Source organism: Tamandua tetradactyla, chromosome 26 (assembly GCF_023851605.1).
Source record: "Tamandua tetradactyla isolate mTamTet1 chromosome 26, mTamTet1.pri, whole genome shotgun sequence".
NCBI lineage: Eukaryota > Metazoa > Chordata > Mammalia > Pilosa > Myrmecophagidae > Tamandua > Tamandua tetradactyla.
In genome coordinates, this window is record NC_135352.1 from 8,540,781 (window position 1) to 8,684,959 (window position 144,179).

The following is a 144,179-nucleotide window of genomic DNA, read 5'->3' on the forward strand; positions in this document are numbered from 1 at the left end:
TTATTATTTTATAGTGTTTAATAAAATATGGGGATGGTAGAGGTTCTAGTTTGAAAGAAAATAAGGTATGGGAAAAATAAAAGGTAATAGACATAGAGATTATTTAGGTGTTTAGGTAGGATGGACTTTCTCATTCAACAGCTCTGGTTTACTGCAACTATGTCTCATCCTACTACACTCTTGAGCCATTGTAACCTGATTACCATAAAGTGGGGTACAGTTGTCAGCTGAATTAGACATTTGTTAATGTCTGATTTTTGCAGTTTGCCATTTCTCCTTGGAACGTGTGTTCATGTTCTTTCTCTCACCGCTCCTACATAATTCCTTTTGCTAGATCAACCTCCTAGGAGATATAGGATATATTGATCATTCTAAATATACCTTTGTGCTGGTTTGAAAGGAAGTATGCCCCCTAGAAAATCCATGTTTTAATCAAAATCCCATTTCATAAAGGTAGAATAATCCTTATTCAATACTGTATGTTTGAAACTGTAATCAGATCATCTCCCTGGATGATGTGATTTAGTCAAGAGTGGTTGTTAAACTGGATTAGGTGATGACATGTTTCCACCCATTTGGGTGGGTCTTGACTGGTTTACTGGAGTCCTATAAAAGAGGAAACATTTTGGAGAATAGGAGATTCAGAGAGAGCAGCACCATGAAGCAGAGAGTCCACGAGCCAGCGACCTTTGGAGATGAAGAAGGAAAACGCCTCCAGGGGAGCTTCATGAAACCAGAAGCCAGGAGAGAAAGCTAGCAGATGACACTGTATTCGCCATGTGCCCTTCCAGATGGCAGAGAAACTCTGACTCTGTTTGCCATGTGCCCTTCCACTTGAGAAAGAAACCGTGAACTTCATTGGCCTTCTTGAATCAACGTGCCTTTCCCTGGATGCCTTTGATTGGACATTTCTATAGACTTGTTTTAATTGGGACATTTTCTCGGCCTTAGAACTATAAACTAGTAACCTACTAAATTCCTCTTTTCAAAGCCATGCCATTTCTGGTATATTGCATTCCAGCAGCTAGCAACTGCTGCTGCTGGAACTAGCTTCAAGCACAACCTCTCTTAAACTCCCTACTCAAAATTAATATGCATCGAGGACATCACCATCTGGGTGTCCTATAGACAGATTAAATTAATATATCAAGCATGCAACCTTGTACTCTCTTGCACCCATCATGCACTAGTCTTTTCTGGAGCAGTCTTGGTCCCTTCAATCCAATTATTTTTGACAGAAATCTAGTGGTCAACCTTGTTTTATTTTTAACTCTCACATACCACACAAATCCATCAGCAATTCCTTTTGGCTCTGACTTCAAAAATATATACTGGATGTGATCCTTATCCCCACCTCCACCTCCTCCTCTCTAATTTAATCCACTCTCTTCTCACAAGATGTTTATCCCCTCGGAAGTTATTCTCATTACAGCAAAGACAGCTTTTAAAAAATAGACCATTTACTCTAATGCAGCTCCCTTGTACATAACACATTGCTTTTCCCTTGAAGCTTTCAGAATTCTCTCTTTGTTTACTGAATTTGATGCTTTGATCAGTATATGAGAGGACTTTTTTTCTTCAATGCAATTTTAATGAGATATATTCATATACCATACAATCTATCCAAAGTATGCAATCAATGGCTAATAGTATCGTCACATAGTTGTATATTTATTAGCACAATCAATTTTAGAACATTTTCATTACTCTGGGAAGCAAAAAAAAAGAAAATAAAATAGAAAACCTAAAATATTCTGTGCCCTTTTACCACCTCCGCACAACATTGATCCCCAGCATTGGTCCAGTACACCTGCTGCTGTTGATGAAAGAATATGAACATATTCCTGCTAGCTAGAGTCCATAGTTGGGCAGTGAGTATGCTTTTGTTCTTTTGTTGTTGCTTTTTGCATGGGCAGGCACTGGGAATTGAACCTGGGTCTCTGGTATGGCAAGTGAGAATTCTGCCACTGAGCCACCCTCACACCTCCCAAGTGTGTGTGTTTTTTGACGGCATTTTCTTTGTTTGTTTTTTGCATAGGCAGACTCTGGGAATTGAAGACAGGGCATTTTTAAATCCAAGTTTATCCTATTTGGTGTTTTCTGAGCTTCTTAGAAGGGCATGTTCATGTCTCTTGCTAAGTTTGGAAACTTTCCTTCTACCGCTTTCTCTATTCTCCTTCCAGGATTCCCATCAAGTTTATGTTGGTACACTTGATGGTGTTCCAGAGATCTCTTAGGCTATTTTCACTTTCTTTTATAATTCTTTTTAAAAATCTTTTCTGCTACTTAGCAAGACTCCTTTCATTATCTCCCTGGCTTACTCCACTCCAGCTTTACTGGATGCTTCATACTTCTTCCTGCTGTGGTTCAATCCCACCCACCGCATTCTCCCCTCAGGGCTTTCGTTTTTGCTGTTGCAGCATCCCGGAATGCTGTTTGCCAGGTAGTTGCATGGGTCATTTAATTTCCTTACTTAGGTCTTTGCTCAATTGCACGTACCTTTAAGGAGGCCTTCCTTAGTCGCACTATTAAAGGTGACCCAAATGACTCCACACAAAAACATTTCTGCTCTCCTCATCACTTCATTATTTATTTATTTAATATTTTTATTTACTTTTTAAACATAAGAACATACAAACATAAACATTCTTGCCATATGATCATTCCATTCTAGATATATAATCAATAACTCACAATATCATCACATAGCTGTATATTCATCATGATGATCATTTCTTAGAACATTTGCATCAATTCAGAAAAAGAAATAAAAACAAACAAGAAAAAAATCCATACATACCATACCCCTTACTCCTCCCTTTCATTGATCATTAGCATTTCAATCTACTAAATTAATTATAACATTTGTTCCCCCTATTATTTATTTATTTTTAATCCATATTTTTTACTTACCTGTCGATAAGGTAGATAAAAGGAGCATCAGACACAAGGTTTTCACAATTACACAGTCACACTGTGAAAACCATATCATTACACAATCATCTTCAAGAAACATAGCTACTGGAACACAGCTCTACATTTTCAGGCACTTCCCTCCAACCTCCCCATTATACCTTACCTAAAAAGGTGATATCTATATAATGCATAAGAATAACCTCCAGGATGATCTCTCAACTCTGTTTGAAATGTCTGAGCCATTGACACTTTATTTTGTCTCATTTCTCTCTTTCTCCTTTTGGTCAAGAAGGTTTTCTCAATCCCTTGGTTCTGGGTCCCAGCTCATTCTAGGATTTCTTTTCCTTGTTGCCAGGAAGGTTTACACCCTTGTGAGTCATGTCCCATGTAGAGAGGGGGAGGGCAGTGAGTTTGCTTGTTGTGTTGGCTGAGAGAGAGGCCACATCTGAGTAACAAAAGAGGTTCTCTGGGGTGGACTCTTAGGCCTAATTTTAAGTAGGTTTAGCCTATCCTTTCCGGAGATAAATTTCATATAAACAAACCACAAGATTGAGGGCTCAGCTTATTTCATTTCTTTATTTTTTATAGCCTTGACCACCATTTTAATATATATGCTTATCTCTCTTCTTGACTAAGCCACAAACTCTACATGGAAAGCAATTTTGTTGATCTATTTCACTGCCAATCCCCAGCATCTAGAACTGTACCTGGTACTGGAATATACAACAAGTATTTCTGAATAATTAGGGACTGGAGCACTGTATTGATTCATTGGAATTAGAAAGATGATGGCCAGAGGGAAGAAATATCTGATAGAACAGAATGGAAACTCAAAAAATATTTTTTCTCCTGCTGTATTTTTAATCCATGCTTGCTTTGCTTTGCTTTCCATATACAAGAAATAGACTTACTCTCTTCCCCATTTACCTGCCAATTTTCTTTTATTCAGCAAAGATTTTTTGTAGCCTAGACATTTTAGTAGGGATGGTTATACAAGACAAAAATAACCAATTACAGGGCAGAGCTTTTCAAAAGAAGTGACTTATTAGCTGAGATGTGATGAAGTTAACTGAACAAAGAGTAGGAAACAAAATTGATCCATAGGTGGCAGGCTACAGTGGCCCAGCAGGCAGAGTTCTCACCTGCCATGCCTGAGACCCAGGTTTGATTTCTGGGGCCTGCCCATGCAAAAAAAAATTGAGTCAGAGAAAGAAGAGAACATTCACAGAAGCCTGGAAATAAGAAAAGGCATGCTGTTTGGAGCAGTAAAGCATCATATTGATTAAAGTATAGATTTTGAAATAATATATGTGTGGGAATTAAGGCAGGGGGAGGAATCTTGAGGGATGAATATCACATCATGAAGAACTTTAAGCTTAGTTATGAGTTTTTAATTTTGCCTGTGAAATTTGAAAAAAAAAACAGTGCAAGTCTTAAGTAAGAAATTGGCATGGTCATATTTGTAATCCAGAGAGACACTTTTAGGAGAAGAATAGAAATATTAATGTGATATAAGGGTTTTTTTGTTTTTTTGTTTTTTTTTCTTACTTACAGCTGTCCTCATTACATCTTTGACCCTCTGTGGTGCCATTGAACAATTTGCCTCCTGCGTTTAATTTTAGATCATACTGAAAGCAATACCATATCCACGAACAAACAGCAGAAGGAAAGATGGCAGACTGAGGTCAATCAGCTGGATTTTACACCTGTGAACATTTATTGTGACTGGAGATAACATAGTGTATAAAACCTGAATAAGGTTTGGAATTAGAAGACTTGGATTTGAATCCCAGCTCTGTTGGTATTGGGAGAATCATTTAACATTTTGAAGTCTCCTAGTCTTTATCCATAAAATGAAGCCAATAATAACACCTAACTCTCAAGATTATTGTGTGAATTTTTTCCCTCGATATTATCATGGCATAATGTGGGATTATTCATTCTTTAAAATTTTTTTCACTTCATGAAATCACATGGTGAAGAATCCTTAGAGAATGGGGAGCTAAGGAACATTAACTGTAATGGAAATGTCCTATATTTTAATGGGGGTGGTGGTTGGCTATACGTGCATATATGTGTAAAATTAATCAAACTGTATATTTAAAATTTGTGTGATGACTATAATTTGAAGGCAGTTTTTTTAAAAGATAACTTCCTTTAGATATTAAATGTATAGGTTGTTAGACTGATGAGAGCATACCTACCAATTGAGTCAAAATTCTAGTGCTCAAAGAAGCCAAATCAAGTGAGACAGCTTTTCTTTTTCAACCCCCACTTCAGCAGTGCTGGGCTTTTGCTATAAAAGCCTATTTCTGTCTCTGTGTGTACATATTACTCCATAAACCTGAGAAAAAGCCCTGATAGAGGCATGAAAGTCATTCCTTTTCCATCTGCCTTCGGTCGTCGGCTTTTAGCACTTATTCAAAGCCAGAAACAGTCTTTCTGAGCATGTCATAAAGCCTCTTCCTTTTCCCACTAGCCTTATTTCTACTTCTCTGTTGATCTTGGCCCTTAGGTGAGTACGGATACTTGTACTCATTGTTAAGTTGCTACTGCATACACCAAGAAGAGGTAGAAAGCCAAGGAAGCCTGTAGGGCCCTTGAATCTTAGTGAAAAGTCCTTCAGACTCACTGATAAGCTTTGCTCTTTCCTGGAAATTCTTTTTCTTTCTCTTCAGCTCCTTTGAGGCTAGCTCAAGGCCAGGACATTGTGTGTGTTAAGGACAGATTGGATGAAGAGAGAAGCTGAGAAGGAAGAATGACGGAGAAGATGAACTAAGTTCCCAAACAGTGACCAATAATTTCTCTTGCCTGTCAAAATAGAGTCGTGTAAAAAGACAGATAAAGATTAACAGAGCACTCTGCATTACTGAGAGTAGCCCAGCAGCCACTAAGAACTGAATCTTTCATGATTTGAATTATTTCAGATTCTTTCACGAACGTCCCAAATTATGACTTCACATTTCTTAAATGTTTATTGAGGTTTTATCATGATAGCGATTAACATTTATATTGTAGCTATAACAACAATGGGTCTCTAGGCAATTCCAGAATCACACAAAAACTCTAATATATACACTAATTAGAACAAGGATACCCCAACCAATTCTAGAGAAAGAATAAAAATGTACAGTAAATGCATCAAATTTAATATAGTTGGAAAAATGCAGAAGTATGAAATAATACCAATGTTCATAAGTAGAGGGCTTGAGAAAACGTAGTACCCTTTTCTGTGAATGCTAATGGAGTCCTTAGGATTTATCTTGAGGCAGATGTACAAATCAGTGCAGAGGAAACACACAAATAGAAGAGTGGGCTGTCAGAATTCTAGCCCTCTTTGCAAAGCACTTCATGGCCTTGGAGCAGTGGGCAGAGGATGGGCTTTAGAAATAGACCACTTTTCTCAGCTCTGTCCCTGACTACCACTGAATTCAGAAATCTTACCAAGTGCTTTCACTCTTAGTTCTCTCAATTCTGAAATGGATTAAATATCAGTGTCATTAAGGGGTGTGCTGAAATTATATAAACGGTCAATGATTAGTACCTTTATTCTTACCCTAACCCCTAATGTTCACCCCAACTTTCATATACCCTGAATGTATTTCGATCATATTCACCACATAGCCTTCTAATTGATTGTATGACTGTCTTCTACCTTCTATTTTGAGCTCCTTGAGGATGAAGACTTGGTCTTACCCATCTTTTTTATCTGCTATGGCTAGTGCATGCTTGTCACATGATCAATAACCTGAAAATGTTAATGTTATGAAGAAAATAATTTAATACCTAAATTGTTTTAAATAAATTACTCATGCCATTAATTAGCCATGTTTTGAGTGACAAAGGGATTGAGAAAACAGAAAATATCTAAGTTATTGGAACTTATTAAAAGAACCCTTGGGAATATCGGATTGATTAGAAAGCTGTTCCCATCGATGCAGAGCTAGCTGGAACTGATGGAGAAGTGCTCAGATAACCAGTTGTTATCATTCTCTTAAGAAGTTCTGGACCTCCTGACTTGACACATAGCAGGGACATGGAGAAGAGTCCTGTACAGAAAGGTAGATTACCTCATGTTAGGACTGATTTTCAGTGTCTACTTTTTCCTAAACTGAGCTTATCCCCATCAGTCCTATAATTTTGGAAAGTTGAATATATAAACTGTCAGGTATAAGGCTAGAGACTTCCATTTGTCTCAACTCATGATATTCCCCAACAAATTCTATGTGATACATATTATTTCCCTCATTTTCTAAATAGAAAATAGATGAAGAAAGATTTGGTAAATTTCCTAAGTTCCCATATGCAGTAAATTAGAGATCTGATAGATTCCAAAGTCTCTGCATGCTCTTCCTTTCCTTTATAACATTTTTTGCTACCTTAGAGTAAACACTGAAGGATCCAATTCATTTCTCTCTCAAATAAAACACCTCTGCAATGGCTATAAAATCTCAGTCACCAAATGAAGGAATGGAATTTTATTTTTATAAAATAATTTACATTAAGTGAGCTCCTGTGCTGCCAAAAGGTAGACGCTAAATCTCAACTAATCCACAGCCACTGCTTTAAGCACTCTTCTCTTCTCAAAGACTTTTCATCCAAGTTTGGGAGAGTGGTGTGGGGTGGTGCGAAGGAGCTGACAGAAAATTTGGGGGTACAGGGTACAGCATCTGATTTTGGGTAATCAGCTCTCCGTGGTGGCTACCACTGAGATATCATTCTTCACATTTGCTTTCTAAGCATCTATCCCCAGAAAATTAGTCCTGGAGACTTCTTCATGCCCAACACAAGACTTCCCAAGTCTACATTTCTCTGTGTCTCACTTAGTTTGAGGAACTTTGGGAACTCTCAGATCTTTGGTTTAAACACCAACTTCCACATCTTTACCTTACTGATCCTGCACAACTGTGGGCTTAAGGCACTTTACTGAGCTTGCCACAACTCAAGGGCCTATCTGGAGACAAAGGCATGAGTCATTTCCCCGATTAGATCCCTGCAATTTGTCTAATATTGTGGTCACTTCACCTTCATCATGGGACATGACCCAAAATGTGAAAGGCAAAGAAATAGTAGGCATTAGAGTTTGAATTCTGAAGTCACACTTTTTTTCCCTCTAAGGTCTGAAGTCCGGAACTTAAGTAATATCATAACTTGTTTGGATAATATTCTCTAGCTTTTCACCTCCAAATTAAGAATTATTAATGTAAATCACTTCCACCCAAATGCTGCCTTTTTTCAGCAATCACTATTTATACTCATGAATTTGCAATGATGATATATTCACTTTCCAGAGGCCCTATGGAAATTTTATGGAAATATCAATAGCTTCTCCCTCTCTGTGGACTCATTTACTCTGTTTATAAACACTATCAAATGTTGGTAACTTATCTATGATTCATTTTCTGACATTTAATTATTGTTCACTAAATCATTTACCTGAATAAAGGGAAATAGTGTAAAGGGATTTTTAGAAGTGTTTTCTGATAATGTAATTATTTCACTGGTAGAAGCACAAAGTCCCTTAGTAAATAAAAGAAAATGAAAAACACAAAAAGAGAATAATGAAACTGATAAAAACAAAAATAATTGCAGCCACAATTTAATGAATATCTATTAAAGTCAAGCTCTATTCGGGGTTGATATATACTTGGTCATCCAGGAAAGTCTTGAGTAGAAGTATTATTACGGATAATTCATAGATGAGGAAATCGAGGTTCAGAATAGTTTTGTAGTTTGTTCAAGTCCTTTCAGTAGTCCCTGGAAGTAGGAATCAAAGCCAATCTTTCTTATACCATAGTATTTCTCCTTAGCAGATGCATTTTGGATGGCTGAAGAGAACATTTTTCAAACGCAAATATCGTGCTCTGCCTCCTTAAACTAGTAAAAACAGATTTTTCAAGCTACTTGGAAGAAACTAGTTAATCACCCAAACCAAGGTCCACATAAGTAGCAAATCACACCAAAACATAGTGGTGTAAAACCACGGTTACTATCTCATAGTTCCTGTGGGTGAGGAATACAGCCTGGCTTAGTTGCATTGAAGACCCTTAGTTGCTTCAGGGTCTCTCAAAGTTGAAATCATATTATCATCTGCTGCTGCAGTCATCTCAAGAATCGATCTGCTTCCAAGCTCACTCGAGTGGTTATGGCAGAGCTCAGGTTTTTGTGCATTGTTGGACTGAAGCCTCAGTTCTCACTGGCTGTTGACTAGAGGCAGCCCTCAAGTTCTTGCCATGTGGACCTCTCCATAGGGCCATTCTCAACATGGCAGCTGACTTCGTTGGAGCAGACAAGGAAACAAGAAGAGCCAGAGAGAGAGTTTTTCAGCAAAAGAAATTCACAGTTTTTACAACCTAATCTTCCAAGTAACATCTCATCGCTTTTGCCATAGTGTATTTTTTAAAATCAAGTCATTAGATCTGGCCTACACTTAGTACTGTGAGGCAGAATTCATGGGGGTCATTTTAGACCTCTGTCTGTCACATCCTCTAACTTATTTCTAGTAATTCCGTAGCACTTGATGTGCCACTCTCACTTTCCAGATGGAAAGACAAAGGGGCCGTGAGAGAGGGTGGTGGGGAAGGGAAGGGCAAGCAGTTAAGCTAGACTTCAGGATTCAGTATGCTTTTTCTGCTTTCACACCTGCTTAAATAGGTATTGCTACTTAAACCTAATAATAAGACAAAAAATGCCTAGAATGTCAACCTGACCACATTTGACGTATTCTTTTCCTCTTCAGCTGAATTCAAGTAAGCAAAAACCTCCACTAAGCCCTCAAGTACCTTCCAGATTGCTTGAATTTCCCTCGAAAATCAGTTTCTACCATCATTCTTTAAGATTGCATGCTTTTTATTGTACCTGGTGTGCACTCACATTGTCCTCAAGTTTGAGGTTTTAATAAGAAATTCATTTCAAACCTTTGTCATTTCAGTACTCTTTTCAAGGAGCCAACTGCATTCTTTCTGCTAAAAGAACAGTAACATTTCCCAATATTTGATGGATATCCTCCCACTCTCCAAAGTTAGAAAAGAAAACTGTCAAGAGTTTTCCATTCCATTCAATTAACTAAATGTCTTCTGCCTGACATTGACCCTTCGCCTCTCTGTCATCCCCAACTTTGTACCTTGAAAGTAGTTTTTAAACATCTGACATAGATACAACGTTACTATGCTTGAAAACAATTTCTACACAATAATAAGACTATTACATTTCTTCTTTAGAGATGTAGCATATTAAGTACATCTAGAAACCTACTGAGAGAAGAAGAAAGTGATGGAATGATAAAATCCCGGAAAGATTATAAATTAATTGTCATAATTTTCTCAAGAGTCCCTAAATTCTTCCAAAATCTGCTGTCTCTAACCAAATTCACAAGACACTATAATGTGAAAAAAAATTCCTAAATGTCTATTTATTGATTCATTCATCAAATTGATTAAGCCTGTACTTGGACTGGCCTTGTCCAGGGCATCAGGGATAAAATGCTGAACAAAACAATTTCCTAATGTTTGGAACTTACATTCCAGTGGGATTGGTTTGTGGAATCATGACAACAACAACAAAAAGAGGGATGCCTTGTCTCAGGTATTCATCATATGGACAAATTATTTACTATATATATATACAAAAATGCAGATCTCTGCACGGTAGCACATTCCATTCTCATTTTATCTTCAGTGAAACCCGGTTAATCAGTGCTCAGTACTCTAATCATCCACAATTTGAAGATAAGGAAAGTAAGAAGGAGTTAAGCCAAATGATTTGTCCTAATCACTCAATAAATTTAAAAAATATACTTCAGATAGTTTGACACTATTTTTTTTTCTGGTTCACAATCCTTTTCTTTTATGTTATGATAAAAATCATGAGGTCAAGAGAAGGCAACAAAAATTGAAATTGTTAATAAAAAGAAAAGAAGGAAGAAAGACAAAATTGACAATGATGACCAAAACCAAGAGCAATTTCATTTTTGTGGTTTCTTTTCCACAAAAGAACTATGTTATCTTACCACCCATTACCTATTTTCCTAGCCACAAAGGTACTCATAGTGTTCACCTCTAGCATTTCACTGAAAAGAAAAGAATATGTATAGAAAAGTGTTGGAATACATGCAGGATACATCTGTAGAGTGGAAGAAAGGGGAAGCACATATGTGAACATCTTGCTTCATTAGTATATGCAGCCAGGTGCTTGTCTTTGCTGAGACTTCTTAGAGATTTTTCCAAGATATGGATTTAATAATAAGAGGTGGTGAAGCAGAAATATCCTTTGCAAATGAGCAGAAACCATATTTTTTCTTGAAGAAAATCTCTGGACCAGCCCAGTCAGAGAGGATTTCAACTTCCAAGTTTCCTTATAGGCTATTTGGCTTTAAACTTATTAGAATTTGTTCAAGCATCAGCTGCTTTCATTTCCAAAGGACCCATGCTGGAGATGATCTGCTAGATAAAGGATTTTTTCTGCTAAAGCAATTCTCTTCTTTGGCCACTGGCTGGCTGGCAGATCTGAATATGGCAATAGAATAAAATTCTAGGTAGTATTTCTCAGTGTCTGGGCCTTACAGTAGCAATATACAACACCAAAGAGAGAAAAGGGCAGACAGAGAGGTATGCAAGTTGGTTTGAGTGATGTGTGATGTTACACAAGCAAAACATGAAAGATCTTGCTTTGCCATTGATGATTCAAGCAGCACCAAGTCCTCACAGCTGGGCAGTAAGACCATGAGTCTGCCAAATCAATTTTATGAGTTAATTCATAGATTAGAATTATGCTAGACGTAGAATAGATCTTGGCAATTAAATAGTCTACTGGTCTTCATTTTGTTGCCGTTGTAAAATTGTTTCTTGACTTTTTCAACACTCAACAAATATTAAGTGAGCACCTACTTTTTGGAGGCAATATTTTAGATATTAAGATGTATTAGCGGGAAAAATGTTGGCAGAAGTCTTTCTATTGGGAGCCTTCTGTTCTAGCAGTGGTATTTGGCAATAAGTAGGAGATGACAAGTAAAATAAAAATTGATGGAAGAAAAAGAAAAAGAAAAAGAAGCCATATCAGATGAGAAGGATAGGACCTGCAGGTGGTGGGTCGAATTTTAAGTGGTCAATGTAGGCCTCACTGAAAAAAAATATATGAAATTTTGCAAAGACTAAAAAAGTGAGGGGGGGCGGGCCGCGGTGGCTCAGCGGGCAAGAGTGCTTGCCTGCCATGCCGGAGGACCTCGGTTCGATTCCCGGCCCCAGCCCATGTAAAAAACAAACAAACAAACAAAATATAATAAAACAAGAAAATGTTTAAAGATGTTTCCCTTTCTTCCTTCCTTCCTTCCTTCCATCCTTCCTTCCTTCTCTCTGTCTTTAAAAAAAAAAAAAAAAAAAAGTGAGGGGGTTAGTCGTTTGATACATGGAAGGACATTCCAGGCAGGAAAGACTCTCAGGTAGGAGCCGATTCAGTTATTGAAAAAAATGGCAAGAAGGGAAGTATGGAAAGAGCTGAAAGGTAGTAAGAAAAGTGGGAGAAGGAGCCAAAGTGATGAGGACCCCTATTCTACCTGCAGCAGAGATGAGATCATTAGGGTCTTTTCTTTCACGGTTACTGATTTTATCAATGATTTTGAGTAAGATGAGGAACCCTTGCATAGTTCTAGCATTAGAGAGAAATAATGTAGTCTATGTTCCACAAGGATTCAACTGACTGCCACGTGGAGAATAGACTGAGAGGAGAAAACAAGGCTCTTTCTTGCCATATGGAGAATAGACTGAAAGAGAAAGAAGGCCATTTCTGTGATCCAGGCAAAAGACCATGGTGGAAAGCTCCAAGGCCATGTTGAGAAATTGTATGATTCTGTATGGATTTTAAAGGCATACCCAACAAAATATCCTGAAAAATCAGATGGGGTTGGGAAGGATGTGAGAAAAAGAAAAGAATCAAGGATGGCTTCTCAGGGTTTTGCCAAAAAAGTTAGATATATGGGTTTGCTCTCAGCCAAGATGCAGAAGGCTCTGAATGGAATGGATTTGAGGTGAAGAGTAGCAGTTATATTTTTTACTTGACTATCTATTAGACAGCTAGGTAGAAGTAGGTAGTTGCTTCTAAAGAACTCTTATGGAAGCTCAATAATTAAAAGACATGAAAAGAGAATCTGGTGAAATTGAAGTGAGAAGGGTTAGTGGAGAACAGCTCTGACTACACATGCTCCTGTTCCCCTTCTATGGCTTTGGAGGTCTCTGTGGGCCATACCAGAAGGTCTCAGAACAAACCTTAGAAACAAATGATCTCTACAGGTGTTGTTAGGATAAAAAAAAGAAACACATGATCTCCTTCAGCTGACTGGTTCATAAATGTAAAACCATGGGCCCTCAATAGCTACAGGAAGCAATGCTCTGACAATCAGATGGTCCATTAGTAAAAGAATCAGGACTTAAACTCTGGCCTTTTGCCTTCCAGTTCATTGTTCTTTGGCCTTTATGGACCAGTTAAATTTCAAAAATACCTTTAAATTCCATGAGAGTGATGCTAAATTTTAATTAACCCAGGCAAGCACTTTAAAGAAAGAGATCAAAACTGACAATGAAAAACAAAGAACAAAAAATAAATGAATAAAAACAAAATAACAAAAAATAAAGACCAAAAACAAGCAAACAAGCACTACAGTCATCGACATTTCTTGTGATACAGGAAATATTGACTGGTAGAAATTAAAAATAATTTAATCTCAGAATGAAAGGTAGGTATTCCTTCTTTTTTTTTTCACATGGGCAGGCACCGGGAATCAAACCCAGGTCCTCTGGCATGGCAGGCAAGCATCCTTGCCTGCTGAGCCACTGTGGCCTGCCTGGTATTCCTTCTTAAGAATGACAGTTGGCAATCTGATACTGGATTTTCATGCATACATATCTATTCTCGTGCGTTTTTATGCCCCTTATTTTTCTTAATTTTCTTTATTTCTGCAAGGGCATGAAAATTTCAACGTAGAAAATTGTTACCTGCAGGGGTTTCTAAGCCATGATATCTTCTGTGGGCAGGTGAGAAAAATAAGATTGCCTGAAAATAGATTTTGCTCCTCTCATGAATATCTCCTGTCATCTTATCTTCTGGTAGATCCAAACCATTTTCATTTTGAAAACGGAGCAGGTGTGCCTTTCTTGGCATCTAAGTTATCATCAGAGGGAGGAACGTTTACACTAGGAGAAAGATGGAGTGATGCTCCATACTCCTGGGAACTCAAAGGAGCACATTATCATCATCCTCTAGGCTTTGAGAGATCTTCAGCTCTTTTACATTATATGGTAATGACCATTTTTTATTATTTGGTTCAGTTTAGTTTTTTTTTTGGGGGGGGGGGGTCCAGCAGAATTCAACCAGTGCTTTTTGCAAGGCAACTATGTGCTAGGGACTATGCAAGAGCAAGGGTTTAAACATAATAGTCATTCTAGAGTTATACCTTTTATTATAGTAAATCACAAAATATGCTGGGCGGTCAGAGAACTGTAAATGAATTGTGTCAAGAGCAGAAAGATAACAATTAACGTTGGTGGGAATGAAGGTATATATGATATCAGGGATGGTTAAGGAGAGGAAGGTATGGTTGTATTGAAGTTTGAAATATAGTTTGGAGTTTACTTGTCAGAAACGCCTGTCAGGATAAAAAAGAAAGCAGGAGCAGCAGTAAAGAGATATGAAATGGTATGGGTGGGTGAAAATCATATTGTGGTTGGTCAGAAAATGACTGAAATGAAGACTGACTCCTGAATGTGAAGGGATTCTATGTCTGCCAAAGAATGTGAGCCTCATTCTGGAAGATTTTTATGCAGGGGAGTGATCCAACCAGATTACTTTAGAAAATTAACTGTGGTGGCAAAGGGCAGGTTGGATTCCTGGGGAGACAGTCTGAAGGCAGAAAGAAAAGCTAGAATGCTGTTAAGAGATGTTAGGGTCCTGAGTTAAGGCAGTGTGGATGGAGAAAAGGTAAAGCTTCCAGAAGTTGGAAGAAATGGTATTTTCTAGCACACACAAAGCAGCTGTAAAGGTCCAGTAATCCTCTCCCTCTGGCATAACCTCCATTCATTTGAAAATGGCAGTATTAATTTTGGTAAAGTAAAGCATCCTAGTAAAATGTAGAATATGGGTAGCCACCTCAGGCTGCCTGCTACAATGACTGTGATGGGTCGTAAAAGCCATCCTCAGCCAGCCGCTAAGTCAGACTATAGAAATTCTTAACGGCAATCATAAAAATAATATAGCCCTCTAGAAAGTCAGAAATGCATTTGAATGCACAGATTTTTAGTAGCTCTACACACTTTTCATCAGGCATCCCACACCTGATTTGTCAGAGCAGTAAAGCGATATGTCAATAAGCAGAGAGAGTGTCATACCTACATGAGGATGTAGGTATGGGGCTTTGTGTCTCAACAAAAGATTTATTGGCTGAGATCTTCATATTTATCCAAAGCACATGGGCTTTTGTCTGGAAATCTGATTTGACCTGCTTGATTTTCTCTAGAATATTAGAGCTGGAAATGCCACAAATGCAATTTAAAACTTAATATTTATTTCCATACCCTCATTTTTTCTATGCGAATGAGATATAATGATCTGTCCAAAGTTACCTGCCTGGTCAGGGGCTGATCTAGTAACAGTGTTAGCTGTCCTAACTCCAAACCTAGTGTTTTCTTTGCTCAACCCTGCTCCCTTTTCAAGCAATTCCTCCTCAGATTGGCCTTCCTTTGAAGACTCTAATGCATTTGTACCATTCAATGATTTAGTTCCTGTTGTGTTAATTTCATTTTCTGTTTCCTCATTCTTTACCTAGTGCTGCCTCCTGAAAATTCTTGCTCTAACTTAGTTAAGTTCCCTTGGGGTTAGCAATGTTTCTTGGTCTTTTCCTCCCTTGTCGTTAGGTGTTTTGTTTTAGTTTTAAATTTTATTTGGTGTTTAAGGGGATCTGGTTTCTTCTCTGGCCCAAGAGCACATCATCTCTAAAGTATTTACTTCTTCATAAGCACATGATCAGAGAAAAACCTTCTGTATTCTGCAAATCTAGCATGACAACCCCTTATGGTGCAATACTTCTCCAGTCCTGTTGTTATCCAATGGTTTTATTTCATACCAGCCATTGCTTTTTGTCTTCTTCTTCAGGCTTTTTGTAATCAGATTTCCAATCTCAGTAAAAAGAGCAGAGCAGTTCAACATTTCACTTCCTGTGTGACTTGAGAATAGGTTCCAGTCATTCATTCAGCAGATAACTTTGAGTGTCGACTTAATGGTAACTATAGTAAGTTAAGGGGATACATATTTGGCCAAAAGAGATATGATGTTCATTTGCTATTGGGGAAGATAAGAATTAAACAAGCAATCACAAACAAATATAATTATAAATTGATAAAGGTTATGAAATAAAGTAAACCTGTATACTAAGATGATTTAGTTTACCAAATAGGTTGCAGGACTGAGAGGGGATGTCAAAAGAAGGGTTCAAAAGAAAGTCATGTGCAACAAAAGACCAAAGGAGAGAAATATGGGGAGGTGAGCAGGGGCACTGCATGCAAAAGGAACATTGTATGGAGGCTCTGCAGCATAGAACATAATCTGACTGGCTTTGAAGTACTTTATAGCTAGCAAAGCAAGAACTTGATAAGCAAGGAAAAATAGGACAAAATGAGACTGAAGAAATAGGCACAAGTGGAATCATGCAGGGCATTGAACAACATAGTGGGGCCTTTGTAACCCATTTTAAGTGCAATGTAAAGTCTGATAAGGGATTTCAGTAGGAAAATAACTAGATCAGTTTTTCATTTTAGGAAAATTACTGCAACATCTATGTGAAGAGCATCAACGATGGAGTGAGAGAGTCAAGTGGGACAATGGAGAGACCAGTCAGGAAACTGTTCTTTGAGTTCAATAAAGAGATAAAGGTGGCTCTGCCAGGCATGAGCACAGTCCTTGTCTCTTCATCTCTAGAATGATCTAGAGACACCCTTTGTGTTTTTGGCTATGCAAATGTTGCCCACTGGAGTTTTGCAATTACATGGACCACTCCATTCTTCTTCCTTCACTTTTTTCTCTTTTTTTCTTTTTTCTTCTTCTTTCTTTCAATCCAGTAAACTGATTCCTTTTAAATACTGAGTCTACTCCAATTACTCCAATTTATAACATAAAACAGCATAGATGATATTTAACGAATGCTCAGAATAAATTTCAACAATTATTTGATAATTGTGTCATCCTTTGCATGTGTTTGTCAGTGCCTGTGTTACTTGAATGCTCTTTGTTCTATCCACAGTTTGAATTTTCTTGGCTAATTGTTTTTATATGCTGTTAGGAATGCATGCCTCTCTTCCCAAAAACATGACAATAAACAAAAAACTAACATAAAGCAAAGCCAACACACAAACGGATAAATCTGCAAATTATGGTGGAGTGTTTTCAAAAGAACTCAAGATGTCGCTACTAAAGTAAAAGCTATTGTTTTAAAACTATTTAGAAAGCTGAAGTGTTTTAGAGATGGAAAAGAATTTAGAGAGCACATAGTGCAAAATCCCATTTTAAAGATGAGGCAACTGATGTTCAGAGAAGGGAAGTGTTAAAGCCCAAATCACAAAACCAAAAATAATAAAATCTGCATTATATATAGGTGTTTTGATCCTGGGTCTGTATTTATGTAATTACATTTCACTGACTTTTTTTTCCCTTTGTTTATTTATTTTAAAAGTCTCTATCTTCCATAAAAACTGTCAGTTTTTCAACCATTATAACTTCCACTGTAAAAATCTAATAAGATAAGCAATTCAATTTCTAACTAGTTGGCTAATGTTCCAGGCTAATACCTTTCCCCATTATCAATTGAGTTGGAACAATCATTTCCCCACTCCAAGCCCAGCATTCTATTTATACAGATATATTTGGACCATAAAGCTGATTAAGATCCATTTATAAATATTCCTGTCATTAATATTATTTCCACCAAAAGAAAGCCATCTCTAGTTTCTTGTTCAATCCTCTTTCATGATCAGATAGAAATATTATTCTTATAGTCAATGAGAATTCAATTACACCAATTTAAAGACCTGCATTAAGAACTTAATGGACTGTTTTCTTTCTCTTATTCTGGAAACTCAGCTCATTTCCCACAGAATAATTTAACATGCTTTACTGACATGACAAGTTGCCTTTGTCCTAACCTTTACCCTTTACCCTCTAAACAACCATACCAATCTACATTTTTCTGGTTAATCATAGAAATGCTTCAAGGCAAATATTTTCTTTATTTTATAACCATATTGCAAGCTTTCATTTTTATTAGTAGTATGCCAAAAATACAAAGTAAAATGGTTCATATACTGTTGATCTGTGTCCTCGTTGCTTAGAAACAGGGGACCTCTATTGCGAACATAACAATTAGTTCTGTGCTTGCATTGCCCTAGTACTTGTCAAGCAACAGCTACAGGTAGAGGTTACAATGCTCACAAAATTTCCCCTGAACATAAACTGGAAAGGGGAAGGTAAAACCTTCCAACTCCTTAGTCTTAGCAGGATCATGAGCCCACTGCCACAGTCACAGTGTGGAAAGCTTTCATACAGCATTTCTTTGTTTAATATTCTAAGCAGCTTAAAATGCAGTTGGGTAACTGGGCTCCAAATCTCCTGTAAACCAACCCTAACTGTATACCCATACAAATGGACCAGGTTTAATTCAAAAGCTTTGTATTCATACCAAGAATTAAGAGTTCTTTCCTTGAGAAAGTACAATTTCCAGGCTGTCAAAAAAACAGTAAAAAATTGGAGAAGGCTTTAATTGGAACTTAGGTCTATAGGGTCTTATGTGAAAATAATGAATTTGATCGCAAATATTCCTACACCTCTCACTTTGCCTAGTTTCTCACTCAGTGTCTGCTGCTATTAGAGAGGGATTCCAAACAAAAGTCATATTGATTAGCAACCATGGAGACTCAAAGGCTCCAGTTCTCATCGTATTGTACTTGATCACCACTGCCAGGCCTCTGCAGTTAAAAGTGGAAGAGGGAAAGCAGGTTTTCTAAGCAAAAAAATGTATCTGTGTTTATTTGTATGTATATGGGAATATATCAAGGTGCAGGATAATAATTGCTTTCTTATATTTGTAGACACACTTATTGAATATGGTTATTATTTAAAATTATAATTAAGAGAACTGATTTCCTCATTGCTTATTCTCCAAGCACTTTTAAACTTACAAAATGTTTACTCCTCCAGAATTATTGCGTCTCTGACAATTATCCTTGAGATAGCGACATTATCGGTGTGAACTCTACACATACCTCCTCTGCTAGTTCTTTTTTCTTGGCTTTAGCATCTTTTTAGATTCAGAGCCTGCATATATGATCTTCTGTCCATTTGCATGTTTAAAGAAACAGAGTGTCCAAATGCAGAAGTTTATATGACGATTCATGTTCCTACCTTCTCTTTTTAAAATATGAAGTACTTGAATTTGGAAAATGAAATGCTTTAAATTAAAAAAAAAAAAGTGGAACACAAACTTAAAGTTAAAATTACCAACTTTATTCTTTCCAAGGGTTTTTAAAAGGTCATTGATGATGGAATCAAAATCCTAACCATGAGTGTTATTCCTTGCAATTAAACACACAATCATATTTTTTCTATGAATTAATATAGATGATAACAATTGTTTCAATGTCTTAAAAGGTTCCTAACATCTTCTAAAACCTGGGATTACTTTCTTTAAGAAACAAATCTTTACTTAACATGATCTTGACCCCCAGTGCAATTGTTTTCTCTATTGCTGAGATTGGTATCAAGCATCTGAAAGTAGAAAGGCGGAATATTATTTCCATTTATTTCCATCTATGCCTTATCTTAAAATGCCACCCACTGAGTAGATAAATGAATAAACCAGATCCAAAAATCACAAGTTTACTTAAACACCAGGGTTTTAGGAGCTGCTTATCTCTTGTCCTTTTCCTTTCCTTTGAGAAATATATTCACTGTTAGCACTTCCTCAGGTACACTGCATGGGGGCCTAAGGAATTGGGAAAAAAAAAATGTGTACCTTCAAAAGTGCCTTAACTTCCCTGCTTATAAATGTTGTTGACTTTCTATGAGTAATGTGGCCCTGAGGTAATGTCTATACAGCAAATCAATATAACTTTGAAAGTTCCAAAAATAAAATAATGGGATTCATCACAAAGACGCCAACACCTCTTACATTCAGTTTTAAGGTTTTTCGTACAAAGCCAGAAGATTTTCAAGCCAGCAGCCATTTGGTTCGACTGCTCTGTAGCATTTCTTATTTCTGAAGCTGTAAAATGTGTGTAAGTTTGCACATTTTACAACATGCAAAAAAAGTCAACTGAGTCATGATCATGGGGTTGGAGCAACTCATCTAGAGAATGCAGCCTTGGCCGCCAACTCCTTTACCTATAAAATAGCGTTTAATTAGCTACTACTATGTGCCCGCATCTGCTCGCATTTAATCGTCACAGCATTTTAAGGTGTAAGTGTATTATTTGCACTGTAAGTATGGGAAAACTGACTTAGGAAAATGTGCAGTCTGCCTAAAGTTGCCCAATAACTAAGTGGAGGATAGAGGATTTAAAATTAGGGTATCTGGAGTAGAATTACAGGGGTTTTGTTATCATTGCTTGTTTTCTTCTGTTTTACATGTTTCAAAATTTTCTAAAATATATGCTAATTAAAAACTAAAATATACATGCAGTATTTTTTTAAAAGTAGTGCCTGTTTTACTCATTTGTCTCAGAGATGACAATATAAGGAAGTTATCTTTAAATATTCAGTGACGACGCAAGGGGTTTCCAGTCTGTATCAATGGGAGCACCTATTAAAGTGAGTCGTTTCTTTTTTTCTTTTTTTCGTTCTTCTTTTTCCTCCCTCCCTCCCTCTCTTCTATCCTTCCTTCCTTCATTCCTTCTTTCTTGATTTCCGTGGTGGATCAAAACTCAAACCATTGCCTGAATCTAACTCTGATTTGGTTTGGATGACTTTAATTTGAGAATAACAGATGGTAGTGTCTGGCCTATTCAACTGAGAATTTCTATGAAGCTCTCAACTCTGAATATTACCATAATAAAGTATGTAAATATGAAGGCAAATCATATTAATGGGCCTATGTCTGCACACAAGTCTGCAATTGTAAGGGCAATAGCATTTGCTGTGCAAGAGAACTGAAATGGAATGCTTAATTACTCATAGGTCAGGATTAGAAAGAATATTATTGAAATAAACAACAATTTGATATCATTGTTTAAATATTTTATTAACTATTTAATAGAGTTTGGGGAGTAAGGATAGAAGTTTTTGGTGGATAATTACCAAGTAATGCTGGAGATTAAATGAGAGGAAAAGCTTACAACTCTCAGTGGGGTTCACATTTGCATGGGGAAATAACTTTATTGTTTAGACTATGATTGCTTTCTTTTTAAAACATGGAGTAATTTCCTTTAATTTTTCAGTGGATGATATTACATAAAAGGATTAAGAAAAATAATTTGGAGGCATAAACCTTTCAGTTGAGGTTGTTATCATAGCTTTAGTGACAGATAATATAAATGATCCTAAATATCTTAACTGCTCTGAGTTTATCCCCTTTGTACACTTTAAATGATACTTAAAGCATTCAATCAATTAAATATCTGGTTATCTCTGATTGATGCAGTAGTAGGAATCACCTATTAAATTTATTTTGTTTATTTATTTTAAGCTGAGTATTCCATCTATTGGTAGACTTCCCCAGACTCACTGAGAAACCTTCACTCAAATTCATGATTTATTATGACATACCACCTACAAATATATTTTTTCTTTCATTCTTCCTTTCCCTTTTCCCTTTCTCCCTCCCTTCCTTTCCCTTATTATTTTTTTCATGATAAAACTTTTGATTATTGCAAATGATGCAAATATATTTGTATGATTTCCAAATGTATTTTGGAAAATGAGGATTTCAAAGTCAATCTGTGTGTTTCTTCCGTTAAGAGAATCATGTCAAAAGATAAAATTGAAGAATTTATGTTAATCTACACACTTCATTTTTCCAAAGAAACAAGCTTTCTTTTCACCAGCACTTTCTAACACTAATCACATACGTGTATCAGAAAGTGATGGACTCTTAGGTCTAGAATAGAATTTTCTAGGGACTATAAAATAAAATTAAATCAATTCTGGTCCTATATTTTTATTCTACAGCTATTGATGTGTCAGGTTCTTAATTAGAAGGAGAGGTGAATGTAGAACACCTCTTCTCTTAAGCTCTCTGCATCTTTCTTCTTTCCTCTTTAGTCTCCATTTCCAGTCCATTCTTCATTAGCAATCCCATCTTCCTTTTATGATAAAAGAGTTTCCATTTTCTCCCATCTCTATCCAAGTTCAGCTACTAAATATTTAAAAGGGTCTCAGCCTTTGGAGAGAGACATGCTTGCCTACGGCCATTAATGTTTGTGATCTTGTTTTACCTCTAAAACTGAAGTTAGTTAAAATCCTGCCCTAGTCTTCAATGGATCCCATGAAGGTTTATAATATGCTGAAGTAAAATAGGTACTACAATTAACGCATGTGTCACATAGAATAAAGTGTCAGTTGAGGGTAAGATACCTGTGTGCTATCTTTAACATGTGGTATCTCAATATTCCACCAATATCACATTTTCCCCACAGCCGATATGCAGAATCTGTGGTGATGGAGTGGAAAATCTCATAATCATACCAACATTACCAAACATTGCTTCCAAGGTCAGCGATTTGGGATAATAATTAGAAATTTTTGGAACTAATGGATTGATGCTTTTCATCAAGGACCTCATCAATGACTCCAGTGAAAAGTTACAACCTAACTATCGAAAATGGAATAATGATGTTGCTGTCCAATGAGGGCAGGGGAGAACATGACTAGAACCCAGGGGATCACTAGCAATATTTCTTCTTATTATTACATTCAGGGTAACCATGTAAAATAGCCCCAAACAGTCCAAAAAACCAGGGTCTATTCCATCAGAAACAAAGGTTGGGTCTCCTCCAGTGAGTAAAGAGTCCAAATCAGCTGAGGCACCAACCAAAGATGAACAGAAAATGTGTAATAAAGAAGGGGTACCACAGATGTCATCAATAGTCTTAGGCCCAGACGCAAATTGCAGATTGTTGCCAAATTCTGTGGACAGCATCAATGTGGCAAGCTCATCTGGATTCTTGGAGGCACTCCTAATGTTGAAATAATGTGGAAACAAGCATAAACTTAAATGCTTAATAAATGTTAGTTGTTATTATTATTGTGATTGTGATTTTCCTCTTTTTTTTTGAATAGCATATATTTATATAGTTTAAGAAAGATCTCTTTCTTTTCTTCTCCTTTTCCCTACTATTGAAAAGAAAATTAGCTGGTGATTATGCTGGCTGGATAGAATTATGCGCCCTAGAAAAGCCATGTTTTTATTCTGATCCAATCTGCTGGAAGCGATGTTTCTTTTGAACTCTATTCAGCACAATAGATTGAAAGCTTGATTAGATTATCTCCATGGAGTTGTGACTCCACCCATTCCATGTGGGTATTGATTGTTTTGCTTGAATCCTTTAAAAGTGGAAACATTTTGGAGAAGTTCCCTTTTTCTCAGAACCACAAGAGAATGAGAATCATGAGAATCTATGCAGCCATAGATGAAGAAGGAACACACCTCAGAGGGAGCTTCATGAAACTAGAAACCCGGAGAAAAAGCTAGCAAATGTTGCCATGTTTGCCATGTGTCTTTCCAGCTGAGAGAGAAACCCTGAAGTTCATTGGCCTTTCCTGAGTGAAAGTAAGCTCTTGTTGGTGTCTTAATTTGGACATTTTTATAGACTTGCTTTAATTAGGACATTTTCAAGGCCCTAGAAGTGTAAACTTGCAACTTAATAAATTCCCCCCTTTTAAAGCCACTCCATTTCTGGTATATTCCATTCTGGCAGCTAGTAAACTAGAGCAACGATGTTTAACTTTACTGTGTAGCCAAGATTATTGAATATTGGTCAGATTACAGCAAAACTTGGGGTGGAATGGACATCCAGAAATTTTCATTGTCTTCTTAGGTAGGGGGTGTTATCAATAATAGGAGAGCAGCTGTATTCTGTTATTGAGAATTGCTTACTTTTTTATACTTAAACATTTTCAAAGTACAGTTGTAGAAAAAGGATATATATGGTTGTTTTAGCAGCCAAAGTGTTGGGTTTTAGTGAATGCTTGTCTTTTAATTTTTTACCCAATATTCAATTCTAATTTCTTTTGGTGGGGGCTGTATTTTCATTGAGTTGAGTTTGGGTGGAAAGCATGGAAATCTAAATGGTCTGAGTCCCTCTCATTGTTTTCAGGAGGCAGGCACTTGTGACCTAACCTTGAAAAAATTGATTTCTCCAGCTCAGAACTTTGACTCCTTGGAAATGATAAAAACATGCCATTTAAAATTCACGCACAGAAGCAACTCCAGTGAACACAACATGAGCAGCAGAAGTAGTGAGTTCCAGTGATGTTTATAACACCAAAAGCAAGACACATTTGCACCAGTCTGTGCATAGCTCTGATAAATACCTGTTTTTTGATTCTGATGTTCCAGGCTTCCCACTGATATTGAAATTTACAAAATGTTGTATAATATATTGCCTTTTGCTTAAGTTTCTGTACGATGATCAGGTTTAAGACATCTTGGTAGGGAAAATGTAGAATGGTTGCATATCTCCCACAATACCCCATAAAACTCTCTTATCTACTTACACTCCTGCTAGCAACTTCGTTCGCACCCTGTGACTTGTATTCTAACCATAGTTTCCCAATAAGCATGGAAGACTGAAATCAACGGAAGTCATCAGCTTCCAGTCACTAAAATGTCAGAGTATGCTCAGAGACTTGTATGCTGATGGGTGGATTATTTTAATACCAGGAAGAATAAGTGATGATGTGTGGGAAAGAAGGTGAGATGAGGTGCAGAGAGAAAGCAACATTTTTCCCTCATGAAATACCTGTCAACCTTTCACAATAATTTCACAAAATGACTAAGATGCAAGGCAACAACAAAATGAAAAGATACGATTTTTTGAGAGAAATATTTAAAGGCCATTTGGGGAAGATGAAGACAACTTCAAGAAAACTGCCAAGGAGAAGAGAGATTAAAGCATGGTGCATGAAAAAGCACTTCACCTCTCGCTGTAGTGACTTCAGAAAATACGTACATTGGTCAGACAGTTAAGTGGTGAAAAACATTCAAATCTCTTGGAAAAGACTGAGCAGCTGCCCCTAGAGCAGATACTTATAAAAGTAGAAAAGAACAGAGGGAAATATGAGCAAAAGAAGAAATGTCCAAGTGTGTTTTGTGGACATTCATCCAACAGCTTAACACTTGTGTATTTAAAGTATAGCTTAACTTCTAACAAAGCAGTGGATATAATAAACAATAAATATAATACTGGCTTGGGTATTGGAAGACATGGTTGATTGGAGTCTGTCTCTGCCACTGTGTTAGTTTCCCAATTTCTCTAATGCTCAATCCCCATCTGTAAAACGGGTGGAAAAATCTGTGTCCTTCTACCTTGCAGTAAATGAGAGAATATAAGAGAAAGAAATGCATTATTTTAAAGCTGTATGAAACAAAATGACAATTTTATTTGTAAAGACTAAGTATGGAATTTCCCAAGCCTGACCTAAGCAGAAGAATATCATTTAGTTCTGTAACGATCAATGCACAGTCTGTGGGATACTTGTAACCCATGTAGCTTTGCTAGAGCGATCACAACCTAATTTCAGGAACAAGGGACTAATCCCATTAAAGATGATGAAAACTGGCCTCTTTCTTTCACATTCTCACTCACCTGCGCTTTAAGGAAACCTTTCTAAACTGAGATATTCTAGCCATGCCTCCCACTTGCAAAATTAGGCACAGGCTGTTCTTTAGTTTGGAAATGGTGAATAAAGAAGGTCAGGCATTGACATGGCTTTACCTCATTATCACTTGTTCTGCCTTATACCAAACTGGATGCAGAATTCAGCACTTCACTATTATGGCACAGCACACTCCACAAAGCATTGTTAAACATGTGCAGTTTAACTAACAGCCTCATTGGGAGAATGAGGAAAACCTACAACCTACCATACAGCAAACAAATTGAATTCCTTTTAAATGGTTTCTAATAGTTTCCAAAGTCCCCCTTCAGTGGCCAATCCTTAGATATGTCTTTCCCATTGTAGCATCTAACTCCTCAACTCCCATCCTGCAAAGCTATTTAGACCTCCTCTCTGTCTATGCCTCTCTCTCCTCTTTCTCTCTCTCTCACTTAATCTCAAGAACCAGTATTCCTAGACGTCTGGAGTCCTTGTTCCAGAAGTCTTATCCGAGTATCCATCTCATGCAATCAGGTGTCATCCTAAGAGGAATTCTGTTAAGAAAAACAAACTCATTTCCAAACAGTAGCTTCAGTGGTTTCATATTCACACAAATTGTCTACCCCAGCCCTTGAACAATGCACTCCCAAATTCTCTTTGATTTACTTTGAACCTTTGTGGGGATCAGACATATGCCAGGTTTAAATTTCTGGCTCCTTTGTGGTTGGATAAAGCCATAAATTTAGTTCTGTTGAACGATATTTTTCTGTTGTACTTGCCAATGTGGCTATTTCCTAAAGTTTTATTTTTAACTCTGCCACAGTGATAATTCAGGTGTAGATTGAGATTCAAATGTGGTGATGGGGTTTGTTATCAGTCTGAGTCCCAGGGTGAGGAGATGTGGGACACAACTCCTGGCTGATCATTAATATATAGCATGAAAGATAAAGGAAATAAAACCTTTAAAACTTTGATATTAAGAGCCACTAGTAACCTGAGATTGTTAGTTATAAAACATAGCTTCTTCTCTTCTGCTTGATGCAATATTTATATCACAGAAAGGTTAACCCCTCTAATGACAGCCTTTCTGTAGTTGTCCCTAATCTACATCGGACACGAGTGGCAATTTCCCTCCTAGACCCTCCATTCCTTCTTCAAATACAATGGTATTCACAATTGGCTTTTATGCCACAAAAATGTGTGGCTGTGATGGCTTGAAACTGTTCTTTAGATGTTCCATTCTTGTGAGTATAAATCCATTGTAAGAGGACCTTTTGATGAGGTTATTTTTGTGAAGGTGGGTCCTACTTCAGTCAAGATGGGCCCTTATGTAATTACTGGAGTCCTTTAAAAGAGAATGAAATTCAGACAGAGAGACAGAAAGCCACAGGATGAAACTGGATGTCAACAGAATCTGTAAGAGGAGGGAGAGACCAAAAGAGAATGCCATGTCCTTTGCCACACAACAGAGGAGTCAAGGATTGCTGGCAACCAGTGCCAGAATGCCAATCTTTCTTATGGAAAAAAAGCATCGCCTTGATGACATATTAATGTGGACATTTTTCCCAGCCACAAACCATGAGCAAAAATCCAGTTGTTTAACCGGATCCATTCTTGGTGTTTGTTTGAGGAGCCCAGGAAACTAAAACTCTGATGTGTTTACTTTGGACTTCTCACCTTCAAAACTGTGAGATAATACCTTCTTGTTGCTTAAGCCAACTAATTGTGTGGTACTTTCATAGTAGCCCTGGAAAACTAAGAAAATATTCAACAAATATTATTTACTGTTATCATTTGATAGTTCAGTAGATGGCCTGAAATAGTAATACAGTTATTTAGTTATGGGCAATGAATCATTTGAGCAAGAAAGCAACATTATATTTACCTGGGAAAAAAGTCCGTGCATGTTGTGTGTATACATACATACATACATACATATGTATTTGCATACATTATACATAGGTGCAAATATATAGGAATATTTATATATGTGTATAGATATAGATTCAGATATAGATATTACACAGAGAAGTAACAGTATTCCTATCACAATAATCTGAATGAATGGTATCTGTATGGATTTGTGCATTTCATATTCAGTGTCTATGCAAATATAGTAGTCACATTCAAAGAGTCACTATAGATAGAAACAAAACAAAACATGCCATGGAAAGCTGTGAAATAAACCTTGCTCTATGCTTGCTATATACAAAGGAAAGAGAAAAATAATGTACATGGATTCTTAGACAGTATATCTTGTATTGCTTAAAGGAAGCTTCCATAGGGATTGAAATGATCCCTTTACATGTTTGAGGGGACACATGCTTCATGTTCTGGGAAAGCAGTCAAATGTTCTTTCTGGTCAACTATTTTTTCTCCATATAGCTCTAACTACAACTTTCAAAATATTTCCCCTTCTTCCCTTTCCCTTTTCCTCCAAAACTGCCAAACCACAAAATGACACTATTGGAGAAAGGTAAGTAAAGACAGAGAGAGTGAAAAACACTATTAATAATATTAATTATACTGTGAAACAACAAAATAGCAATGATGGTACGAGGAACTTCCCATTTGTTAATTTAGTTCACATTTATAGCAATCTGATGGAAAATGCATATTCTCCCTTTTGTATAGATGAGGAAGCTGAAATCCAGAAGGAGGGATGGAAAGTTCTTGGGATCATATGTATATTGAGAGCTGGTGTTTGGATTGAAACCCAGGTTGGTCCGACTCTGAAGCCCACACCCATTTCACACTGCTCAGTACCATCCACCAGGGAAGAAAGGGTGTTGGCTATCTAAGAAAACAGATGAAGAATTTAGGGTCATCCTAAAATTATGCCTGCCATCTTTGCCTGAGGCAAAATAGTAGGGGTTTTTTGCCAAGACAAAATAGTAGGTCGGGTCAATTTTTATGTTGTTATGATATGGAATCCAGATTTCACAGTCAAATGTGGTCTCCCTTGACTTCAACACACAAAGGTCAATTCTTATGCTCCACATTTAAAAGAAAACTCACCCAAAATTGGTACACCTTGACACTTAACTGTGCCATTGTTTATTATACCTCTAATATGCAACCCTTAACAACTAACTCTTCTATACATCCCTAAAACATTTTCATCAAAATATATACAAATATACTTTCAAAGGTCTAGTCTCTCTTTATCACCAAAGCTAAATGATTTCATTTTTTTCTTTCATCCAGCACCAAATTAATTATAAAAGTTGTCTATTAAATTAATACTGTTTCACTGAAGATAAATACCTTTTATTGCCTTTAAAGCAAACATTTCTGTTTGATGACAGATCTTCACAGCACAATTCAGAAAATTTAAGTGAATGTGCTTTATCTTTTACTCATTCATCCAAGCTTCAGTTTAGTAGCATAATCTGCTTAAACTACATGTGTCCTCACATCTGCAGGAATAAAATAAAATCAAGGTTTATGGCATTTTTCTATCATTTTCACTAGTTTTCCTTGATGGACTACTGGGATGCACGTGGTTGGAGGGAATTACTGCTTGCCAGCCATTCAGCCAGGTCTAAAACTTTTCAGTCCACCCCCAATACTGTCCCCTTTCTTTATGGTTGCATGACAGCAAACGCAAGAGTTTTCCTTGAATCCATCATATTGCACTCCCAACAGTGGAAGAAAAAGAAAAAAAAGTACAGTATTCCATTGTATGCTCTGACATACAGCTTTACCCAGTTTCAAGAGGAGTGCATTTTAATTTAATACTCCAAGGTGGGTTTACCTGTAAATTTCTTAGCTCAAGGAGCATCGCCTATGATAAGGCTGCTGCCTTTTATGGAACCAAAGCCTCCAAACAGTAGGATGGGCTCAGTTCCAGGATTTCTAAGTCTTGTCCTTACGGAATGAAACTTCAAAAAATGAGAGCAGCAAGAGAGGTAAGAATGTGGTAAAGAATGGAACCACTTTGCTCTCTGTCTGCTGCCTCTCATTGATCTTTAAAGCAGGTCCTCATTGAAAAACTCTAAGGCTGTCAACAGCTCCAGCTGTAAAGCAAGTTACCCAAGAGTTAACTTTTGAAGTTCAGTTAGGCAAAGCTTCAATATACGCAAAGCTTATAGACATAGCTTAGGACTTATACTGGGTGTAAAACTATGACCTACTCCAGGCCTGAGTCAATATCCAGCAGGAAAGGAGGGTTTGTAGGTCGTGAATTATTATTCTCTCTCTCTCTTTTTTTTTTCGGCATGGACAAGCTCCGGGAATTGAACCTGGGTCTCCGACATGGCAGGCAAGAATTCTGCTACTAAGCCACCGTTGCACTGCCCCATAAATTATTATTCTGACACTACTCTTTTGCTTTTTTTGTTTGTTTCTATCACTTTTATTTTTTGTTGTTGTTCTGCTTTTTTTCTCTGTGTTGATTTCTTTTAACTGTTTGTCTTTTACCCAGTTAAGGTGCCCTTATATTTTCATTTGCTCCGACCTTTTTAGCCACCGCTTGAGAGTCTTACTAAAAAATTCATTTCCATTATAATGCTGCTGATACGTTTTTGTTTATTTGATAGTGGCAAAGAGAGCATGGTGGTACAAAGACTGTTTGTGTCATTACAGATCACATAAGCAGAAATTTTTTAAAAAAGGGAAACAAATTTGAGAACCATTACTCTTAGTATTTGACAGCCATCTCTTTACAGTTGTTTCTAAAATCTTAAGGCTATGAAAATTGTGTAAATTAATGACAGTGCTTATGTAGTGAATCTGTCACTTAAACCAACAACAAAAAATACGGATGTGTTGATGGCAGAGCATATAATTAATGCATTGGTTGCCACAGGAAGCCTGACCCTTGATTGTGTCTCTTTAGGAAGAATGCAGCCAGATTTCACATGAAACAGTACTTTGCACATGTTTTCTTACCAACATTGGCTCCCCTTCCATGAAACTGTTATCTGTGAGCTATTCTGTGGAAAAAAAAAATTGCTCTGGTGCAGAGTCATTCTGTTATTCTGAGGACAGAATGCCAGATAGGAAGTATATTCTTAATATGCCAGACTGTATATCCAACTGCCATTTATAAAACCATATTGTTAGTTTAAGTGACAGATTTGCCATTAACTAGTTTGGGGAAGACAATTCATCTTTCTGAGCCTTAGTACTTACATCCACGAAAGGCAGTGATCAAACTAAGTCATGGTTTTAAGTTCCTTCCAGCTGTAACATTCTGATTTTAACAGCAAATTTATGTATCCTTCAAAACAGTATAACTTCATTACTCTCTTAAAGTAATAGGTAACATAGACATTGACTCATCAAACCCTTTTTAAAAGCATTTTTACTATTCATTAACATTATTGTTCGTGATGGTTCTAACTCGGTGTGCTGGTTTGAAAGGAAGTATGCCCCCTAAGAAAAGCCATGTTTTAATATAAATCCCATTTCTTAAAGGTAGAATAATCCCTATTCAATACTGTATATTTGAAACTGTAATGAGATCATCTCCCTGGTTGATGTGATTTAGTTAAGAATAGTTGTTAAACTGGATTAGGGGATGACATGTCTCCACCCATTTGAGTAGGTCTTGATTAGTTTCTGAAGTCCTATAAAAGAGGAAACATTTTGGAGAATGAGAGATTCAGAGAGATTCAGAGAGAGCAACACTACAAAGCAGAGAGTCCACCAGCCAACGTCCTTTGGAGACGAAGAAGGAAGACACCTCCCGGGGAGCTTCATGAAATAGGAAGCCAGGAGAGAAAGCTAGCAGATGACGCCGTGTTCGCCATGTGCCCTTCCAGCCGAGGGAGAATCCCTGATTGTGTTCGCCATGTGCCTTCTCACTTGAGAGAGAAACCCTGAACTTCATTGGTCTTCTTGAACCAGGGTATCTTTCCCTAGATGCCTTTGATTGGACATTTCTTTAGACTTGTTTTAATTAGGACATTTTCTCAGCCTTAGAACTATAAACTGGCAACTCATTGAATTCCCCCTTTTAAAAGCCGTTCCGTTGCTGGTATATTGCATTCCAGCAGCTAGCAAACTAAAACACTTGGTTACTTTCCATCTTAGCTTGATCCATGTTCCTTGACTGGAGTTATCAAAGGAAGAAAGAAAATGAGAATTTCTGGGTGCTTACCCTGATCTTCACTCTGGCAAGATAAATGTGCACAAATCTCACCATAACTCATGATAAAAGCACTATTAAATTGAATATAACCATGAATAACCAAGAAACAAAGATCAGCTAACCCATTCAAAGTTACTAGGTAACTGAGTCATGGAGCCAAGATTTGAAACAAGATTGCCTGATCCCAAAATTCAGGCTCCAGTACCCTTGCTGCTGGATCATTAGATGGCTCTAGAGATGCCCGTGGGATTCCACTGGGCTTGGATGGACTCTGTGCACAGGTTGAGGGTCTGCACTACATGTCGTCATGGACAAAAAATAAAGAACTATGCCCTAAGTAAGATGTACTCTTATCCTTTTGCATGTTGGAGAGGAGAATTGCAGAAAAGAGAGCAGAAACATTTCACACCCAGTGACGATTAAGTTCATGTGTCCACTTGGCCAGGTTGTTTGTCCCAGTTGTTTGGTCCCAGTTGTTTGGTCAAGCAAGCACTGCCCTGACTGTGATTGTGAGAATATTCAATAAATTGATTTGCATCTGTGATCAGTTGATTAAATCCATGGATGATTGCATCTACAATCAACAAAGGAGATGGCCCTCAGAAATATGGGAAATCTAATCCAATTGGTTGGAGGTCTTAACAGCCTGAACTAAATATTTCAGAAAGAAGAAGAAGGAGAAGAAGAGGAAAAAGAAAGAAGAAGGAGGAGAAGAAGGAGAATTTCTGCCTCACCTATAGTCAGGAGGCTGCCCCTGGACTTTCCAGACGTGAGAATCATCTTTATCAGAATTTCAAGCTTGTGGTCTGCCCTACAGAATTCAGACTTTCCAACCCACACATTCGTATGAGCCAAATCTCATGATATATCCTGTCAGTTCTGTTTCTTTGGAGAACCCTAATACATTCCTTTTTTACTCCAAGCTGAAACAGTCACTCCCACTCTCATTTTATTGGTCAGAGTAAATCACAGTCCAGTCCAGAGTCACCTGCACCTAGATGCAAAATTTACCTGTTGGGATGCCATGGCATAGAAAGTGGAAAAAGAAAGTTACTGAGGACAAAGATACTGGGGAAAGTAACGTATCTATTTTGTGAAAATAATAACTTATTGATGGAGATCTGGAACTTCTTTTAATAGACACCATGAAAAGTGGGAAGAATGAACAGATTTATTTCCATTTTGTGAAACTCAAACTGGAAACAAGACTCTTTAGCTACTGAACAGTTCTTCCTATCCCATGACTGTAACATGGGCATTGTAATTTAAGAAAGGAAATATTAAATACATATTAATATTATTCCTGGTAAATATCCATATTTCCAATTAAATGTACTCATTTATCGAATGGGTTGCCATTATTTTAAAGGTAAATACATTATTTCAAAGATCACTTATTGTATTCTGTATTATATAGTCCACCTTTAGAAAAGGCAAAAGACCCAGAAACTAATCTGTTCTCTTTTGAAACCAAGCATTTTCTAATTGGCTGAAAATGTCCTTATCTGGTGATTATATGCTACCGGTGTTAGAGGAGGTCAAGTTCTAATTGCTCATAACTCTCACCATGAGAAAAATTTTGTTTCTAAAATGAGAGATTCTACATTCAAACAAACCATACTTTTTTGTCTCCTAAACTTCAAAGTATTCCTGTGTGTGCCTGTGTGTATGTGTGCATGTGTTTAAAAGTAGTATGGTGGAATCCTGACTATTGATTTCTGGCAAGAACAAACCCCTAACGAGCTAACTTTGCATGGTAAGGTGACAACAAAGTCAAACTCTGTAGTTCCCCACTCTTGTGTTCACAACGGGATCCGTTCCCTTTCATCTAACTGCAAAGACAGCAAAGAAACTCCTGGCTTCCATGGAGACAGCTCACGTTAAGGATCTGCAGAGCTGAGCCTGTTTATCTTCCTCACAAAGATGTTTGTCTTGCAGCAACAAAGGAAAACCACCATATTGAGGTCTCTCTAATTACTCATCTATGTGTAAGAAATAGTTTTCCAAATGAGCCCTCTCCACTCCTCTTTTAATTATGATTTGTTCTCTAACTCATAAGACATTAAATTGCATGTGCCAAATCAAGGAAAAGAACTGACAGCTTAAAAGTGCCTTGGGCCAGATTGTAAGCAAAATATGATGATTTTAATATTTCACCATGACTTAGTAGGAGCTAAGTATTTCCTTTTGGTTTAGGTTAAAATCATAGCTTAATTTCATTCCCCTAAATTTACCAAAGGTGATTTAAAAGCTTTGTTTTATGAATTATAACAGCCAATGTAAACTGCAGAGGTAGTGCACTAAGTTTGGAGTGCAATAGTGAAGTTTAGGGAGAACGGTGTTCAACAAAACTAGCCATCATTGTGAAGTACTAATGATTATTATCAATAGTCAGAAGCACTTCATACATATAAAATTTTATGGTTATAAATCCTGTTCAATTGCATCATCTCATTTTATTTTATTTTTTTTTTGCAATTCTGAAAGTCAGTTATACCTATAATTTCTAACCTGTTGTTTTTATTCCAAGTAAAAAATTAGCAGCATTTTCACATACTAGTTAATAGTTCTAAGGACTTATATCTGCATGATTTTGTAACATTCTCACATATGAATAAGTCAAATTTGTGATGATATGGAACCTGTATAAAATTTGTTTTCTTTTAAATGGGTACGTAAGCAAAACTGCCAGGAATGATAAAACCACCTGTTCCAGTTTGCAAGCTGCTGGAATGTGATATACCAGAAACAGAGCAACTTTTAAAAAGGGGAATTTATTAAGTTGCTAGTTTATAGTTCTAAGGCCCTGAATTTCTAAATTAAAGCAAGACTGTAAAAATGTCCAATTTAAGGCATCCAGGAAAACATACCTTAGTTCAAAGAAGCCAAAGACTTTCAGGGTTTCTCTCAGCTGGAAAGGCACATAACCAGATCTGCTAGCTTTCTCTTCAACAGCTTCCCTGGGGCTTTGTCCATTCTGTTGGCTGTGTCACTTCTGTTGGCTCTGGTCGTTCTGTGTTTCCAAAATGGTTCCCTCTTAAAAGGCTCCAATAAGCAACCCCACCTTGAATATATCTCCATGGAAACCATCTAATAGAAAGTTACCATCACAATTAGGTGGGTCACATCTCCATAGGAATAATCAAAAATCTCCTACCTAGCAAAATTGAATGAGGATTAAAGAACTTGCATTTTCTGATGTACACAACAGATTCAGACCAGGACATCAAACAATGCAGTTTTTCAAATGTTCTAAAATATTTGAATACGGCAATTGATTATACCAAAGTTAATGCACCAAATAAAAATAATTCTAATAAACTGATTGAACTGCTTCCCTTTGAGATTTCCACTAAGAATTAATCTGCACAGGAATTGATCTAATTTTTGGAAATTCTAGGAATTCTATTATGTATATGTATATTTTTTCATGGGCAGGCACTGGGAATTGAACCCAGGTCTCTGGCATGGCAGGTAAGAACTCTGCCTGCTGAGCCACTGTGCCCCTCTATTCATATTTAAAATCCATTTTCTATTGTATTTATTATAGATAGCTTTGTATATATCATTAGGTCAAAGAAGTTTCTCCTTGTGTATCAACAGTCCATAGCAAAATAAAAATTGTGCAAACCATTTCTGAATTTACTATTCTCTGTATAAGACTATATTAACTATACCAGCCAATTTGTCTTTTTGTTTGATTGACCGGGTAATATTCAAAATTTAATGCGACCTTATAATAAGCAAATAAACAAAAAACCAGAACTCTGCTTTATTCACAATCTTTTCTCTTTTAACTGAAAATACTAATTTTGAAATAATTGCATATTCACATGCAATTGTAAGAAATAACAGAGAAAGATCCATTCTACCATGGTTTCCCCAGTGGTAACATCTTGCAAAACTATATTACAATATCAAAACCCAGAATGTTAGAATTATAGTCAAAAGAAAACAGTTTCATCACCACAAGGATACCTCATGTTTCCCTCTTATAACCATACTCACTTCCTTCCTTATTCACTCAGTCTTTAACCCCTAGCAACCACTAATCCATTCTCCATTTGTACAAATTCCCCATTCAAATATTTAAATTGTAGCATATAGTATGCAGCCATTTGTGATTGGCTTTATTTCATTCAGCATAATTCCCTGGAGATTCATTCAGGTTGCTGTGTGTATAAATTGCTTGTTCCCTTTTATTACTGAGTAGTGTTACACGGTATGGATATTTTACAGCTAGTTTAACTATTCAACCATTGAAGGATTATCTGGGTTGACACTAGTTTTAGGCTATGATGAATACATTTTCTGCAAACATTTGTGTACAGGGTTTTCAATGAACATAAACTTTCATTTGTCTGGGGCAATGCCCAGGAGTACAGTTTTGGCTGATATGGTAGTGGCATATTTAGTGAATTGAGAAACTGCCAAACTGCTTTACAGAGGGTTATACCGTTTTACATTCCCACCAACAAGATATGAGGGATTCAATTTCTCCAAATCCTCATCAGCATTTGGTGTTGTCACTATCAGTTTATTTTAGCCATTCTGATAGTTTTGTAGTGATAGTTTATTGTGGTTTTAATTTTCATTTGCCTAGTAGCTAATAATACTGAACATCATTTTACATGATTACTTGTGTCAGACTGACAGCACCCAGCTTGCTGGGCCAGACAATTAATAGAGAGCCCCTATTTCTGCCTATCACCAGCTTCAAGAGAAGGGTCTCACTGCATGTTGGATAGCAAGTAACATGACAATCCCTGATACTAGAAACAGCAGTCTTAAGTGTCAGACCTCAATCCATGATTTGCTGGTATTGGGGTTGCCAGCAAAAGCACAATTAATGCAAGCACTGATGGAAAGATGTTTACTTACACTGAGAACAAACAGAGCAAGCCAAGCCCAGCAACACTAGTGGGCGTCGGTCCCATCTGGGCAACTGCGTGGCTGACTTGGAGAGGTGTTTTGCATGCAACTTGTGTCATAACAGAAGGCACTCCCTCTCCACATGGAACAGATATACTGAGGATGAGCCAGATGTCATAAAATGTGGCCACTTTAGCCAGATTTTTTTCTTACTCTTTAGCTTGTTTTTTTTACATTCTTAATAGGGAATTTCAAAGAACTAATATTATTCAGTTTGCTCAGGTTCAAATTCTCTCTCTTTTTTTCCTTGTATGGATTATGTTTTTGGTGTCAAGTCAAAAATAGTCTTCACTTAGTTCTAGATGCTGAAGATTTCTCTTGATTTTTTCCCTAAAAGTCTTGTTGTTTTACATTTTACAATTAAACCCAGGAATCATTTTGAGTTAATTTTTTGTATAAGGTGTGAGACATGGGACAACGTTCATTTCCATTTCTTTATTTATGAACATTCAATTGTTCCAGCACCATTGTTTGAAAAGACTTTGCTCCATTGACTTCCTTTCAGACATTTGCCAAAATTTAATTGGGAATGTTTTTATGGACCTATGGCTGAGCTCTCTGTTCTGTTCCACTGATCTATACATCCATCTATCCATCAATTCCATACACTCTTGGCTATGATGGCTATATAATAAGTCTAAAACTTGGGTAGTCTGATCTTCCCCATATAATCTTATATTTCAACATCGTTTTAGCTATTTTAGTTTCTTTGCTTTTTCATGTAAATTTTAGAATAATTTTGTCTATAACTAAAAAAAAAATCTTCTTGGAGTTTTAGTAGAAAATCCATTAAACTGCATATCAAATTTTTATAGTGTAGTGTTGGAAATTTTTCTTGTAGAGATTGACAGCATATATTTTGATCATGGTCTCTAATCCACTCTGCCATCGCTGCCTTTTAATGGACATATTTAAACCACTTATATTTAATATAATTATAGATATGACAAAGCATAAATGTATTTTAATTTTTTACTTTATTTGCTCTGTTTCATATTACTCTGTTTTCTTAATGTACTTTCCTGTAGATTATTTGGTCATTTTCTCACATTCTCTTTTATGTGTCTTTAGTGCTTTTATGCATATCGTTTTTTTGCATCTGCAGGCACCAGGTATTGAACCTGGATCCCTGGCATGGCAGGCAAGAACTCTGCCACTGAGCCACCATTGCCTGCCCGCCTATATCTTTTTTAGTAGGTGCTCTCTATATTGAGATAAATATATATTTGACCATAAAATTCCTTTAATCTACTGGTATAATAATTTTGCCAGTTCAACTGAAGTATAGAAACTTTACCTTCTCTTACATCTCTTTATTCTCCCCAAATTATATTCTTTTAATATTCCTTCTACATGCATTTAGAAAAGTATTAATCTTTTATTAACTCTCAAACAGAATTTAGAGAATTCAAGATGAGAAAATGTATTGTATTTACTCACAATTTTTGCTCATCATGTTCTTTCTTCCTTTCTGATGTTCCAAAGTTTTTTCTCTTATAATTTATTTTGTTTAGATAATATAATTTATCCTTTTCCTTTCTTTCCAGGACTTCAATGGCAGGAATGTTAGACCTTTTGTTATGGACTCACAGTTCCTTGAGACAGTAATCTGATTTTTTTCACTCTATTTCTCTCTTTTGTTCAGATTATGGAATTTCCCTTGTTCTGTCTTCCAGTTCACTGACTGTTTCCTCTAAGTGCCATCATTCCGCTATTTTAGCCACCCATCTGCTGAGCTGTTTTGGATATTGCATTTTTCAGTTCCAAAATATTTCTTCAGTTCTTTATATCTTCTAAATATTTCTGGCAGCTTTCTTTCATTGTTATTATTGCTGTTTTTATTTGTTTTAAGCACGTTTATAATTGCTCATTGAAGCATTTTCATTATGGCTGTTTTAAAGTTTTTGTCAGATAACTGTAATATCTTTCTCTTCTCAATGTTGGCATCTATTGATTGTACTTTGTCAACCATTTTGATATTTTTCTTGTTCTAGGTGTGACAAGTGAATTCAGTTGAAAACAACTTTTTATTACATTATGAAAGTTTTGTTCTTATTTAAATTGTCTGTTTCAACTTGACATTCCCAATAACAATACATCAGGTGGGGGCATCACCTCATTATCAGGTAAAGGTAGAAATCCTGGTTCACAACTTGGCCATTACTGATGACAGGTTTTGATGAGCCTCCTTGTTGCTACCAGAATTAGTGGGAATTCTGGTTCCCCAAGTGATCTCCCTTGACACCACATTTGGAGTAACTTTGTTATTTCTGGGTTATAGTAAATATCCCGACTCTCTACTTTATCTCCTCTGCTGTCACTGCAGATGGGTAGAAGAAGGGTATTTTCTTACTCCTGAGTGGGGATGGAAATCCTGTATCTCCATCTGGTCTTCACTGACACCACTGAGTGGATTGAGAGGTAATTTGTTATAGCTAGAAGGGATGAAAATACTAGCACTCTACCTGAGCTTCTCTGACACCACCCCTAGCTCTCCACTCAAGCCTTTACTCATGTAGTGGAGGTGGAACCACTGTTTTTTTTTTTTTTTTTTTTCGGTTTTGTTTGATTGGAATATGTTGGCTTTTGCCTAAAACTTTCTATTTTGTTATCCCTGGTCCTGTGACTAAAGAAGTCATGCTTTTGTTGGGGCTTTTATCTGCATATTCATTGGCATTTCCATATCACTGGATTCTTCACCTTCAGGTCTGGAATATATCAGTCAAGAAAATAAAGCTCAAAGAATATATCACCTGGTCATTTCTTGGGCCCTGAAATCCCTTGTTGGTCTGCCGTCTTCTTACCATCTTACAAAGTCTAATGCTTGTTTTATATATAATGTCCAGGAATTTCAGTTGTATTTAACAGAATGAATAGGGAAAAGCCTACTCTATATTTTTGAAAGCAGAAATCCTGCCCATGATATGTATATAGATTGAGTATTTCAACTCTATGCAAACACTTTTTCCTATTTCATTTCGTTCATTTGTAGTGAAGTTTTTCCGTGAACTATCTAATAGTGATTGGCAATCACTTTTACATGTTTTCATTATTTTGCATCTATATTAAAATAATAATTGTATGCTTCATTGTTACAAAGTCTTCAAGTAGGAATACAATGCATAAACATCATTATTTATCTATCTAGCTAATCTTGTGTGGTGTGAAATGGTTTTAATATTAGATTTTCCTGCTCTGCTTTTGCAAATCCAGCTCTGCAATGAATAAAGGCTATTATCATTTATATTAATAAATGACATAATTAAACATAAGCTGTGGGAGCTAAAATGAAGCACTACTTGAGGTATACACATAATTTGACCAGATATTAGGTGTTTTACTATGTTCAAAAACATTATAGTAAATTAATTCACCAATGTGTTCCCTCTACATATTGAAAAATATGTATGTGTTTATAGCACTAAACTAAATGGTACTTTCTGAGCCTCTCTGACTTTACATATAGGTGCATTCCTGAAGAGTTAGAATTATTGACTCACAAACTATCAGAGATAGAAAAACATTTACAGATTCATCTCTCAAATTATGATTTCTCACCTCCATAGGTGTAGTATGCCTGGGTTATGTGGAATCACAGCACTGACAGAGCCAAACTTCATGTATAATGAATTGTGTTAGAAAATATAGAGGATGCTATTTTGAATTTTTTTGTTCTTAAAAACGCATACTTACATATATGAGCAAAATCAGGAGATACTGTTTTCTATTTTAACTTGTCTTTTAGTATTAAAAGTATTTAACTTGCCTTTTAGTATGTTGTTCTTCACAAGAAAGGCTCAAGGAGTTGAACTATCGCATGAAACTTGAACTCTTGAGATAGAAAGTTATTTTTATATTTTTATGCTGTATAACATAACCTAGCATTGCTATACTTCAGACTATTGAAAGCAACTCAGTATCAATACTGAAGTGAGAATCAATTATATTAATGTTATTTAAAATATTTATCTATGCATTCATTCACGACCTTATGGTATGATTAAAAAAGAAATAATGTGTATACTTATGAACTATTTATTTACTTGAACTGTCTTAAAATATTTCTCTCAAATTCTTATATCATATATAAGCAAATGTTTTATTTGCTCAATTATTCATTCAAAAACACTGAGCTTTCTCCTTTATCAGTAAAAGCGCAAGGCAATGGGAATAGAGAAGTATTTGAGACATACATAATGTTGCCTTTATGAAATTTACAAAGAGGAGACCAAAAAAAGTAAAGAAATAAATAAAATGAGATTTTAGTTAGAAGACTTTATAGTGAAATATTGACTTCATAAAATAAAAAAGTATTAAAAAATTGTAAGTTATTGTCAGTGAAGTGTTTGTGTGTACATAAATGTGGTTTGAGTGTTATTCTTCATTTATGTTTTTCAAATGTGTCAATTTTAAACTATATTTTCCACATGAAACATATTTTTGATTAGAAATATAAAACATGAAATAAAATAATTTAAATGAAAAAAAGGATAATGAAAAAAATTTAGAGCATTATGGTTGTAAGTAGTAGGGTAGAAGAGGTTTTTCCCTAAGAATCTAGGCAATAGATCTTCCAGTGAAAAACATGCTGTGACTCCACCCACAGTTATTGGCAAAGAATTGCAGATAATCTAATAATTGCAGGTTGTACTTAAGAACATACATGAGAAACATTTTTGCGTTAAGATGAAAATCAACCTACGTCTCTTTTGTGAATAAAACCACGACACTTGCAGAGACATTTAAAATACAAAATAAAAATGATGGAGAGAAATTACCAGCTTTTGCAAGCAAAGGGGCTTGTCTATCTCCAGTACAATGAAAAGAAAATCAAATAAGTAAATGAAAAAAATTTGGATTTCCTTCAGAATCGTTCAGACTGGCCAAAGGAGGTGATGCTTAGGTCTTTGGAGAAAATTTGGTTATGCCTTTCACAGTAGATGCCCAAATCTATTTTGCGATTGAGAGAGAAAGCTGAAGAATGAAAGTGAAAGAGAGTGAGTACCAAGGACCCCACCCCTAAAAGACAACCAGGATTATTTAGGCTGTTGCTGAAAACGTCATCATCAGATTCTGCTAGTCTTTGTTCACTCTACTTCTAAATATGGTGTAATATTTTTATGACGATCTGCTAATTGCAAAATATTTTATATTAAACTCACCAAAAAAATAAAATTTTGATAGGAATAGTGAAGAAAACTGTGCAGAAGTAAAGTCAAGTCTATAGTAGATAAATATGCAGGTGTGGTAAATTTCCATCAAGGCCATGGCAAATCCTGAAGTTGCAGATAACAACTGAATTCATCAAGATTACCTTTCCTCAGAGAATTTCCTCCTGATGTTTTAGAAATTCTCAATATGGCAGTCAGAATGTTAAATTTCTTAATGTGACCCATTTGTCAGATATTCCTATAATCTATCTAGAAATGTTACTATGCTATCTTTTTTTCAGTTTCTCATCTCTTACTCCAGTTGCATTCTCCATCTTTTTTTTTTCCTTGCTTTGAGCCTAGGGAGGTGAAACCTGCCTCTCCCAAGCTACCTCATCAACTAATTTCTGATCGAGATTAGCCGTATGGAAGGCACTAGATGGCAATCAGGTGTGATTCCTTCCCAGCTCCTTCCCTACTTTGGAAACTAATTCTGGCCTGGGTGGCAATCCTTCACATCTAAAGCTCTGCCGGGGAGTTTCCCCACGAAAGCGTCAGCTCATATTGGGCTTCAGTGACAATGTTTCCTCCAACTGTTCCTATAGTCCTAGAATTGGTATGGGCTTCCTGCTATTTTTAGTCTCTGGGTGCATCAACATTCCTTCATTTTTCCCCATAAATATCCCATTCATATAAATTCTTCATTTTAACTCTACAAGTTAAATTATGTTTCCTAACTGATTCCTGACACATATTTAATGACCTCAATTATATATGGAGAAAATTGTTCACAGAAGAAAACTTACAGCCTGCTCAACAAGCAGGATAAACTGATCAAAGAATCAATGACCATGCAATAATATTCATTTATTGAATGTTTGTTATGTACTAGAGACCACTCTAAGCAATTCACATGAATAAAATCCTAGATCTGCCAAACCATAGATGGTGAGATTGTTAAAATTCTCATTTTACAAACAAGGAAACTGAAACACGAAGAGTTGATACACAAACAGAATAGCTTGACAAGAGTGGTAAAGTTAGTGAGGGAGGAAGGATGCAAATCTAAGCAGTCTAGAATCAGGCTCTTAACCATTATGTTATATTGTCTCCATACATTAGATGAACCCTTAGAAAGAAGATTCAGTAATCGAAATTCCTATCAAGAAGACTGAATATTTTGCCCCTTTTGCCCTGTGCTTGGGTACACTAAATGCATTCTTCCTCAGTAATTACTCAGACATGGAGATAAAACTAACATTTAACGCCATACATGCCCTGTAAGTCAGTTCTATAAGAATACTCAACTCATTTATTATTTTTGCTCTTATGATTCCTTCTGGCTTCATTATATTTGAACTTTTTGTTGAAAGTGTTCCCTTTCTTCTTTGAATGGCTTTTGTTGTCAAACCACTAAAGCATAGGCATATTTCTGGGATCTCTCTATATATTTGGTCTGTTTGTGAATCTTTATGCCAGTACCGCATCATCCTGATTATTTGCGGTTTAAATAGACCAGTAAACCTTGGTAAGTCCTCAGATACTGTTCTTTTCTCACAATGATCTGTGTATAATAAATTCTTTGCTTTTCCTATAAATTTCAAATTAGTCTGTCAATTTAAAAAATCCCTGCTGTGACTTTGCACATCTATAAATCATTCAGGAAAAAGTTCATATCTTAAAATAATTGTCTTCCAACCAAAAGCATGGAATGTCTCTCCATTGTCCAGGTTTTCTTTATTATGTTTTAGCAATGTTTTCTAGTTTTCAATATAGAGAACTTTCTGGCTTTTCCTAAATTTATCCTAAGCATTTTATGTTTTCTATGATATTTGAGATGGAACTTCTTTTTCTATATACCATTTTACAATTATTTGTGGATAGCATGCAGAAATTTAATTGATTTTCATACTGATCTTGCATTCTGCAACCCAGCTAGTTTTAGTTGTAATTCTACATATTCCTCAGGATTTTCTCTGTAAATATCTTCCTTACTGCTATTTACAGATTTTATTTCTTTTATTTACCTTATTGCAATGACAGGAACCATAAGTGCCACTTTGGATAAAAGTACTGAGAGTGGGCCCACTTGACATTTTTTCAAATTTAGTTAGAAATCATTCAATATTTCACTACTAAATAAACTGTTACCTCCAGGTTTATGATAGGTATTTTCTATCAGATTGAAGATATTCACTCTGTTTCCAGGTTGCTGAAAAGTTTTATAAGGAATGAATGTTGAACTTTGCCTTTTTTTTTTCACATGAGCAGGCACTGGGAATTGAACCTGGGTCTCTGACATGGCAGGTGAGAACTCTGCCTGCTGAGTCACTGTGGCCCACCCCCAATTTTTTAATACATTGAGATGAGTGTGTCATTTCTTCCCTTTATATATGCTACTGTATAATATGCTCAGTTATATTGATTGACTTTTGAATGTTTCAAGAGATTTGCATTTCTATAGTAAATCCCATTTGGTCACGCTTCTAGTTTGCTAACTGTCAGACTGCAATATACCAGAAATGCAAAGGCTTTTAAAAAGAAGAATTTATTAAGTTGCAAGTTTACAGTTCTAAGGCCATGGGAATGTCCAAAGTAAAGCAAGTCTATAAAGACACCAATAAGAGGTTACCTTCGCTCTAGAAAGGCCAACGAAGTTCAGGCATCCTCTCTCAACTGGAAAGGCACTTGGTGAACATGGAGACATCTATGAGCTTCCTCTCCAGGCTTCTTGTTTCATGAACTCCCCCAGTGGCATTTTCCTTCTTTGTCTCCAAAGGTCTCTGGCTGCATGTGCTCTCTTGTCATTCTAAAAAAGGACTCTCTCCAAATGTTTCCTCTTTTAAAGGATTCCACTAAACTATTCAAGACCTACACGGAATGGGTAGAGTCACATCTCCCTCTATTCAAAGGTTGATACCCACAATTGGGCAAGCCACATCCCTGTGGAGATAATCTAATCAGGTTTCCAGCATATGGTGCTAAATAGCATTTAAAAGAAACAGTTGCTCCCACAAGACTGAATCAGGATTAAAGCATGCCTTTTCTGGAATACATAAATCCATTCAAACCAGCACATTCCACCTTCTGGACCCTAAAAATGACATGTTTTTCCCATATATAAAATTCATTCATTCCACCAGAATATCAGAAATCCTTAAACCATTTCAATAACAATAGAAATGCAGTACAAAGTTAAAACCAGCATAAAGTCTCACAAAGTCAGTTATAGTCATGATCTGTCCTAAAGCATAACTATCCTCTGGCTCTGGACCCGTAAAACTCATAATAAATTATGTGGTGCCAACATACAAAGGAGGAATATTCATAGAATACATATACCCACTCCCATAGGAAAGAATACAGGGTTCACAGGACCCAAGCAGTCTTGAAAACCTGCAGGACAAATTCCATTAGATTTCAAAGTCTTTGAGTCATTTATCTTCAGGGCAGTCATACCCTTTCCAAGGGCCTACACAGCAGTCTGCATCTCTCTGAATGCAACTTTGGGGAATGTTGGGGAGACCACCATTTTCTTGGCTCCACTCTCTCCAAGAATCAGGGTTGCACCCAGACACTCTGCCATCTCTGGGGCACACACTCAATTCCTCCATGTGGTGGCAGCAAGGCTCTCCCAAATCCCCAAGGAATGTGCTGCACCCTCTCCAAGGCCTGAGGCTGCAAAGCTCTTCTATTGCAATAGGTGGAAGGCCCTTCCTCTGCCTTTGTAGCAAAGTCATCCTTTCCATTTGCTTGGGTTGGTCCACTCTCCTACCCTAAGGTTTCTTGACTTTAGATTTTTGCTTCTGTAGTTCTGTGTCTGAAGTATTTTTCCTCCAATGGGTCCCTTTTGTGTCCCTCTCAGTCCAGACTGGCAGTGGTTCTGTTTATTCAGATCCTACAACACTCTTTTTGACTTTCTGTGTAGTAAGCTCAGATTGTGCCCATCAGACAGCAGGAGATTCCACAAATCCTTCCTGGATAACTCCATCTACAATCTTGGCTTTCTCTGAAATGGTTGACTGGTTCCACATTTGGTCAGATCCTCATGTGGGACATTATTCTCTGGGGTCTTCCTTCCTGGAAGCCCAGAATTTTTCAAAGTATCAATTTCTGGTTTCTTTGTATCCAAAAGTTCAGTTCTCAACTTCTCTCTTTCCTGTCACATTTCACTATAAACTGCAAGGAGAAACCAGGATATTTAATTTGGAAATCTCTTCTGCTAAATATCCAAGTTCATGGCTTTTAAAATCTGCTTCTAGCCAAAGCCACTAGTCAAGTTTGCTAGATTAGCTGCCATTTTAAAACACAATCACCTTTCTTCCAGTTACAACAACACATGCTTCATTTATGTTTAAGGCCTTATTAGAAGTATCTTTGGAGTCCACATTTCCACCAACAGTCTATTCAAGGCATTTTAGGCCTTCTCTTTCAAACTTCTCACAACTCTTCCAGAATCTTCCCCTTATCCATTTAAAAAAGCCATTCCAGCATGTTGGGCATTTGCAAACTGCAGTAGCACCCCACTCCTGGTGCTAAAATCTGTTCTAGTTTGCTATCGCTGCTGGACTACAACATACCAGAAACAGAATGGCTTTTTTTTTAGGTGCATGGTCCAGAAATCAAACCTGTGTCTCCTGCATGAGAGATGAGCATACTACTACTGAACCCCCATGGGAAGGTTTTTAAAAAGGGGAATTTATAAAGTTGCAGGTTTACAGTTCTAAGGCCATGAGAATGTTCAAATTAAAGCAAGTCTATAAAAATGTCCAAATTAAGGCACCAACAAGAGGTTACCTTCACTCAATAAAGGCCAATGAAATTCCAGAATTCTCTCTCAACTGAAAAGGCATGTGGTGAACATGATGACATCTATGAGCTTCCTCACCAGGCTTCTTGTTTCATGAATTCCCCCTGGTGGCATTTTCCTTCTTTATCTCCAAAGGTGTCTGACTGTGTGGACTCTCTTGTCATTCTAAAAAAGAATTCTCTCCAAATGTTTCTTCCTTTAAAGGATTCCAGTAAACTAATCAAGACCTACACGAATGGGTGGAGTCACATCTTCCTCTATTCAAAGGTTGATATCCACGACTGGGCAAGCCACATCTCTGTGGAGATAATCTAATCAAGTTTCCAGCATACAGTGCTGCATAGGGTTTAAAAGAAACATTTACTCCCACAAGATTGGATTCAAACCAACATAGTCATATAAACTATTTCATTTATTGCTGGATTCAATTTTGTAATACTTTGTTAGAAATTTTTGCATCATGTTCTAATGTCTTTGTCAGATTTGGCATCAGGGTTGAGTTGCCTTCATGATGTAACTTGGTAATTGCTCTTCTCCTTTTTATTTTTTGAAAGAAATTGTGTAAGAGTGGTGTTATTTCTTCCACAAATGCTTGGAAATCTATTTGGTCTTTGATTTTTCTTCAGTAGTAGGTTTGTGATACCAATTTATATTTCTTAGTATATGCAGAACTATTTAGATTGACTATTTTGTCCTTTGTGTATTTTAGTAAGTTATACTTCTTGAGGAATGAGTTTAGTTCATCTAGATTGTTGAATTTGGTGGTATAAATCTGTTCACAGTATTCTCTTATCCTTTTGTTTTATGTTAGATGGCTCATGGTAAGCTTTTTTTTCACTTCTGGGAATAATAATTTGCAGTATCTTTTTCTTCCCTGAATAACTTATATAAGGATTACTCAAATTTTTTGATATTCAATTAAAGAAAACAAATTTTGGTTTCGTTCATTTTCTCTAATGTTTCCAGTTTTCTATGTCAATGATTTCTCTTCTTATATTAATTCATCTCATCTCTCCTTAACCCTCCCCTCTCCTCCACTCCCCTCCCTCCCCTCCCCTCCCTTCCTTCCCTCTTCTCTCCTTCCCTTTCTCTTTCTTTCTCTCTTTTTTGCCTCTATGTGTTCCTAGGTGAATTTATTTGTTCTTATGTTCTACTGCCTTAAGGTAAAACACCAACATTGTAGGTTTGTCATTATTTTTATTTACTATTTAAGCATTTAAATCTATATACTTCCATTTTCTTTAAGATTATTGGAATACATTTGTAAGAATTGCACTTTGAAATTGTATTGCCTTTAAAAAATAACATATTGCATCCTACTTATAATAGTTGTTCTAGAAATTACAAGACTCATCTTTAATATTTCCTACTTGACTTAGAGTTACTAAAATATGACTCTTTTCTTTATGCACTTTGAAGATATTACCTGCTGTTTTCCAGACATCATTATTTCAGATTAAAGGTCAGAAATTATTTTAATTGCTTTTCCTATGAGATGTTATTTATTCACTGGTTCATTTCAAGACTTTTTTTTCTTTATCTTTATTTTTGGTTTTCACCAGTTTGGTTATGATTACTTTTATTTATTTTCTATTTTTAAAGATTATTCGGTCAGTATGAATCTTATTTCCTATCACATTGACAATATAGTTTTCTTATGGCATCTTTTGTGACTACTTTCGGATTGTCATTTCTTTGAGAGTAATCATTAAAACTTTTAAGGTGGAACTTCAGGGAAGATGGCTGACTAGGCTAGCTCAAAATTAGCCCCGCTCCATGGAAAAGTTAGAGAAGGGACAGGAGGGTCACTGAAGTGGCAATTCAGGAGTGCCTCTAACCTGGGAGAGCCTTCTGCACCACATGTGGCAGCCCTGGTTGCAGAGGCCAAGGAACTGAGAGGCAGAAAGATGGAGCCTGGTGCAGAGGCACTAAGCCCATGGGAGTGCATGGACGGTGATGTGGGACTAGGAAGTGAGCCAGGTTGCATTCTGTGGGCATGTTACCCTCACCAGTGCAGCCCCATGACCAGCAACTCACTCCACATCCCACGCACCTGAACCCTGTCACCCACTCCCGTTCCCCATGCTCTGGGTGCCCCCACCCCACCAGCCCCCAGTGCACGTATCTGCCCCACACTCTCGCGCCAAGTACAGCCCAACTCACCTCTCCTGCACCACTCCTGACCATTACCTCTCCCTCCCAGTTCCCTGCAGGACGTTACCAGCCTCCATACACAGGTTATCCCTGCCCCTCTACCTATAGTGTCTGTGTTGGTTTGAAATGATGTATGTACCATAGAAAAGCTTTTAATTAGGATTAAGAGGCAACTGTTTCTTCTATTCAGTACTGTATGTTTGAAACTGTAATGATGTCATCTCTCTGGAGATGTGATTTAATCAAGAGTAGTTGTTAAGCTGGATTAGGTGGACATGTGCCTCCACCCATTTAGGTGGGTTTTGATTAGTTTACTGGAATCCTATAAAAGAGAATGACAGGAGAGAAAGCCAAGAGATTCAGAGAGAGCAGAACGACATAACCATGAGAAGCAGAGTCCACCAGCCAGTGACCTTTGAAGATGAAGTAGGAAAACACCTCTTGGGGAGCTTCATGAAACAGGAAGCCAGGAGAGGAAACTAGCAGATGACATCATGTTTGCCATGTACCCTTCCAGATGAGAGAGGAATACTGACTGTGTTCATCATGTGGCCTTCCAGATGAGAGAGAAACTCTTGACTGTGTTCACCATGTGCTCTTCCACTTGAGAGAGAGAAACCCTGAACTTCATCAGTCTTCTTGAACAAAGGTATCTTTCTCTGGATGGCTTAGATTGGACATTTCTGTAGACTTGCTTTAATTGGAACATTTTCTTGACCTTAGAACTACAAACGAGCAACTTATTAAATTCCCCTCTTCAAAACCCATTGGGTTTCTGGTATATTGCATTCTGGCAGTTAGCAAACTGGAACAGTGCTGCTCAACCTCACCACTACCCCCCCACCCCCACGACCTCAGTGCATCCCTTTACAGCACTCCCAGGCCCATGCATACATATGAGCCACCATTCATGTCATTCAGCTCTGGGAACCACACTTTACAGTAATGCTAGAACTGCACATGCTCACAGCCCTCAGCCTCACTTTCCAACTCTGAGGAAGTGCTGACCTACACAGCCAGGTCACATCTGTCCCCAACCCATGAAACTGTAATGCTGACCTGATGTCACAACTCTGTGCATGCTCACAAAGGGCCTCATGCCTTACACCAGCACACACCAGTGTTATACCTCCCTCCCCCCCAGACTGGTGCTACCACAAAGCTACATTCTCACTGGCCACTATGTGCTCACATTCACAAGCATCAGCGTAACATCCCCACCTGTGTCCATACCTGTATGAAACAAATCGCCATACTGAATACTCCACCATGTGCCCTGCTCCCTGCTGTACAACCATCCCACAAACCCAAGGCCTTAGACCACGGAAAGAAATCAATTTCCAAAGTAAATCAATCAAGATATTTATATGCGATGAAGACAGCAGAAGGTCACTAAGTATATCACAATGCAAACAGATAAAACACTGCCTAATGACCAAATTAAAACACCAGAGAAGACACAGATGTTGTAACAAATAGTCAAAGACGTTCACACAACTCTACTTAAAAAAATAAGCGGGATACCAAATGATATGAAGGAAATCAAGAAGACAGTAGAAGAGCACAAAGAGGAATTTGAAAGAATAAATATAAAAACAGAGGTTGAAGGCTCTGTTGACTAAATAAAAAACATACTAGAGGCACACAACACCAGATTTGAAGAGAAAAAAGAAAGAATAAATGACATAGAGGACAGGATAATTGACTTTGAAGACACAAAACAGCAAATGGCAAAAATGATGGGAAAAAATTGAATGGGAACTCAGGGAAATTATAGCAAAACAAAGTGCACAAACATAAGAATCACCGATATCCTAGAAAGAGAAGAAAGGAGTAAAGGGCTAGGAAGTGTAGTAGAGGATATAATGGGGGAAACTTCCCAACCCTCATAAAGGACATAAATATACAAGTCAAAGAAACCCAAAGAACTCCAAACAGAATAAATTCAGATAGACCTTCCCCAAGGCACACACTAATCAGTCCGTCAAGTGTTGAAGAGAAGCAGAAAACCCTGAAAGTGGCAATAGAAAGGCAATCTACTACTGTGCTGGTTTGAAAGCATGTATGAGCCATAGAAAAGCCATGTTTTAATCCTAACCCCATCTTGTAAAGGCAGCCATTTCTTCTAATCCTTATTCTGTACTGTATGTTTGAATCTGAAAATAGATCATTGCCTGGGGATGGGACTCAATCAAGAGTAGTTGTTAAGCTGGGTTAGGTGGAGATGTGACTCCACTAATTTGGGTGGGTCTTGATTAGTTTACTGAAATCCTATAAAAGAGGAAACATCTTGGAGAAAGAGATTCAGAAAGATAAGAGAATGCTGCACATCACAAAGCAGACAGTCCATCAGCCAATGCTTGGAAAATGAAAAAGGAAAATGCCTCCCGGGGAGCTTCATGAAACTGGAAACCAGGAGAGAAAGCTAGCAGATGGTGCCATGTTCGCCATGTGCCCTTCCAGCTGAGAGAGAAACCCTGACTGTGTTCACTATGTGCCTTCTCACTTGAGAGAGAAATCCTGAACTTCATCGGCCTACTTGAACCAAGGTATCTTTCCCTGGATGCCTTAGCTTGGACATTTCTATAGACTTGCTTTAATTGGGATATTTTCTTGGCCTTAGAACTGCAAACCAGCAACTTATTAAATTCCCCTTTTTAAAAGCCATTCCATTTCTGGTATGTTGCATTCTGGCAGCTAGCAAACTTACAATTACATACAAGTAAAATCAAATAAGACCAAGTTCAGGCAACTCAATTGGCACCTTAGAGGCAAGAAGGCAGTGGTATGATATATTCAAGATTCTGAAAGAGAAAGACTTCCAGCCAGGAATTCTGAATGCAGCCAAATTGTCCTTCAAAATTGAGGGAGAGATTAAAGCTTTCACAGACAAAGAAGTCCTGAAAGAATTTGTCAACAAGAGACCAGCCCTACAAGAAATACTAAAAAGCATTCTGCTAGCTGAAAAAAAAAGAGACAGGAGAGGGAGGTCTGGAGGAGGGGATAGAATTGAAGAGTACCACTAAGGGTAATTTAAGTAATACAAAGAGAAAGAGGGAAAAGAATATATAGATCTGACAAATAAAAGAGGAAAGATAAGATGGTGGAATCAAGAAACACCTTTTCAGTAATAACTTTGAATGTTAATGGACTAAACTTACCAATTAAAAGATACAGATTGGCAGAATGAATTGAGAAACATATTTTGGCTATATGCTGCTTACAAGAGACTCTTCTTAGACACAAGGACACAAATAGATTGAAAGGGAAAGAATGGAAGAAGATTTACCATGCAAGTTGTAACCAAAAGAAAGCAGGAGTAGCTATAGTAATATCGGACAAAATAGACTTTAAATGTAAAGACATCATAAGAGACAAAGAACAATACTATATACTAATTAAAGTGTCAATTCACCAAGAAGATATAACAATCATATATGTTTATGCTGCCAATCAAGGAGTTCCAATGTATATGAGACGGACATTGGCAAAACTGAAGGGAGTGATAGATGTTTCAACAATAATAGTAGGAAACTTCAATACACCACTCTCCTCTAAAGATAGAACAACCAGACAGAAGATCAACAAGGAAATAGAGAAGTTAAATAATTTGATAAATGAATTAGGCCTAACAGACATATATAGGTCATTGTACCCCAAAGCACAAGACTATACATTCTTCTCTAATGCTCATGAAACATTCTCTAGGATAGATCATATGCTGGGGCACAAAATAAGTCTTAATAAATTTTAAAATATTGAAATTATTCAAAGCACCTTCATTGATCACAATGGGATGAAGTTGGATCTCAATAACCACCAAAGAACAAGAACATATACAAATGTACGGAGATTAAATAACACACTCTTAAACAACCAGTGGGTCAAAGAAGAAATTGCTAGAGAAATCAGTAGCTATCTGGAGATGAATTAAAATGAGAATACAACTTACAAGAACTTATAGGATGCAGCAAAGGCTGTGCTGAGAGGGAAATTTATTGTTTTAAATGCCTATAATAAAAAAGAAGACAGAGCAAAAATCGAGGACTTAACAGCAAACCTGGAGGAACTTGAGAAAGTACAGCAAATTCGCTCCAAAGCAAATAGGAGAAGAGACACAACAAATATTAAAGCAGAGATAATGAATGGGAGAACAAAAGAACAATAGAAAGAAGCAATAAAACCAAGAGTTGACTCTTTGAGAAAATCAATAAAATTTATGGGGCCCTAGTAAGACTACAAAGAAAAAAATGAGAGAAGATCCAAATAAATAAAATCAGAAGTGAAAAGGGGTGTGTTATTACAGACCCTGAAGAAATAAAAAATAAGAGGATACTATATGAACAACTATACGCAAACAGATTAGACAGCTTAGATGAAATGGATAAATTCCTAGAGACTCAGAAACAAGCTACACTGACTCTGGAAGAAACAGAGGATCTCAACAAACCAATCACAAGTAAAGAGATTCAATCAGTCATCAAAAATCTTCCTGTAAAGAAAAGCTCAAGGCAGATGACTTCACAGGAGAATTTTATCAGACATCTCAGAGAGAAGTAACACCAATCCTGCTCAAACTTTTCCAAAAATTGAAGAAATAGGAAATCTACCTAACTCATTTTATGAAGCTAACATCATTTTAATACCAAAACTGGGTAAGATACTATAAGAAAAGAAAACTACAGGCAATCTCCCTAATGAACATAGATGCAAAAATTCTCAATAAAATATTAGAAAATCGAATCCAACAGCATATTAAAAGAATCATACACGATGACCAAGTGAGGTTTATACCAGGAATTCAAGGATGGTCCAGCACAAGAAGATCAATTAATATAATACAGCACATTAATAAATCAAAAGGGAAAAATCACACAATCATCTCGGCTGATGCTGAAAAAAGCATTCAACAAAATTCAGCATCCTTTTCTGATAAAACACTCCTAATGATAGGAATCAAAGGTAACTACTTCAATATTATAAAGGGAATATATGAAAAACTGATAACCAGCATTGTACTCAAGGAAGAGAGACTGAAAGCCTTCCCCCTATGATCAGGTATAAGACAAAGATGCCCACTGTCACCACTATTATTGAACACTGTGCTAGAAGTTCTAGCTAGAGCAATTAGGCAGGACAAAGAAATAAAAGGCATCCAAATTGGAAAGGAAGAGGTAAAACCCTCATTATTTGCAGATGATATGACATTATACTTGGAAGATTCTGAAAAATCTGCAGCAAAATTACTTGAGCTAATAAAAAGACTCAGCAATGTGGTAGAATATAAAATTAAGGTGCAAAAATCAGCAGCAATTCGGTATACAAGCAATGAGCTAGCTGAGAAGTCAATTAAGGAAAAAATTCCATTCAAAATAGCAACTAAAAGAATCAGATATTTAGGAATGAACTTAACCAGGGATGTAAAGGACTAGGGATGTAAAAGACTTGTACACAGAAAACTACATAATATTGCTAAACGAAATCAAAGGAGAGCTAAATAGGTGGAAAGACATGACTGCTCATGGGTAGGAAAGCTAAATATAGTTAAGATGTCAATTCTCCCAAAATTGATCTACAGATTCAACACAGTACCAATCAAGATTCCAACAATCTATTTTGAAGCTTTGGAATAGCTAACTACCAAATTCACCTGGAAGGGAAAGAGATACTGAATAGCTAAAAGCATCCTAAAAGAGAAGAATGAAATGGGAGATTAATATTCCCTGACTTTAAAACCTATTATAAAGCCAAAGTGGTCAAAACAGTATGGTACTGGCACAAAGACAGAAACATTGACCAGTGGAATCGAATCGAGAGTGTAGAAATAGATCATCAAAACTATGGTCACCTGATTTTTGACAAGGCCCCCAAATGCTCTGAACTGGGACAAAATAGTCTTTTCAATAATTGGGCATAGAAGAACTGGATATCAATAGCCAAGAGAATGAAAGAGGACCCCTATATTATAATCTACACAAAAATAACTCAAAGTGGATCAAACTCCTAAACATAAGAACTGGGACCATAAAGCTTCTAGAAGAAAATGTAGGGAAACATCCTTAAGACCTAGTAATAGGAGGCAGCATCCTAATATTTACACTCAAAGCACAAGCAACAAATGATATAATAGGTAAATTGAAACTTCTCAAAATCAAATACTTCTGCACCTCAAAAGACTGTCAAAAAGGTGAAGAAGCAGCCAGCTCAATGGAGAAAATATTTGGAAATCACATATCAGACAAAGGTTTGATTTTCTGTATATACAAAGAAATCATGCAACTCAACAATAAAAAAACAAACAATCTGATTACAAAATGGACTAAAGATGTGAATAGGCTGAGGCCAGAACCGTGGGAACTATGAACACAGCAGGAGACAATGTTGCTGTCCTGAGCATTTCTGGCTGAGTGAGCTTGATAGGTTATGTTTGTAGAATTTGAGTACCTGGTTACTAGGGTTTCAAGTTCTGTTGGGCTCAATTTCCAAGGAAGTGAAGTCATTACCTTCAGGAAACAGTTTTCAATAGCAACACCCACTTAATCCTGTATCAAATAGTGAAACGAACTAGAGGACAAATTTTCCAAAGCTAGTTCAGAGTGAGAAGAGTTATTTTGGATTTAATAACCCCAAAGATACAAAGAAATGACCAGGGTCCAAAAGAAAGTGGAATAAAAAATAACAGAAGAGGAAAAGCTGTTTGGTGTTTGCATCCATGCTGCATGCGAGCTGTGTTTGCAGGGAGAAGGGGATGCATCAGGACTCCATCTGAGATCTCACTTCCAGGACAGAGTCCTGTGCTGATGCAACAGAAGCCCCAGGGTCCTAATGCTTGTTTCCAGGGTGACCAAGTCACTGACATGCTTAGAAGAGAGTCTTCGAAGCAGACCACAGTCATACTTTTCACTCATATGGAGCCCTAGATGAGACACTGAAGAACCTGGCACTGACAGAATCAATCAGACACTTACAGCATGAGGCTGCCCTGGGTAAAACTGGGAGAGTCTATAAGTGCAGTCAAGTAAGAGAAGAAATTCTTTTCTCACCTGGCCAAGAGATAAGGAAGCAGAATCAGAAAGTTTAAAAAACTGGGTGGGCCATGGTGGCTCAGCAGACAGTGTTCTCACTTGCCATGCCAGAAACCTAGGTTCAATTCCTGATGCCTGCCATGCCATAAAGAAAAAAAAGAATTCTTCTCAGAAGAGGAAATACAAACAGCCAAAAGGCACATGAAGAGATGCCCAACGTCCCTGGCCATTAGAGAAATGCAGATCAAAACCACAATGAGATATCATCTCACACCCACCAGAATGGCCATTATCAACAAAACAGAAAATGACAAGTGCTGGAGAGGATGTGGAGAAAGAGGCACACTTATCCACTGTTGGTGGGAATGTCACATGGTGCAACTGCTATGGAAGGCAGTTTGGCAGTTCCTCAAAAAGCTGAAAATAGAATTGCCATATGACCCAACAATACCACTGCTAAGTATCTACTCAGAGGACATAAGGGCAAAGACACAGACGGACATTTGCACACCAGTGTTTATAGCAGCATTATTTACAATTGCAAAGAGATGGAAACAGCCAAAATGTCCATCAACAGACGAGTGGCTAAACAAACTGTGGCATATACATACGATGGAATATTATGCAGCTTTAAGACAGAATAAACTTATGAAGTATGTAACAACATGGATGGACCTTGAGAACATTATGCTGAGTGAGTCTAGCCAAAAACTAAAGGACAAATACTGTGTGGTCTCACTGATATGAACTGACATTAGTGAATAAACTTGGAATATCTCGTTGGTAACAGAGACCATCAGGAGATAGAAATAGGGTAAGATATTGGATAATTGGAGCTGAAGGGATACAGACTGTGCAACAGGACTGGATACAAAAATTCAGAAATGGACAGCACAATACTACCTAACTGTAATACAATTACGTTAAAACACTGAATGAAGCTGCATGTGAGAATGATAGAGGGAGGAGGGATGGGGACATAAATGAAATCAGAAAGAAAGATAGATGTTAAAGATTGAGATGGTATAATCTAAGAATGCCTGGAGTGCATAATAATAGTGAAATGTACAATGTACAAATTTTAAAAACGTTTTTGCATGAGGAAGAACAAAAGAATATTATTATTGCAGGGTGCTGAAAATAGATGGTAATTAATATTTTAAAATATCACCTTATGTGTGAGACTCAAGCAAAAAATATTTATTTGGTACAAAATTTGTATTTTGACTAGTGCATTTCCTAATATAACTTATGTAGATAATTTGATTGAATGCCATAAGTACTTGGAAACTCAGGTAGGACATGAGATTTTGTTGGTTTGTCCAGAGTGATGCCCCAATGAATCCCAGAGTGATTCGATCAGTGAGTGGAAAAGTATTTGCAAAGCCCCCTTCGGGGCATGGTGAGAACGGGGAGAAATTCAACTTCCCCAAGTTGAATTCTTGATATTCTCACAAGCAGTGTGGACAACCAAAGCTATAGGCTGAGCCCCAGGTCTTGGGGCTTGTTCATATGAAACTTAACCCCACAAAGAATAGGTCAAGTCTATTTAAAATTTAGGCCTAACAGTCACCCCCAAGACAACCTCTTTTGTTGCTCAGATGTGGCCTCTCTCTCCAACCAACACAATGAGCAGTCTCACCACCCTACCCCTCTCTACGTGGGGCATGACTCCCAGGGGTGTGGACCTTTCATGGCAAAGTGGGACAGAGATCTTGGAATGAGCTGAGACTCGGCATCAAGGGATTGAGAAAACCTTCTCTACCAAAAGGGGGAAGAGTGAAATGAGACAAAGTGTCAATGGCTGAGAGATTCCAAACAGAGTCTAAAGGTTATCCTGGAGGTTATTCTTATGCCTTAAGTAGATATCACCTTGTTATTCAAGATGTAATGGAGAGGCTGGAGGGAACTGCCTGAAAATGTAGAGCTGTGTTCCAGTAGCCATGTTTCTTGAGGATGATTGAATAATGATACAGATGTCACAATGTGATTGTGTGATTGTGAAAACCTTGTGTCTGATGCTCCTTTTATCTACCTTGTCAACAAAGGAGTAGAACATATGGAATAAAAATAAATAATAGGGGGAACAAATGCTAAAATAAATTTAGTTTGAAATGCTAGTGATCAATGAAAGCGAGGGGTAAGGGGTATGGTAGGTATAATCTTTGTTTTTTCCTGTGTTCATTTTATTTCTTTTTCTATTGTCTTTTTATTTCTTTCTCTGAATTAATGCAAATGTTCTAAGAAATGATGAATATGCAACTAAGTGATGATATTGTGAATTACTGATTATGTATGTTCATGTTTTATTTGGTTTCTTAATTTTTTAGTTAATAAATGAATTTTAAAAAGAGGGAGGGTAAGGGGCATGGCATGTATGAGTTTTTTCTTTATTTCTTTTGCTGGAGTGATGCAAATGTTCAGAAAATCATCATGGTGATGAATTCACAACTATGTGATGACATTGTGATCCACTGATTGCAACCATGGTCGATAATGTATGTGAAAAATGTTTGTATCTTTGCTTGTTGTCTACAACAAAAGTATTTTTAAAAATTAAAAAAAAGATATGAATAGGCATTTGTCTGAAGAGCAAATACAGATGGCTCAAAAGCACATGAAGAGATGTTCATTTTCACTGGCCATAAAGGAAATGCAGATCAAGAGTGCAATGAGATACCACCTCACTTCTATAAGAGCAGGAAACTATAAATGTTGGAGAGGATGTGGGGAAACTGAGACAGTTAAGTACTGCTGGTGGAAATGTATAATAGTGCAACCATTATGGAAGACTCTTTGGCAGTTTCTTAGGAAACTAAATATCATGTTGACCTATGTCCCAGCAATAGTACTACTTGGTATATACCCAGAAGAGTTGAAAGCAATGACACAGACATTTGCACACGGATGTTCATAGCAGCATCATTCACAATTGCCAAAAGATGGAAACAAACAAATGCACATCAACAGACAAGTGGATCAAAAAATGTGGTACATACATACGAAGGAATATTATGCAGCAGTAAAACAAAATGACATCCTGAAGCACATGACAAGATGGATGAGCCTTCAGGACCATAATGCTGAGCAAAATTAGCCAGATACAAAAAGACAGATAGTGAATGAATCCACTATTCTAACCAGTGTAACGGTACAATCAAAGGCTTATAATACAGAATATAAGGGGCTTAGAGATAAATAGAATCTAGAGATGGGTGAACCATTAGGTAATGAGGTTGAACTCCAATGTAACGAAATAGATAGGAGTGAAGGTGATTCTTTAGTGAGTCTACAAGTAACATTACCATATTGAAGAAGACCAAGATTGAAAGGGGTTGTCTACGTGTCCCACTGACTCACACTAGAAATATGAATGAGTTCTCATAAGAATCTAAGAAATGATTCTTGTATAAAGGGTGTTTAAGTCCAGGGTACAGGGGGAGATCTGCTATTGCATGCTATGAGCTATTTTGAAAAGGAAACCATCAGTACCACCACAGCAACAGCAGAGGTAAATAATGGGGTGAGGAACAAGAGTTAAGAGGAAGTTTAGATTTCCTATTTGGTGAGGGTGCGTTTATTGGTTTTCTGACTTTTGGGAACAATGACATTATCTAAAATTGAGAGTGTTGATGGACTGTGAATTTTGGACCTTCTACGTGATCCCCAGTGAATGCATGTGGCTGAAGGATGCACTGGCAGAGAAGTAGATTGGCAAATGATGGTGTATACTTATGAATGAAGGCTGTGCTGCTACAAAAAGGAACAATGTCATGAGGCATATGAATGAACATGTAGGACATTTGGTGAGACAAAATAAGCCAGGAACAAAAAAAATAACAATGGCAGGGTCACCTTTAGAAAATGCTTATAAGAAAACAGGGGCCTAGATTGTAAGTTTTTATAGCAGACACATTAAGTCCAGAATTTTGATTATTATTTATGGATTATGAGAGGCTGTTTCAAATATATAACCTGATATTTAGAGATACACACAAAGCCAAACAGTTTGGGGTTTAAGTAGTTCAGAAAATAGTCATAAGGAAAACAGTGTCTGTTTTAGAACCACACATACTCTTTGAGACCAATGTAAAAGGTTTATTTGGTCTGTAACTGAAATTTTCTGTAGTGCATAACTAATCCGACCTATCTGTATAGCTCAATTGGACAACTGAAACACAGGAAGCACAGAAAAAGAAAGAGGTCCTTTAATCCTGTATAGATTACTGTAATTCCTGGAAATATCCTAGAATATATTAAGCACATAATCAAAAAGTAATGGCAAAGTCCCTGAGGGAGGGGAGAAAGCCTATGGAACTATTAAACCTTACCATCAGGGAATCCCCTGATAGTGTGTCAAATCTTACAGGCACCCAAATCAATAGGCCAAACCCTCGATCATGAGGCTTACTCTTGTGAAGCTTACGTAGGTAGCAGAGAAGCTTAGATTACTTATAGGCATGCCTAAGAGTTACTTCTGGGCGACCTCTGTTGTTGCTCAGATGTGACCTCAGTCTCTTTAAGTCCAACTCTGCAAGTGAAATCATTGCCCTCCCCCTTATTTGGGACATGACATCAAGGGGTGAAAGTCTCCCTGGTGATGTGGGAGAGGATTCCCGGGATGAATCCATATCTAGCACCATGGTATCAATAATTACATCCTGACCAAAGGGGAAAAAGAAGTGTAATTAATAAAGTATTAGTGGCAGAGAGAGCTCAAATAGAGTTGAGAGGCTACTCTGGAGGTTGCTCTTGCACAAGCTTCAGGTAGACCTTGCTACCTGTCATAACCTGTCAACCCCCAACCAGGACCATTCCAGCCCTTATATACTACCTAGGGCAATATATAAGATTCCACAAGGGTTCCAGGCACTACAGTAACTTGCCAGAAACCTACAACCTCCAGATGGGTCCCTGGTCCAGATAAGTACTGAAACCTAGCCCGGCTTCTCCAGTACATTACATAGTTCCATCTCCCTACCCCATATTTGTCACAGACCCTTCCAATAGCAAAAATTTAGAATTGCCATAGCCCAAACAACTTCAAAAAGAGGTATAAGATAAAAGTGCTAGTGGAATTATATACAGAAGATAGAACCTAACAAATGAATATGAATGCTGAATCATTAAATTGAATCACTTTTAGTCTCCAGTATTTTAGAGCAGCTAGAAGTAAAAACCTAAAATTATGAAATTATAACCCATGTTAGCGTCTGAAATATGTTCTACAACTAATTGTGGTGCTGTGCTTTGAAATTTATAGCTTTTTGTATATATGTTATTGTTCACAAAACAAGAAGGAAAAAAAGTCGATTCTGATGATAAAAAAGTATTTAAGACCTCTAGCCTCCTATATTCTGGAGCAGCTAGAAGGAAAAATATGTGAGGATTGTATGGTAGTCTGTGACAAACTCTGGGATCTATCCTATAACCACGTTTTGAAGCGCGCTTTGAAAATTATTGCTTTTTTATTACTTTGCTTGGAATATATGTTATACTATACAATAAAAAGTTAAAAAAAGTTTTAAGTGATACTTCAGATTTCTCTTTTGTCCCTAATGTAGGCATTGTCATTCTGATATGTGTCGTTGTGGATTAAAACACTTCTGTTGATATTTTCAATTGGGTTCCTTATGCATATCTTAAATTTAGAAACATTTTTACATATATTCTTTGTTCACTTTGCATCTGTCACATTCTCTCTAAGCTCTCTTTCTTGAACCCCAATGTTGGCTTCTTTTATCTTTCATAGGTCTTCAATTTACTGTTATTTTTATAATAATTATGTTATCAATGTTTACTCCAATCTTGATAATTAACTCAGTTCTATCTTTAATTTCATTAATTCTTTCTGGTTATGTATAATGTAACTATATTATCTGAGTGTTTTTCTCCTAATTATTATTATGAATAATTGCAAACTATACAAACTTTTGCCAAATTCTCCAATAATATCTAGTTTGAATAAAGTGCACACATTAGGACATTACTTTTTAAACTATCTTTGCTGAAGAACCTGTTTTCTCTCCCAGTGTGTAATGCAATGAACTTTTATTTTTCTAAAATATAGTAGAAATGAGTTACCAGAAAAATGAAATAAAAACAAAATAAAATATAAATTCCATTTTTAAAGTATATTCAACAAATATCTGTTTTGTTAAATTGTTCTGAGCATCTGCTTTTGTTTTCCTATTGTTGATTTTTAGCTTTATTGCAATATTTTTAAAACCTTTTTATTGTGTGGCATAACATATATACACAGCAAAGAAATAAAAAAGCAATAGTTTTCAAAGCACTCTTCAAAAAGTGGTTACAGGATAGATCCCAGAATTTGTCATGAGCTACCATGTTCTAAGCATTTTTAAATGTTTGTTTTCAAAGTCTGTACATATTGCATCATGGACCGGTGAGCAGTCTGTGGATTTATACCACTTTGCAACTGCAATTTGAGTGATGCTATCCAATTATATTCCAAAAGAAGTACTAACAAATACAGTATTCTTTAAATTCCTGAACATTTAAAACAATGTTTTTATAAACCTGTTACTATTCAGGTCCCCTGAATATAAAATATTTAGCTCATATCTTTTTTTTAACTTGAATTTCTTAAAACTGTTGCTCCACTATTATTTTCAAGGCAAGTGACTTAGTCATTTTGCCTCAGGCTCTAGAGTGTTTATACATTGAGGTCTTATTTTATTTCTAAAGCATTTTCTTGATTTGTAGATTTAAACAATAATTCAATTTCATTGTTTTTTCTTCCTCAGTTTCTATAATTATATATCTGTTGGATCTTCTTTATTTTCCTTCTACATCTGTCACTTTATTTTTGATGCTTTTTACTTATTTATTTTATGCTTGTTTTATTCTATTGGTTGTTTTTATTTATTTTCTCAATCTTCCTTATATATTTTCAGACAAATACATTTTCACTTGTGAACTTTGTGTTATAGGCTTCATATTTTCTAATATTTTGCACTATACTTCAATCTCTTTTCTGGAATTCAACTCATGCATCATGCCTTCCTGGTGTTTGTTCATTTATGTTCTGAATTTTAAAGTTATTGATTCAAGATTTTATTTGTAAATCTTTACATGTAAATCATTAATAAAATCTTTATATTATTTACATGTAAATCATTAATATTAACTCATGTGGGATGGTCTGTTTTGTGATTATTTTGTTGAGGAAGAGTGCTATTAGCTGAAATTTTTTGTTTGTTTTTTTTTCACTGTTTCCGTCTTATACTGAATTTAGTTAGATCTCACCTGTCATTCTCTGTTTATTTGGAAATAGCTTATATTTTCCTGTACTAGCAACAATAGGCATTTTTGCCTAGACAGGAATTACAATTTTAGATGTCTCACTGAAGTTTCTGCTTTGAAGGGTGTCTTATTCCATTGGTACAGAGAAGTATAATTTCTTAAATGATGGGGCCAGTTTGTGGGCTAAGTGTTTGGTGTGGCTTGCAAATTTATGATATTATTGTTTTCAGAAGGACACAAGTGTCTTCCACTTGTGTTTTTTTTCCCCCTTTTACAACTATGCTTCTAAGAAATCCCCTCTTTTAAGTCAACTTCCTCATTCCAGAAATGGTGATTTACCCAGATTGAAACCTCAAGATTCATGTACTTCCAAGTACCTTTTTGTTATTCTCTAGTATCCACTGTTTTGGTCTGTCTTGATGATTGTTCTCAGTATTTCCAAAATAGGATGGTACTGTTTTTCTGAGTGTGATTTTACATGTGTTCTGACAATACTAAGTCTCTATACCATTCTCTTCTTTTTCATAGTCTATATATGGTAATCCACTCCATCAAGGTTTCAAGAGTATCTCTAATAGTTTCAGATGGTATTTCCCAACTGTTTGTTTGCTAAAGCTGCCAGAATACAATATACCAGAAATGGATAGGCTTTTTAAAGGGGATTTATTAAATTACAAGTTTACAGTTCTAAGGTTGTGAAAACATCCAAATTAAGGCACTCAATAAGAGGATACTTTCTCAGAAGAAAGAATCTGGCATCCAGGACACTTACCTGGAAAGGAATGTGTCTGGCATCTCAGGTCCTTGCTCTTGATTTGTTGCTTTCAGCTTCATATTCCAGTGGCTTTCTCTCTAAACATCTGTGTGTCCTCAATTAGCTTCTTCATGGCAAAGTCTGAATTTCATCTCAGCCCTTTTAAGAACTTCAGTAAATAATTAAGAGCCACCTTGAATGGGCAAGATTGTATCTCCATGATTCCACCCATAATGAAAGAAACAACCCATCCAAACAATAGGTCTGCCCCTATGCCCCTATAAGATTGGATTAGGATTAAAAGGACATGGCTTTTCTGGGATACCCAACAGTTTCAAACCAGCCTAGCAACTAACATGTCAATTGCAGTTTAAGGAATTTGCTGTCTTCTCATTATGCTATACATGTTAACTATTGTAGTTATATTTGCTCACCTTTTTGACATGTGATTTTTGATGATGCGTGGAGAGAGTCAGATTTGTATACCTGCCATCATCCAACAGCAATCACCCATGGCACTTTTTCACCCCCTAAGCTATTTTCTCTAATTAAGCATGTTTTACTAAGGCTCTCCAAAACAGAAGAGTGATTGTATCAAGTTGTAAGTAGAAATATTAGAAAGTCCATATTATTCTCTTTCTTAATCTAAAAATGTAAAAAATATTAAGCCCTAATTAATAAAACAACTCAGTACACATTCACAATACAAAAATAAATATTTTATTCATATACCTACATTATAAAACTTAGAGACAATTGCATAAGTGTATCGTAAAGAGCTCTATTGAGAATTTCCTTTCACTATGAACGAGAACTGTTTTTAAATCAGCTTTTTTGTACATTAGCCTTTTGCACGCATTTTGTTGTTTTGATATTGAGGGCCATTTGTATGCTACTTCAGTAGAGTTGAGGCTGACTGGATAAATGTTTTAAAATTAACAACACAATCATGTAAACAATGACTGACATGCTAGCTCAATCATAGAAGTCAAACAAGCAAACAAAAAAAGCAGGAGACTATACATAGAGTGTATTAACATTCTCTTTTTGTTAAAGAATCTTTGCTAATTGAGATTCTGAAATTCTTTCTTAGGCATGAAATCACTACAATATATTTGTTAATTCTGACTAGATTGAACGTTGATATAGACTTTCACACTTGACAATGTAACACAACAGCTTCAGCACAATTATACGGGAAGTGATGTCACTTTAATTGGCATTCTATTCCTTTTTATTTTTTTTTTCTTGTATGCTGTACTGTAGGGTCACATTTCATTATTTTTCCTTGTGAATACCCCATTATTACAGCATCATTTGTTGAATTGTGTGTTTGTTTTTGTTTGTTCCTTTGTTTGTTTGTTTTGGAAGTGCATGGGCCGGGAATCAAACCTGGGTCTCTTGCATGGCAGGCAAAAATTCTACCACTGAACTACTCTTGCACCCCCTCCAGCCCTCTTTTTTTTTGAACCCTTTTTGATTGCCTTATTTATAAAACAAACAAACAAACAAAAAAAAAAAAACAGTGTACTAAAAATTAATGCATTTAACACTTGGTGTAGTTATAGGCCACAGATTCTTATCAGTTAGCATAATTTGTTATGCTAAGAAGATAAAGGAGGAAGAAACCTAGTAAGGGTAGGAAAAGAATGAATTATTTAAAAATTGTCTTGTGGAAAGAATGTTCAATGATAATAGCTATATTACTCCAAATCCTTCAAACTATTAATTTTCCTTTGTGTTGCTTTTTGCCATGTATCAATGCCTTAAAACTGGCAGCTAACCCTGGCCATCTCGGTTAGCTATTAACAGTAATACACTGCAACAGAAAGGGAGTCGAAGGACAGTACTGTGATGGCAAATGCATCCTATGCCACTGTCCACTCCCAATAGGTGATATTCTCTGATGATCAAAACCCTCACTCACATTGGATCTTCACATTCCTTCTCACCATAATAATCTCAGGAGACAAATTCTACTGAATTCAATGGTTGGCATACATATTTTCCCTTCCCTAAAACAAAACAAAACAAAAAATATTAAGGCTTAGTAGAAAATTGTGATATTATAAACAATGATCAGTTTTGACCTAGAGCTCTGGCAAAACTGCCGCTAAAACTTCAGAGATAGACTCAGAAAGATCACAGCAGAATCTTGGTAAAAATCAGCACCAACCATGATAAAATCTCAACAGCATCTAGGACTGAGTATGATGTGAGCATAGAGCTAGGATCTGAGATATCATAACAGATAGTTCCTGTTTTTATATTTCGACAGGAACCACCAACATAGGAAATTTTAAAGAGCCCAGAACTTTAGAGGCTTTTCAGACTCTCCGTATCAGCTGCATCATTCTCAAATACCTAAGGTCATGGAGATTTTCTGGGGGATGCAGCAACTTTACATATTGCTTGAATTCACTTCCATGACCTTTGTATGACAAAATAAAGAGTGGCATTCAGGAGATACGACAGAGAAGACACTTTATTGAGTAATTATTGTTATGTGGCTTCTTGGATTATACTCTGAGCCAGTTTGAACAAAACATGATACAATTCTTAGCCTGTGCATGACTGCAGCCCCAAAGTCATGATCACATTTTATAGTCATATAAAAGTATATTTGATAGTAGAGAGGTGCTCTTTCATTACCGCTATTTTTAATGAAACTAGTCATTTTCCACCTGGCTGGTTTCATAAGTGATACCTCTCGCTAGACAAATTCTGACTGTGACCAGCAATCAGAAGCCCAGAAGATCTATAATTTCAAATAACCTGTTTCCACCCTCCCACCTCTACCCCAACTGACATCCCCTTCTCATCTCATTCTTTCTCTTGGGTACATATCTATTCCTTGGACTCCACCCACTCACCAAATTCGATAAACATAGGAAAAAGAGCAAAATAAAATTTTAATTTAGCCATTAAGTAGTGTCTTCACATCAACATTGGCAGAGTATAAAAGAGAAATATTCCCATTAGATTTTAAATTAATTTAAACAATATCCTAATTTATGTCAAGGTGATCAGTTACATGTGTTTGGAAAAGGTGGAAGATCTTTTCTATAAGCTGTGGTGATTGGAGGCAAAATTTATGTCTTACTTGGGATTTCTGTCATGAATCCGTATATTTGAAAATGTTTTCATTAAAAACATTCCTTGTAGGAATGGGTGGATGAGTTCTGCTACTTGTGCTGATTTTCTTCAGTTGCAGTCAACACAGTCTTTTCACTTATTCAATAGCAAGTCTAAAACTGTTGGCATTTTTCACTTTCTAATTAATTCAACACTGTTTTTCTTTTTAAATAAAAGTGCTCCTCTCAAATCACTGCCTTTCAAATAGTTGATAAAATTCCCGTGTGTAAGCAAAATTTAAATAGTAAGGCAATAGACTGAAGGGTGTTAAAAGTGTTTAGTCTCAAAATGCCAAATGCCATGAAATCAAAATGAGATTCTCAGAAATTAGGTTCAATGTAGTCAAGGTAGTTTATATCCTACACAAGTTTATATCCTATGCAATACATCTCATGACATGAAATTCATATTTACAAAATCATGTTAAGCTGGTGATTGGTGAGTAATTGACAATTTTTTTGAAAAAAATAGTTTGAAAATGTTGGCTTCTAATTACTTAAATTCCATTGCATTTTAAATCTTGTTCCATCAATTCTCATGAGTTCTACTAAGAATGACACAATGGGAAGAAATGAAATATCATTGTGCTAACAACCAGGAAATTTGGTTCTAGTTTTGACATGTCAGCAACAGTCTATTAGACAATCACTCGAGAAGTCTGAATCTCAGATTTCTCATCTGTATAACATGAAAATTGGATCTGATGTCTATAAAGTCACTGAAGGTTTTGATTCATTAGCTTCAGGGGCAGGAGTAGGAATGTATACTTATCAATGTTTCCCTGAGATGAATGGGAAGCACAGCCAATTTCGAAACCACTGATGTAAAATTCTTTGCATCAAGACTCAAGCTTTTGGGTACGTAGATGTTCAGCAAACATTTGGCAAACTTTATTAGCCAGGTTAGGATAAAAGCTCTAACAAACAACGTAAAACTCTCAAAAGTCTCAATATATTAAAAGCATATTGTTTGCTCACATAATATCCCTTACACAGATGGGATTGGGAGATAAGATGTTTATAAAGTTATTCAGGGTTCCCAACCCTTTCAGACCATGATACCACCATCCTCAACACATTGCTTTCCTGGTCACAAAGCAAAGGGACAGAACAAGAAAGATTACTTATGGGAGTTTTTATGTTATTTAGTTGGCCAAGTCTGGAAGTAGAGACATTTTATCTACTAGCAAACTATTATATTGGTCATCTGCAGTCTTGTGAACCAACTTAGAAATAAGGAGGCTGGGGAAAGTAGTTTTTCTGTGTAGCCAGGAAGAAAATGAAATAATTTGGTGAATATATTGCATTTTGCCTTCCATAAAGAGAAACAAATAAACATATCTCACCTTTCATTTACCCATATTCCTAATAAACCAAATAAGGACATTCTAGTAGCATTTTTAAAGTTATATGAAAAATGTCCTCAGATGTCCTCATATTCAGCCAACTCATTTGCCATGGGTCTTGTTAGAAATTCCTCCTGGGAAATAGAGTTGATGATGGCTATTAAACTTGATGTGCCTTTAGAACTGATTTCCTACCTGTTTTTAGTAAAATAATGGCCTTCCAAAGATGACAACATCCTAATATGCATAAGCTGTGAATTTGTTACTTTACATGCCAAAAGGGAATTACATTTACAGATGGGATTAAGGTGGCAAATTGGTTACCCTTAAAATAAGGCAAGCATCCTGGATGATCTGGATGGACCCAAGCAAACACATGGATTATTAGATATGGAAGAGGAAGGCAGAAAAATCAGTGCTAAAGATATAGCAATGCACTAAGAGGCAAGAGAGATTTAAAGAGAGTAGTAACTTGACATGCCACTGTGGCTTTGAAGATGGAGAAAAGGAGCTGCAAGCCAAGGCATATCATATAATGACAATTGGAGAAAAAATAAACTACTATAGCAGAGAACCACCCCATACAAAAAGAAGAAATAAAAAAAGAATTAAAAAGCTAAAAACAATGGTTAAATAATCAGGGTTCCAGAGTCTTTGCATTGGCAATTCATTGGAATTTTATCTCTTTTGACAGGTCAAAGCTTGGGTACATAACTCAAGCACATGCCATGTGCTGATTTGAAACTGTTACATACCCCAGAAAAGCCGTGTTCTTTGAATTCAATCTTGTGGGGCAGGCCTACTATTTGGTGAGGCCTTTTGATTATGGTGTTTCCTTGGCGATGTGACCCCCACCCATTCAAGGTTGGTCTTCATCATCCACAGGAGTTCTTTAGGAGTGCTCACAGAAGGAAAGAGCTCAGAAAGAAAACAACCCATGAGAAGTCAGAAGGATCCACAGGAGCTGAGAGAACCATTTTGAAACCAACTTAGGAGAGAATGGCCAGCAGACATCACCATGTGCCTTCCCATGTGACAGAAGAATCCCGGACACCATTGGCCTTTCTTCAGAGGAGGTATCCTCTTGGTGATGCCTTAGTTTGGACATTTTTATGGACTTAGACCTGTAAATTTGTAACCTATTAAATCTACTTTGTAAAAGCCATTCCATTTCTGGTATATTGAATTCTGACAGTTTTATCAAACTGAAACATACAAAGGGAAAGGAGAATGGTTGGGGTTTAGTACATACACATCGTTATAAAATTCTGGAAATGGCACCCAATACTTCCTCTTACTTTCCAAGGGTAATGACTTAACACATGGCCAAAACCTGATGCATGGAATCTTGGAATGGAGTCTCTAATTGAACAGCTATGTGTCAGCTACACCTTCATTAAAATATAAGAATTTGGGCACACAAATAGGGTCCACTATTCAAATAGCAAAACACATTTCAAGTAGTCCAAATGTCTATATCTATATCTATATGTGTACATATATATAACCTATGAATGAGAAAAAAAGTTATGCTGCAAAAACACAATGAAATGTATTGCTAAATAGATGCACATATTTTTTTAGATGGCAAGTATTTATTATTTTTCTTAATTAGAGGAGTTTTTGGTCTACATAAAAATTATGCAGAAAGTACAGCATTCTCATATAAACCCCCTCACTCAAATAGGTTTCTCTATTATCAATATTTTGTATTAGTGTGGTAAATGTGTTACAATTTATGAAACAGTATTATTATAATTATACTATTAATTGTAGCCCACATTCAATATTGTGCTGGAAGCTCTAACCACAGCAATTAGGAAAGGAAGAGAAATAAAATGCATCTGAATTGGAAAGGTTGAAGTAAAATTTTCACTGTTTGCAGATGACATGATCCTTTATATACAGAAAATGCCCCCCCAAAACAACGTCAAAGCTACTCAAGGTTATAAATGAGTTCAGCAAGGTGGCAGGATGTGAGGTCAATATGCAGAAATAGGTAGTGTTTCTATACACTAGTAATGAGCACTCTGAGGAGAAAATCAAGAAAAAAATCCATTTATGATAGCAAATAAGCGAGTCAAATATTCAGGAATAAATTCAATCAAGGATGTAAAAGACTTGTACATGGAGAACTACAAAACTTTGTTAAAAGAAATCAAAGAAGAATTAAATAAATGAAAGGATCTTTCACATTCATGGATTGGAAGACTAAATATCTCTAAAATGTCAATTCTTCCCAGATTGATTTACAGATTCAGTACAATATGAATAAAATTCCAATTCCTTACTTCACAGAAATGGAAAAACCAATGATCAGATTTATTGGAAGGAGAAAGGGCCTTGACTAGCCAAAGTAATCTTGAAAATATGAAGTTGGCAACCTCACAATTCCTGACCTTGAAGCTATTTACAAATTCAGTTTCTCCTCTGAAGTTTTAATTTGTTCCCTTGACTAAGCCAAATCTTCCTGTTTCTTGGTTTGACTTGTAATTTTTTGCTGATTTCTAGGCATCTGCTTATCTTGTTAGCTCTGAACGTTAGTTTCCTCCTCTTTTATGGGGTTTTATTGTTGATTGGCTTTGTGTTAACGGTCTTCTTTGATGCTTGATCCAACTTATTCTAGATTTTAGAGTTCCCTGTGTTTAACCGATCAGTTTTTCTCAATTCTAATTCATCTTCTTCTTGCTCTGGATATGTAATACAATTTTAAAAGTGCATTTTTTGTGTAATTGTTTCTCCTCCAAGAGGAAACTTCCTTTCCTTTGCTCCTTCTCTGGAAATCTTTATTTCTTCTGTGGTTTCTTTTGTGAAGACTTTTCTCCCCAGATCCTATGATTTGCTTAAATTCTCTTCCTCACTCAGTGACCCATGTTCCTAGCTATTTACAGTTCTGGGATCCTGTCTTACAGCAGTTCGGTCCCTACCCTCCTTTTTTCCCTTTTTTCTGAGGCTTTTCTGCCTCTGGTTTCTTCCCTGATAGGTGGTCTCACCCCAGGGAACCAGATGACATTAATCTAGAAGGTGAGTCACTCCAGAAAAGTCCATTCTGCCTTTAGGTTGTCCAGTCAATAGAAACCGGACTGAGTGAATGCAAAACTTTCCGTCTGCAGTTTTGCTGCAGTTTCCTCTCTCACACATGTGCTCTTTCTCTCTCTCTTTATTTTTTAACTTCTTGGGGTCCTTTTATATGCAGCGTTCCTCAGCAGCTTGCATTCCTCCCTGTGTCTCTGTGGACTTAGGTCCCTGTGTGTCCATATGCTATGCTTGGTGTACTATCACTGCTGTCCCAGATGGGAGATGGGGGGAATCTGGGCTGTTGCTGCTGAGCATCTCACTGAGGTGCACAGATGAAGTGGACCAGCAGGTCCAGAACCTTATATGTTCCTTTTTCTTTGATTCAGCATTTTTTGAGTCCTTTACAAGACTCTGCCATCCTCCAAAGCTTTAAGGAAGTGGGATTTGTTCTTTTATTATCTGGGGTTACTTTTTCAGGGGATATCTTAAGTTGTTGTGTTGATGAGGTCACTACTTAAATTTTATTTATTTTTTTATTTATTTATTTATTTATTTTTCAACATTAAGTTTTATTAATTTTTTTCCATTTATCTGTTTCCCTTTTATTGTTTTTGGTTGGCCCTAACATGAGAACACTGAAAAGGCTGTTTTAAAAATCAACCAAATATAATTATTATTTTAAAATAAAGATGTCTGTATATGGTATGTTTAATTAGGAAAACAGAAATCACGTGAGGAGTTTCAGACTGGGCAAGATTTAATACAACTGATTTGGTACTGACATAACTATTTAAAAGTCTTTTTCTTTTTTTTTTCTTTGCCCCACTACCTTTCTAGTTGACTACTGTTTCACACACAGTCAGGAAGTTACAAGATCCTCACAAAACCCTAGGTGCTGCAGAAAACTGCCTCTAGAAGCAAAGCAGGTGTTTTTCAGGGAAATTTGCAAAGACCACTGGAAAATCGCTTATCTGTGAAGCAGCAGAGGAAAAACAATATGACTTCCACTTTTCTTTCTTCTTTCAAACTTCATATGTTTCCTGGAAATAAAATGCCCACTCTACACCCTCTGCCATTCAGGGTAAAACCTGGGGGAGAGTGAATCTTCTGAGTAGTCAACAGGTAGTATGTCACATTCCATTTACATCATTTTATGAGCTTTTAAACTTATTATTAGCTCCTATGTGATTTATGCATCTATGATTAAATTTACATTCTTCAGAAATTTTGCTGTTTTTCATTATATAATTTCCTCTTTATCTTGTTTAGAGCATTTTTAACCAGATATTTAACCTTGTCTTATTTTAAGGTTGCCTTCCCTGTTTATCCCTACTTTCCTTTCTTCCTTCCACCTTCCCTCCCTTCTTTCCTTTCTTCAGTTTCTCCTTACTTCCTTCTTCATGTTTTTCAATTGCCTGGCATAACTTTGGTCAGCCACCTTTTAAAACTTTTACTTTTGAAATAACTTTAGAATTACAAAAGTGTTGCATACATAATATAGAGAGACCACATATACCCTTCTCCTACAATCTATAATGTTAATGTCTTACATAACCATGGAATGTTTATCAAAATGAATAAATTAAAATTGACAAACTATCATTAACTAAACTAGAGTCTTTATTTAAATATCACTACATTTTCAACATATATTATTTTCCTATTCCAGGACACAATTCCATTTACCACATTGCATTATGCTTCCATATATCCATTGTCACCTCTATTTTTAGTTTCTTGGTGTGTCCAAGTCTTATATGACCTTGAGGTTTTTATGGAGTTCTGGAAGCAATTTTTTTAGAAATTTTGCGTAATTTGGGTTTATGTTTCCCATGTTTATACTGGGCTTATGGATTTTTGGAAAAATACCACAGAGAGGAAGTGCCATTCTTGTAATGTCATATCAAGAGTTTCATGATATCACCAGTATTATCACGAGTAGTGTAAACTTAATCACTTGATTAAGATGCTTTCTGCCTGGCTTCTAAACTGTAAAGTTATTATTTCTTCCTTTAGGTACTCAATGGCACTAAGCCCAATTCATAATCAAGGGGAAGGAAATTAAGCACCACCCCCTCAGGAGAGAAGAGTATCAAAGAATTTGTAGATGTATGATAAAACCATCACAATAATTAATTAATATTCGAGGGAAGATACAGCTAGTATTGGCAAATGTTCTCTCTCTCCTTAAAGTATAGCCCAGTAATTTTAGCACTGTTCATGAATCTTGCTTGGAACAACTATTCTTGTGTTTTGTGTTTTTGCTTTTCTCTTTCCCTCAATGCATCTATATTTATTGTTTGGCAATATTCTTTAAGGAACATATGTCCCTTATCCTCTATTTATTTATTTATTTGTAAAGTTGTTCTTTTGTAATCAGCATGTGTTCATGGGACTTTATTTTGTTCTCTGGGCTTTAATATAACAACAGCTTTATTTATTTATTTTTGTTGTTATTCAAATCCTTTTAACTTTGGACATTGATAGATTAGTTCCTTTTAACATGACCCTCATCATTTTGTTTCACTTGCTTGCTTTCTGGATCTACATGATACTATCAAGTTTATCATGTGTTTTCCTTATCCCAAACCTATATTAATGAATTTTCCAAAAAGCTCTTGTTCATTCTATAGCAAAATACTATTTAGATACCATTATCTTGGTACTGGGTGTGCTTATGGTTACTGAGGTGTCACAAATTCTAGGACAACTCAGTAGACAGGGCAAGAAAATATGCATATGTATTCTAACCCATGCATACACAAATATCCTTATGTGTCATGTCTAAATAAACATGAACTTATACTTATTTTTCCTATTTTAATCCAATGCCACAGGATTCTTCTAGTTTTTTCCTCACTCACAAAGTGGTCTCCTATTATATAATTTATTTACTTGTTTCTTCAACTTTAATATTCATATAAAAACATTTCAAAATTGCTGATCAGTATTCCTGTGAAAACAAACTTACCTGATGGGATGCAGTACTTGTGCAGTTATTTCTGCCTTCAGCCTAACAGTACACAGACAGATTCATCCCCTTTTACTTTGGACTTTGCATTATTAATTAGCTTATTTTAATTTAAAATAGTATATAGCTTGTTTTTGTTTCTTTTTTTTACTTTTAAAACTAAATGTAATAGGGCAGTGCAATGGTGGCTCAGTGACAGAATTCTTGCCTGCCATGCGGGAGACCTGGGTTTGATTCCTGGTGCCCGCCCATGCAAAAAACAAAACCAAACCAAACAATAGACTTTGTCTACTAATAGGGATATATGTCCAGTCACCAGCCAAAATTACCAATATTTCCTAATAAAACATAAATCATGATAATTTATTCATTAATATATTTTTAATGAAATTTAATGAAAAAATTAATTCAAGAGAAAACATTAAACAGCAACAATCAAATAAGAGAGTGATAGAGCTTAGAGAACTATCAAAAATAAAAAAACAAGATCAAGTGTTAGATACTTAATTTGTATGCTATTATTAAGGAATAGATTATTTCAATGGAATTTAAAATTTTCCAGACCACAGAAAAATTGTGAAAGTTACAGTTATGTTATTAACTCAGCATGAATTTAATAACAATCTCAGATGAGATAGTCAGAAACAAAATTATAAGCAAACAAACCAATAAACTAACTTCATTAATGAATGCATACATATTCATATATATATGTATGTGTGTGTATAAACGTGTGTATGAACACATATGTCACATATTAAAAATAGTAAACAATAAAGAAATGACATGGTCAGGGGTCATTTCAATAAGGAGAAGATTTATTAATATGTAAAACGCTTACAAACATAATTTATACATCAATGAATTTACCAATAAAACATATCAGGTCAATAGCTGCTGGAATATCATTGACAACATCGATTAGCCATTCATAATGGTAAACTTAACTAAAATGTAGACAAATGAAAACACTTACAATAACAAAGAATACTTACTAAAAACATAAGGCAAATTCTGTTTAAATGTTGGAACATTAAATGCATTAAAAGAAAAATTAGCCACTTGTGAGCGACATATTCTATCAGTAATTTTCTTCAACCATGTCTCTGAACTTCCAGACTCTAAAACCATTCTAAAGATATATTGTCCAACAGCCATGTATAAAAATTTAAATATTACATTAATTAAAATTAAATAATAAAAACTCATTTTCTCCATCGCACTAGACACCTTTCAAATGCAAATTTTAAACATGTTCATCGCTGCAGAAAGTTTTATTAGACAATTAATATTGTTCTAGAAGATGCAATTATAGGAAATGTAATTCAGCAAGAAAGTGAAATACTCTATAATCATTGGATAAAAACAAAATTATATCTTTTTGCTAGTCATATAGCTATATCTAAAAATGATTAAAGATTGTGCTATTATTTTATGTTTATGCTATTAAGACAATTTGGTTTTATAGCAAGACATAGCAGACAAAAGAAAACATCAATGTTTTTATTATAATAGTAATAAACATGTATAAATACAAAAATATTCTTCCTTTAAAAATAACATCAAAAATATAAAACATTAAGGACAAACTTAAAAAGAAAGAAACAGCTGGCCTATATAGAGAGAATGATAAAAACTTGAGGTTCTAATTTTTTTGTACTAATAGGAAGATATACAATATCCTAGGACAAATTAGTATAATTCAAATTCAAATTCAGCTGAAATTGCTATATAAATTAATGTAATTACAGTGGGTTGAATTGTGTGCCCAAAATATATGCCCGAGCTCATACACCTTGTTCCTCTGAATGTGACCTTCTTTGGAAATGGGTTCTTTGGCGATGTAGTTAAATTAGGAATCTGATATGAGATTACCCTGGATTTAGATCATCCTCAATCCAATGCCTGGTGTACTTATAACAGAAAGAAGAGGGAGGTTAGATTCACACAGACACAGAATAGTGACATTGGAGAAAGCCACGTGAGCCCTGTCTACAGGGGTAGAAAATGGAAGGTTTCTTCAAACCAAGGAGCACCAAGGATTATCAGATCCACCAGGAGCTGGGGAATAGGCATGGGTCAGATTCTTTCTCAAAACCTCCCGAAGGATCTAATCCTGTGAAACCTTCACTTGGACTTCTGACCTCCTAATAGAATAAAATTCCATCATCTCAAGACAGACAATTTGTGGTCATTTGTTATGGTAGCACTAGGAAAATCCAAAATACAGACAGACTTGAAGGCATTAAATAAAATGATATTAAATGTAAGATTATAGTAAATTTCCAATGACAGCAAACAGTATTATAAAAAAATAGTATAACAAAGCATATGCATTATTAGATATTAAAATGTATTATGAAACATTGTCATTAAGTCAATACAAAATAATTATGATTATGACAGAAATATTTTTCATAGTACATAATTCTGAGATGGATCCAGATTATATAAAAAATTAACATATGACCATAGTCCTAGTTGGTTTTAGTGACAAAAAATAAATTAATTTATGAGTAATACTGGCTACTGGCACAGAAGTTTATCCATTAGGAAGAAAATAAAATTTGGATCCTTTATTAAACTTTTCAAACATTAAATCCAGAGCTAGTAAAGACTGAAATGTTTTCATCTTTACTCGAAAAAAGTGCTATGAGATTGCGTTTATAATCCATGACCTTGGCAAGAATATTGACATATTTGAGGATGTGGAAATTAAAAACAAATAAAATTCTTATGCAGCAGTAGACACTTTTTAAGAAGTCAACAAATAAATATTTAGGCATACAATATTTGTAAAGCTCATAGCTGATAATATATACACAATATTATATAAATATATATATATATATATGTATATACAGAGAGCTATTAAAATATTAAGAGAAAACATAGTCTGAGAGAAAAATGGGCAATTCACTCAAGAGGATATTTAAAAGTTCGATAAAATTATGAAAAGATACTCAAACATTCAAAGAGTAAAACGAAAAGATAAGTAGTAAAAAGATAAAAATGTATAATCTTCAAATTGGAAAAAAGGGGCAATAACACTATTACTGAAGTGAAGAAGGGGAATTATAAGAGCCTCATTGAAAATCCACTCAGAAACATCAATTTTGAAATGAACAAAATTAATCAGTGTCCTTTGAGTCAGAAATACCACTTTAAAAATATGTTTATCATCCATATAAAATATTTTGTGCATAAGGACATCTTTATTTCAACACTATTGCAAAAACAAAATGCTAGACCAAAAGTGAATGTCCATTATCATTATAAGGAAAAAGGTTTAATAAATTTTGATAAACCTCTATCACACGCCATGCAATAACTAAAAAATGATATAGTGGAACTATGCCTGTGGATTTCAGTTATTTGACATGATATAAAACCAACACTTTTTAAAAACCTATATATGTAGCATATATCATTTTTTGAATGAAAAGAAAATATGGAAAAAACCTTTTTAGGACAAGTCACGTGAGTTAGGTTTTGGGTGATGTTGGAAAAGAGCAGAATGAGATAAGGAGGAAAGTGAGTAAACAGGAAAATGGAAAATCAACACTATACCTAAAAGTAAAACAGGATCCATGTATCTAATAACTATATAATTATGTACATTTGCATAAGAAAATTAAAATAAATCATCTACAAGCCTGTTAGATTTTCCATGAAAAAGTTTTAAGTGTTAAGAGAAAAAAAGGCAAATTGCTGATATATAAAAATAGTTTAAATCAATGCTGTTTAAATCAAATAAGTAAACACCTGCATATATATATATATATATATATATATAGCTATATATATATTCACACATGTTGGTATATATCTCTATTAACAAAAAGAAACCTACGGGAAGATAGCAATAGGCTGTTAACATGGGAGGGAATTAATAGGAAATTATTTCTCTCTTCATATGCCTTTGTATTATTTGTTATATACATATGTGTTCTCGTTTGCTAGCTGCCAAAATGCAACACACCAGAGATGTACTGACTTTTAATAAAAGGGGATTTGTTTAGTTAATGTATAGTTCTTCGGAGGAAAGGCAGCTAACTTTCAACTGAGGTTCTTTCTTACATGGGAAGGCACAGGTTGATCTCTGCTGGCCTTCTCTCCAGGCCTCTGGGTTCCAATAACACTTCCCGGGGTGATTTCTTCCTGCATCTCCAAAGGCCTGGGCTGAGCTGCAAGTGCTGAGATGAGGTATGCTGAGCTGCTTGGGCTGTGCTACACTAAGCTCTCTAATTTAAGCACCAGTCAATTAACTCAAATGTCATTCATTGCAGCAGGCACGCCTCCTAGTTGACTGCAGATGTAATCAGCAACAGATGAGGTTCACATACCATTGGGTTATGTCCAGAGCAACAGAACTATGCACATTCACCTGACCAAGTTGACACCTGAACCTAACAACCACAATATGCTACAATTAAAATGAAAGAATCATTAGAAAGAAATCTCAAAAAAGTGTAATTTAATTCTATAATTTAAGAGAAATTACAATATTTCAAAAAAAGTCATCATTAAAATATTTAAAGATACTTATTGTAAATAAGAATTTTTTAATTCTTAATATTTAGTCAATTAAGCTCTATAAGTAAAAAAGTCAGCAATAGATAAACCAGGAAAAAAATCATAGTTCGGAGAAGAAATATCTAAATAAATGTTCAAGTTTACTAGTAAACAAAATAAATATTCCAACTACAAAATATGTTACTTGTTACCTTTCTAATTAAAACAAATTTATTTAAAATATTGGTGAAAGCACAGCATGGAAAATACTCCAGAATTCTAATGATGGAAGTGTAAATTAGTGTGCATTCTTGGAAAGACATTTGCCAATTCATCTTATCTAATCTAAAATATTAATATGCTTTGATCAAATGATTCTAACTCTAGAACTATATTCCAAGAAAATATTAGAATTTAAAGCAGTTAGAATAAATTGTTGCACACTTATGTATTCATTTTGAATCACTGCAAACCAAAAAGTTCACTGCTCAATTAATGGCAAGTAAGTCATTTGTAACCAATGATAGAATAGTATACATTAAAAATACTACTTAGCTGTTTTAATCACATGAGAAGATGCTTATGATAAAATTATAAACACATAAAATAAGCTAAAAATTTTATTTACTATTTTGGTTTTAATTATAAAAATGTATTGCAAATGGCTGAAAGTAAAAACAGTACAATATCATTGACATCAGAAATGGAATGTTGTTTAAAAACTTCTATATTCTCATTTTTTTTCCATAATGAGGATGTATTGTTCTTCTAAGCAGTTTAAAATAATTTTAAAGGAAAATAATTGTTTAGATATATATTTTCTCTTTAAGGTGTTTATGTAATGTGATCTTCACATTAACACTAGTAGCTGGTTGCAATTGTTGTTTTCTAAATTTAGTCAATAAATATACATTGGATACAATTATATCCCAATTTTCCAACTTAAGTCCTATATGCTCTCCCTTCTCTTTCACTCCTTTGTGTGTCAATTGGATAAGGAAATGACCCCTTGTATGTCATTTTTCCAATGGCAATTGAAATCTTTATTTTGTTATGCATATCTTCTGTGGTTATAACCTAAATTTCTGCTCCTGAAGATTAAGGGCAGAATTTCCCTTGAAGGATGCAAACAGTTGTCAGTCATTCCCTTTGGTCTCTTGAGAACTTTTCATGATCACTACCCAATCTTGGAAGAAAGAGATTCTCTGCAATATATTCAGGGAAGAGAGGCAACCTTATTGAGGTAAAAAAGACATCTCCAAAGATGATCCATGGATATTAGTCAAAATCTTGTGCTCTAGTATCTTCTTGATATCCCAGAGTGAATCAAAGTTTATTAAACATTGCAGTGCAATTTTAGTTCTGATGAAATCCATGTTCAAGGGAAAGAAGTAAACGCATTGAGCACAGTTGCTGTTGACACAATGGCTTGTGAAATATATAAGAGGAAAAGAATTTTAGAGAAAAAATTATTGAAACCGTGAGACCCAGGCACACATCCCACAAAATGATTCCTAATGTGTTGACATAATTAAGGAGCAGGTTGCATGAAGAGAATATTTTGATCTTCCAGGCTGCTATGACAAATACCAGCAGTGTGTTGGCTTGAACAATACGGTTTTATTAGTCATGCTTTTGAAGATCTGAAGCCCAAAATCAAGATGTTGGCAAGGCAATGATTTCTTTGGAAGTCTGTAGCATTGAATTGTCACAAAGAATTCTTGTGGTTCTTTGGCTTGCATCTCTGCTGCCTGTCACTCTCTTTCTCTCTCTCTCCATGTTAAGAGTTTTCCAAATCATCAGATGCTTCCTTTGTACTTAAGGGTCTAGTCCTCAGTTGGCATTCCCTCTTGCAATTTTTCTAAAAGCAGCAAGGAGAAATCAAACTGTACCTTCCAAACATAGCTTGGAAATCTCCTCAGCTAAATACAAGTTCTCAGTTTACAATTTCTGCATCCTGTATTACATTGGAACACAGTTTTGCTAAGTTCTCTGCTACTTTATAACAAGAATAACCTTCCTTCCAGTTTTCAATAGTACATCCATCATTTCCATCTAAAAATTCTCTGGAAGCACCATCAATGTCCATATTTTTGCCAAATCTGTTTCAGAATGACTCATATATTCTGAATATATGATAGAATGCCTTCTTTCACCTACCAATTGTTTCTGAGCCCTCACCAGAAGGCTTTTTTTCACCAAGTGCCTCAAAATTCTCCATCAATTCCAAAGCCACTTCCACATTTTTACATTCTTGTAATAGAAACACCCCACTTTCTAATATCAAAACAATCTTAGTTTTCCAGTCTGCTATTGCAAATACCACATATTTGCATATATTTGCATATGCATATATGCATACATTATGCATATAGGCATAAATAACAAGCATTTATTAGCTCATGTTTTCACAGGTTAGAAGTCCACAATTAAAGTGCTGTCACTAACATTCTTTCTCCCCAGATTCTGTCGTGTTGTTTCTGGTTTGCTGCAATCCTTGGGGTTCTTTGGCTTACATCTCTTGACACACGATGATCTCCATCTTCATGGGCCTGCTTTTCCAGCTTCCACTGACTTCCAGTATCTAGCTCCCTTCTGTGCCCTTCTCTTTCTTTCGTCTCTGGTTTCTACTCTTCATGAGGCTTCCAGTAAAATAGACCAAGACCTACCTTGACTAATCTGGTCACAAACTAACTACTAATACAGCTACAAAAGGTCCTAATATTTATAGGCAAATTTATATACACAGGGATTAAGATTAGTATGAGGAAAATGCCTTCAGAAACTTTGAACTGGCAGAAGCATCTTTCTCAAAGCTCCAGAAAGCAGTTAAAAGATTGCAGTAACAGGCTGAGTACAGAATCAAGAAAAAGGCCACTTAAATGTGACCAGATCTTATGGCACCCTGGCTGGCCCCTCCTCCATCCCTTCACTGGCTCAGTACAGCACCAGTTCACACTCTTAATGTAAGTCCTTGGTCCCAGATCTGGAGGTAAATAAGTAAAACTTGGACATATACTAGGACCTGTTTGCTTGGCTCAATCTGTTTGGCAGCAGACTAAGGGACTGAATCAGAACTTTCTTTGCATGGAGAAGGCAACACACAGAGCTCTCCTACAGAAAGCAGTGAGAAGGCTGCCAAGTTGTGGCTGCCTGGAGCAAGGGATTGCTGGTGGTAGAACATACAGTGCTATCAGCACATGTCCTGGATCATGACAAAATTGTTTCCTAGGGAAGAGACTGTATTCATATTTGTGTAAATGGGGAACTTCTTAGGACTAAACATGTGTGCCCAAGACACACGCAAAGGATCAGGAGAGTTCCATTTCTGACCTTGATTTGTCCTCTAAACTTGTCTCTTGGATGAGCTATCAAGAAGACAACTTGCCCAGGTCAATCTGCAAAGACTAGGATAGGTGTTTTCTCTTTCCCTTTCTTTTTGTAAAGTTTACGTTTAGCCCCTGGCCTATAAGAAAGTTCTATAATAATACTAGATAGATATAATCTTAAGGAACAGATGTCTCAGAGTCCAAATTCTAGCAATGACACATTAAATATCAAAATTTTCAGGTTCAACAAAAGATTATAAATCATACACAGGAATTGGAATTTAAAACCCAGGCAAAGAAAATTAAAGTATTAGAAACCATCAACAAGTAGCACCCAACAGACATAAATTTTTTTTTTAAATGGTATTATATATGCTCAAAGAGCTAAAGGAAAACATGGACAATGAACTAAAGGAAAACAGAAAAAAATAATAATGAACAGAAGAGAATAACAGTAGAGAGATAAAAATGTTGAAAAGGAACAAAACAGAGCAGAATACCCGCATAAAAGAATTAAAGAATTTCCTGTAAGTATTCAACAGCAGAATAAATTATCAGTGAACCTAAAAATAAAGCAATTGAAATCATCCAGTCTGGGGAGCAAAAAAGAAGAAAGAATGAAGTGAACAGAACCTGATAAACCTGTGGGACACCATCAAAATATCAATAAAGTCATGGTAAGGGTCTTAGAAGGAGGAAAAAGAGAAAAGGGGGCAGAGAGAATACTTTTTACAATGGTTGAAAATTTCTGAAATTTAGTGAAAGATAGGTATATGTACATGCAAGATACTCAGTGAACTCCAAACAAGATAAACCCAAACTATGGCATATTATACTCAAACTCTTCAATGCCAAAGATAAAGAGAGAATTGTGAAAGCTTCAAAAGGGAAGCAAAGTGTCACACACATAGGAGACACAATAAGATAGTGTGGCTTTCTCTTGGGAAACCATGGCAGCAAGTAGAGAGTGGGATGATATATTTAAAGCGCTGAATACAAAAGTATTGCCAAAGAAGAATTTATATTTTGTATGCTGTATGGTGGGGTCACATTTCATTTTTTTTCCATATGATTATCCTGTTATTACAGCACCATTTGTTGAATTTTTGTAGTTGTTGTTTGTTTTGCTTGTTTGTTTGCTTTTTGGGAAAGGCATGGACCGGTAATTAAACCCAGTTGTCCCACATGGTAGGTGAGAATTCTATCATTGAGCTATCTTTGCACCCCTTCAACTAAGAATTTTTTATCTGTCAAAACTGTCTTTCAAAAACGTGGGAGAAATTAAGACATTCCAAGGTAAACAAAAGTTAAAGGAGTTCATTATCACTAGACCAAGCCTATAAAAATGCTAATGAGAGTTCTCTAGGTTGAAAGGAAGGGACAGGGTGGGCCACAGTGGCTCAGCAGGCAAGAATGCTTGCCTGCCATGCCAGAGGACCCAGGTTCCATTCCCGGTGCCTGCCCATGTAAAAAAAAAAAAAAAAAAGGAAGGGACAATAGAAAGTAGATTGAAGCCACATGAAGAAATAAAGAACTCCAATTTATATTTATCCAAAATGGGTAAATATAAATGCCAGTACTATGTATTTTTGACTTGTAACTCCACTTTTTACTTCTTACAGGATCTAAAAGCCACATGTGTAAAATGGAAAAATGGAAAGTGGAAAAACAGTACAATAAATATTGTTGAAAAGTTTGCAGACATATAAAAGTAAAACGAAGTGACATGGGAGGTAGATGTAGGTAACAGTAATATATAGTAATATAAGAAAGAGAGGGACAATGCATAGGATGAAATATTTGAAGAAACAGTGCAATGCGTTTTCCAGAATTAAAAAATAATAATTCTACTTGATAGAATTTATAGAATGTCAAACAGGAAAACACGGGGAAAAAAACCTCATAAATTATATCAAATATAATGTAACAACTTAAAGATTAGATAACTATAAATAAATATTTGCCAAAAACAGCAGGTGCAAAAAGACAAGAATATTTTGAAGTATTAAAAGAAAAGAAATTTGAACCTAGAATTATATATCAGGCAGAAATATCTTGTAAGCATTAGGATGCAATAAAAATATCCACAGATGTATCAGATATCCTATGCTTAACTCAGTCTTTGTGTGAATATTGAATGTACTCTTGGAGGATGCTTTCAAATTAGAAAAGATAACATAGGTAGTCAGGTGATGCATACATCTATAAATTTATTATTGTCTCCCCCTGCACCCCTCAAAAAATAAATGAAAGATCAAAGAAAACTTCAATAGTTCAGTCTAAAATTTGAGACAATATTAAGACATTAGCATGATCTAGGTGTGGGTCAGGGAGACCAATGGCGTTTATGTTAAGATTTGCTTAACAACTTATCTTTTTAGAAGATAGTGATGCTGAAAAGGTAAAGAAATCAAGCTCAGTAAACATGTGTTTGGATACTTAAGTCATGGACCACCAAACTGAAGGTATAATCAGTGTCTTTAAATGGGTTAATTTTACGGCATATTAAATCCATCTCAAAAAGCTCTTTTAAAATCGAAATAGTACATGTAACATTTTAATGAGAACAAAGACACTTCATTGAACAATGGGAAAGAAGAATGAAAGTAAATAGAGTGTGTGAAAAATTAACGGCAGAAATGTCACAATATAGAAGTTAGTGCAATAAAATAAGTGAAATCAATGAAAGGCAATATTGCTTACCTTATATTAAAATGTAATGATATTCTATCTTTAAATCTATAAAAGAAGTTATAAGAAAAGAGAGAGAGGGAAAAGTTGAAAACTAACTAAAAAAAGATGTAGCAGGCCATTTTAAGGGAGAACAAATGTGTCAGAAATCTTGCAATCTGTCAAAAATATAATTTAAAATAAAAAATATCAAAAGGACATTGTGTGATATTGTGACTCACTGATATATATTCATACATATACATATATGTATATATACCAATGTAAATATAACCTCATAATACAGCCTCAAAATATATTGATAGGACTACGGAGAAGTCGACTTCTAGTTGAAAAGTTTAACATACCTTAGAAGCTGGGACAACAGAGACAATAAATGTAGGCATACAGGAGATTTCTGGTTTCAACTCTGACGTGGAATGCTTGGAAGTTATGATTTCCATGCTCGCAGCAAGAAAAAACTGTGCGAACTAAAAATCAATTGCTTATACCCATTGGAAAGCAGAGGTTGTAGGGTATATTGTTACCAAATCAATGGGCAAATGAAGAGTTAAGCTGCTGGAATCATAAGCTGGTAGGAATACTTAAGTGGTAATTTGATGAGTTGCTGGAGACTAAATAAAGACAAACATGAGAGAAAGAAACTCCTGGGGAGTTCAATCTTATAAGGGTCCCCAAAATATTCCTAATATTCTGTTTTAATTAAAGGCAAATGCCTTTTCCTCATCAATGGAGATGATCATGTGTTTTTCCTTTGTTTTATTAAAGTATCACATTACATTAGTTGATTTTCTATGTTGAGTCATCTTTGAGTGCTTGGAATAAATTTCACTTGATCATGGTCCATAATTCTTTTACTTTGCTATTGGATTCGGTTATGCTAGCATTTTGTGGTGGATTTTTGTAACTATGTCCGTAAGAGACATCGGTCTGTAATTTTCTTGTCCTGTGGTATCTTTATCTGGTTTTGGTATGAAGGTGACATTGGCCTCCTAGAATGAATTAAGGATTGTTCCCTCTTATTCAATATTTTGGAAATGTTTGAGCAAGATTAATGTTATTTCTTCTTGGAATGTTAGTAAGAGTCACCAGTGAAGCCATCTTGTCCTGGAATTTTCTTTGCTGGTGAGTTTAGATCGGTGATTCGATCTCTTTACCTGTAACTGATCTTTTTAGATCTTTTGCTTCTTCAAGAGTCAATGTAGGCAATTTTTCTGTTTCTAGGAACTTGTCCCTTTCATCTAAGTTGTCTAATTTGTTGGCTAACAATTGTTATTGTGTTCTCTTATCCTTTTTTTATTTTTGTGTAGTTGATTGTAATGTTCCACCGCTGCTTCCATACTCTTCTTTTTTCTTTGTCTGACTAAAGATTTGCCATTTTTATTGATCTTTTCAAAGAACCAATGTTTGGTGTTGTTAATTCTCTCTATCGGTTTTATTCTCTAATTTTACTTATCCAGCTCTAATGTTTATTATTTCCTTTCTTCTGCTTCCTTTGTTTGCTGATCTTTTTCTAGTTCTTCCAGGTATGCAGTCAGATCTCCTTTTTCTTTTTTAATTTAATTTAAGCACTTAAGTCTATAAATTTTCCTCTGACCACTGCCTATTCTGTATCTCATAAGTTTTGATATGTTGCGTTCTCATTTTCTCAAAGATATTTTCTCATTTCCCTTGTGGTTTCTTCTTTAATCTATTGATTATTTAAGAGTGTATTTTAAAATTTTCATATATTTTTAGATTTTCCAGTACTCTGCTATTAATTTCTGGCTGCATTTTATTCTGATCAGAGAAGATGTTTTGCATAATTTCAATATCTTAAATTTATTAATTTGTTTTGTTACCTAATTTATTATCTATTCTGGAGAATGATTGATGTTCACTTGAAATGAATGTATATTTTGCTGTTCTAGGATATAGTGTTCTGCATATGTCTTTTATATAACACATTATTGAAATTCCCATTTCCTTATTGATCATCTGTCTAGATTTTCTGTCCATTAATGAACAAGATACACGGAAGTCTCAAACTGTTATTATAGAGTCTATTTCTCCAACTTGGGGCCACTGTAATTAGACGCATAAATGTTTAAAATTGTCATTTCTTCTTGAGGAATGCACATTTTTATTAATATGCAGTATCCTTCTTTGTGGCTTGGAACAGTTTTGACATGCCTATTTTATCTGATATTAGTATAACCACCCCAGTTCTCTTTCTGTTACTATTTGCAAGGAGTATCTTTTCCCTTCCTTTCACTTTCAATAATATGTATCTTTGGGTATGAGAGGAATCTCTTGTAAAAAGACATAGTTAGAGTCTGCATTTTCATTCATTGTACCAACCTGCATCTTGATTGGAGAGTTGAATCTATTAACATTCAGTATTATTAGTGATGAAGCACGAATTACATCAGCCATTTTGCTCTGTTTATTATATGTCATGTCTTGTCTTTATTTTCTCTCTATCTCAGTCTCATTTTGCCTAAAGGTGATTGTTTGTAATGTAATTCATTGATTCTCATTTCCATTTCTGTATATATTTTTTAAATAATTTCTTTGTGCTTACCCTGGGATTTATATTAAACAACCTAACTCTATACCTTACTAGTTTGAAAAGATACCAACTTAACTTTAACGGCATCCACATTTTCTGCTCCCATATCCATCCATTTTCCCTCTCTATGCTGGTTTTGTCACTCATTATCTCTTTTTATTTTGCATGCCCATTTTAAGGAAATATGAATGCTTCTTATTCAGTTGTATTATAACTCATAAAAAATAAAATGCAGAGGAATATACTGAGGATACAGAATAATTGGGTTTTGCATTTACCCACGTCGTTACCTTTACGGGAAATCTTCACCTCATCGTACTGCTTCAAACCACATTCTCCTGTCTTATCTTTTGAACCTCAGGATCTTACTATAGTATTTCTTGGAGGGCAGGTCTTTTGATGATGAACTCTCTCAGGTTATGTTTGTTTGGGAATGTGTCAAACTCTCTCTTATCTTTGAAGGCCAGTTTTGTTAGACAAAAATTTGGAGGCTGGAAGTTTTTCTCCTTTAGTACCTTAAAATGACATACCACTCCCTACATGGGACATGACTCGCAAGGGTATTAGTCTCTCTGCCAATGTGGGCCATGACCCTCAAGGATGAGTCTGGACTTAGCATCATAGGATTGAGAAAGGCTTCATGACCAAAAGGGGGAAGAGAAATGAAACAAGAAATAATTTTAGTAGCTGGAAGATTCAAATAGAGTTGAGACCTCATTCTGGAGGTTATTCTATACCTTGTATAGATACCACTTTTTAGTTGTTAGTGTATTAGAGTATCTAGAAGGAAATAACTCAAACTTTTAAATTATTTTCCAGTAGCTTTTATTCTCAAAGATAATTGTATAAATATATAGCTTTTACAATGTGACCTCTTGTGGCTGCGAAAGCCTTGTGGCTGATACTCATTTTATTCAGTATATAGACAGATGAGTAAAAAAGTAAGGGAAATAAATAAATAAATGATAATGTGGGGATAAGGGGTATAGGATTTTCTGGATGTTCTTTTTCATTTTTATTTTAATAATTATATATATATTTCTGGTGTATTGAAAATGTTCAAAAATTGAGGTGATGAATGCATGACTATATGATGACACTGTGAATTTATTGTACATTTTAGAAGATCATATGGTATGTGAATATATCTCAATAAAATTTCATTTAAAAACAGGAGAAAATGTTTTCTAGAAGTCATTCCCTTGCTTTCTCGCTTTTATGGTTTCTGATGAATAAGTAGCATTTCCTCTTATTGAGAATCCCTTACATGTGAGAATTTATTTTTCTATTGTTGCTTTTCAGAATTCTCTCTTTATCTTTGGTATTTGGCAGTTTGATTAGTATAAGTCTTGGAGTAGGTCTATAGGATTTCTCCTCTATGGAGTAGTTTGAGATTCTTGGATGTGCATATTTGTATTTCAGAATGGTTGGGGAGAATTTTGGCCATTATTTCCTCAAATATTCTTTCTACTCCATTTCCTTCTTCTATCCTTCTCAGTCTCTCTTGATGTACGTATTAGTATGCTTCATGTGATCGGTTAGGTGCTGCTCACTTCTTTCTAATCATATTCTCTGTTCCTCTGACCGTATAATTTTATTTTCCTATATTTTATTTCAGTGATTCTTCTGCTTTTTCAAGTCTGCTATTATACGCCTCTAGTGTATTTTTAATATCCATTATTGTGTTTTTAATCCCCATGTATTCTGTTGTCTTTCTTTTTAAACTTTCTAATTGTTCTGTTTTTCACCCATTTTCTTCTTAATGTCCTTTAGCTCTATATTCATATTTAGTTTCTTTCTATCCGTATTCTCCTTCAAGTCCTTGAATTGATTAGTGATTTATTTGCAATTCTTTGATCAGTTGTTCCAATGTCTGTGCTTCCTCTGAAGTTTTAATTTGTTAACTTGAGTAAGCCATACTTTATTTTCTCTTAGCATGGCCTGTGATTTTTTTTCTGATGTCTGGGAATTTGATTATTTGATGTACTAAGCCTGAAAATGTCTTGCCTAGGATTTTATTGTATATTGGCTGTGTGTTAAGGCTCTTCTTCAATGCTTAGACAAAATTACTCTGAACCTTTAGAGTGGCCCATGTTTAACTGTTCAGATTTTCCTAGGTCTTCTGCAACTGTTTCTTTTCCTGGACATGTGGCACAAATTTTCAGAGTGCCTTATTGTGTTAAAGTTTTTCCCTCTAGGAGAAGTTTGGCTTTCCTCTGTTCCATCTCCAAGAGATTTGGGCTATTCTGTAATTTGTGCAAATGTTCTTCCCCAGTGGCTATGACTTCCTCAGCTGCTCTCTAATGCTCAGTGCCGCCTTCTCACTGCAGCTTTTAGACCCATGTTTGTCCTGCCTTAAAGCAGTTAGGTTTTCTCTTTTTTCTGTGTAGCTTTTCTGCTCTATTATATTTGTTTATCTCACTCCAGGGAGCTAGATGGGGACAGAGTGCAAAAAGCCCATTTTTTTTTAGAGTGTACCAGTGATTATAGATAGAATTGACTATGTACATCACTTGCAACGAGTCTCTTACTATTCCTGGGGATCATTTGGTATGTATATGCTCATTGACCACTAGGGCTCAGCACTGAATCTATATGGCTTTTTGTCCCAATGCCTTAATATATGTGGGACTCTAAGATGCTTCAGTGAGTGACTCTGTGGGGTGTGACTAAAGAAAAGGGTGTCAGAGCTGGAGTGCTCCACTATATGACTCTTTTTAAAAATATATTTTTATTGAGAAATCTTCACACACATACATTCCATCCACAATATACAATTAATGGCTCACAATATCATCACATAGCTGTTTATTCGTCAGCATGATCATTTTTTAGAACACTTGCTTCTCTCCAGAAAAAGAAAGAAAAAGAAAAAAACTCAAAGATACCATACCCTGTTCCCCTCCCTTTCATTTTAAATCTACCGAAGTTTTTACACTTTATATCACCTATTATTTGTTTAATAATTATTTTTTTACTAACCTGTCCATACCCTGGATAAAAAGAGCATCAAACACAAGATTTTCACAATCACACAGTCACATTGTAAAGGCTATATGGTTATACAATCATCTTTAAGAATCAAGGCTACTGGAATACAGTTCAACAGTTTCAGGTACTTCTCTCCTGCCACTCCAATACATCATAAACTAAAAAGGGATATCTATATAATGCATAAGAATGACCTCCAAGATAACCTCCTGACTCTGTTTGAAATTTCTCAGCTACTAAAACTTTATTTTGTCTCATTTCTCTCTTCTCCCATTTGGTCAAGAAAGCTTTCTCAATCCCATGATGCCTGGTCCCCACTCATTCTGGGAGTCCTGTTCCACATTGCCAGGGAGATTTATACCCCTGATACCTCTTGTAGTGGGGAGAGCAGTGAGTTCACATGCTGAGTTTGCTTAGAGAGAGAGACCACATCTGAGCAACAAAAGAGGTTCTCTGGCTGTGAGTCTTAGATATAATTATAAGTAGGATTTGCTTGTTCTTTGTAGGAATAAGTTTCATGGGGGCAAACCCTAAGATCAAGGGCTCAGTCTATTGAATTAGTTGTCCTATTGCTTTTGAGAATATCAGGAAATCTCAGGTGGGGAAGTTTAATATTTCCTCCTTTCTCATCAGTCTCCCAAGAGGACTTTGTGAATACTTTTTTATACTCTGCCCAAAATTATTCTGTGATCTATCAGGGCATCACACTAACCTGTTCAAACCAACAAGATCTCATGTCCTATCAAGATTCCATGTAATTATGGTGTTCGAATAAACTGGCCAGACAAGTTAAAATTATATAATGTGCTACCCAAAATACAAATTTGCACCAACTTAACATCTTTCCCTTTGGTTTCACACAGAAGTTGAAGTTTTTAAAATGGACCATATTATCTTTTAGCCAGTATGCTGATTTACCTTAGTCCTATCCAGATCAGCTTCATTCATATCTCTAGTTGAAGTCTGATCACTTTTTCAACTTTTTAAACGGTCGTTGTATGGGGTAATGCTGACTTTCATGGTGTCAATGCTCTAACTCAGAGCCTTAGGTTTCACATGCATACCTGAAGTTTCAGGGAATGCCCAGGTTATAGACAAATAGCTCAGTATCTCAGAATTTAGAAATACTAGTTACAACTCCTGAATATGCATGACTTCTGCAAGAGCTTACAATCTAGTATCCTTTACAATAGGACCCAATCTGATAATTCATGCTCTCAACTTCAGTTCTCCAAGTTTTCATATTATAGTTAGTCCATAAGAGTGAGGCATGATAATATTTGTCCCTTTGTTTCTGCCATTTCACACAACATACTGTCCTTAAAGTTCATGCACCTAGTTGCATGCCTCACAACTTCATTTCTTCTTGCAGCCTCTCAGTAACCCATTATATGTATACACCACAGTTCCCCTTTCCAACCTTCAGTGGTTGAACTCTTAGCTCACCTCCATTTATTGTGACTAGAGCACACTGCCACCATAAACACCACTGTAAGCAACTCTCCATTCGCTTGCCCACTCTCAGTTCATCCGGAATGTAAGTAGCAATGCAATTGCAGAATCACAAGGCAGGCTCACCCTTAGCCTCCCATGGAACCATGACATTGTCATCCAAAGGGGCTGCACCTCTCAGCTTCCCTACCACTAGTGAATAGGTACATCTTTTTCTCCACATTTTCTCTAGCACTTGCTTCTCTCTGTTCATTTTTAAATAGTGTTATTCACACATCATACAATGCAATCTAAGTAAATAGCTATGCCTTCACCACCATAATCTATATGAAGACACTCCCTTTTCTTCTACAAAAGATTATACACCTCCCTCATATCCCCCATTTGTTGACATTTAGTTTTGGCATAATGCCTTTATTACACTCAGTGGAAGCATATTACGATGTTATTGTTGAGTAAAGACTCTAGTTTGCCTTGATTGTACTTTTTCCTGTATACAATCCCAGTTTCACCACCTTGCAATGTCGACATTCATTTTTTCTCCCTCATGAAAAATGTTTTTATATTTGTACACTTAATCACTATCATTGCCCACTCTAAGCATTCTTAAGTTATGCCATCTCATTCTTCACTCTCTAATCTTTCCTTCTGGTGTCATCCATGCTCCCAGCACTTCTCCCTCAATCAAACTCACATTCAGCTTCGTTCAGTGTACATATATTATTGAAGTGTCACCAGATAGTATTGTGCTATTCTTTTCTGAATTTTTACAATCAGTCCTGTTGCACATTCTGTATTCCTACAGAACCAAATGCCCAATCTCTACCCCCCTTCTTTTTCCTGATAACCTGTGTTCTTAACTTTATATCTCAATGTTTACTTATTAATGTTGGTTCATATTGGTGAGACCATACAAAATCCTTTTGTTTCCAGCTAATTCTGCTTAGCATAATATCCTCATCTGCTTAGCATAATATCCTCAAGTTACATCCACATTTTTACATGCTTCATGACTCTATTCTGTCTTACAACTGCACAATATTCTTTCATATGTATATATCACAGCTTGTTTAGCCACTCGTCCATTATTAGGCATTTGGGATGTTTCCATCTCTTGACAATTGTAAATTATTCTGCTATAAATATCATTTGTGTCTTTGCCTTCAGGTCCTCTAGTAACAGGATTGCTTGATCATATGGCAATTCTATCCTTCATTTCCTAAGGAACTACCAAACTGCCTTCCAGAGAAGTCACACCAGGTTACGTTCCCATCATCAGTGAATAAGTATTCCTCTTTCTTCACATCCTCTCCAGTACTTTTCTTTTTGTGGATATGAGACAATATCTCATTGTGGTTTTGATTTTCATTTCCATAATAGCCACTGAAGTTGAACATTTTTCATGTACCTTTTAGCCATTTGTATTTCCTCTTCTGAAAAGTGTCTGCTCTAATCTTCTGTCCATTTTTTAAATTGGGCTGTTCATCTTTTGGTTGTTGAGTTGTAAAATCTCTTTATATATTCTGGATATTAAACCTTTATCTGATATGTGGTTTTCAAATATTGTCTTCCATTGCGTAAATTGCCTTTTAACTTTCTGGATAAAGTTCTTTGATGCACAAAAGTGTTTAATTTTGAGGAGATCTCATTTTTCTATTTTTTTTTTCATTGCTCATGTTTTGGGTGTAAGGTCTAGGAAACCATCTTCTATCACAAGGTTTATAAGATATTTCTCTACATTTTCTTCTAAAAGTTTAATGGTCATAAATCTAATGCTTATGTCTTTGACCTATTTTGAGTTAATTTTTGTATAGAATGTAAGATATGGATTCTCCTTCATTCTTTTGTATATGAATATCCCATTCTCCACCACTTATTGAAGAGGCTATTCTGTCTTAGGTGGATTGACTTGACAGCCTTATCAAAGATCAATTTTCCATGCAGATGAGGGGTTCTACTTCTGAAAACTCAATTTAATTCCATTGGTTGTATATCTACCTTTATGCCAGTATCATGCTGTTTTGACCACTGTAGCTCTGCAATATGCTTTAAAGTCAGGTAGTGTGAGACCTCCCACTTTATTTTTCTTTCTCATGATTTTTTAGCTATTTGAAACACACTGCCCTTCAAAATAAATTTGGTTATTTTATTGTTTTTTACTGTTTTTGAAAAGTAAGTTGTTGGGATTTTAATTGGTATTGCATAGAATCTATAAATCAATTTGGGTAGAATTGATACCTTGACTATATTTAGTCTCCCAATCCATGAATATGGTATGTCCTTCCATTTATTCAAGTCTTCAGTGATTTCTTTAACAACATCATGTAGCTTTCTATGTATAGGTCTTTTGAATCCTTAGTTAAATTAAATCCTAAATATTTGGTTCTTTTGGCTGCTATTATAAATGGAAGTTTTTTCTTGATTTCCTCCTCAGATTGCTCATTACTAGTGTACAGAAACACTACTGTTTTGGGGTGTTAATCTTGTAACCTGCCACTTTGTTGTACTCATTCATTAGCTCTAGTAACTTTGCTATAGATTCTTTGGAATTTTCAACAATACTTTCATGTCATCTGCTAACAATGAAATTTTTATTCTTCCTTTCTAATTTAGATGTTTTTAATTTCTTTTTCTTGTCAAATTGCTCTGGCTAGAAATTCCAGCACAATGTTGAATAACAATGGTGACTTTGGGCATCTTAGTCTTGCTCCTGATATTAAAGGAAAAGCTTTCTGTCTTTACCCATTGAGGATGATGTTAGCTGTGGGTTTTCATATGTTCCCTTTACCATGTTGAGGAAGTTCTCATTTATTCCTATCCTTTAAAGTGTTTTCATCAAGAAAAGATGTTGAATTTTTGTCAAAAGTTTTTCTGCATCAATCAAGCTGATCATGTGATTTTTCTGCTTTGACTTATGGATATGGTGTGTTACATTAATTGATTTTCTTGTGTTGAACCAGTTTTGCATACCTGGAATAAATCCTACATAGTCATGGTGTATAATACTTTATTGTGCTGCTGGATTCCAATCGAAAATTTTTTTTTAATAATAAAAGAATATAATTAGTGCTCACTTCGGCAGCACATATTTAAAATTGGAACAAAAATGCAGAGAACATTAACATGGCCCCTGTGCAAGGGTGACACAAACTCATGAAGCATTCCATATTTTTAAAAATTAAAAAAAGAAGGAAAAAAAGAATATAATTAAAATCTCCTAGTGTTTCAAAATCCTTGCCATGTATTAAGCCCTGGGATTGGATTAAGAAACCAAAATTCCAGGAATCTTGATAATTCTTGAAAATCATTTTATCCTATATTTTTCATAACGTGTTTGTAAATAATAATGAATTCAGATAATCAAAGTGGGAATTGCTTTTATATAATGCAGCTATACTAAGAATTTTGGAAGCTTTCTGTTAAAACATGTAATATTAATAGTTATTTATTTTTGTTATCAACCAAAATATCATGACAAGTTCATTTATTTCAATACAATCTACAAGTGATCTCTATCTGCTATAGATATTTATACTAGAAAATATTAAAAGAGAGAATCTGATTATAAATTAATGGGAAATAAGGTCATTTTTCAAATTTGATAAGAAATACCATGAGTTATTTTTAAAATGAAAATTTTAAACATACAAAATATTGCTTCCTTATACTATCAACTTATTTTCATTCACAAGAAATTTTCAAGTCCTTTGTTTAATTGTAGAATTCATTTGCTAGTGCATTCACAGTGCTGTGCAACCACAACTTCTCTCTAGTTTCCAAAATTTCTGTCACCCAGAAAGAACACCCTATACCCCATAAAACTTACTCCCCATTACTTCCTCCCCTCATTCCCAGTCAACCACTAATCCAATCTTCGCAAAATCCCCAAATGTAGGAACAGTTTTCTGGTTTGTAAAGAAATGAATTGAATTACTTACTGTATCCAAAAGCATCTTCATATTTGACATTAAGATACAGATTGCTTCATATAAGCTATTTTTTTCTTTTTAATGATAAAAATATCTTGACTGCATGTTCTGATTTTGATTTTGCCTTTGATCTTGATATCATCTTTTGTTAGTTGGGTTTGGATCAGTTTCTGATTTCATGTCTGATTCTATGTCCATTTCTTCTTTTTATGTTTCTTCTGTTGCTGAATTTAAAGAAAACTTTAGCAAATTCAAAAATGGAAAGTGCCCATTGCATTTTGGACTACTAATCAAAAAGCAACATTAAGATCAGCTAGCATGGTTAATAGCACTACATATAATCATGCATTAAAATTGCCAACTTAGGAACTTTGTTTCCAGATTGGTTATTTTTTAAAGAAAATCTATAGATTTAGTATAATGTATACTATGCATGTAATCTTATTAATATATGTTCTATTTGCAAGAATGAATGGCTCACTCTAAGCATCAGACAGAGTCATGAACACACACTTGTATCCAGAAAGGTCTACAACTGAGACTGACTGACTGTGGCCCTACCTGCTCCTGTCCTGGTTTCTAGGAATGTTGAGCATGACATTACCTTTCAAATGTAAACATGTCTTATTCTGCCTTCTACCTGACCACAGTAGAGCCTTTCAAAGCATGAACATTCTAAGTTGATAGTTAAGGTCTAATTGTCACAGGAAAAATTCATTATTTCCCATTTTCTTGATTTCTCAACTGGTTTTTTCTCCCTCAGAATTCAGGATATGGAAAAACATATAAACTTTTCTAAGAAATGCTAGGAAAGGCCCCCTGGATGAATACAATAAATTTTCCTGAATCCCTTTAATTCCTCATCTCAAATTATTTGAATTATGAAATTATTTTGACATTACAAAAAAAAAAACATGGAATTATTTTGACATAACAACAACAACAAAAAGACTTAGTTACAAAACAAACTAATTGCTGGTTGTCCTCCCTCCTTCTTCCACTAACAATCTATTCCTATAATCACAATTGCTGTAACTGTAGGACAGTGGTGATATTTAACGTAGCTTAGATTCAACAGGAAAATGTGTTCATTACACATATATCTCTGTGTTAATGATAAAATAATGTGTATGTTTGATATTTTTCTCTATTCAAAATAACCTGCTAAGATGGTATAAATTTGATCATTGTCTTCTAGAAAATATGAAGATAAAAGGAAAACAGAACTAAAGTCTAGTTTAAAAGGAATAAAATATTGTTTTCTCCTTTTTTCATTGATTTAGAAGCCTCTTGAATTTTCAGAGAACTTAAAAACTTAAATTTCTTTTTCAAATTTTCTTTCTCTTTTTATTTAAAGTTAGAGGATGCCAGACCCAAGTTCCCAGGCTGAAACACTGATTCCACCTTATGACATTACTTTAAAAAAAAAAAGGAAAAAATAAAACTTTTGCAGTTATTTCAATCAATCCTTCCTCCGAGCAATAATTACTTCTGTAGGAAACCTTTTGTACTGCTCACCTATTATTAATTTTATGCTTGATTCTTGTCTGGCCTTGCACATAATACTTTTTCTGTAATAATTTTCTTAAAGGTAAAAACCAAATAAATTATCTTTAAAGAACTCATTCTACTTTCCACAGTCACATCTGGAGATCTACACCCCCAAATCAGGACATGGTTACCGGGGTAACTGGATTCTACAGAGAAAGTGATACCCAGTCTCTTGCTTCTTTCTTGGGTTTTTTCCTTGATCAATAGTTAATTTCAATTTTTAAAATGTTTTCCAGAACCAAGGCATTCTCAATAGCCCACATGTTTTAAAATTCTTATTCTATAAGTCAGCTCCTGTCCTTTTCTGCAATTGAGTTAAAGTTGTGTGTGGGGTACAGGTTAAAAGGAATCAAGACTGAAGCAGGTTGAAAGGTTATATAATTAATCAACATGCTGTTGGGAAAGGTCAGTAATATGACAGTTTTTATAAAGTACATTTTCTTTGGGGATCAGAAATAAAGATCCTCAATGAAGAACTAATGAAGTTAAAGTTCGTACTTCTCTGTTTACATATTTTAGATGCCCCAAGTCCAGAAATTGTATATTGTCTCAGCTCATGCATGAAAATTCTAATTTCTTTGAATTGCAGTGGATTGTGCTGCTGATCTGTCCATTTTATGTACTCCGATTCAATAGACCAGTATTTCAAGCATGGCTTTCTCTTCTGCTTCTAAACCTTTCAGCTGATTATAAAATGCTTAAAATAACAACAGAAACAGGAAAATACTGAATTTGCTCTTTACGTCATTTTTGCTAATTGTTATCTGAAACCAATTACAGATAGAATATGTAAATGTGCCCTGCAAATGGGTCCACAATTGACCAATGACTTAACTATGTCTCCTTGAGATACAAAACTTTTGTAGGTAACAGTAAAAGAAGACGGGTGGAGGGGATTACGGAAATAAGTGGAATATACCTGCATTATTTTCCTTGGAACTTTTTTCTGGTCCATAAAGTATAATGTTTTATATCAAGCCCTAGAGAGTACAATAAATATATTGTTTTCAATCGTAGCAGTTACCTAAATTAAAAATAAATTTAAAAAATAATAAACAAATAGTAAGAAGTCATAGTTTGAGAAATCAGTTCATCATGAATGATGAACATGGCCATGCTGTTTGACATTTGCATATATGAGATGGATATTTTTCTATTCCACCACACAGAAGGAACTCTTTCAATAACCAGTTCCCAGAAAAGGGACAGAATTGTTTGAGACATTGTAGCTGTTTTGTAATAGACCATATAAAAGATTGGAAAGTGCTTTGTTGTTTGTTCTAAGAGTAAGAGAGAAATAAATTATTCTAAGCATAGGTTCCTTCCTATGTAAAGCAGTATAATGTCTCTCTATGTCTTTCCAAACTCATGGAGTTTTATGAAAACCAGGTGAGATAAGTATGGGAAAACACACAGTGATCTCTTAAGTGCTTTTATTCCTAAATGGAAAAGTTAGAGAAAATAGAACATTAAAACTTCTAAGAGCTTAGAAAGGGTTATATTATTATTTTAAAATATACCCCTACCACTTCTTAAGTAGGATATTACCTGCTGGCTTCATCTTTAATTTACTTTGGTCAAACAGATATTACAAGATATTACAAGACTTGATTCAAGCAAGGAATTTTAAAGTGTTTATATGGTTGGGTATGCCTAGTTTCAATTCTGCCATTATCATGAGAAAAATATGCTCTAGCTAACACTTTGGTCCAAATAGAAGTGCTGAATTCAAGATCCAGCCAAATTTGGAATTTGAAAAAATCCCAACAGATGCACCAGTTCAGATTAATCAACCTCTAGCTAGCCAATCAGATCAATGAGAACTACATGTTTATGACTGTATCTTGCTGAGAATTTTTGTGTTTGATAGAAATAGTTGAATGATACTGTGACCAAGCAGATTTAACCCTGACAAAGTATTCCATAATAATATTTCTTGTTCCTTTTAGAAGGGTACAAGGAAATTTTTTTTGTTGGAATCTTCTAAATGTTTCCTGATGATGAAAAAATTTGGAGCTGGCTTGCAAGGTTTTGGGTGAAAATATTTTGGATTCAAATGTCTTGCTCCACATATTCTCACTTAAGCACCTCCAAATTTGGGGCAAACAACTTTAGATCATACACAAGTGTGTTTTCTATTTAAGCTTTACTTTTAAGAAAGCATTCCTGAATTAAAAAAAGGTAGAACAAATAACCTTTTATTGCGATATGAATGAAGGAGACAATAAATCAATGATATACTATAGGAGGAAATGCAACCAGATTAAAAAATAAGATAAAACATTTTATTTATTAGAATCAGAAGGGAAATGCAATCTACTGAGGGCAATGCTATAGCATTGGACCAGTTGGGCTCTAGGGTAATAATCTGGATAAAGTGGACAAGTTGTCTTATCTTAAAAAAGTATTTTAAAAGGGGAACTGGAATTAAACACATTACTTGGGTTCAACTGAAAAAGAAGAAGTTTTCCAGGAAACTGGGGAAAAATAAAACTAGTATCTAATTCAGCTAATGAACCAAGTTATCCATTAACTTACTGAGTGGATCTAGATAGCCTCAAAATCAAGGTAGGAATTATCCCCTGATCAATATCGTTAAACCTAGTTCTGCACTGCCACCTCTGGAAACTGGATGAAGGCAACCACAAAATGGTTGGAGATAGTTAGAGATAAGTTAATTATTTCATTATTAACTTCCAATTCTTTCTGGCCCATGACAGGAATTGGATTTTTCACTCTCCCATCTGAAATAACATCATCAACAGTAAAAACAAAAGAAAAAGGACCAAATATCTTAAATAACAGTTTTCAAGTGCTTTGACTTCAGGGAATGAAGGACAGTAGTCACAAAACGACAGAAAATGAACAAAATGAATGCTATGAGTGTCCCAATATACTGACTTGAGAGAGTATAGAAGCTGTTGTTCAGGGAAAAGAAATTTAGGCAGGTCCTGGTGGATTCTCAGACTTGAGGAGACAGAATGAAAGCCTAGTAAGGTCAAAGCACCCAGAACTCACAAAATAGTATCAAAGAAGAGAAAGCTATACACAGAAAGAACTGCAGATTTATAGAGGGCCCTTTCAGGTATCCAACAGAGTACTGATCAGCATTTATGTAATTTGTGTGAGGATAATTCTCAAGCCAGGCACACTTAAGGATTAGTAGGGAACATTCCTTTTACTCATAAAAAGATAGAACACGGTTCACAGGTGGTTCAACGGTAGAATGCTCACCTTCCATATGGGAAACCCAGGTTCGATTCCCGGACCAAAAAAAAAAAAAAAAAAAAAAAAAACTGGGAACAATGTCTGCTTCGACCAGTACATCTGGCAAATGTGAAATCTTATGGCAGAAAAATTCAGTAGGATTCTCAGAAGTGTTTTGCTTTTGCAGTAAGACAAAATTAGGGTACTAATTTGCCTAGCAAATCAGACACAAAAGAATCAAACTCTTCCCAAGTAATTTAAGCACTTAATAATAGTTAAAGGAATACTTAAAACTAGCACCTACAAAAATAAAATCCACAATGTATGACTTCCATGAATATTTAACAGATATGCAAAGAAACAGAAAAAAACAACCTCTGTGAAGAGGAAAATCATCCAACCGAAGAAACCTCAGTGTATACTGTCTATGAGAAACACACAACATATAAAACACAAATAGGTAAAGAGCACAAGGGTGGGAGAGTTGGACTGACAATATTAATATTAAACAATTACTAATGTTACCATTAAACAAAGTAGATTTTAAACAAAGAATATTACCATGGAAAAAGAAGTCAATGTCATAATAATAAAAGGGTAAATACATAAAAAGACAAAAATTCCTAAAGATTTATGCAGCTAATCTCAACCTCAAAATACTTATGAGGGAAAAAACGATAAAACTGAAAACACAGAAAGATCCATAATTAGAGGTTTCTATATCTCTCTCAAAAATTGTTAGAACAAGTAGGCATAAAATCAATAAGCATTAGAAGACTTGAATAAAACTATCCACTAATCTGTCCTATTTGAAATTTATAGAACATTCCATCTGCAAACAAAGGTGCACATGCAATATTTATCAAAACACAATATATTCTGGGACATAAGTATCACTCAATTCAAAAGATTTTAAGCCACACAAAGTGTCTTATCTCACGATATTGGAATTAAATTACAAAGATCTCTCAAAAAATCCCCATGTTTGAAAACTAAATGAGGCACTTCTAAATAACTCAATGGTCAAAATAGAAAGCAAAATGAAACCGGGAAGTATTTTCTACTAAATGAGAATGAAAAAACAATATATATCAAAATTTGTGGGAAACTTTTAAAGTGTGAAACGGGGCAAAATTTATGGCAATAACTGTATTTATTTAAAAAGAAAGTTCTTTCTTCCACCTTAAGACACTAGAGTAAGAAGAACAAATGGAATCTGAAGTAAGCAGAAGAAAAGGATCTGACAAAAACCAGGGTGGAAATCAATGAAATAGCAAAAGACACACAATGGAGAAAATCAATAAAATGAAACATTTGAAAATTAATCAATATAATTTACATATAAAAAAACTAAAAAAATGTGAGCCATATGATCATCTCAATAGATATAGAAAAAATATCTGACAAAATCAAACGTCTATTTCTGACCAAGCCTCTAGACAAATAGGAATAGAAGGAAACATCTTCAATTTGATTAAGATCATCTACTGAAAAATTACAGTTAACATTATACTTCACATGGAAAGACTGAATGCTTTTCCCCTAAGATCAGGAACATGAAAAGTTCGTCCTCTCTCACAATTTCTATCCAATATTGTACTGGAGGTTCTTGATGGTGTGATGACAAAGACTATAAATAAAAGCATCCAGGTTGAAACAGATGAAGTAAATTGTCTTTATTCATAGATCATATGATTAGCTATGTAGGAAATAGGATTGGATTTACAAATCAAATAGAACTAATAAGGGAATTCAGCAAGGTTGCCAGTTATAGATCAATATACAAAATTCAGTTGTATATCTACATGCTTATAGTAAAAATTTTAATTGAAATAAAAATGTAATTTGCAATATCATTAAAAGTTATGAAATGCTTAGAGATAAATCTGGCAAAAAAATGTGCAAGACTTACACACCAAAAACTACAAAATGTTGTAATAAATTTTAAGAAACTGTTTTTGCTAGCTGCTAGAATGCAATATACCAGAAACAGAATGGCTTTTAGAATAGGGAATTTAATAAGTTGCTAGTTTACAGTTCTAAGGCCAAGAAAAGGTCCCAGTTAAAGCAGGTCCATAAAAATGTTCAATCAAAGGCATCCAGGGAAAGACATCTTGATTCAAGAAAGCCAATGAAGTTCAGGGTTTCTCTCTCAAGTGGAAGGGCACATGGTGAACATAGTCAGAGTTTCTCTCTCATCTGGAAAGGCACATGGTGAACACAGTCAGGATTCCTCTCTCATCTGGAAGGGCACATGGTAAATACGGCATCATCTGCTAGCTTCTTCTCCTGGCTTCCTGTTTCATGAAGTTCCCTGGAAAGCATTTTCCTTCATCTCCAAAGGTTGCTGGCTGGTGGACTCGCTTCTTGTGGCTATGTCATTCTTCTCTGCTCTCTCTGAATCTCCTTCATTCTCCAAAATGTTTCCTCTTTTATAGGACTTCAGAAATTAATCAAGACCCACCCAAATGGGTGGAGACATGTCATCACCTAATCCAGTTTAACAACCACTCTTGATTAAATCACATCTCCAGGGAGATGACCTGATAACAGTTTCAAACAAACAGTATTGAATAGGGACTATTCTGCCATTTTACAAAATGGGATTTTGATTAAAACATGGCTTTTCTAGGGTCCATACATTCTTTCAAATCAGCACAGAAGCTTAATAGATTGAGAGCTAGAACTTGTTCTCATGTGTGAGAACATTCACTATTAGTACTATGACTCCCTAAACTGATTTGTAGATTCAGTACAATCCCAATCAAAGTCACAGCAGACTTTTTGGTATAAGCTGATAAACTTGTTCTAAAATTTATATGGAAATGTAAAAGACTGAGAATAACTAAAACAACTTTTGAAAATGCAGATCAAATTTTGAGGACTAATTGCAAGGCTTACTACTGCAGTAATCAAAAACAGTGCTATATTTGTGGAATACTAAAAAAATAGAGTAATGGAACAAAATGGAATCCAGAAATAATCTCACACCTATATGGACAACTCTTTTTTGAGAAAGGTACAAAGTCAATTCAGTGGAGAAAAATTGTGTTTTCAACAAATTGTACTGGATTAATTGGATAAACATACGTAAAACACTGGATTTTGAACCATTTTAATCACCATATGCACAGGTGAGCTAAAAAAGTTTCACAGACCTAAATGTAAAACTGAAAACTATAAAACTTGCAGAAAAGATATGGAAAAATCTTTGTGACATTGGGTTAGGCAAAGATTTCATAAATATAGCATGAGAAATATGATCCATATCCACCAAAAAAATTACAAATTGTACTTCACCAAAATTAAAAACTTCTGTTCCTTAAAAATCTATGCTTTGAGAATGAGTTGACATGTCAAACAGTGGATGAATGTAATTAGTAAATATATTTTCTTTGTAGTCTACAGTAAGACTTGTATATAGAATATATAAAATTTTAAATTTCAACAGTAAGAAAATGGAAAACCAAATAAATAAAGGTCAGAAGATTTGAACAGACATTTCATCAAAAAAGATATATAGGTGACAAATAAGCACATGAAAGCATGCTCCAAATGAATAGTTACTAGGAAAATGCAAATTAAAATTAATATGAAAAAAATTAATGTGGCTATGAGGAACTATATGCTAACAAATTAGACAACTTAGGTGAAATGCACAATTTCCTAGAAAAGCATGAACAGCCAACATTGATGCAGAAGAAATAGCAGACTTCAACAAACCAATCACATAAAAATATTATAACAGTCATAAAAAAATTACTAAAAAGAAAAGTCTATACCAGATGGCTTCACATGTGAATTCTACCAAGCTTGCAGGAATAAATTAGTACCAATTCTACTCTAACTCTTCAAAAAATTGAGGTGGAGAGAAAGTTATTTAATGCATTCTATGAAATCAACATCACCCTAAAACCAAAACCAGGCAAAGATACTACAAGAAAAGAAAATTACAGACCAATTTCTTTAATGAATATGGTGCAAAATTTCTCAAAAAAAAAAAACTTGTAAAACTTGACAGAATTCAAAATCTTTGCTTGAAAAATCCAGAACTAATATAATTTTCAATGGGGAAATACTGAAAGCTTGCCCTCTAATACAGGGAACAAGGCAAGAATGCCCACTATCACCATTCTATTCAACATTGCACTGGAAGTTCTAGGTAGAGCCATTAGGTGAAAAAAGACATCCAGATTGAAAAGGAAGAATAAAACTCTCACTGTTTTCAGATCGCATGATCCTATAGGTAGAAAATTCTAAAAAAATCTATAGCAAATCTAGGAGAGCTAATAAATGAGTACAGCAAATTAGGCAGTATGCAAATAAATATGCAAAATTCAGTAGTGTTTTTCTATAAACTAGTATTGAGCAATCTGAAGAGGAAATCAAGAAAAAATCCATTTTCAATAGCAACCACAATTATCCAATATTTAGCAATAAATGTAACCAAAGGCAAAATACCTATCCATAGAAAACTTTAAAATTTGCTAAAAGAAATGAAGAAGAACTTAAATAAATGGAAGGACCTATTGTATTCATGAATTGGAAGACTATATATAATTAAATTGCTGATTCTTCCCAAATTGATTAATAGATTCAATGCAATACCAATTCAATACAAACAATTTACTTTGCAGAAATAGAAAGACTAATGACTAAATCTATTTTGTAGGGTAAAGTGTCCTGAAAAGTTAAAAATATCTTGTGAAATTGGAATCAAGTTGTCTCATACTGCTTGAATTTAAAGCATATTACAAAGCTACAGTGGTCAAAAGAGCATGGTACTGATATAAAGATAGATACATTAACCAGTGGAATCAAATTGAGTGTTTACAAATTGACCCTTTCATCTATGGACAATTAATCTTTTATATGGTGGTTTGCATTATTCAACTGTAATGATGCAGCTTCTTCAACAAATGGTACATGGAGAAAGTGATGTCTGTCTGTAAAAGAATGAAATAGGACTTCTATATCATACTTTATGCAAAAGTTAACTCAAAATGCATCAAACACCTAAAAATTACAGCAATAGCTTAAACCTTTTAGAAGGAAATGTAGGAAAATATCTTAAAGATCTTATAATAGGAGGTAGTTTCTTAGACCTTGTATCCAAACAGCAAGCAATGAAAGAAGAAACAAATAAGTAGGATCTCCTAAAATTGAGTACTTTTGCATATCAAATGACCTTGTCAGGAGAATAAAAAGGCAGACTATGCAATGGGAGAAAATACTTGGAAACCACATTCAAAGTGGATTTAATATCCAGACTGTTTAGAGATCCTACAACTCAGCCACAAAAGAGATAAGCATCAATTAAAAATAAGCAAAAAGCATCATAGACTTTTCTAAAGAGGAAAGACAAATGGCTCAAAAACATGTGCATAGAAGCTCAAATTCACTGGCTTTTCCCTAATGGGAACTGCACATCAAAACTACAATGAGGGACTTCTGGAGAAGATGGCGGCTTAGGAAGATGCAAGGGTCTTAGTTCCTCCTCCAGAACAGCTACCAAAGAAACAGAAATGGTACAGAACAGCTCCCAGAGCCACGACAGAGACCAAAAAGACAGCATACCCCTTTCTGGAACGGTGGAAACAGCTGGGAGAATCCGCTGCGGTGAGATCCCCGAGGGGCACGCGCTTCCCTGGGCTGTGGTGGTTGGCAGCTGGAGCCCCTCCCTCCCTTCTTCCCAGGCCAGCTGGGAGATTTGGACAGGTGGTCCCCTCAAGACGCGGCAGCCAGCACCACCCCCACGCGAAGATTCCTGGGCCAGCTGGGAGATTTGGACAAGCGGTTCACTTAAGCCGCGGTGGCCAGTGCCCCCCCATGCGTGGATTCCCGGGCCGGCTGGGAGATTCGGAACGGCATGCCCCCAAGCCGCTTCGGCTGGCGACCCCCCCCCCCACAGCGAGAGTCTTCCAAAGTTAAAGGAGCCAAAGCATCTTTTACTGGTGGGACCCACAGACAGACGAGCGCCACATACTGGGCAGGATAAAAAAAATGGAGACCAGAGATTTCACAGGAAAATCTTTCAACCTGTTGGGTCCCACACCCAGGGAAATCTGATTAAATGCGCAGATGCCAGCAAAAAATAATGGATCACGCCAGGAAAATTGAAGATATGGCCCAGTCAAAGGAACAAACCAATAGTTCAAATGAGATACAGGAGCTGAGACAACTAATGCTGAATATACGAACAGAAATGGAAAACCTCTTCAAAAACCAAATCAATAAATAGAGGGAGGACATGAAGAAGACATGGGCGGAACAAAAAGAAGAAATAGAAAGTCTGAAAACCAAATCACAGAATTTATGGGTTGAAGGACAAAGTAGAAAAGATGGAAAAAACAATGGATACCTACAATGGTAGATTTAAAGAGACAGAGGCTAGAATTAGTGAACTGGAGGATGGAACATCTGAATTCCAAAAAGAAACAGAAACTATATGGAAAAGAATGGAAAAATTTGAGCAGGAGATCAGGGAACTGAATGATAATATAAAGCACGCAAATATACGTGTTGTGGGTGCCCCAGAAGGAGAAGAGAAGTGAAAAGGAGGAGAAAAACTAATGGAAGAAATTATCACTGAAAATTTCCCAACTCTTATGAAAGACCTAAAATTACAGATCCAGGAAGTGCGGCGCACCCCAAAGAGAATAAACCCAAATAGGCATTCTCCAAGACACTTACTAGTTAGAATGTCAGAGGTCAAAGAGAAAGAGAGGATCTTGAAAGCAGTAAGAGAAAAACAATCCATCACATACAAGGGAAACCCAATAAGACTATGTGTAGATTTCTCAGCAGAAACCATGGAAGCTAGAAGACAGTGGGGTGATATATTTAAATTACTAAAAGAGAAAAATTGCCAACCAAGAATTCTATATCTAGCAAAATTGTCCTTCAAAAATGAGGGGGAAATTAAAACATTCTCAGACAAAAAGTCACTGAGAGAATTTGTGACCAAGAGACCAGCTCTGCAAGAAGTACTAAAGGGAGCACTAGAGTCAGATACGAAAAGACAGAAGAGAGAGGTATGAAGAAGAGTGTAGAAAGAAGGAAAATCAGATATGACATATATAATACAAACGGCAAAATGGTAGAGGAAAATATTATCCAAACAGTAATAACACTAAATGTTAATGGACTGAATTCCCAATCAAAAGACATAGACTGACAGAATGGATTAAAAAACAGGATCCTTCTATATGCTGTCTACAGGAAACACATCTTAGACCCAAAGATAAACATAGGTTGAAAGTGAGAGGTTGGGAAAAGATATTTCATGCAAATAACAACCAGAAAAGAGCAGGAGTAGCTATACTAATATCCAACAAATTAGACTTCAAATGTAAAACAGTTAAAAGAGACAAAGAAGGACACTATATACTAATAAAAGGAACAATTAAACAAGAAGACATAACAATCATAAATATTAATGCACTGAACCAGAATGCCCCAAAATACGTGAGGAATACACTGCAAACACTGAAAAGGGAAATAGACACATATACCATAATAGTTGGAGACTTCAATTCACCACTCTCATCAATGGACAGAACATCTAGACAGAGGATCAATAAAAAAACAGAGAATTTGAATATTACACTAAATGAGCTAGACTTAACAGACATTTATAGGACATTACATCCTACAACAGCAGGATACACCTTTTTCTCAAGTGCTCATGGATCATTCTCAAAGATAGACCATATGCTGGGTCACAAAGCAAGTCTTAACAAATTTAAAAAGATTGAAATCATACACAACACTTTCTCAGATCATAAAGGATTGAAGTTGGAAACAATAATAGGCAGAGTGCCGGAAAATTCACAAATACGTGGAGGCTCAACAACACACTCGTAAACAACCAGTGAGTCAAGGAAGTAATTACAAGAGAAATCAGTAATATCTTGAGGCCAATGAAAACGAAAACACAACATATCAAAACCTATGGGACGCAGCAAAGGCAATGCTAAGAGGGAAATTTATTGCCCTAAATGCCTATATCAGAAAAGAAGAAAAGGCAAAAATTCAGGAATTAACTGTCCACTTGGAAGAACTGGAGAAAGAACAGCAAACTAACCCCAAAGCAAGCAAAAGGAAAGAAATAACAAAGATTAGAACAGAAATAAATGAAATTGAAAACATGAAAACAATAGGGAATATCAATAATACCAGAAGTTGGTTCTATGAGAAAATCAATAAGATTGATGGGCCCTAGGCAAGATTGACAAAAAGAAGAAGGGAGAGGACGCAAATAAATAAGATCAGAAATGGAAGAGGAGACATAACCACCGACCTCACAGAAATAAAGGAGGTAATAGCAGGATACTATGAACAACTTTACGCTAATAAATACAACAATTTAGATGAAATGGACGGGTTCCTGGAAAGACATGAACAACCAACTTTGACTCAAGAAGAAATAGATGACCTCAACAAACCAATCACAAGTAAAGAAATTGAATCTGTCATTCAAAAGCTTCCCAAAAAGAAAAGTCCAGGAACAGATGGCTTCACATGTGAATTCTACCAAACATTCCAGAAGGAATTAGTACCAACTCTGCTCAAACTCTTCAAAAAAATTGAAGTGGAGGGAAAACTACCTAATTCATTCTGTGAAGCCAACATCACCCTCATACCAAAACCAGGCAAAGATATTACAAAAAAAGAAAACTACAGGCCAATCTCTCTAATGAATATAGATGCAAAAATCCTCAACAAAATTCTAGCAAATCGAATCCAACAACACATTAAAAGAATTATACATCATGGCCAAGTAAGATTCATCCCAGGTATGCAAGGATGGTTCAACATAAGAAAATCAATTAATGTTAATACACCATATCAACAAATCAAAGCAGAAAAATCACATGATCATCTCGATGCAGAGAAGGCATTTGACAAGATTCAACATCCTTTCCTGTTGAAAACACTTCAAAAGATAGGAATACAAGGGAAATTCCTTAAAATGATAGAGGGAATATATGAAAAACCCACAGCTAATATCATCCTCAATGGGAAAAAATTGAAAACTTTCCCCCTAAGATCAGGAACAAGACAAGGATGTCCATTTATCACCACTATTATTCAACATTGTGTTGGAAGTTCTAGCCAGAGCAATTAGGCAAGAAAAAGAAATACAAGGTATCAAAATTGGAAAGGAAGAAGTAAAACTATCACTGTTTGCAGACGATATGATATTATACGTCGAAAACTCGGAAAAATCCACAACAAAACTACTATAGCTAATAAATGAGTACAGCAAAGTAGCAGCTTACAAGATCAACATTCAAAAATCTGTAGCATTTCTATACACTAGCAATGAACAAGCGGAGGGGGAAATCAAGAAACAAATCCCATTTCCAATTGCAACTAAAAGAATAAAATACCTAGGAATAAATTTAACTAAAGAGACAAAAACCTATACAAAGAAAGCTACAAAAAACTGTTAAAAGAAATCAAAGAAGACCTAAATAGATGGAAGGGCATACCGTGTTCATGGATTGGAAGACTAAATATAGTTAAGATGTCAATCCTACCTAAATTGATTTATAGATTCAATGCAATACCAATCAAAATCCCAATAACTTATTTTTCAGAAATAGAAAAGCCAATAAGCAAATTTATCTAGAAGGGCAGGGTGCCCCAAATTGCTAAAAGTATCTTGAGGGAAAAAAACAAAGCTGGAGGTCTCACGCTCCAGACTTTAAGGCATATTATGAAGCCACAGTGGTCAAAACAGCATGGTATTGGCATAAAGATAGATATATCGACCAATGGAATCGAATAGAGTGCTCAGATATAGACCCTCTCATCTATGGACATTTGATCTTTGATAAGGCAGTCAAGCCAACTCTCCTGGGACAGAACAGTCTCTTCAATAAATGGTGCCTAGAGAACTGGATATCCATATGCAAAAGAATGAAAGAGGACCCATATCTCACACCCTATACAAAAGTTAACTCAAAATGGATCAAAGATCTAAACATTAGGTCTAAGACCATAAAACAGTTAGAGGAAAATGTAGGGAGATATCTTATGAAACTTACAATTGGAGGCGGTTTTATGGACCTTAAACCCAAAGCAAGAGCACTGAAGAAAGAAATAAATAAATGGGAGCTCTTCGAAATTAAACACTTTTGTGCATCAAAGAACTTCATCAAGAACATAGAAAGACAGACTACACATTGGGAGACAATATTTGCAAACAACATATCAGGTAAAGGTCTAGTATCCAGAATTTATAAAGAGATTGTTCAACTTAACAACAAAAAGACAGCCAACCCAATTACAAAATGGGAAAAAGACTTGAACAGACACCTCTCAGAACAGGAAATACAAATGGCCAAAAGGCACCTGAAGAGATGCTCAACGTCCCTGTCCATTAGAGAAATGCAAATCAAAACCACAATGAGATATCATCTCACACCCACCAGAATGGCCATTATCAACAAAACAGAAAATGACAAGTGCTGGAGAGGATGCGGAGAAAGAGGCACACTTATCCACTGTTGGTGGGAATGTCAAATGGTGCAACCGCTGTGGAAGACATTTTGGCGGTTCCTCAAAAAACTGAATATAGAATTGCCATACGACCCAGCAATAGCATTGCTAAGTATCTACTCAAAGGACTTAAGGGCAAACACACAAACGGACATTTGCACAAAAATGTTTATAGCAGCATTATTTATAATTGCAAAGAGATGGAAACAGCCAAAATGTCTATCAACAGCGAGTGGCTAAACAAACTGGTATATACATACAATGGAATATTATGCAGCTTTAAGACAGAATAAACTTATGAAGCATGTAATAACATGGATGGACCTAGAGAACATTATGCTGAGTGAGACTAGCCAAAAACTAAAGGACAAGTACTGTATGGTCCCAGTGATGTGAACCGATGTTCGAGAATAAACTTGGAATATGTCATTAGTAACAGAGACCAGCAGGAGTTAGAAACAGGGTGAGATAATGGGTAATTGAAGCTGAAGGGATACAGACTGTGCAACAGGACTAGATACAAAAACTCAAAAATGGACAGCACAATACTACCTAATTGTAATGTAATTATGTTAAAACACTGAATGAAGCTGCATCTGAGCTATAGTTTTTTTGTTTGTTTGTTTGTTTGTGTTTTTTGTTTTTTTCTTTTTCCTTTTTTATATATTTTTTATTTTTAATTTTTATTATTATTTTTATTATTTGTCTATATTATCATTCTATATCTTTTTCTGTTGTTTTGCTAGTTCTTTTCCTAAATCGATGCAAATGTACTAAGAAATGATGATCATACATCTATGTGATGATATTAAGAATTACTGATTGCATATGTAGAATGGAACGATTTCTAAATGTTGTGTTAGTTCATTTTTTTAATTAATAAAAAAAAACTACAATGAGGCACCACCTCACACATACTAAATGGTAATTACAAAAAGAAAACAAAAAAATAATAAAACCAGAAAAATACAAGTGCTGGAGAGGATTTGAAGAAAGAGATACACTTATTCACTGTTGGTGGGAAGATAGAACAGTGCGACCACTTCGAAAGCCAGTTTGGCAGTTCCTCAGGAAGCTAAGTATAGAATTGCTATATGATCCAGCAATCCCATTACCGGGTGTATATGCAGAGGAACTGAAGGCAGAGACACAAAACAGACATTTGTACACCAATGTTTATAGCAGCATTATTTACTCTTGCCAAGAGCAATGGATATGTGGATAAAAAAAATTGTGGTATATGAATACAGTGGACGGTTACCATCTATAAGATGGAATAAAGTCATGACGCGTATACAACTTGGATGAACCTTGAGGACATTGTATTGAACAAAATCAGACAGAACTAAAAGGACAAATACTGTGTGGTGTCACACATTTGAGTTAATTATAATAAGAAAATTCCGAGAGTTAAAGTTGAGAACACAGGTTAGAAGGACGTAGAAAGACGGTAGAGACAGAATTTGATGCTAAAGGATTACAGACTGTTCAAAAGGATCATTGTATAGTTCCAGAAATGGAAAGCACAATACTATCTGATGGTAGAGCAATATTTTTAAGTATAATGAACAAAGCTGAGTGTGCATATGCTTGAAAGAGGAAGCCTAAGGGCATGCATGACACCAGAAGAAAAGATAGAAGACAAAAACTGGGATGGTATAACTTAGCAGAATCTAGAGAGGGTAATGATGGTGATTACATGTACAAATTAGTAATAAAGGTTTTACATGAGGGAGAAAAAATGAATGTCACCATTGCAAGATGTTGAAAATGGAATGATATATGGAGAAATACAATCAATGCATACAAGGGCCTATAGCTGACAGCAACATTGTAATATTCTTCCATTAATTGTAGCAAAAACAATATACTAAATCTAAATGCCAATATGATGAGGATATAAGAGAGGGGTATGGTGTTCTTTTTGTTTCTCTTTTTTTTTAAATTTTGTTTTAAAATTTTTCAAAAAGATTAATTGGTTTTTCCTCTTCTTCCTTATTTGTGGAAGAAATGGAAATGTTCTCATAGAGATTGTGGTAGCAAATGTATAATAATGTGACCATACCAGAGGTCATTGGATTGCATGATGGGTGAAAAAAAAAACTGCTTAAAAAAATAGAGACACAAGTGCTGGAACAGATATTACTGTTGGTAGGGAAGTAGATCAGTGAGGCCCCTTTGGAAGGCAGTGTGTTGGTTCCACAGGGGAATAAGTACAGGCTTGCCATATGATCTGGCAACTCTAGTATTAGTTGTACACTTGGAGGAACTAAAACAGGAACATGAATAGATGTGTGTGTGTGCTGGTGTTTATGGTGGCAGTATTTATGATTTACAATGGGTAGAAGTGGACTGAGGGTTCACTGACTGATGCATGGAAGGGCAAACTGTGGCTTACTTAGCAGCTGCAAGAAGAAATGAAGTTGTGAGGCATACAACAAAGTAAATGAACCCTGAGGACATAATTTTGCATGAAATAAGCCAGATGTAAAAATAAAATATTGTTATTTTTCACTAAAATGGACTAACTATAATGACCAAACACTGAGAACTGAATTTGAGAGTATGGTTATCAGGGGATAGAATGTGGGAAGAGATTGGACAATTGATACTTAAGGACTACAGAATGTTCAATAAGATTATTGTAAAGGTTCCTTGATTGTAAAACCTTTACAGCAGTCATCTATTCTTAGTTTTAACAGTTATTTCTAAATTCTGGGATGCTTATCTCTTTGTTTATAACCTGGTCATTTACTGGAATTTTGGGTGTCTGTGTGACACCTAATAGAGTTCTCCCTCTTGAAAATCACAGTTATTTCATAAAGCAATTGTTAAAGAAGCTGAAAAAGAGATCAGATTTCAATTAGAGATATGAATGAAATGGGCTTCGTTAGGATTAAGGCAAATAAGAATACAGGGTAAAGGATGATATTGACTGTATTTAAAACTTCAAATTCTGTGTGAGACAAATGGAAGAGATGTTTATTTGGTACAAATTTTATATTTTCTGCAGCACACTATCTAACTTAACTCATGTGATCAGTTTATGTAAACAACATAATTGCACAGAACCTAGAATAGGAAATGAGATCTTGTTATTTTGTACAGGTTAATGTAATACCCCAAAGTATTTTGGGCAGAAATTTAAAAGTATTTGCAAAGTCCCCATGAGGGACTGGAGAAAAATCTGGAAATATTAAGCATCCCCAGCTGGGGAATTCCTGATATTCTATCAAGCATTAGGGACTCCCAATTTAATAAATCAAGCCCCTGATCTTAGGGCTTGCCCTTAGGAAACTTATTCCTGCAAAGAAGAAACTAAGCCTACTTATAATCATACCTAACTGTCACTCAGAGAGATCCCTCTCTTTCGTTGCTCAGATATGGCCTTTCTCTAAGCCAACACTGCAAATAAACTCACTAGTTTACCCTCTACATGGGAGAAGTCTCTCTGGCAAAATGGACGTGAGTCCCAGGGATGAGCCTGCCCCTGCATTGTGGAATTGAGAAAGGCTTCTCAACCAAAAGGGGGAAAATAAAGTGAAACAAAATAAAGTTTCAGGGGGTAAGAGATTTCAAATGGAGTGGAGATGCCACTTTGGAGCTCATACTTATGCATTATATAGATATTCCTTTATAGTTTCTAGTATATTATTACAGCTAGAAGGAAATTCCTGAAACTGTTGAACTTATTGCATGGGCAAACTCCAGGAATCAAACCCAGGCCTCTGGCATGGCAGGTGAGAACTCTGCCACTGAGTCACTGCTGCCTTTCCCAGTAGCCTTAATTCTTAATAAGGATTATATAACTACATAACTTTTATGGTGTGACCATGTGATTGTGAAAATGTTATGACTGACACTCCATTTATCCAGTGTATAGGTAAATGAATAATAAAATAAAGACTAAATAAATAAATAAATAATGGGGGGGGGAGGGATATGAGAATTTTGGGGTATGCTTTTTATTTTTATTTTATTTTTAGAGTAATGAAAATGTTTTAAAATTTATCGTGGTGATAAAAGCACAATTATATGATGACACTATGAAAACCATTGATTGAATACTTTGGATAGAGTATATGGAATGTAAATATATCTCTATTTCATTAAAACAAAAACAAAAAAACCTAACATGGCTAAATTTTAAAACACTGACTATATCAAATCTTGGTAATAATATGAAAAACTTTCATTTTCATATACTTCTGGTGAGTAAGTAAACTGAAGGAACCTTGGAAAGCAGTTTGATAATTTCTTAAAATGTTAGTATATATGCATCATATGATGCAGCCTTCCACTTCTCAGTATATCCAAAAGTAATAATATCACATATGCATACAAAGACTCAAACATTGATGTTTATAGCTGCTTTAGTTCTAAAAGACAAAACTGAAATCAACCCAAATGCCCATCAATAAGGAAGTGGATAAACAAACCATGGTGTAGCCATACAATAGAACACTAATCAGCAACAAAATGAATGAACAATTATACACAACCCAATATGGATGTCCCTCAAAATACTTATCTGGGTTAAAAAAGATAGTAAAAAAAGTACATAAGGTGTGATTTCATTTGTATAAAGTTCTAGAAGCTGCATATTGTTCTATAGGAACAGAGAACATGTCAGTTGTTGCCTAGGATTGGGGATAAGAAAGAATGGAGGGATTACAAAGAGGCATGAAGACACTTTGGGAGGCATGGGATATTTTCATTTCATTAACTGTGGTGATTGATTCATTGCTGTACACAAATGTCAAAACTCACAAGATTGTACGTTTAAATATTTGTAATTTCTTGTACACCAATTATACATGAATAAATCTTAAAAAAAAAACAAATAAAATTTGGAATCAAACTAAAATTCCAAATCACAGGAATGCTTAAAAAAAAGCAAGCTGCAAAACCACATATTCAAAAAGAAATTAATTTCCATGTAAAATGAAATTTATAAAACAGAGTGACAAGATCATTAACTAAATATGTTTAGGATCTTAAACAGATAAATAATGGGACACACCCACCAAAATCAAACAAAATGTATATATTCAAAGAAACCAGAGAAAAAGAAATAAGAAATAATGGCACAAAATATAAAGTATGAAGAAGAGAATATGAGAAAGCATGGATAAGAATTTTTCGAAAATGAAAACTAAATTATTACAATTGAATACCAATGGATGGAATCAACTCTAGATGGATACAGTCAAAAGCAGAAGTCGTCAATTAGAAAATATTATGGAGGAAATCATTTATAACACAACACACAAAAAACAGAAGAATAAAATATATGAATATCAATCAGTGGAGAGCCTGGGAAAACAGTTTGAGGAACTTCACATACATATTTAATAGGATTTCTAGAACATGAATTGAGGAAATGCTTGTGCTGAGATAATACCTGAGAACTCTTCAGAATTGAAGATGTGAATCCTTACATAAAAAATAAAATAGAAAACTTCCATGAATCAAGGTGGATAAGTTAAAATAAGTGCACTCTTAGGCATCATTGTGAAATGGAGAACGCTGATAGTAAAAGATAAGATACATGGGGAAAAGATAGAAATGCTCTAATGCAAAGTAGCCATGAACTGACAGGTGTTTTCTCAGCAACAATGGACCCCAGAAGAAAATGAACCATTATTTTCAAAGATCCAAGAGAAATTCATTATATTGAGCTGGACTATTTTTCAAATATACAAATGGTAAAAGAAGATAATTAAAAGACTATTACAAAGAAAATTAAATTTGAGGGGAGGTATGGCATTCAAGAGACAACAGTGGACACAGAAATCAATACATAGCTGGATAGATTTAATTAATCATTGGCTGTTAAATTTAAAACAAAGTAATGTGTTTACTATAAAAATAGTGGAACCAAAACTCTAACATCAACAAGATGGGAAAGGGGCTTTTCTGTTCAATGCATAAATCATGCTAATATTCTTGTTATATTTCACAGGAGAAATAAATTCTCAATAACATTAGTTCAGTTAAAAATCTTAAATATATATTACAATTTAAAGGATAACACTAAAAACATTAAAATTACCTATAACATCCTTTCCTGTAGAGAATATTTTTTTTGCATGGGCAGGCACCAGGAATTCAACCCAGGTCTCCTGCATGGCAGGCAGAACTCTGCCTGCTGAGCCACCATGGCCAACGTGAGAAAAAATATTTTTAAAGGTACTTTTTTTTTCTCAGTTTTAAATTAGAACTAGGGTCCAGCTGAATGGTAGAAAAACTTACTGTAACTGTGACTTCTATGAAATATAAATTGATTTTTTTTCATCAGAGTAGATCAAGGATCAATCAGCACAAGAATACTATGCTGGTTCGGTGGCTCTCTGTTTTGCCCTCTTATCACTGGGTTTCTTCTTCAAGTTCAAGACAAAGTGGAAAATGACTGTTGGAGCTCTGAGTTTTAGGCTGGAAGAAGAAAACACAAAATAACACTCATTTCAGCCAAGTCAGCTCCCTTGAAGCCTCGCACAGCATTTCAGCTTAAATCTCATTGCTAAGAACTTAGCAAAATGCCTACCCATGGTGGCAAGGGAGTGAAGAAAAGGTAGTATTTGTGAATCTAGCAAAAAAGGAAGTAGCCAATTTTGGAATCTGGAGTCGATTTTATGAATTTCCAAATAAATGAGTTAGAAATTCAGATGGGTTTGAATGCTCAGCTGAAATTTTTAATGTCCTTAGTATCAAAGTTAAGAGCTATATATAGAATGAGGAAGAAGTAGAAAGATTTGGGGTTTTTTTTGGAATAGAGAAAAATGCTTTAATGTAGCTGATTCAGTGATTCATGAATGGAAACATTCAATTAAAATTTAATGAAAGAATGCTTTTCTATATCACATATTCTTACTAAACACTGAGAATTTCATCAGTGTCAATCATGATAGACAACTTATTCTATTGTGCAAACACTTGTCTAACATGGTGGCAAGAGATTTGAAAGATACAAAATGCTTTTCTGTTAAATACAGTGGTTCCATTTGAGACAGTTCAAAAGAATCTTTTGATATAGTATATTTGGTTTTATGAAACATGTCATATTTATGTTTCTTACTCTCCTCCTCTCCATCTCTCTTGAAAGCCAAATGACATGCAAATTCAGCATGAACAGTATTAATTCAGTCACAACATGACATTTACCTGATAAATTTGAACTGGGAGAGAGAACATGAATGCAACAGAATACATTTTTTTATCTAATAGGATCCTTTGTTCTTTGGTTTGCAAATCTTCTTGACTTAGTAGTGGCACCTCTCACAATTCCCCAGATCCTAGACAAGTCTTAGGAATTCAGTTTAGAAGAAATAATGTCTAGTGCATATATTTTCCTTTCTACCAGAGGATTTCTATGCAAGCCTCAGAGGAATTTGTTGCAATACACTTGTTCCTCTTGGGTAGGCTTGCTGTGTAAGAAAATATTCCAAACAATAGCCGCTGTAAACAGTTGAGAATACACACTAGCAGCAAAGACCTCAGTAATATAATTCTATCAAAGAAGCAAGAAGTGCCTAAAAGGGTTAAAAATAATAAAAAAATCAATTGCAAAACCCACTGAATTGTCCCTTTGGCAAGATGAAGATAATTCAATGAAAAGCAACTAAAATTAATTTTTTATTCAACTTTTTCTTTCAAAACTTCAATGAGCTTCCTAAGAAAGTCAGAGTGTTTCTTTCTTATCTGTCCTTGGTACCATAATCACCTTTTAAAAATAATAGAATTTTTTTAAACATCAGTAATACAATGTACCCACCTATGTTAAGAGATGTTAATTTGGTTCATTTTACATTCCCAACTCTATAGCTTTTAAGATGGCAATTGGCATTTGGTGCTTTGGTCAACTGAACTGCGTACCCCAATCTGGATATGTTTTTGGTCTTAGGCTGCATTCTGATGGGTGTGGACCCATTGTAAACAAGAGTTTTGAATATGTTACTTCAGTTAATATGTGGCCCAACTGAATAATGTAAGGCTTTAATCCAGATTACTGAAATCCTTTTTAAACAAAATTAGATTCAGATATAGAGAGAAAAGTCATGGGAAGAAGCTGGAAGGCAATGGAAACAGCACAGAAAAGGAGACATCACCCCTATCTATGTACATCATCATGTGACAGAAGAGCCAAGGACAAGAATCCCTGGCAGCCAGCCCCACTATGCCAGTCAAAAGCATTGCCTTGCTAATAGCTTGATATTGGACTTCCCCAAGCCTCAAAACCATGAGCCAATGAATATCTACTTTGAAGCTAACCCATCATGAGGATATGTATTTTAGCAGCCAGGAAACTGAAAAAGATGCCAAAGGGGAGTCTGGGGTGTCAGTAATTAAGCTAGAATCTCCCAGTTTCAAACTCAATCTTTTATATTCTGCTCTGTGATCCTGAAGCTAGAATTCTCCCAACCACATCTCAGTTTGTCCCATGGCTACCTTTTATACCTTGTCAATAAGGAGAACTAGAACGTGATTTAAGAATGGGAGGAGGTACAAAATGCTTCCTCCATTCATTGCCTCTTCATGATTCTCAGTCACATCAGTACCTGCCAGCTGATGCCACCCATACAAAGATATATCCCAGCCCTATGTTATCACACTGTGGTCCAAGAAAGACCAGCATTGACTGAGCAGTGCTTGTTCTTCAAAGGTCTGTGCTTTCAGATTCCTGCATTTCTCACCTGAGTTTCTAAGCTTTAATAATTCCAACCTTTCCCTTTTCTTCTTTTTCTAAAAGATTACAGTTCATTTTGATAGCTGTTTGATTTTGAATTTTCAGTTTTCAATACCTAGTCAATAATTCCTTACACTAAACTCTCTAGTAAAATAACATGTGTTATCTTTCTTCTGAATGGTCTCAGTTAATCCATTTGAGTCATGGCCATTTTTATGGGAATAAAATATTGCCATTTCAAAGCCAAAGTGATGTCTAAGACTAATTTATTCATTCAAAACATTTACTTGGCAGCTAATAGGTGTAAATTTGTTGTGATAAGCACAGCATAACATTCAGATAATAACCATACTTTTACTTATAGGTAGTGAGGTATTTTAAGTTCTAGAACCTACATATGTTTACAAATACTTATAATACATGAACTATTTTATGTATATTATACAGAGTAAGATTTATAGCAGTGTAAAAGTAGGAAATTATTGTCTTTGGAAATCAGTTAAATTTTAATAGAGGATAAATGTTAGTAGCTGGAACTTAAATATTATATTTACAAAGGAAATGAAGAACATGATTGTTTGCAATTCAGAAAGATGGTGTGTTATGTGAGAAAATAATATAAACAAGGGAAAATATTAGAAGAATTTCCAGCATGCAGATTTTAAAGTTTGGTAGGATAGAAGTTTTATAAAAAATAGTAGTGGAAGATAGAATTCATAGGGAAACTCAGAGTGAGTTAGTAGAAGATCTTGATTAATGATTTTGGATTTTCTCCCCAGGGAACAAAGATTCATTAAGTTTCTGATGAGAAGTGGTAGTTTATTAAGATCAATCCAAGACATGCTCATAATTGATTGGGGTTATAGCTTCTTCTTCCATTTCCTGAAGAATGGAAAATAATTAATTAGTGTGGGTACAATAGCCTAATGTACACTTTTTAAGCTGGGGAATTCAGCCTATAGGGTTGTTATAGCTTGCTAGCCGCCGGAATGCAACACACCAGAGATGGATTGGCTTTTAATAAAAGAGGATTTATTTCGCCAGTTCTTCAGAGGAAAGGCAGCTGACTTTCAACTGAGGTTCTTTCTTATGCGGGAAGGCACAGGGTGATCTCTGCTGGCCTTCTCTCCAGGCCTCTGGGTTCCAACAACTTTCCCTGGGGTAATTTCTTTCTGCATCTCCAAAGACCTGGGCTGAGCTGCGAGTGCTGAGATGAGGTATGCTGAGCTGCTTGGGCTGTGCTATGTTGAGCTCTCTCATTTAAGCACCATACAATTAAATCAAATGTCATTCATTATAGCAAGCATGCCTCTTAGCCGACTACAGATGTAATGAGCAACAGATGAGGTTCACATACCATTGGCTCATGTCCCCAGAAACAGAACTAGGTACCTTCACCTGGCCAAGTTCACAACTGAATCTAACTAGCGCAAAGGCTTTCAGAAGTATTCCAAGGAGTTGTGGCCTGAGCATCTGGGGAAAACATTTATTGAGATGGGAATAAAGGGGGTAGGAGTTGGTATATGTGGTGATAAATCAAGGATTTGGTCTTGAACCTGAAAATTTTTATTATCTACTAGACCTGCAAGAAGAATTGTTGAAAAGGTGATTGTCCCATAGAATATAGAGTTCAGAAAAATGGGAAGTCATAGAATTATACATTTCTGAACCATCACGTACAGACGGCACTTATAATTCTAAGGCTAAATGAAGTCATTCAGAGAATGTGTGGATAGAGGTATGAAAAGATCTGAGGGGTGACTCCTGGGGCACTCAGAAATTTAGTGATTAAGAGGAAGAAGAGGATATACCAAAGAAGATTAAGAATGAGCTGCCAGTGAATTAGAGGAAATTAACAGTGCATGGTGTTCTAGAAGGAACACTTTCAAATAAGCAAGAAAGATAACTCAGGAAATACTGTGTCAAATCACCCAAAGAAACTAACCAGGATGAGAACTGTGAAATGATCATTAAATTTGTCAATGTTGATACCATCAATAACTTTAAGTTTGGGGACAAAAACCTCATCAGAAGGATTTAGTGAGAATAGGAGAAAAGGAAGGAGATGAAACAAATGTAAACAACTATCTTGGTAAGTTTTGCTGTAGAGAAGAGTAGTAGAATAAAGCAGTGAATTATAGGGTAAAACGTAAGTTAAAATGTATGATAGCTAGTTGATATCCTGATGTGATTATCCAGCAGGGAATAAGAGAAAAATTAATGTTGCACAAAAGAAACCGAATAATTGGAGAAAAAGAAGTGCTTGAATATATACAAGTTGATGGGATTCAATTAACTAGTTGAAGATTTTAGTCTTTGAGAAAAACAAGGACAGTTTATCCACCATAATAGAAAGGAAATCAAAGCTTTTTGTTACAGAAGCAAGTAGCCTCATAGATTTCTATTAGTCATAGAAAAGTGTCTTATAAATGCTTTTGTTTTCTTAGTAAAGTAAAAGTCATTGTGAGTACTTGGTTTGACAAAGTTGAGGGATTCTGGGGTATTAAGGAGAGATTAGAATATAACAAATAACCGTTTCAGGGTGTCAGAAAATGGACTAAATTTTAAAAATGTAGTTATTTGCCTGGAAACACTTAGATCTCTTTTAAATATTGTTGAAAACTGGTCAGCAGTATATATGTATGCTTTTCAAAATATTCACCACTTTAGACAAGGCTAAGAGTAGGTAGATAATTTGATTTAATCATGACTAGAATTTAGGCAACTACGTGCAATAGAGGGAAAGTGGAAAGATAAAGTTGAGGGTCTATGTAAGGAATGATAGACCATGGACTCTATGTGGAGTAAGGGAGGAGCTGAGAACATGACAAATGAGATGACCAGTTAAGTAATAACAAAGCTCATGGCTTTTAGATCCCATTGGGGTCAAAGAATATTTATGCTTGGATAATGCAAGACTGGACTGGTAAAATACAAGTTGGTAGTCAAGAGGTGGGATTCTTAGTATTGAGATTTTGGATACAATAGTATAATTGCTAAACAAAAGCTGTATGGTCTGATCTTGGTAATAGGTAGCTGTGAACAGCTGGTAAACCTTGTCATATGGATCATTTTATCACATTAATCATACACCCTTTCACAAAAGCCTAATTTCAAGTGAACATTGAATAGATCATTGCCCAAGGAATCCCTCTACCTGGAAATTCCAAAGTATATTCACTCACAGAAGAAACATAGGGCAGCAAAGCTAAGCTTATTCCAATGAAGAGTACTGCGTATGAGAGTTGATGAACCATAGTGAGTATTCTGGGGGTGATTTCTGTGACTTTTTAATAAAAACAACATCTTACTATTACAGTAAGAATGAAAACTCTTCTAATTTTTTCTCTACTATTCTTGCCTGTCACCAATAATGGTTAAATATGATTTCATAACCAACCAGATCCTCTCAGGTACTCAACATTATTCTTACAGAAATTGCTCTGTTGGACAAGTGTCAAAGTTCAAGAAAGTAAATATTTTTTTAATAAAAAGAAGATGGAAAAGATAAAAATGGACAATATGTCTCCTTTATGGAGCTAAACATATCCAATCCAAAACCTTAGCCATGATGGAATAACAGATATCAGATTTACTTTTCTTTCATAAACAACAAAAAAGCTGGGTGAAATACATGAAACTATAGTGTCTGAATGTTTTGACCAAAAGGCAGTGCTGAAGAACAATTTCTAAGAGAAGAAAACAATGAAAGTGAGCCCCATGATTACCCCTACTAAATGTTTAGAGAGAGTTTCCATGAAGCAGCACAGAGAAATGGGACCCAAGCAAAGGCTTATCTCATCCCTGAGTTGAAGACAGTGACTTTGAAGTTGGAAGAGGCCAAGGTGGCTAGAATTTGTGTGACAAGTTTCGGGAGAGGAGAGAGCTGCATAGAAAAGAGCATATTCTGGAGAACTGCAGATGTTTCCCTTGAGTCTTTAGAATAACATCAATCAGCAAAGGCATATAAGGAATCACAAATAAAAGACAGGCATAAAAATCCCTAGAGTTCACACAAATCTGTGAACAGTTAATGTTCTCACCACCTGGAATATATAAGTCTTGTAAAACATGGAACAATGAGTAGGTTCCACAGGAAATCATTGCTTCAGTTGTAGGATCAAATTCTCCATCAACTAAAAGTTATTCTTAGGCCCATTCAACAAGAAGTAAAAATAGTCACTAAGGGATTAAATCATGTCTAAGTAACGTAGCTACATTCCAGAAAAGAACCCACCAAATAGCTAAAAGTAAACAATAAAAATCCAGCAAGCAACTATGTAAAATTTGCAATGCCTGACTCCCAGTAAAAAATTGCCAGGAATATAAAGAAGCAGGAAAATACAACTCCTGAGGAGAATAAATTGAGCCAATAGAAATCAATCCAGATTTGACACAGATGATAGAATTAATAGACAAGGACATTTTAAAAAGAAAGCATGTTAAGAAATAAAATAGATGAGAAAAGAGAGTTATAATAAAGATGCAAATTAAACTTTGAGAGGGAGAGAAAACTGATACCTGTTATGAAAAATACGCTGGGTGGATTTAAGAGTAGATTAGATACTTCAGAGGAAAAGAAGAATGAATTTGAATGCATACCAACAGCAAAAAGATAAAATAATGAAGAGGGCATCTCTGAACACAATCTAATATCTGAAGTAAAGAGAGAAGTGGGGGGACAGAAAAATACATTTGAAGAATAAAATCCCCAACTTTTCTAGATTGAATGAGATCTATGGATCAAGAAGTCCAAAGTTCAGTGCACCTAAATAGACATTACATGATGAAAATCACATGAAGACATGTTGAGAATTGAGTCATGCACCTCAGAAAAGCCATTTTCAGTCCCAACCCTGGATTTTGTGAATGTGAACTCATTTGTAAACAGGAGCTTTGAAGATACTATTATTAAAGTAGACCCAGGCTTAACGAGAGTGGGTCTTAATCCAATACGGTAGAAGTCCTCATAAGCACAGGGAACTGTTGACATGGAAAAGAAGCCACAGGGAGCATTCAGAAGTTTGAAGTCAACAAAATCTGCAAGAGAAAGGAGAAGATGTCAGCATGTACATGGCCATAACACAGAAAAGCCAAGGCCCCCCAAAGACTGCCAGCCAAGCAGAAGTTATCAACCACAGGAGGAAGCAAGCCTTGTGGCCTCTGAAACTGGAGAGGAATAAATTCCTGTTGTCAAACCAACCCTTAGTGGTATTTGTTTTAGCAGCTGGAGAATCAAAACAAATAAAATCAATGATAAAGAAAATCTTACAACCAGCAAGACGAAAAAGACACTTTGTGTAAGAATAGCAGATAAAATATGGGAGAGTTCTCTTCAGAAGCAATCCAAGGTAGATACAAGCCATCTTTAAATATTGAAAGGGAAATCAAAGTGTTGAACTGGAACTCTAAAATTAGTTAAATTATCTTACATAAAACAGAGCAAAGAGATCTTAAGATCTAGAAAAATAGAGAAAAATTCATTGCCACCAGACCAGCTTTATAAGAAATATTAAAGAAAATCTTTCAGGCTGAAGGAATATCAGATGAAATACAGAGCAATGAGGAGTTCCAGGAAAAAGGGAAACAAGTGAGTACCTTAAAATATATGTTCTTAATCTTTAGATATTTTTAAAGGACAAATAATAACATTGTGTTGTGGAGCTTTTAACATATGGAGAAGCAGAATGTTCAACAGGAAGAGGACAATGACAGGAAAGGAAGAAATGAAAATATAGTATTGTCAGGTACTTATGCTATATGTATGGTGATAAAGCAGTACTTGCTTGTAGAATGCAATAAATCCAAGCCATATACTATAATAATTAGAACAGTCTGTAAAGCAAAACAAAACTAAAAAATGAACAAACAAAATAGTAGAATTAATAAATGAATGAAGATAAAATAGAATAATAAAATAAATCAATCCAAAAGAAGGGAGGAAAAAAGCCAATGGGACAAAAAAAAAAAAAAAAAAAAAAAAGGAACATGCTAGATTTAAACCCAACCATGCCAATAAATCTATTATAAATAAACAGAGGAAGGTGGGGTGTGCAAGGGTAGTTCAGTGGTAGCATTCTTGCCAGCCATGTGGGAGAACTGGGTTCGATTCCCAGTGCCTGATCATGCAAAAAAATAAAACCATAAGACCTGTACACAATATGCAATAAAACATCGCTGAAAGTAATTGGAGACAGCCAAAACTTACAGAAATATATAATAATCCTTGCCAAGAAGACCCGATATTATTAAGATATCAATTCTTCTCAATTATATTTGTAGGTTCAATGCAGTCAAAAGGAAGTTACCAGTAAGTCTTTGGTAGAAACTGAAAAGCTTCTTTAAAAATTCATACAAAAATTCAAGGAATTTTGAATAGCTAAAACAATCATGAAAAAGAAAAAAATATCACATGGTGTATTCTACCTGATTCCAAGATTTATTATAAAACCACAAAAATTAAGAAAGTGAGATATGGTCTTAAGCACCCACCACACTTACACACATGCACATCAGTGGAACAGAAGAGTAAATTCAGAAAGGGACCCACATACATGGCCATTTGATATTTGATAAAGTGTCAAGAGAATTCGATGGGAAGAAGTTCATCTTTAAAAACAAAGGTGCTGGATAAATTGGAAAACCATATGCAAAAATAAAATGAAATAGAAGAAACTTGACCTTTATCTCTTACCATATATCAAAAGTAATTTAAAATAGATCATTGACCAAATGTCTGGGTGAAAAACATAAAATATCTGATAGAAAACATAGGAGAAAACATTAATAGCCTTGGGTCAAGCAAAGATTTTTTAAATAGGACCCTACAGACAGTAAGAGAATATTTACAAGATGTGTATTTGACAAGGTGTTGTAAACTCCTACAATTCAATTAAAAAAAAAAAAAACTGGGTAATAGATTTTAAAAGACACTTCACCAAGGAATATGGGGAGTGTAAATAGAGCATGAGAACATCTTAAAACCCTTAATCAAGGTAAATGCAAACAAAAACCACATTGAGATACCACTACTATGCATTCATTAGTTTGACTGAAATTAAAGAAATAGCATTTATGAGAATGTAGACCAACTAGAGTGTTCATGTACTACTGGTGTTAAGAATTTAAATAGATACAACCACTTTGGAAAACAATTTGACAGTTTCTTAATAAATTAACATGCACCTACCTTAGTGTCTAACCGTTACGATTCTAGGTGTTTACCCTAGAAAAACAAAAGCACATCTCCACGCAAATATGAGCACAGAATTGTTTATGGCAGTTTTATTTCTGATAGTCCTACGCTGAAAATAATCCAATTATCATGAACTGCTGAATGGATAAATTATGGTATATGAAATACTACTCAAAAATAAATAAGCTATTGATGTACATAATGGAAAGAACCTTAAAATCATTATGATGCTGAGTGAAAGAAGCTAGACAAAAAAACGACAGGAAAAAGTATGTGTGATTAATTTTAGAAAATGGATCTAGTCCAATCGTAACAGAAGGCAAATCAGTGGTTGCCTAGAAATGGAGGTGGATGTGGGACTTTCTAAGAGCAAGAACCTTTCAGAGGTGGTGGAAATGCCTGTAATCTTAATTGTGATGCTGGTTTATAAATATACGTATTTCAAACCTCATCAGATTACTTGGTGTATTGTACATCAATTCATTCACCATAACGTAAAATGTTTTTTTAAAAGAGGGTCCAAGTCAGTGAAGTCAATGCTGCTTTATCACCTGTCCACAGCCAAGAAGAACAGATAAGAAGTACAGAGACTGTCAAGGCAATGAGAGCCAAATGGTTGGAGACAGTAGTGCTCAGATTCCATATATCACTGTGTGAATATTGGAAGGCATTTAAACACTCTAAGCCAAAGGTCCTCACTTTATGCATATATATGTAAATATATAAATTAGAATACATAGGTATTATATACAGCTATGTGAATTATACTAGATAGGTATTATATACATTATATATTACACGTATATACTATATGTACATTGGATATATATTTATGTATAATAAATCACATATAGTACATATAATATATACATAAAATATATCTATTATATAATACATCATATACATGTTGTAACACCTGTGCAGCTTAATTTGTCAAATTACTTAAAATGATATGAATGTTCTCAGCAACCATGCAGTTCTATATCAATTTTAAGTGATATCAATCTTTTCTTTTTACTTGTAAGTCTATATTCATTATGGTACATTCTAAGAAGAATACAGTTAGATAGGTGGATATATGTAGTCAAAATTTTTTTTCTTTTTTTGCTGTCACTGTATTCTTTTGGTCTTGTTGCCTGTAGCTCACATATTATCCCAATGCAATGAGAAAATGCTGGCCCTTTCACTGATATAAGCTGAAATAATTCCTATTTCTGTTCATATATTTCAATTCACTTTCTTCCCTGATGGATCATCCTGATAGTCTGTTCCATCTGTCGGATTTGTTTTTACAATATCTCATCTTTATTACTTTGCTTTGGCCACAGGTCTCATTTTTGCAAAAGATTTTGAGCACTCTCATCTTCCTAAGAGCTTGCTTTGCTCCCTCCCATCCTCCATCTGTCCTCTATTTTTGGTGCTGTTTCTTGTACCTAAAATTCGTTATTTTTGTATCATAATTGAAGAAAAAAGATTTAATCTCTAGTGTCTAATTAGACTTATTTACATTGAAAAATTTTATCCTGGTAACATATATACGAAACAAAATTTTTTATTTTGTCCATTTAATGAGGATATTAAATGCCTACCTTTATCATCAAAAATCACAAAGCAACCTTCATGGCTCCAGGAACAATTGAATTTATACCAGCATTATTGTCCAGCACAGCTCCTGGGAAAAGAGAAATGACAAAGTCTTGCATTTGATGACATGTGGTCAGCTGTCTTCTGTCAACAAGATTTGCTATCCCCACTTAAGCCCTTTGCTATCCTTGGCACTAGAAAGCTTTTTTATTTTTTTCATTTAGAGATTTTACATTTGTCAATTCTAAGAGTTCCTGACCCAACTCCACTGTCTTCTGATTGTTATGAACAGGTCACTCATCTCCAGTGGTTGCTCTGAGAACAGGTGAAAAACAATGGATTAACAGCTTTCTAGGAATATCCCTTAGATGTAATTAATTTCTGCCTTTGCTATTTATACTTTATGTATCCATGCCATCCCTTCCTGCTAAATTTCTATTCTAACACACTTGGAAAGAACCCTAGATTTACCTCCCTATTTTAGTTCAGCTAAATTATGTATTTTTCCCTTCAACCAGAGGAGGTTTTTTTTTCTTGGTACCTTGTTTTCACAAATGGATTTTATGAATTAAAAAACAAACAAACACCAAACCATTAGCACTATTTGGATCTCAATGCATTATCATTCTTACATAATTAAGTCGTTATCTATCTCAAGAAAGGCATTTCAATAAATCTATAAGTAGCAATTTGAGTAAGAGAGCAAAAAATTTCTCTCCTGTAAAAGTAATTCATAGATTGTTGATTCAATATTTTTTGTTCAAAATTCTATTTTTGGTTCAATGTCTATATTAGATAGGAGTTTGTTGCCTCTGAAACAAACAACCCTAAAATCTCAGTGTTTCAACAAGAACATATTGTGAATTACTTAAAGTCTAATGGGGATGCTTGTGGTGAAGGGTGTCTTCTGGGAGCTCTTCCCAAGGAGGGGTTGAGATGGCATCTAGAATCCAGGCTGCCTTCCATCTTGTGTCGTTGCAATCTCGCTGGACCTTGGAAACTGCCCCCGTAGTCTCAATTATCTGATTGCCCAAAAAGCAAAGAAAGAAGTGGAGGATCTCAAGGGTGATATTTGTGGGACCCCAAAAGTGGCTTTCATCACTCACCCCACATTCTATTGGGGGGGACTAGTTTGTGGCCCCAAATGATGCAAGGAGGCTGAGCATCCTATTTTCCTGCATAAACATGGAGCATGTGGGCATTGTCGCTGACACAATGACATTTCATCTTTCAACATTGTGGGTCAAGGCTTGGCTTTAATTTTCCCTTTTCTACTGACTTGCTAGGAGAACTTTAGGCTGCTAAAACTTTCTGGGCCCCAATTTATTAAAAGGAAACAGAGACAAAAATAATACTCCTAAAAAGAGGCTGTGAGGAACAAAAAGAGAGATGATAAAGAAAGTGATGCAGATGAAAGAATTATAAATAAACAAATAAAGGGCTTTTATTTATAAATATTAGCAGTTTATCAGCTTTTGTAAGTGGAGGGAGAAACTGTTGTTCAAAGAGTCTGTCTCAAAGCCCACATTGAAGCCATCACTTTCTGATTGAAATATTAGAGAGAGGGGTCCCCAAATCTCCCCCTAAATTTATTCTAAATGCCATGAATTATGGAAAACTTAATTTATACCAAAAATAAGAAGTCAGGAGGATGATGGTAGGGTTAGTTGGGACAAGAAAATTGTTTTCTGAGCCCTTCCTTTCAGAAATGTATTATAGTTTTGATTGAAGACCTAGAGAGCTCTACATACAAATGTGAGATATTTCAAATTTTAAAATAATTTTTATCAACTTCATCTTGTCAACCCGTAACTTTGCATGTTCTAGGACAGAAGATAAGGTGCTACTGCAAGGGAAAGAAAAAGAACCTTGGAGCTACCAATTGTTAGTGCTTACATCCTCTCTAAAATGTTTAGTTCAGGCCAATGATCTGTAATCTAATCCATTTTTTTCTAATCCATTTTTCAAGTTGCGTAATTGAGAGTAAATATTTTTTTCCCATTTATATCTTCTTAGCTTCCATCAAGGTCAGTTCTGAAAATTCAGAATGGATATCCACACACCAGCAGTGAGCCCTCCTTAGCCTATGGATATGTGATTTTCTTTACCTCCCCTTCTCTGCTCCTTCTCACATGTTATATAAGCAAAAACCTGAGATGGGAGGGAGAAGTCACCTTTTTAGGAGTGTAATCACACTTGGTGGTAGTTAGTTGCCTACCATCTATTGGTCTTCTCTCTTAATCTAGAACTTCAGACTCTGCACAGGCATTTTGAAGGCCAACAGAACCACCTAAAATCCCTGTACAAGTTTCGATCAGACCTTCTGTTTGACTCTGAGGTGATGGTATCATGCATACTTTCCTCAGACACACCAATTTCTTTGTTTCGGAAGGGCAGACCCAAGCTAGCATGCAACTCCCACTCTTATCTGTGCTCTGAAACTCTAATTCCAGTCCTATAGAAGCTCATGAATCTATTTATTGGTCATATAAGAAGACAGAGTCCAGGCCTGATACCCCAGGTTTACTCAAGCCCAAAGCCCCTTCCTGTTTCCAGAATGCATGGATAAAACCACAAAGCCCACTTTATCTAAACAGCAGTCCAAACCAGTTTGCTGTGCATGTGCTGGAAGAGGGACCCCAAACTTAAAGCGACTCTGGAACATAAAGTACCCTGCAAATGGAATTAAAGTGAGTAGAAACACCTTGAAAAAGAAATCTGGACCCCCAATGAAAGTGAGAAGTCAATCCATTATCAGTTCCAGCAAAGTCATATCTTTGCTATCCCAACACTTATCACAACACAGTATCAGTTAGCAGAAGTATCTGGTTTGCCATCCCTAATCTGAATTCCTGAAAGAGCAAATGACAATAGCTAACGTATTGTTGTTTCTTAGATATTTACTAACCAATCACCATATGCCAATATCTCAAACATTGTTGTCTCTACTTCCCTTTGTCTGATTTTAATAAAAACTCAACTTTCTCTAGTTTGAGGAGACATATTTGAGACTAGGTCTGTCTCCAGAGCTCTGCTGGCTTACTTCATAATACAACTCTTTCCTTCATTCCTGAAGTCTTGGTATTTTGGGCTCAAAAGACTCATCTTTGAGAAGGTTCACTTCATAAGTACAGGGTGAAACTCAGGGGGAGATTTTGCTCCTTCTCGTCATACCCCTAAGATTTTTGCCCCTAAGATTTCTCTCTGTGTTCCGGTGTTGCTGATGCTAATGGTTCTATGAATCTCAAGTGTCAACCAAGGAGAAAAATGTCTAATCCCCTATAACTTCTTGAATAGAACTTAACAAAATAGGTTGAAGTACAAAAAGACTAAAAGCAGAAACCTTCACTAAGAGAATATTAAAATTTATCTGCACCAAAAAGATGTCAATTTATATAAGGGTTCTGTTTCTAAGAATAAAGTATAGGAGTCAATATGAGACATTCCTTACCAGAATAAAATCTCCCAGATGATGTCTTTGGCACTGGCCTGAGAATCACATAATAAGTGGGAAGGGACCAGCCAACTTAACATTCATAGCAACTCTCTAGTATTGATATTACTAGTATCTCCATTTTATGGGTGAGGAAACAAAGGCAAAGAGAAGTTAAAACTTTTTTACGAGATTTCAAAGCTAGTAAATGAAGATGCAAAGTATGAAGCCAGCTAGTCTTCCTCTGTAGTTAACCCTTGTGCTTTCTTGATTGAATGACTTAATCTAAAAGACCCAAAGAATTGGCTAAGCAAGAGTGTAAATGTGTAAATTGAACTTGTGTGTGTGCATGTATAGGAGGGCTGGAAATAGGGACTAGGAGAATGTAGCAAGGGGAAGAGAAAAATGTATGGAGGCTTAGAGAAAGAGAGGCAAATTCAGGAAATTGAAATGTATTCATGAATATTATGGAAGCTGAACCAGTAAGATATGAGATAAGGATGGGAGATAAGGACAGGAAAAAGCAGGCACAAACCATGCCGCTTTCAATTTCCAGTTGGGTAGCTGAATGGGGAAATAAAGCCATATATGAATATCAGAAACACTGGGGAAAGCTCAAGCTGAGAGTTGAGTAGGAGAGGAGATGAAGAAAGGAGACCAATTCCAGGTGGGGAGAAATGATATTTCAGGATAACCATACTTGGCTCTGATATGGCTGATTAACAGGCTGTTGGAAGAGTCTGCAGAGCAGCATATTTTAAGCACTGTCTGAGGACTTCTGTAGACTTGGAGAAGCAATCACAAATTAACTTCCAAGTCAATAATGAGAGGTTGGAGGACACAGCTGGGGAAAATGTGTTCCTTTTGTATCTCCAGTTACTTCAACCTACCACTTGTTTATTCAACTTAACTAACATCAAGATCATGAAGACAGAAAGGAGACTGAGGTGAAAAGTTGAGGAGTGGCTGGGGAGAAGGATCTGTATTTCCACCAAGGAAATGAGCTCAGTTCTCATTTAAGCTCTGTCTCTTGACTGTACTCAATTGTACCTTTAGTACAAGAATTAAATCACTGTTAAATAGTGCCTTTTCAGCCTGCCTCATCAATGCAAGTCACAAAGAGCTATATGAATCAAGACAACCCCAAAACCTCCCTATAACAAATACACCTCCACTCAAACACACACCAGGGGCTTCAGGGTCTGTCTGTCCTTTGTTTCTCCTTCATACAAACTCAGAGATAAACTGCTCAAGCAGTTACTCTTTCCTGAAACTAAGAATATGTGAAACCTAAACTCCCGTTGTTCCCCATTAGAAATAAAGTTATTTTATTTCATTTTAAATCCTTAAATTTGTTTCACAGAGAACTGAGAAGTCCTTATGGTTTACTGAAGTCCAAAGGCACACAAGGTATAATTACACAGCTGTACCAGCATTGGAGGAGAAGATAGAAAATCAAATTTCTCCTTAACGGAAAGATAAGTATAGATACATTAGCCAAACTCATTAACCCCTTGGCATAGAAAGAGATCTTAGAATCTTCCTCCCACAACTCCATTAATTTTATATATAGATTTGTATTTTTAAAATAATGTCCTCCCTGGTTTGTCAGGAGTAACCAAGATACCCCCAGACACACACACGTTTTGGTAGTATAGAGTAATCGTTGGCGTTACTTAACAAGAGCTGTGCATTTAAACCTGATGATGTCCTGGAATTGGATTGTCAAAACTGTGAACTAAAGTACTTTCTGCGAATGCAGGGTTCAGGAAGATGTGTCATCCATGGAAATAGTCTGAGCCTTGTCCTATGGTAGATGTAGTTTGGTTTAAGCATATGACCATGCAATGATAATTAAAATGTAAGCAATTCCACATGAAAAGATGCATAACATAAACAGGAAAAAGTGGGCCATTTCTGACAATAAAAGCAGTACATCTGTAAATTTATTGCATAATTTTGTCCTAGTTACAACAATGTACAACAATGACAAGCAAGGCTGCTGTTCACAAACAGATTTATTACTTCTGGTTGCTTTCAATAAGAAATGCCAAAATAACTGCGATTTAAAAATGCTATCAGCTGATTTGAATGCTCAACAGATTCAGCGCATTATAATAAAACTTGCCTCTAAGTGTTGTACTTAGAAGGAAACACTGTATGGACCTAAATCCTCTGCTTCGGCTACACATTTCTGTCACCGTATTTACTACAAACCACTGGAAGTCAGGCTTTGGTGCTTTATCTGCATATTCATAAGGCTGTCAGACAGCTCAGAGAGATTTTTTTACTTGGTTACCCCACTTTAAATATTAGGACTCGCTAATGCTCACTTTATGCAAGTCTAGAGTTGAGCTCCTGTCTTTCCTCTCACGTTGGGGATCATCATTTCTGTAGGAGACAGCCTAGTGCCTGCCCAGGAGCAGAATGGATATGCTTCTGCACCCATTCCCTGGGAGGCTGCTAATCTCTTAGAAGCTGGAACTGAGACCAGGCTCCGAGGAAAGAAAGTCAAGTCCTTTTTCAAGGACTCCTCTCACTGAGAAATGAGGAAAAGCAGGGAAAACTTCTGGCAGTTAAAACAGATAATACAGTTCCCTATACATGCACCCTTCAGACTACCCTTTTGTCACCCCAAATCTGTCTTTGACACATTCTTTTTTTAATTGTGGGGAGCTTATGTGTAAGTGTGCATAGGAGTATGAGAAGTGTCATACTATTCTAGAGGACCCTTCCAGTTTGAATCTATTAATGCCTATATATCTTCTACCATGATGTGACCTGCATCATTTGATACACATCTATTAGGGGAAAAAAAATATATCTGCCTATTTCTAGAGTACCAAAGTATTCCAGTATCATAAGATGGTACTCAGAGTCTATAATTGATAGGCCAATTTGAATCATGATTAAAGCTGATATTAAAATATCTATTATATATGAAACAGGCAAAAGGCAGTTTTGCTACTGTGTGTGTGTGTGCATATACCTGCTGAGGTTGTCAATGACGAATGACAAATTCTGTCTGACCCCTCCTAAGCTTCAACTTCCTGATGTCAGGACTTCTGAATTCTCTCCCCACCCCTCTGGTATCCACACTGTGCATTGGTTAAGTGTGAATTATAGGTGACAAACACTGTCATCTCCCCAGCCACTCATTAATTTAAATTAATATCTTTATTAACTTGATTATTTTTCTGAGTTCAGAATTGTCTCTTCAGAGATGGAAAAATACATGGAAAGTAGTCAGAAAAACAGTAGACATCTATTTGCTGGTGATTTTAGAGTAGAAATGTATGCAGCAGCAAAGCTGTGGAAAATGATGCCTTTATGGACCCCCCAAATTTGAGATCCTATCAGAGTTACTACTGTCAGATCAAGGAGGACCAGTGGAAGGACATTAAGAGAAAATGTAATGAGTATAATTTTTATTTCATTATATGACCCCTAAATAATAACCCAGTTTTCTTACTTATGAATGCATTAAACATCCAACTGAATTCATAACTTATATGGCAAAAAATGCCCTTACTGATGCAAACAAAATTTACCTTTCATTATGATTTATTTTTGGCCCCACATTTTATTACCAGGGGGAATTTAGTGAGTTATTGCTCCTGAATGCTAGTGCAAGAATCATAGGTACCAGTAGGTTGAGCTTCAAAAGGGTAGAAGGAAAGCATTCTAAACAGAGACAGAATTTGAAGAATGGTTGACTAGGAGATAAAAGTAGAAAACTAGAAAAATGGTATCATGTATTAAGTGCCATTTAGCAATCTTAGGTGATTAAAAGAAGATTAACTCCAAGGACAGAAGGAAATGTGTTACAAGATGAGCTAATAAAGATGGTGGCACAGTAAAATGATATAAGTGAATAGGTTGGAGATTTATAGAATGTGTCAGTAAATATGTAATGGTTGAGAAGAGAGCTCAGAAATCCAGAATTCAACACTTAGGTCAACTAAAATTTATTTTTCCAGTGATTTGATGTGCAACTATTTGACTTCATTTATACAAAAATCTTAATAAATTAAATGTTTGCTGTGAAAATAATCCCACTGAGTGGATTGTTACCCATGAGATTGTGTGTGAACTCTTTACAGCCAGTTTTATGATACTGGTTTGATTCCCTTTTTCCAAAAGTATGTTAGCATCTCACTAGATTGGGTCTGGCGATTAAACAAGAAAAAGCATTATATGACTGATTTACTGGCTTCTACAGTATCTTCATAAACAATTTCAGGCAGTTACGAACTAAAGTTACTCTCTTTGCTGCTTTAATGGAGATACAACTGACATGACACTTGAATGTGAAAAGTGCATAAGTGCATGAAAATATTAATTGACCCTTTGGACAGTTATGGAGTCCTGGGGTCCAGTGGCTACACTGAGGTGCCACTCAACAACTTGAATATGAAGAAAATAGTATTTTTCACTGATAGCTGGGCTCTATTTTCTACTCATAGTAACTCTGAGAAGAGATTAAAAAAAAAAGGTCACCCTGAAGAAATTTTTTACCTGTTGGTTACTTTACTGAAGTTTTTTCTATATAGCTATATAACAAAAAATAGGAGATTTTTATTCACCAAAAGACCTCCTTGAAAATTCTTGATTGGACTTTCTCTTGAGAACAGCAGGGAGATTGAGAGAAGAATTTCATTCTCAAGGTGCTCTGCAAATTTTGCTCATTGCAGATTGAAGGAGACTGAAGCATAGAGAACTACTGTTTCCTCGAACCCTCTGAAAACAACTTTGCACAGCTGGTGGGTAGGACTATAAATGTAAACCACTACTCTCAGGGAGTAGAGGTATTGCAGGATACTCGGGAAGAGGAAAAGAAAAGATTCTACAGGGGCAACTTATCTTGGGGTCTGTCAGGGGGAGAGCTGAAAACAATAAGACAATGGGAGGCTCTAAGCCCCTACAGTTTGTGGAAGAATTAAAGAGGGGAAAGGGAATTCTTTTTGTGGGTTAAGAATTGGATCCTCATTAATGTTCTTTGAAATCTACAAGTAAAGGCTAGAATTGTTTTTTAATTACTCTTGCTAGACTATGGTCTCTTTAATGTGTTACTATGTAAGCAATGGGCCATATGGGATGCCTCTTTATTATTGAGCTACATTAGAAAAATAAGGAAAGTTCTTCAACCAGAAAATTGAAGGAGGAGAAACACTTGAGCAAATATTGGCAATGCACAGCTAAATAATATCTAGTTGGAAAGGTTAGCCTACAGACTCAACTGTATTATGGGTATCAAGGAATTTAGCTTGACATCATTAAATATTTAAATGATCAGCTTTGGTTCTGATTCCACACAATCATCTCACCATATTGTCTTCTTACATTGTATGTCTATAGGAAAAATAATGCGTTGGATGAAGAACTCATTTTCAGGCCGCCTAGCAATCATAATTCTCACTGCACATTAACAAATACATTTTCTGATTTTGTATCTCAGGGTCTGTGACCTTGGTTAAGGTGAGTCTGATTCTGAGAGAAGAAGGCATGTTCTGAGGTTTCTGAACTTTTAAGACTGAGAAATGTACACTCAGCTTCAGAAAATTCAAAATTCTTCCAGTCTCCTTAAATTCATTGTGGCACATTAGCCTTTCCTATTCAAATTACCCTAATGACCATACCAATCATGTCTATTTAAGGGAAAAAATAGCATACCCACACTTAAAAATAGCAAAATAATCTTCACAAAAAAAGAGAAATGGAGGGAGAAACTTCATAGAAAGCTTCATGACCCATATCATCTCAAAGCACTTTCTCATAGTCCTGCGCTAACATCCTGAGCTTTCCTTCCCCTCCATGACATTATTCAAGCAGAGCTGGCTGGTCCTCTGGCAGTGATGCTACTTTATTTCCATGAGATTTATTTTTATCATCTGTTTCAGAAACTTTCATTACAGAAAAAAATAATGCATACAGTCTTCTGCACAAAGATTATATAAGCATTCACTAAATTCTTAAATCATTTCCGTTGCTGCTGTTATTAGGACACTGCAAGAAAAATTCAAGTATAGAAATTATGGCAATAATGGATAATAAGAATTTCATTTCTCCATAAATATGTTGTGTTTCTACCAAAATAAATTATATTGTGAAAATTTGAAAATGAGCGCATTATGGACATTAATTAAATAACACCAGTAATGTGTGTTATGTGTTATGCCATGTTCTTGCTACAACTTCTACCAAGTTCTTACCTGGCTTATAAAGTCCTACACCTTCCATGTCCTAAGTCCTCTCTGACTTCATCTTCTAGGACTCTCCAACTGACTCAGTCTCTTCAGACATACTAGCTTCCTTGTTGCTTGTTCCTGCCTCAGGCTTGTGAAATTCTCTTCCTTTTGCCTTTAATACTCAGCTCCTACCCCCAGTTGTCTACATGACCTGCTGTCCTGTCCTTCAAGCCTTGGTTCCCCCATGTTATGCTGATGGATATAAAAAGTCACCCCTTCATTATTGTCCTTCTCTTTACCCTTCTTTACTTTGCTTCATATCACTTCATATTAGTTTTCAAACCCTAGCATATCATGTATCTTATGTTTCATGGCATGGCTTTGCCAGCTTCTGTCACACCTAGTGGAGTGAGAATCCCTTAGGAGCAGGGAGTTTGCTTTGGCCACTCTAATATACTAATCAATTCAAAGAATGCCCAACACATGGTAGGCTCTCAACAAATATTTATTAACCACCCCTGCTTTTGCTGGTGATGTTCATTCTGACAGATCTCCTTTCACAACCCTGGCTTTTATCTAACTTTCTTTTACTAGATACCTCCTATCCATGTTTGAAGACTCAACTCAAATACCACTTCCTCTTATCAGATATCCATAAATGATTTCTCCCAATGCCTGTGCATATGCACATCATCACCTTTAACACATAGGGCTATGACCATCTGTGTGTCTCTATTAAGTAATTACCTTTTAACAGGTCCTGAGCTCGTTGCTTGCAGTATCTCATTGTTGTCTCACAACAAATCAATTGCAATTGTATTATTATTATAATTTTACAAAGGAAGAAACTAAGTCTTATACGAGTTAAAGCCTAATGTCACAAATCACTATTGTTCAGAAGTCTGTGTGTTTTCTTACCAGAATCATCCCTCTTGAAATTATCTTTGTAATAACTAAACAGGACACACTGCCTGGCAAATAGTTATTGAATAAGTATAATATAATAAGTATAATATAATAAGTATAATAAATAAGTTATTGAATAACTGTCAACCAGCCTGTGGACCATCAAAAGTGAATTTTCTTTTCTAACTTGTGAAGGCATGGGCGGTGAGTGTATCATTCATATAGGGAACAGCAAGGTTTTGGAACCAGCAGTTGCCTAGGAGGTGAAAATTTAGCCTCAAGAACAATGCAGAAATCCAAATGTCAGAGTTATGTCTTAAGGTTAGAGCTTGTCTAGCAATAGGTAAACTCACTGAACCCAATGGTCTGTTAACCTAGAATTTCTTAAATTCCCATTGAGGTCAAAATTGGCTCTGGAGGGTTAAGAAAACAAAATCTAGAGTTCAATGTCATAGACCAAATCCTAGCTTAATTGTAAATTATGTTTTTTTTTTAAGTTTTTAAACTTACTTAATATCTCTTTCAGTTTCCTCACTTATGCAATTAAATGATAGCACCTACCTCAGACAATGCTCATAATGATTAAGTGAACTATTTCATGTATAGAGCTTAAAACAGTGCCCACACATGCAAATATAAAATTATTAGCTACAACTATTTTTAACATGGTTGAGTGTGGAGTGGCCCCAGCTATGGGAAGAGGTAAGTTCCCAGCTCCTGCCACTCAATTTAGTCTCTGAGGCACCACTTAAAAATTAGTACTCTAGTTCTTCCTGGAAAAGAAGTCGATTCTTCATGCTTTTTCAATAATTGTGACTTTGATTATGGCATAAGACAACAAATGCCAACAGTTTCTATTTTAGCAATTTAATGATTTGAGGTAATTAGGACAACAGGACTATTGGAATTCCCTTGGATAATTGTCTCTGTTTTCCATTCTTCTTTCACCATGGGCACCTGGTCACTGTGTTCTGAGGCGAGTTTCCAAAACACCCAGGGACTCACATCTGAAAAAGGGCCTCTGAGTGCAGTTAAAGCTTGGGTCTTGAGGTTGCCAAGCAACAAGTCATGTACCTGGCATGGTTTCTAGCTTTCTGGAAACATTAGCAGAAGTAGCTTAGACATGCCTAACTCTGCAGGTGTACACAGGTCAGGTTTCTCAGTTAATTCCTTACAGTAGAACAATTTCAAATGTGAATCTTCTAAACACACACTCTATCAGTCATCATAGTCACATCCATTCAAAAGCAGCAATGGTTTGGGTTAATTAAATAAAACACTTTGCAATAAGGAAATAAACAAAACTGCTGCTAAGAAATAATCTTCCCTTTTCTATATTTCTTCCAATTACTGTCCCAGGTCCCTTTTTTTTCCTACTTTCCAAAGTCAATCAACTGATTGATCCCCAAGTATTGTACTGTGACAGGAACATTTTTATCAGGTGCTTGGAGTTTAAAAGGCTTCTACATGGTATAGTTCCTATACTCTAAAGATTTTACCATTTGTTAATGGAGTCAAAGAAGGATTCTGGAAATTTCTTTGACTCTCATGACTTTCCAAATGCTTAATTTCAGGAAGTCACTCTTCTACATATTACAGCTCTTTACATGGAAAAGAAAATCCTCAGATTAGGAAATTTAACTACTTCTGCATAAACTTACAATATAGCACTAAGAATGTTTTCAATAAAAGATACTTTCCAGTGAGAGTAATCCAATAAATATCAATTGATAGATGACTGCATCCACTTTAGTTTCTTCACCATTTTATGATGAGCATTTTCAAATACTCAAACAAACGGAGAATATCACCTTGTACCATCACTCAGCTTCACAATTATCAATGTACGGTCACTCTTATTTCAACTCTAACCTGAACCACCCCCACCCTCCATATCCTATCCTGGATTATTTTAAAGCAAATTCCAAAAATCACATCATTTATCTATAAATTTTTCAATAAGTATCTGTAAAGAGTGCTCAATTATTATTACCACAAGTAAATAAATATATATATATATATATTTATTTTTTAAGGAATATATATATATATTCCTTAAAATAACCAATATCATGCCAGTGTTCACATTTCCCCAGATATCCTTTATTTCTGAACAAGTATTATTTGAAATAGGATCCAAATAAAGTCACTCCCCTTATCATCTATCTGTTCCTTGAATTTTTAGAAGCAGTTTTACTGAGCTATATTCACATACCACACATACCGTACAATTCATCCAAAGAGAACAATCAATGACTTTCAGTGTATTCATAGAGTTGTGCAGTCATCACTACAATGAATTCTAGAATATTATCCTTACTCCAAAAAGAGAACCCCCATTCCACTTAGCAGTCACCACTTAATTCCCCTATCCTTCCCTATACCTACATAACTACTGGTCTATTTCTGCCAATAGAGATTTATTTATGTTTACATTTTATATAAATGGAAACACAGTATGTAGTGCTTTGGGTCTAGTCTCTTTCACTTAGCATAATGCTTCTTTAAATTAATATTTTTTTTAGAAAAGTTGTAGCTTTGCAGAAAAGCCATGCAAAAATTACACTGTTCCCATTAGCATTAGTGCAGTACCTGTGTTAAAATTGATGAAAGAATATTAAAATAGTACAATTAATTATAGTCCATCTCTCACATTAGATGTGTTTTCCCATATACCCTTCTATTATTAACACTTTGTATCAGTGTTATTTGTATTTAATTCATGAAAGAATATCCTTATACCTATACTGTTAACCACAATTCATCATTCACAGCAAGGTTCACTGTGTAATACAGTCCCATGTTTTACAATCAAACTTTCATTCTAGTAACATCCATGACCCAAAACTTCCCCTTTCAACCACATTCACATGCATAATTCAGCACTATTAATTACATTCACAATAATGTGTTACCATCACCACCATCCATTTCTAAACCTTTACATTCAACCTAAATAGAAATTCTGTACAAATTAAGCATAAGTGCCCCATTCTCTACCCCCAATCTACACCCTGGTAACCTATATTCTAGACTCTCACTCTATGAATTTGCTTATTATAATTAGTTCATATTAGTGGGTTCATAAATATTTGTCATTTTTGTTTGGCTTATTTCCTTTGACCTACTGTCCTCAAGGTTCATCCTTTTTATAGCTGAATAATATTCCATCATATATATATATATATCACATTTTATCTATTCATTGGTTGATGGACACTTGGGTTGGCTGCAACTTTTGGCTATTGTGTATAATGTGGCAATGAAAATTGTTATGCAAATGTCTGTTCAAGTCTTTGCTTTCAGTTCTTCTGGGTATAGACCTAGTAGTGAGATGGCCTGGTCGGAAAGTCATTCTATAGTCAGCTTGCTGAGAAACTGCCTCCCACTGTGGCTGCAGTATTTTATATTCTCACTAGCAATGCATTAGTGTTTAGATTTCTCCTCATCCTTTCCAACACTAGTAATTTTCTGCGTTTTTTTTTTAATAGTAGCCATTTTAGTGGATATGAAATGATACGTCATGGAGGTGTTTTGCATTTTCCCTAATAGTTAGCAATGTTGAGCATCTTTTCATGTTCTTTTTAGCTCTTTGTATATCCTCTTGGGATAAATGTGTATTCAAGTATTTTGTCTATTTTTTAATTGGGTTGTTATTTTATTACTGAAATGTAGTATTTTATTATATATTCAACTATTAAGCACTTATTGGCTATGTGGTTTCCAAATATTTTCACCCATTGATAGGTTGCCTTTTGATTTCTGTGACAAAGTTCTGTGATGTACAAAAGTTTTTAATTTTAAGATATTCCATTTATTTATCTTTTCTTTTTTACCTTTGGGAAACTACTGCTTAACACAAGTTTGTGAAAATGCTTCCCTACATGTTCTTCTAGGAATTTTGTAGTATTGGTTCTTATATTTAGGTCTTTGATCCATTTTGAGTTAGTTTTTCTCCATTGTATAAGACAAGGTCCCTCTTTCATTCTTTTGTATATGGACTTCCAGTTCTAATATCATTTGCTTAAAAGACTATTGTTTTCAAATTGAGTAGACTTGGCAGCCATGGCAAAAATCAATTGATCATAGGTGTGAGGGTCTATTTCTGAACTTTCAGTTTGACTCCATTGATTTATATATCTATGATTGTGCCAGATCCATACTCTTTTAACAATTACAGTTTTTCTTATATAGTTTAAAGCAGTAAGTCTGATTCCTCCAACTTCCTTCATATTCAAGATAGTTTTCGCTATTTGGGACCCCTTACCCTTCAAAATGAATTTGATAATTGGCATTTCAATTTCAGCAAAGTAGGCTGATGAAATTTTTTTTTGAGATTGTATTGAGTCTGTAAATCATTTTGCATGGGATTCACATCTCAACAATATTTAATCTTCCAGTCCATGAACATGGAAGGCCTTTCCATTTATTTAGGTCTTCTTTGATTTATTTTAGCAATGTTTCATAGTTTTCTGTGTACAAGTCCTTTACATCTGTCTATACATTTATTCCTAGATGTTTGATTATTTTTGTTGCTATGGTAAGTGGAATTCTTTCTTGATTTCCTCCTCAACTGGCTCATTGCTAATGTATAGAAACAAGCAATTTTTCCATGTTATTTTTGTACTCTGCTAAATTCATTTATTAACTCTAGTAGCTTTGTTGTAGTTTTTTGGAAATTTCTAGATATAGGATCATGTCATCAGCAAATAGTGAAAATTTCATGTCTTCCTTTCCAATTTGAATGTTTCTGTTTTTTTTTTCCTGCCTAACTTCTCTGGCTAAAACTTCCAGAACAATTTTGAATAACAGTCATGAGGGTGGGCATTCTTTTCTTGTCCCAGATCTTGGAGGGAAAGTTTTCAGTCTTTCAAAATTGAGTATGATGCAAGCAGTAGGATTTTCAGATATGCCTTTTATCATGTTGAGAAAGTTTTCTTCTGTTCCTATTTTTCTAAGCGCTTTATCAAGAAAGCATGCTAAATCTTATCAAATGTATCAATTGAGAAGATCATGTGATTTCCCCTTTGTTTATAATTTTGATGTG

The 144,179-nt window shown here is 35.5% G+C and overlaps 1 non-coding gene across 1 annotated transcript; it reads left to right on the top strand.

The window, feature by feature from the left end:
* Positions 1-95,010: 95,010 nt before the first annotated feature.
* Positions 95,011-95,117, top strand: LOC143670095 (U6 spliceosomal RNA). The gene has a single exon (XR_013169273.1). It is a non-coding gene; the product is annotated as a U6 spliceosomal RNA (small nuclear RNA).
* The last annotated feature ends 49,062 nt before the right edge of the window (positions 95,118-144,179 follow it).